The sequence below is a fragment of the Cervus canadensis genome, chromosome 27 (genome assembly GCF_019320065.1).
Source record: "Cervus canadensis isolate Bull #8, Minnesota chromosome 27, ASM1932006v1, whole genome shotgun sequence".
Classification (NCBI taxonomy): domain Eukaryota; kingdom Metazoa; phylum Chordata; class Mammalia; order Artiodactyla; family Cervidae; genus Cervus; species Cervus canadensis.
The window spans coordinates 24,677,352-24,821,530 of record NC_057412.1 but is presented as its reverse complement, the minus strand read 5'-3'; positions in this window follow the sequence as shown (position 1 = coordinate 24,821,530).

The window sequence follows — 144,179 nt, the reverse complement described above, 5'->3', positions numbered from 1 at the left end:
TCTGAGCGTGCAGGCCTGGGAAGGGTACAAAACGCAGGCCCAACCACGTCTGTGCCCTTGCTGAGTATGGGAGAACTGAGCGGCTTAGAGCTGGGAAGTGCACGAAATGCAAGGCCCTGCAGAGCACCCTGGAGCCTGAGCAGTGTAGACCTGGGAAGCACAGGCCACCTTGAGCTGGGGCAAACCCAGTGTGGTCCATATACTGCGAGTGCTCCCCACACACGCCAGCGATGTTTGCAGTGTCCCTGCCTCCCCACAACACAACTGAACAAGTGAGCCTGAATAAGTGACCACCTTCACCCCCTTGTGTCAGGGCAGAAATTAGACACTGAATAGACTTGCAAAAAGAGCAAGCCAAAATAAGCAAAGAAGAGGGAAGCACCAATCTGGAAATGACAGGTGCAACAGATCAAAACCCTGTAGTTAACATTGACTAAGCATTCGAGGGGGCCTGTAGACCTTGAGAACAAATGCAAGCTGGAACAAGGAACTATCTGAAACTGAACTAACTGCACACTGCCCATAACAGCTCCAGAGAAATTCCTAGATACATTTTCACTATTATCACTTTTTAATTTTGTTTAAATTTAAACAAAATTTAATTAGAGCTGGGAAGTGCACGAAATGCAAGGCCCTGCAGAGCACCCTGGAGCCTGAGCAGTGTAGACCTGGGAAGCACAGGCCGCCTTAAGCTGGGGCAAACCCAGTGTGGTCCATATACTATGAGTGCTCCCCACACACGCCAGCGATCTTTGCAGTGTCCCTGCCTCCCCACAACACAACTGAACAAGTGAGCCTGAATGAGTGACCAATTATTTTCACAATTATTTTCAAACAATTTATTTTTCATTTTTATAATCTACTATTACCTCCAAAAAAGACCCTATTTTTAAAGCAAATTTCATATATATATTTTTTATAATTTTTGTGATTGATTTGTTTTGCCTGGTTAATATTTCTTTTTTGAGAATCTCACCTCTACTCTAGATTTTTAATCTTTGCTTTTTGGTATTTGTTATCAATTTTGTACCTTTAAGAATCTAATCTTCAGTATCCATTTTCACCTAGGGGTGTGATTACTGGCTTGATTGTTCTCTCCCCTTTTGACTCTCCCTCTTCTCCCCCAGGTTACCACTATCTCCTCCCTACCCCTTCTCTTCTCTAGTTAACTTGTGAATCTCTCAAAATGTTCCGGGCTGTGGAGAACACTTAGGGAACTGATCACTGGTTAGATTGGTCTCTCCCCTTTTGATTCCCCATCTTCTCCTCCTGGTCACCTCTATCTCCCTTCACCCTCTTCTCTTCTCTTTGTAACTCTGTAAATCTCTCTGGGTGTTCCTGACTCTTGAGAGAGCACTTAGGGAATTGATTACTGGCTAGATTGCTCTCTCCCCTTTTGATTCCCCCTCTTCTCCTCCTGGTCACCTCTACCTCCCTTCACCCTCTTCTCTTCTCTTTGTAACTCTGTGAATCTCTCTGGGTGTTCCAGACTCTTGAGAGAGCACTTAGGGAGTTGATTACTGGCTAGATTGCTCTCTCCCCTTTTGACTCCCCTCTTCTCCACAAGAGACTGACCCAGGCTTGCCCATGAGTGTCCAAGAGTCTCCAGAGGAGGCATGGGTCAGCGGTGGTCTGGCGCAGGTTTGGGGGCACTGAATGCCTGGAAGGGACCTTTTGAATGGAGTTACCGTTATCTCCATTGCGTCCACCATAGTTTGGCCTCAGGTCAAACAATAGGGAGGGAATACAGCCCGCCCATCAACAGAAAATTGGATTGAGGATTTACTAACCATGGCCTCCTCACATCAGAACAAGACCCAGTTTCCCCCTCAGTCAGTCTCTCCCATCAGGAAGCTTCCATAAGCATCTTATCCTTCTCCATCAGAGGGTCAGTCAGTCAGTCAGTTCAGTCACTCACTTGTGTCCAACTCTTTGTGACCCCATGGACTGCAGCACACCAGGCCTCCCTGTCCATCACCAACTCCCGGAGTCCACCCAAACTCATGTCCATTGAGTCGGTGATGCCATCCAACCATCTCATCCTCCGTCGTCCCCTTCTCCTTCCATCTTCAATCTTTCCCAGCATCAGGGTCTTTTCAAATGGGTCAGTTCTTCACTTCAGGTGGCCAAAGAACTGGAGTTTCAGCTTCAGCATCAGTCCTTCCAATGAGTAATCAGGACTGATTTCCTTTAGGATGGACTGGTTGGATCTCCTTGCAGTCCAGGGGACTCTCAAGAGTCTTCTCAACACCACAGTTCAAAAGCATCAACTCTTCAGCTCTCAGCAGTTTTTATGGTCCAACTCTCACATCCACACATGATTGCTAGAAAAACCATAGCTTTGACTAGATGGACATTTGTTCGCAAAGTAGTGTCTCTGCTTTTTAAGTGTGCTGTCTAGGTTGGTCACAGCTTTTCTTCCAAGGACCAAGCAGGTAAAGAGAATGTAGAGGGCAGACAGAATGAAAATGAATGAATGAAAGCCACAATCACAGAAAACGAATCAAACTGATCATATGGACCACAGTCTTGTCTAAAAAGTGGTACATTAGGGAACACATAAAATGCTTTAAATATGTAGATGTTTGGAATTAGAAAGAAAATTACTCCTTCATTCAATTTAGTCATTTATTTGACTGTGACTCTGTATGTGATGTTAAAAATAGCAGGTGAATTTGCTTTATTTAGTAAAAAGTCTGGTTAATTTAATGGATAAAAAAATCCAATTATCTATTTAGGTAAATATCTTAAGAATTTCTTGTTCAAATAACCTGTATAACTAAACAACCTGTGTGATACATTCTGACTCAACTCAACTCTTTCTTTCCTATGTCACTAACTTTAAAAATATGAACGTTTTCTCATACCTATGGTGACATTTCCACAATTCACTTAAGGTTCATTTTTACTATATCATTGAGATAGTGCAGAATTCAAAATGACCACATCTTGAAAAAGGTAAGGCTCAAAATTAAAGTGGTTCTGGATCAGAAACTGTCTTATTCCTTAAACAGTGTAGAAATCTGAACCAACATAAAAACCAAAGAAAGGCTAAAGGGCTTATAATTATTACAGACTATAAAGCTATTTGTGGACCACACAGTCAACCAAATTATAATTTCTACAAGAAAATATAACCCAGTTCCAAATGACCAATTTGCAAGCATGTTCATGTAACATAGTTTAATTGTGTATTGAGGACTACGCTTAAATGAAAACATGAATATTTATTTTCAAATTTTGTGAAGAATACAATTCACATAGTTATTTGATGAAATTAGACCTAATAGAGTAATATACTACAACATGCATACAGTGTAAATGTGATTTAGCATCAAGATTTTGTTTAGTTTTAAATCCTCTGAGACGTCTATTACTCAGCCACTTCTATAATGACTGTAAATATTCAACATCCTGGGTATGACAAACATGTCTTAGGGCTGTAAAATATCATGTTCAATTAGATGGCTCCTCTCCTGGGAGTATAGAGAGTGTGAGTATGCATTTAAACAGACAGCCTCAGTGAAGAAGAATTTATTTCAAAAATTAAAAGCTATTTAAACTAGTTTCCAGTTTTACAGCCTCTTAAATTGCCGTGTTTATCTACATTCAGTTTCATCAATAAACAATTAATTCAAGAAGCATTAGGGGAGAATAAGAAATGGATGCACCCGAACACATTGAAGAGCAAGAAAAAGAAAATACCTTGTAAAACATAAATACCAACTTTTTAATTGAATATGATTCTATAATACAATGAGTAAAAATATAAGTATCTTGGGAATTTTGTTACTGAGCAGGCAATATTTTAATGTCAATATATTTTCATATGTGCTAACTATAGCCTTAAATTTATATTCTTCTTCTTTTTTTTTTTAACAAATTTAGTAGCCTATCAAATAAAAAAAACTGATTTTCATCAGTGAGAGCAATAGATTTATCAAATATAGATTTTCAGGTCGCTGCAATAATAAATAATATTAGTAATATGAATACACATTTTCTATAATTTATTCATAAGGATAAACATTTGTATTATATTAAGAAATTAAACATACTAACATTAACAATATAAAAAATGGAAGTCTTTGTCCCATATAAAACTATTGTAATTTTCAATGTTCTTAACTGTGTGGTTTTTTTTTTTTAATGACATATAAAAAATAAAAAAGAAATTAAGTATGCAATACTTTGACTTCTACATTAAGGAGATTTCTATCTGGAATCACAGTTAGGATAATCATGGGTATTTGAGTACTAACAGAGATAACTTTTTGTATAAACTTTATTGATATATTTTCAGTGATGTTGCTCTAGTAAATAAAGTGCAGTTAGTAAAACACTATTTTATTTCAGGAATTCAATATATTTTAAGAACACATTTTTATTCTCTTTATCCTTCATTAAGAATATGTTTTCCTTAAAATATTTGAGTTGTAAATGCTTTAAAACTTGAAACTTGTAATAATACTGATATAAATCATGGCAGTATTCCTTAGTGATCTAAAAAATAGTAATCTGATGGGCATGAGATCCCAGATGATATTTGTTGTTGTTGTTCAGTCGCTAAGTCATATCTGACTCTTCATGACCCCGTGGATTGCAGCATGCTTGGCTACCCGGCCTTCACTATCTCCAGATCCATGTCCATTGACTCAGTGATTCCATTTATCCATCTAATCCTCCATCACCTCCTTCTTCTTTTGCCTTCAGTCTTTCCCAGCATCAGGGTGTTTTCCAGTGAATCGACACTTCGCATTAGAGGGTCAGAATATTGGAGCTTCAGCAAAAGCATCAGTCCTTCTGGTGAATATTCAGGGTTGATTTCCTTTGGGATTGACTGGTTTGATCTCCTTGCAGTCAAAGAGACTCTCAAGAGTTTTCTCCAGCACTATAATTCGAAAACAACAACTCTTTGATGCTCAGCCTTATTTATGGTCAAAATCTCATATCCATACATGACTACTGGCAAAACCATGTGGCTCAGCTGGTAGAATCCTCCTGCAAGGCAGGAGACCTGGATTCGATCCCTGGGTCAGGAAGATCCCCTGGAGAAGGGAAAGGCTACCCACTCCAGTATTCTGGTCTGGAGGATTCCATGGGCTCTATAGCCCATGGGTTTGGAAAGAGTCGGACACAGCAGAGTGACTGTCAGTTTCACTGGAAAAACCATCGTTTTGACTACAGGTACTTTGTTGGCAAAGTGATGTCTCTGTTTTTAATACACTGTCAGGGTTGGTCATAGCATTCCTTCCAAGGAGCAAGCGTCGTTTAATTTCCTGGCTGCATTACCATCCGCAGTGATTTTGGAGCCCAGGAAAATAAAGTCTGTCACTGCTTCCACTTTCCCCCTTCTATTTGCCATGCAGTAATGGAACTGGATGGCATGATCTTATTTTTTTTAAATGTTGAGTTTCAAGCCAGCATTTTCATTCTCTTCTTTCACCCTCATCCAGAGGCTGTTTATTTCCTCTTCACTTTCTGCCATAAGGGTGGTGTCACCTGCATATCTGAGGTTACTGATGTTTCTCCTGGCAATCTTGATTCCAGCTTGTGATCCATCCAGCCTGACATTTCACATGATGTACTCTCACAGAAGTTAAATAAGCAGGGTGCCAACGTACAGCCTTGACGTACTCCTTTCCCAATTTGGAACCAGTCTGTTGTTCCATGTCTGTTTCTAACTGTTGCTTCCAGACATGCATACAAGTTTCTCAGGAGACAGGTAAGGTGGTTTGATATTCCCATAACTTTAATAATTTTCCACAGTTTGCTGTGATCCACACAGTCAAAGACTTCAGCATAGTTAATAAAGAAGAAGTAGATGTTTTTCTGGAATTCCCTTGCTTTCTCCATGATCCAATGAATGTTGGCAGTTTGATCTCTGAATCCACTTCCTCTCTGAAACCCAGCTTGTACATCTGGAAGTTCTCAATCCACATACTACTGAAGCCTAGCTTGAAGAATTTTGAGCATAACCTTAATGGCATGTGAAATGAGCACAATTGTGTGGTAGCTTGAACCTTCTTTGCCATTTCCATTCTTTGAGACTGGAAGGAAAACTGACTTTTTCCAATCCTATTGACATTGCTGAGCTTTCCACATTTGCTGAGATATTGAGTGCAACACTTTAACATCATCATCTTTTAGGATTCTATACAGCTTAGCTGGAATTCCATTCCCTCCACTAGCTTTGTTCATACTAATGCTTCTTAAGCCCCACTTGACTTCACATTACAGAATATCTGGCTCTGGGTGAGTGACCACACCATCATGAATATCCCAGTCATTAAGACCTTTCTTGTATAGTTTTTCTGTGTATTCTTGCCATTCTTAGTCTCTTCTGCTCTTGTTAGATCCTTTACTGTTTCTGCCCTTTATCATGCCCATCCTTGCATGATATCTTGATATCTCTATTGATATCTTCCCTTGATATCTCCTGTTTCTTGAAGAGCTCTCTAGTCTTTCCCATTATATTGTTTTCCTCTGTTGTTTTGTACTGTTCATTTAAGAAGGCCTTCTTATCTCTCCTTGCTATTCTCATGTATCTGCTTTCAGGTGGGTATATCTTTCCCTTTCTCCCTTGCCTTTTGTTTCTCTTCTTTCCTCAGCTATTTGTAAAGCACTACACAGCATGGCTCACTGACTTTCATAAGCCCCTTCACCATGACAAGACTGTGATCCATGAAGGGACTTCAGATAATTATCATATCCCAATTTCAACAAGAAAACATACATACTTTCCTTCTATTTCCTGTAGCTATTTTTGTGTTGATTTTTTTCCTATGTTTACCCCAATCAGGCTTTACCCTCTGATCTCAAACTGGCCCATAATAGGGGTGACTTGAGAACTAAATTTTGAAATAATGGCAGATAGATACTGTGCATGGCAGAATGTAAAAGCAATGAAAAAAAAAAAAACAAAATTGACACTGCTAAACAGTCATTTTCTTATCTGTAAGATGGTGGCTCAGATGGAAAAGAATCTGCCTGCAATATAGGAGTTCAGTTCAGTTCAGTTCAGTTCAGTCCCTCAGTGGTGTCTGACTCTTTGAAACCTCATGGTCTGCAGCATGCCAAGCCTCCCAGTCCATCACCAACTCCCAGAGTTTACTCAAACTCATGTCCATTGAGTCGGTGATGCCATCAACCATCTCATCCTCTGTCGTCCCCTTCTCCTCCCTCCTTCAATCTTTCCCAGCATCAGGGTCTTTTCCAATGAGTCAGTTCTTCGCATGAGGTGGCCAAAATATTGGAATTTCAGGTTCAGCATCAGTCCTTCCAGTGAACACCCAGGACTGATCTCCTTTAGGATGGACTGGTTGGATCTCCTTGCTGTCCAAGGGACTCTCAAGAGTCTTCTCCAACACCACAGTTCAAAAGCATCAATTCTTCAGTGCTCAGCTTTCTTTATAGTCCAACTCTCACATCCATACATGACGACTGGAAAAACCATAGCTTTGACTAGACGGACCTTTGTTGGCAAAGTAATGTCTCTGCTTTTTACTATGCTGTCTAGGTTAGTCATAGCTTTTCTTCCAAGGAGCAAGTATGTTTTAATTTCATGGCTGCAATCACCATCTGCAGTGATTTTGGAGCCCAAAAAAATAAAGTCAGCCACTGTTTCCATTGTTTCTCCATCTATTTCCCATGAAGTGATGGGACCAGATGCCATGATCTTAGTTTCCTGAATGTTGAGCTTTCAACTCAAAAAGCCAACTTTTTGACTCTCCTCTTTCACTTTCATCAAGAGGCTTTTTAGGTCTCCTTTGCTTTCTGCCATAAGGGTAAGTGTCATCTGCATATCTGAGGTTATTGATATTTCTCCCAGCAATTTTGATTCCAGCTTGTGCTTCTTCCAGCCCAGCGTTTCTCATGATGTACTCTGCATATACTTTAAATAAGCAGGGTGACAGCATACAGCCTTGATGTACTCCTTTTCCTATTTGGAACCAGTCTGTTGTTCCATGCCCAGTTCTAACTGTTGCTTCTTGACCTGCATACAGATTTCTCAAGAGACAGGTGAGGTGGTCTGGTATTCCCATCTCTTGGAGAATTTTCCAGTTTGTTGTCATCCATATGGTTAAAGGCTTTGGCATAGTCAATAAATATAGGAGACCCAGATTCAGTTTCTGTGTGAGGAAGATCCCCTGGAGAAGGGAATGGCAACACACTCTAGTATTCTTGCCTGGGAAATCCCCGAGGCGGAGGCGCCTGGAGTGGTCTGCTGTGGAGAGCCTGGACGAGCCTGCTGTGGTCCGTGGAGTCAACAGAGTCGGACAGGACTGAGTGACTAACGCTTCACGCATTAAGATGTAAACGTTTAAAGAATGAAACCTGTTCTTTAATCTATTATGTATAGCTTGTTGAGGTGCAGTGAGCTTCAACTGTTCAGTGGATGAATCCTTTTTCTGGTTATCCTTTGGTAATGGAGTGTCTTGTTTTTCTTTTCTGTTAATATATTCCTCTTTTGACTTGATCCTTTATGGTTTTACATAAGTAGCTACTAACCCAATAGGAAATATCTGAGAGAAGCAGAGAAAATATTCAATATAGTTTATATTATTCATTAACATAAGAAAGAATTTTATTCAAAGCCTCCAATCATTTTATTTGTCTCTCCAGATCTCCACAATTTGGCAGTTACCCTGGAAATATAGAAATCAAATGACATATATTAAAGAAAGGGAAAGTCTATGCTTTAGACCAATCTGGGTGGCCCTTTGATGTTTTAATCATTTTGTATTCTCCCCTTTGTTGAGCAAGAGATTCTCAGCAAAGAATCTTAGGGATGGTTGATCACATCACACCCAACACTGAACAGATGAGACCAACAGCAATTTATCACTCATACTCCCAGCTGAGGGGATGAGGACATCACATGCCCCATGGGGCCACATGGCGGTTGAACTCTGAAGCAGAGGGAAAGACCAGATTGTAGTTTCAAGAGAGTGAGGCGCACTAGTTCTCTTAGGAGGGTGTGACTGTCTGAATAATTCCAGAGGCTGGCTGGGTGATGAAACCTCAGTGATAAGCAGGAACTGTGGCTGATAAGGTAGGGGTTTGTATACAGGACCTTATTCACAGGAGTGGAAAGGGAAGCTTATGATAGCTTGCAGTGAATGATGTCAGATTCCTGATTTCTGAAGAAGATTTAGCTTCCCAGGACCAGGGACCAGGCTTGACCACTCGGGACTCTTGTGTGGCAGAAGTTTTATTACAGTGAAAAGAGACAGAGAAAGCTTCTGACATAGACATCAGGTGGAGAGTGCCCTCTCACTAGTCTTAGCAAGGGAGCTATATACTTTTTCAGTTGGTTATTACAGTAAATCCAAAGAATGTCTCAAGGTTGTAATGGTCTTACCAGACCCACCCCCACAATTTACACTTAAAGATAACAGGATTAGTCAGAAGTTTCTCAAGAACCTGTCCTCAAGCAGGATACATTGTTGTTATATAATCCTTAGTACAGAGTTTAAACTGAGTTGTTTTGTTGTGTAATCATCAGTTCTGGGATCAAAGGGAAAAAAAAATGCTTTATGTGACTAAGACTAAGGAAGGTAGAGAGAAAAATGGTTTGTCCTTTTCTCCTCCTTCGGAACCCCAGACCCTTATCTCCTGGAGAGTCCCAGACCCCTTTCTTCTCCTCGGGGACCCCAGCTTCTTATCAACCTACCTGCAAATTAACTCTCTTACTTATAGTTAGGCCATCTGAGGCCACCCTGATTTCACCAGATGTCAAGGAAACATGTATACTTAGGCCTTAATTTTAGGCCTTACATGGTATATAACAACATGAAACAGCACGTAAAGGCCAGGGGTGTAACAGGGAATCATATGAAGAAATAGTCAAAAGTCCAGCTGAGTGTGCATGCATATAGATTTGAAGATGAATAGTCTTGCATTTATGGCTAATATATTTTATTGTGTTGTACAAAATTCCAGTATCCAAAATTGTTAAAATTGTGCTTTTCTCAGCATAATAGATAGCATCCACAAGTTACACAAAGCTTGCCAAAGAAGATAAACTGTGAGAAACTCCAAATGAACCTATTTTTATTTTCAGTTGGCTGTTTTAGATGTGATATGGTGAGAATTTATGTGGGGGGTTATAATTGATTTTATGATGAAATTTTTGCCCTTCTGTTACAATAATAAATTGCTTCTTTAGGATAGTTGATAAGATTTCATTAGCCAAATAAATGAAATTAATTTACAATCCAACTGCATTTCCCTCCTGATACATTGAATGACCAGGTCTTTCTAGGTAGCCTCCCCATCAGCCCAGCAATATAGCTCTAAAATCACTTGGTTAGTAATTAGGTGTTTATCAGATTCTTGCTGAAAAGACATGAGGCAGTTATCTGACACAATTATCTTTGAAAATTGAATCCTCCATTTCTGGTCCTGCTGAGGACATTCAAAGGAACACTGCGTAGTTTAAAGCTAAATGCCTTTCAAAAACCCTTACCTCCTAGAATGCATGCAACACAATTGCCGGCCACAGACCTTTGCCTCTGACTTGTATACAAAGACTTTTGTGTGTCAATCTTTTCTGTTGCACCTTTGTGCATGTTGACAGATTAAAATTGCCTTTGGCCCGCTTTTCTGTTACTTCATTAGTGTCTTTCTTATTGTAGCATTGCTTATATTCTCTCTAAACTTTGATTGCTCCTTCTGTCCCCTCTCTGCTACTATATCTTCATAGACTAACCCAACATACATGAAGGCAATTGCTAAGATTGACTAGGTTCTATGTGCATTTTGGATAATGATATTTCTAAAGTGACTTGCTGTTAAGCGGTCCAAAAATTTGCAGCTCATTTAAGTATTAATGTGCAATGTATTCACAGCTTAGATATTAATATTGAGTTTTAATATGAATAGCTGTAAAAAAGATTATTATTTAAGCACTAAAAAATTCAAACTCAAAGTAGTAGATTTTAATTTAAATGTCACATACATTTAAAAATAATGCTGTGACTCATCTCCCAATAGAATTGAACCAATTTTAGGCTTCCTTTCACACTCAAGGCAGTGTGTTTAAAATCAATTTGATTATAAAATAAAGGCAAATAACAATGAAAACTGAAGGCATTCTGATATGTTTAATATTCATAAGTAGTGATGACTTCTGTAAGCATTCTCTGTCTTAATCATCACAATTTCTTGCCTAACATAATGGCCATTTTCATAGACATGGACTTTGTGAATATTATGGCTTTTGTGTTTCTGCATTCTCTATAAGTACATTAGTTCAGATGCATTTCACTGTGTTCATATCATTGTGTTCATTCACCCATCATTAATTCAGCAAATATTTAGTATTTGCTACATAGCAGGTGTGGTGCTGGATGGCAAAATATTGCATTAGTGACCCACGCAGCCTCATGGTCAGTCTCCAGAATTTCCCATTTCATGATTCAGAGTTTTTGCTCTAGGAACCACATTTGTTCATTTCATTCTTCTTATTAAATATATGTATATTTTTGCATACAATACCCTTTACATTTTGACCTAATTCTACTTTTTCAACATCCTGTCCAATCACAGCATCACACATGTATATCATCTGGAATCCCAGCCAGATAAGATTATTTATTGTTCTCTAAACAGACAGACTGGAGAAGGAAATGGCAACCCACTCCAGTATTCTTGCCTGGAGAATCCCAGGGACAGAGGAGCCTGGTGGGCTGCCATCTATGGAGTCACACAGAGTCGGACACGACTGAAGCGACTTAGCAGCAGCAGCAGCAAACAGACAGCCAGACATGCTGTACTTAGTTTACCTGGGTCTTCTTCCTGCTGGCATATTCTAAGCTCTTCCTGGGCAAGGACTATGTCCTATTAATATTTTGATCTTTAAGATGGCACATAAGATGTTCTTGGAGAATCTATTAAAAGAATCAACTCTAGGGCAATGAATATGGTCATCTTTTGGGGGGTAGATTTTTGTTTTGCATTGGTTTTAGATAAAGTAATCTGATCATGACATTCAATTCAGTTCAGTTGCTCAGTCGTGTCTGACTCTGCAACCCCATAGACTGCAGCACACCAGACTTCCTTGTCCATCACCAACTCCCAGAGCTTGCTCAAACTCATGTCCATCCAGTCAGTGATGCCATCCAAGCATCTCATCCTCTGTCATCCCCTTCTGCTTCTGCCTTCAATCCCAGCATCAGGGTCTTTTCCAATGAGTCAGTTCTTTGCATCAGGTGGCCAAAGTATTGGAGTTTCAGCTTCAGTATCAGTCCTTCCAATGAATATTCAGGACTGATTTCCTTTAGGATGGACTGGTTTGATCTCCCTGCATTCCAAGGGACTCTCAAGAGTCTTCTCCAACACCACCGTTCAAAAGCATCAATTCTTCAGCGTGACATTTTATTTCATTAACTATACTTTTTTTTTTTTTTTAACCTCATAAGATATTTTAACTTGGAAGTTTAGCTAGCTTTAAGTCTTGGTGTCTAAAGTGAAAAATCAGTCACCAGACATTGTTTTTCAATTAGGTTAAACAGAGAAGAGAATTATCAGCACTGCACTTTCTAAAAGCTGAAGATGTTCAGAAAATGACTAGCTCACTTGCTATACAATAGATTTGTTGTTCACTCCAGAAAATGTCAGCAGAACATGCTTTCTAAATCAACTGTTCATTTCTCTCATTTTCTCTCATTCTTGGGCTCTCTCATTCCCTGCCCTCTCTATCATTCTACATTTCTCCCTCTCAATCTAGGTGTTGAGCCAGACCAGTGTCCTCTGTAACTTTCCTTTGACCAAACCAATGCCCAGACAATTTCCTCTATTTCTGTTATCAGTGCTGAGATAAATCTGACTTATCAAAGGTGATACTTATTTTAGGATAATGAAGCTATTGATGTTTATGTCCATGTTACATTACTTGAAAGATGATATTTTCCAGAAAAATATGTCTGCAACCGGATTCACTTTCAAGGAGGATGACCAAATATCATCTGCCCCACTAATTTTCATCAGAATGATGAAATGAAAAATATGATTGAAGGTCAAGTGGGCATAGAACTCATCTGACTGAAGCAGTGTGGAGCACAGCATTTTGAAAATTGCTTTTGTTTGAAAATTGCTTTCTTTTTGTCTTTGTGTACATGAGTATACTTTTAAGGAACCAGCTTTGTGAATTTGAACATTCATTTTGAAAAGATTGCCTGACTTACACAGCTTTCATGTTAGCTGAAAAATAAGAAAAAAGAAAGAAAGAAAGAAAAACCTGGTAGAATCCCTTTTTATTCTATAGCTTCACGTGCTGAATTTCTTTACATAAAATCATCTTTTTGATTTTTTTAATTCATAATTCAGTTCTACTACTATATGAATACACTCTTTTGTGAAAGTTAAAAAAGTAGGTTGACTTAGGCAACCTTGTAATTAAAGTGAAAAGAAGATAAAAATCTCCATTTTACTGTATTTACCTTTGCCTTTATGTTAGCAATACTAATGAACTCACTACATTTAGGGTGAAAAATTGATTTGAACCTTTCTGCATTTAGTGCTTTGCTTTTTTCCCCCGTCTCCTCTTAAGGATTTGTGCAGTTTAATTTGCCATCGATTCTTTAATGATTATGGTAGCTATAGTAGAGAAACTGGTGTTTATCTCATCATGCCCTGTGGATAGCACATTATGTTTATTTTTGTATATAACTACATTTCCATCATTTTGATAACATAGTGTAGTCAGTGGTTGACAACCATTTTACTGTTATTGTTGATTTCATATTTTAATCTTGAAACACGTATATGAATTCTTGGAATGAACTATATTAAAATATCTAATGCAAAAGTCATGCTAGCATGGCTTTAAACCACTGATGAAGTGTCAGCTTCAACATGCAGAAAGAAGAGCAAGCAATAAGTAGAACTTTTAATGACTGTTAATTAGACTGTCTTTGGACTGCTCACAGTGCTTTGTTTGAAAATGTCAGCCAGTATTTTGAATGTTCCAAGCACAGTGTTTTAAGAGCCATATAATGCTCCCAATTCTCATTTTGTAGCAATAAAATAATTATTTGTCTGTGCTTTGTGATGATTCTCCTAAAATTAGTAACATCTTTAGTACACAAAATGGGTTGGTGAAATGATTATGTTAATTTTAACTGCTAGTTATTATTATTTACTTTAATGTTTTCTTTTCAAGAAATAATAGCAATACATTCCATTGCTATGTTTTTAAACATTCTAATCAGTGAAATGCACAAACCGGAAGTTCAAAATTTTGGAAAGCTTTAAAAATATAGCAGACTCAATTTACATAGTTCTATATGGCAAAATATAGAACTGTGACTGCGGCCATGAAATTAAGATTTCCTTACTCCTTGAAAGGAAAGCACTGACAAACCTAGACAACATATTAAAAAGCAGAGACATCACTTTGCTGGCAAAGATCCGTATAGTCAAATCTCTGGTTTTTCCAGTAGTCATGTATGGATGTGAGAGTGGGCCATAAAGGCTGGGTGCAGAAGAATTAATGCTTTTGAATTGTGGCGTTAGGGAAATGTAGGCCCTTGGAATGTAAGGAGGTCAAACCAATCAAATCTAAAGGAAATCCACCCTGAATATTCATTGGAAGGACTGATGCTAAAGGCGAAGCTCCAGTACTTTGGCCACCTGATGTGAAGAGTCGACTCATTTGAAAAGACCCTGATGCTGGGAAAGATTGAAGGCAAAAGGAGAAGCAGTTGGCAGAGGATGAGATGGTTAGAGAGCATCATTGACTCAGTGGACATGAATTTGAGCAAACTCTGAGAGATAGTGAAGGACAGGGGAACCTGGAATTCTGTATTCCACAGGGTCACAAAGAAGGGGACACAACTTAGCGACTGAACAGCAACAATATGGGAAAATGCTTATTGTATTAGTCTGTTCAGGGTGCTGTAACAAAATGTCTTAGGCTAGACGGCTTTTAAAGAATAAAAAATAAAATAAAATAATTTGTTTCTTACAGACCTCAAGGCTAGGAAGTTCAAGGCAGATTTGGTGTATGATGAGGTCCCACTTCCTAGTTCTTAAAGTGCTATTTTCTCTTCTCACTTATATTCTGGTATCTCTCTTATAAGGATGCTAGTCTTGTGGATGAGGACTTCACCCTCATGACCTAATCACCTCCCAAAGGCCCCACATCCTAATGGAGGTTAGATTTCAATATAAGAATTTTGAGCAGATACAAGCAGTCTATGGAAGTTTCTCTGAATTTGATATAGGTTGCAGAATAAGATTTCTAAAAGGATGTGTGTCTCAGATAACTTTCTTTATTTTCTATTAATTTATGGTAACATATCTGTCTACCTGGGCTTCCCTGTTGGCTCAGATGGTAAAAATCCACCTGCAATGCGGGAGACTTGAATTTGATCCCTGGGTTGGGAAGATTCCCCTGAAGGATGGCATGGCAACCCATTCCAGTGTTCTTGCCTGGAGAATCCCCATGAACAGAGGAGCCCAGTGAGCTACAGTCCATGGGGTCACAAAGAGTCAGACATGACTGAGCAACTTGGCACACATCTGTCCACCTGGGGCTAATAGAAGGACTATGTTAAGTGAACTAAGTAAATTAAAATAAAAAAAGTTTCTTTGAATCTTTATCTGGACTTGATAAGCTATTTAAGTACATTTTGGTCATAGAATAAACCTAATCCTTTATATGCAACCTGAGGTTTATCACCATGCCCCGAGTTTCCTCACAGTATGTTTAAAATGTTTTGTTTCCTGGAAATCTGATGAGAATTAATTAATCTCTCGTGAAATGAATAAAGTCATAAGTGGATATGGGGTCCATGACCCATTCACATAAAACTGATGTGTGAATAGTAATGAAGCTGTGCATACATATCCAGGTTCTTCAAGAAATTAGGTGACAGCCTACTGAGAACCTTGCGTTTTCTTATTTCTGCTACTCCTGATTAACTCTCTAGTCAATTTTCCAGGTTTGTCTTAATCTTGTCTTCACTACTGTTATATTTTTCATGTACTTTATTCTCATATTGATTTCATCATTACTTTCTAGAGTCTTTGGTTTTTAGTTTCTTTTCTTTGCTTTTTGTTCCCTCTACAAATTTATATGTATATAAAGTCAGAAAATTAATAGAGATTAAGTTAATAATCCTAGAATTAATATTTGGGGTTTGGGATAATTTAAACATTCCTTCTGTGATGGAAGTGTTCCCTAAGTATATGAGAAGTCAAAAGTGTTGTAAATTAACTATAATATATATATATACACCCTAAATCTGTGCTTTAAGTGGTCAATTTTTGTATGTACTATGCAATTTTCAAGTAATACAGTCTTTATAGGAGATGTGAAAACTTAATGGTTATAATAAATTATAATTTTCCAATTTCCTTGTCTATTTGAAAATATTAAACCTATATTATTCTAACTTCTTATTATTTTATATTAAATGCATCCCAACTAATCAGAAGCAATAATAATTTATTAGTAGGATAAACTATAGAGTTATATATATATGTACACATATCATTCTAGAGAACTCTGGAGTAAAAGTAGATTATCCTGTCACTTACAAAGATAACACACGCATACACATCTTATTAAACTTTTCTTTGTTGAAATTTTAGGAATAGCACTATACATTTATCATTTTTTCTTTTTTCACTTCCAGTGTTGTGTGCAGTATCAAATTCCATTGCCTTTTCTTTGCAATGTCTTAATATGTATTCCATCTTTTCATCTACTCAGTAGACTTATGTAAAATCCTATTCACCATACTTACTAGAGCATACTAATAATTTTCTACAAGGTTTCTTTTGTCTTAATTCATTTTCATTTCCAAGTTATTTAATTGTAACCAAGCTTTATCTCCCTTTATGTCATCACACTGTGGATAAGAAAAAGCCTTGTATTAGTCTTGCATTCAAGACTGCAATTCCTTGACATTTTGATTTTGTAATAAGAAAAATAATGGATTTGATACCAGTTCACTTCTAACTACATGCATTTATGTAGATAAGTCTCATAAAGATCTGATTTATATTCTCATGTGAAGGTAGAATTTATGACTTACTTTCCTAATATTAAATCTAATGAGCTAATAAAAAAGTAAAGTAAATCTTGAAGTACTACATATATATTATGTACTATTTATTTTTACCTTTTTACACAAACCTTTCACCTTAGCTGCACTAATCTACACACTGAGAGTGTCCTCTCACAGAATATGTTTAACTAGGTTGGCAGTTGTGTAACAAATTCATAAACCAAGCTTTCATCTCTTCTATTTGTAAACATGGAGAATATCTCTTTATTCCACATGTGGGTTTCTGACTGATCATTAATCTCACAAAGACAAACCGTTTTGAGAAACAGCTGTTCCTTCACTTGCCATCATTATTTCTTTTATCTAAGAGTAGGAGAGAAATAATCAGCAATTATTGATTTTACTGTATGGTTGAAAATTTCTAACTTTTCCCTAACTTTTGACTTATTAGATGATAATCAGTTAAAAGTTAAGCTGAATAAAATGAAAAGACTGAGAAGACAAGACTCCAAAAATATTTTGGTTCTTTGGAGCAAATGTAGTATAGCTTAGAGAATAAATTTGGTTTATAGCAAAGAAAACCTCAGTAAATACAGTTTCTGTCTCTTTAAAAATGAAAAAAGAAGAAAGAGAAGGAAGTTGGGGAGGAGGAGCAAGTTACCTATGATGAAGTCTAGAAGAAGCTGAAAAATAATCATCATTAGGCACTGATAAGCTTAGGATATGTTCATGTTCTCTTAAGTAATTCAAAATGTGTGCATAAAGAAATGATTTTATATTGTTGAGCCATGCATCTTCCAAAATTAATTTTTATGAAACATTTTTACTTTCCAAGAAATGTCATTAGTAATCAGTGGAACATGATTATCTCAAAATATATTTTTGAAAACTCTCTTTGAGGTAATCATCCTCCTAAAATTAGGGGATAGACCAGCCTACTACCTTTATTCTTATTTGAAAATCTGCACTAGCAACATGTACATATATACAGCATATGTATATAACACATTAACATTCAATATCAATGCCCCTGTGAAATCATTTGCATCTTGGTCGGAGTGGAAGTCATTTGCATCTCTATGGTTGTCAAATTTGAACCTTACACTTTAAGTCGGCTTATTTTTTTTTTTTTCCCTGTGGATTTAATTCTTTTTTTTTTTTTTTTCAGTGGGTTTTGTCATACATTGACATGAATCAGCAATAGAGTTACACGTATTCCCCATCCTGATCCCCCCTCCCACCTCCCTCTCCACCCGATTCCTCTGGGTCTTCCCAGTGCACCAGGCCCGAGCACTTGTCTCATGCATCCCACCTGGGCTGGTGACCTGTTTCACCATAGATAGCATACATGCTGTTCTTTCGCAACATCCCACCCTCACCTTCTCCCACAGAGTTCAAAAGTCTGTTCTGTACTTCTGTGTCTCTTTTTCTATTTTGCATAAAGGGTTGTCGTTACCATCTTTCTAAATTCCATATATATGTGTTAGTATGCTGTAATGTTCTTTATCTTTCTGGCTTACTTCACTCTGTATAATGGGCTCCAGTTTCATCCATCTCATTAGAACTGGTTCAAATGAATTCTTTTTAACGGCTGAGTAATATTCCATGGTGTATATGTACCACAGCTTCCTTATCCATTCATCTGCTGATGGGCATCTAGGTTGCTTCCATGTCCTGGCTATTATAAACAGTGCTGCGATGAACATTGGGGTGCATGTGTCTCTTTCAGATCTGGTTTCCTCAGTGTGTATGCCCAGAAGTGGGATTGCTGGGTCATATGGCAGTTCTATTTCCAGTTTTTTAAGAAATCTCCACACTGTTCTCCATAGCGGCTGTACTAGTCTGCATTCCCACCAACAGTGTAAGAGGGTTCCCTTTTCTCCACACCCTCTCCAGCATTTATTGCTTGTAGTAAGTCGGCTTATTTTATCATATATAGATATCATCTTCCCCATTATGGCTCACAATCTTGTCCATGGCGAAGGGGCTTGAGTAACTCAGTGAAGCTATGAACCATGCCATGCATGGTCACCCAAGAGTTCATTACAATAAATCAAAACCACTGATGTTTGCTAATTAAATCTAAAACATGCACTATTCAAATGTAAGTGAAAATATTGATCACTCAGCCATGTCCAACTCTTTGCAACCCCCTGGGCTGTACCACACTAGGCTCTTCTGTCCATGGAATTCTCCAGGCAAGAATACTTGAGTGGGTGGCCATTCCCTTCTCCAGAGGATCTTTCCCACCCTGGAATTGAATCGGGCTCTCTTGCATTGCAAGCAAATTCTTTACTATCTGAGCCATCTGGAAAGCCTATTCAAATGTAAAGCAACCTGTAAATACAAATCCAAGATTGGGTTCATCATCACTGGGAACTTCTTGGATGCAATTTCAAGTTAGTATTTATAGATATCAATTGATGAAGCAGAGTTTTATACCACTATGCATATTAGCTCATCCAATATTGTGACTATTACAACTACTTCATATTTTATTTATATTTGAGAAAGGTGAAACTAAGAGAACTTAAGTTGTTTGTTCAGAATCAAATAACATCTGAGTTGTGAAGCTGAGAAGGAAATGTCAACCCACTCCAGTTTTCTTTCCTGGAAAACCCCATGGACGGAGAAGCCTGGTAGGCTACAGTCCATGGGGTCTCAGAGTCGGACACGACTGAGCAAATTCACTTTTCACTTTTGTAGAGCTGGGAATCACACTTGAATAGCTTGATTCTATGATCTGAGCTTACAAAACACTGCACTATATTACTTCTATACACTTATCATTCACAAGTAAATTATGTTTCAAAGCATATATATTACTAAATAATTCTGTAATCTCACATATAGTGTAATATTTCACAATAAAAAGGGATAGATAGCTTCTTCCTTTTTTATCATATTGTGATAGTTTTATTTTCATTCTTAATCCCTTGACAATGGGCAGTGTGTATATGAATGTGAATGAATGTGAAGTTGCACAGTCATGTCTGACTCTTTGTGACCCCATGAACTATAGCCTACCACGCTTCTCTGTCCATGGGATTCTCCAGGCAAGAGTACTGGAGTGGGTGTAATTTCCTTCTCATATATATAAAAATATATATATCATATTAATAATGTATTGATTATATAATAAATATTATATTGATTAATTAATATATTTATATAAAACATTATATAAATATAATTAATTATATCCATTATTAATATATTGATTAATGATTATATTAATTAATATATTAATATAAATAATATATAAATTATATGTATATACAGACACACACACACATGAAAGGGTAGAAGTGCTCTTATAAGGGGTTGTGGTTGTTCACTATATTTTAATGCTCAGAATCTATGCACAATTACATCACATTCTTCACTAGCATCGATTTTAATAATTACCCCTTTTAAATAAGGGGTAATTGTATTCGTTATTAAGCTTATATCTTACCTCAGGGTACTTTCCTTTTCCCAAAGAAAGACAATGCCAAAGAATGCTCAAATTACTGCACAATTGCACTCATCTCACACACTAGTAAAGTAATGCTCAAAATTCTCCAAGCCAGGCTTCAACAGTGCATGAACCGTGAACTTCCAGATGTTCAAGCTGGATTTAGAAAAGGCAGAGGAACCAGAGACCAAATTGCCAACATCCACTGGATCATTGAAAACCCAAAATAGTTCCAGAAAAACATCTACTTTGGCTTTATTGACTATGCCAAAGCCTTTGACCACAATAAACTCTGGGAAATTCTTTTTTTTTTTTTTCCTGTTTTTTTTTTTTTTTTTTTATTAGTTGGAGGCTAATTACTTCACAACATTTCAGTGGGTTTAACCAGACCACCTGACCTGCCTCTTGAGAAATCTGTATGCAGGTCAGGAAGCAACAGTTAAAACTGGACGTGGAACAACAGACTGGTTCCAAATAGGGAAAGGAGTACATCAGGCTGTATAGTTGTCACCCTGCTTATTTAACTTACATGCAGAGTACATCATGAGAAATGCTGGCCTGGATGAAGCACAAGCTGGAATCAAGATCGCCGGGAGAAATATCAATAACCTCAGATATGCACATGACACCACCCCTAATGGCAGAAAGCAAAGATGAACTAAAGAGCCACTTGATGAAAGTGAAAGAGGAGAGTGAAAAAGTTGGCTTAAAGCTCAACATTCAGAAAACCAAGATCATGTCATCTGGTCCCATCACTTCATGGGAAATAGATGGGGAAACAGTGGAAACAGTGGCTGACTTTATTTTGGGGGGGGCTCCAAAATCACTGCAGATGGTGACTGCAGCCATGAAATTAAAAGACGCTTACTCCTTGGAAGGAAAGTTAGGACCAACCTAGACAGCATATTAAAAAGCAGAGACATTACTTTGCTAACAAAGGTCTGTCTAGTCAAAGCTATGGTTTTTCCACTGGTCATGTATGGATATGAGAGTTGGACTGTGAAGAAAACTGAGCACTGAAAAATTGATGCTTTTGAACTGTGGTGTTGGAGAAGACTCTTGAGAGTCCCTTGCACTGCAAGGAGATCCAACCAGTCCCTCCTAAAGGAGATCAGTCCTGGGTCTTCACTGGAAGGACTGATGCTGAAGCTGAAACTCCAATACTTTGGCCGCCTCATGCGAAGAGTTGACCCCTTGGAAAAGACCCAGAGGGATTGGGGGCAGGAGGAGAAGGGGATGACAGAGGATGAGATGGCTGGATGGCATCACCGACTCAATGGACATGAGTTTGAGTAAACTCCGGCAGTTTGTGATGGGCAGGGAGGACTGGCGTGCTGCGGTTCATGGGGTCACAAAGAGTCGGACACGACTGAGCTACTGAACTGAACTGAACTCAAAATCATATTATAGTACTAGCCACTCACTATGTAAATTCACGAAATTGTCCTTAGATAACAAAAATTTGTTTTTGAGTTGAGCAACCTCGGGAGATGGTGAAAGAAAAGGAAGTCTTGCATGCTGCAGTCCATAGGGTTGCAAAGAGTCAGACACATCTGAAAAACTGAACAACAACATCCCAAAACATTTTAGAAATTTGAAACAAATATCTGCCTCTTAGTGTACCTTATAGGAGTTCAACCGAGTCATGTCCGACTCTTTATGACCCCATTGACTGTAGCCTGCCAGGCTTTTCTGTCCATGGAATTCTCTAGGCCAGGATACTGGAGTAGGTAACCATTCTCTTCTCCAGGGATCTTTCCAACCCAGGGATCAAAACCAGGTCTCCTGCATTGCAGGTGGATTCTTTACCTTCTGAGTCACCAGGGAACCCCCTAGAAGAATGCTTTATGTTTACACATTATCTCTGGAAGAACTAATCATGGCCACATTGTGACCAAGTGACCATTGTGAAAAATGTGACTATAAGCCAAAACAGTCAATGAAAAAGAGCCTGTAGACAAACTAACAACTGCATAATATGAATTGAAGAGTAGAAGTGTACATTTAGGCTTGTGCTTATCTGTAGAAATCTAATCTTCTTTCTGGCCTCATTTGACACTTAAGAAAGATAATGTGTGAAAGATAAAGTGGGTATATAATTTCATTTATGAATGATATACCAGGATAAAAATAGTTTCAAAATAAATCAATTATACTCCAATAACAATTAACTAGAAAAAAGAAGTTACAAGGACATTAACCCCAAACAAGGACGTTAAGACAACAAATATGAACCTATAGTAATCAAGAATATTTCTCTGGAGGCAGAGTTCTAGCTTAGACAGTAGTTGCTTGCAGAATTTTTAAGAGAAAAGAAATAATCCTCAGATATCTTCAGTACAGTTAGATAATTGCAGCTGTCTGGCAGGAGGAGTAGGCAGCTTGGCTCAAGGAAAACTTGGCAGTTAACTCTGCATTGGTAAGTAATAAAGTAAGGGCAGCTCAGCTCAAATAGGCAGATTGACGATAGCTTTGTGCAGATAAACTGACAGAATGAAGTTTGTCATCCTTTTTTCAAGTTGGAACTCCGAGTGTCACAGAAATGAGTGACAGAATTTTATTTTTCTTTGGGAATAAATTACATTTTATATTGCAATAGATTTATAGATATATTTTTGAATAAATGAATAAATGTCCTTCCACTTCCTAGCTCCCAAATCTAATCAATTGCCAAGTTCCACAAAGTGTATTTGCATAATGTCACCTACCTGCCTCCCACCCCAACACCAGAATATATTCCGTTTTGTCTGCCATTGTCCTTTGTAAGCATCCATTATACATTTCTGCATGGCCTCTGTGCTAATTTTCCTCATAAATTCTTTATCCTTCACATTCCTCTCAGAGTTATCTTCTAAATACAGTCGATCTTCCATATCCGTGGACTCCATAACTGTGGATTAAACTGAAGATCAAAAATATTAAAGAATACATTTAGAAAGTTCCAAAAAAACAAAACTTGATTTTGTTGTGTACTGGTAGTGATTTACATAGCATTTACACTATTTACAACTATTTACATAGCATTTATATTGTATTAGATATTATAAGTAATCTGGAGATGATTTAAAATACAGGAGATGTTATGCCATTTTTTTATAAAGTACTTGAGCATTTGCAGATTTTTGGTATCCATGGGGGTTCCTAGAACAAATCCCCTGTGGATACCTAGGGACAGGTGTGATTTAGATCATATTATCATTATCATTAAACTCTATACTGGCTCCTCGTTACCTTTCTTTATCTTTTCAGTTTGCTATCATATTATACCCTGGTTAATATCACAGGCTAAACAGCCCCTCTTAAAGTTCCCTGAATGTACCAATACACTATTAGGGAAAAACATACACACACATATTGTTATTGTGGTTGTTGTTGTTCAGTCACTGTTGTGGCCGACTTTTTGTGACCTCATGAGTGCACCATGCCAGGCTCTCCTATTCTCTACTATCTCCTGGAGTTTACTCAAATTCACGTCTACTGAGTTGGTGATGCCATCCAACTATCTCATCCTCTGCCTCCCCCTTCTCCTTTTGCCATCAATCTTTCCCAGCATCAGGATCCTTTTCAATGAGTCAGCTCTTCACATCAGGTGGCCAAAGTATTGGGGTTTCAGCTTCAGCACCAGTCCTACCAATGAATCTTCGAAGTTGATTTCCTTTAGGTTTGACAGGCTTGATCTCCCTTCAGTCCAACGAACTTTCAAGAGTCTTTTCCAACACCATAGTTAGAAAGCATCAATTCTTCAGTGCTGAGTCTTCTTTATGGTCCAAATCTCACATCCATACACGACTACTGGAAAAATCATAGCTTTGACTTTAAGGACATTTGGTGGCAAATGATGTCTCTACTTTTTAATATGCTATTTAGGTTTATCTTAGCTTTCCTTCCAAGAGGCAAGCATCTTTTAATTTCATGGCTACAGTCACCATCTGCAGTGATTTGGGAGCTCAAGAAATAAAAAAATCTGTCACTGCTTCCATGTTTTCCCCTTCTAGTTGACATGAATTGATGGAGCTAGATACCATGATCTTGGTGTTTTGAATGTTGATATTTAAGCCAGTTTTTTTCAGTCTCCTCTTTCACCTTCATCAAGAGGCTCTTTAGTTCCTCTTTACTTTCTGCCATTAGAGTTGGTATCATCTGTATATCTGAGGTTGTTGATATTTCTCCCAACAATCTTGATTCCAGCTTGTGCTTCATCCAGTCCAGCATTTTGCATGGGGTATTCTGCATATAAGTTAGATAAGCAGGGTGACAATATACAGCCTTGACATACTCCTTTCCCAACATGGAACCAGTCTGTTGTTCCATGTCCAGTTCTAACTGTTGCTTCTTGACCTGAATACAGGTTTCTCAGGAGACAGGAAAGTTGTTCTAGTATTCCCATCTCTTTGAGAATGTTCCACAGTATTTTTTGTGATCCACACAGTCAAGGCTTTAGTGTAGTCAATGAGGCAGATGTTCTGAATGACCCTTGCTTTTTCTACCATCCAGCCAGTGTTGGCAATTTGATCACTGGTTCCTTGGCCTTTTCTAAACCCAGTTTGTACATCTAGAATTTCTTGGTTCACAAACTTCTGGAGTCTAGATGGAAGAATTTTGAGCATTACCTTGCTGGAATGTGAAATGAGTGCAATTGTGTGGTAGTTTGAACATTCTTTGGCATTGCCCTTCTGTGGGATTGGAATGAAAACTGACCTTTTCCAGTCCTGAGGCCACTGTTGCATTTTTCAAATTTGTTGATATATTGAGTGAAGAACAGCATCATCTTTTAGGATTTGAAATAACTCAGCTGGAATTCCATCACCTCGTTATCTCATATCTCAAATGCCATTTCTTCAATGTCGGTTTGGTCAGTTCTCCCAGGCAAAACAGATCAGGCTTACCTTTGAATATCTGTAGTTTTACTCTGCCATTTGTTAGCATCAGCATCTTGTCAAAATCCCTATTGACTAAATAAACTGTTTTCTGCTGTTGCTGCTGCTGCTAAGTCGCTTCAGTCATGCCTGACTCTGTGCGACCCCATAGACACAGCCCACCAGGCTTCCCCGTCCCTGGGATTCTCCAGGCAAGAACATTGGAGTGGGTTCCATTTCCTTCTCCAATGCCTGAAAGTGAAAAGTGAAAGTGAAGTCACTTAGTCATGTCCGACTCTTTGCGACCCCACGGACTGCAGCCCACCAGGCTCGTCTGTCCATGGGATTTTCCAGGCAAGAGTACTGGAGTGGGGTGCCATTGCCTTCTCCATACTGTTTTCTATCAAGCACTATCTGGTGTTTCTTGGGCCCTTCACAATTGATATACAGCGCCTTGTTTAGAATAGAACAGCTATAAAAGTTCTTCTTCTTTTTTTTTTATTTGTTTATAAACTGATGTAACTAAAATGGCCTCACATTACTTACGTACCTGAATGAAGACAGAATTTAGTTTCTTTCTTTCTTTTTTTTTCTTTTGCTGTGTCCTCTAAGAAACATAGTGACTGGCTTATTATGAACAGTATGTAACTATTTATTTAGTGAATGAATAACAATAGAGGTTTCTAGGCTTGATGAGACCATTCTGACTCAAGTGATAGGAAATCAGAAACACTGATCTGTCATCTCCTATAGGATAGAGAAAACCAAAGAATCATTTGTTATTGATATATGATAAAAATGAATTTTCAGAATTAATAATTACTATATTTGTTCAAAAGGTATATCCCAAAATACATTTTGTATACATTGTATTCATTTTAACTATTTATGTTTTATAATTTTGATAAATGACATTTTAAAGGCATTTGCACTATGATTTTTCACAAAATATTTTTAATACTGTCTCTATCTCAACATATCTAACAATGAAAATAATTCTTTTTTATTTTTATTTTAATTTCCTAGATAAAACATACCTGTATAACTGGCTGGGTGTAATGCAAGGAAGGGACAAAGATGAAATGGACACATGCTCCTTTTTTGGCCATAATATCACTCCTCAGCTTGTCAAAAAGTCACTTGTTCCTGGCGCAGCTTATTCCAGGTAAGTGCCATGCATTTGTCTCGTCAAACCTTGATCAGCATTTCTTCTTTGCTTTAAATTCATTTTTATTTTGTGTGTTGTAAGTTGAATTTGTTTGTTTTCTTTGGAACTTGTAAGTCTGTGTGAATGGTTTCTTAAGTATGTGTGCTGAGAAATATCAGAGATCAAGTATTATTCTTGAGTATAGAGCACTTTGTTAATTCCCTAGAGAAACTGAGAAGATTCACAAAAATCCACTGTTACTGAAATGTGTTAAAAATTATTAGGTGAGTTAGAGCAGTGGAAGAACAATTATAGCTGGGAACAAAGTACTTGTGTGGGTGACACAGAAAGAACAACAAAGTCACTATGCATGTTAGTACCATAGGAAAGAAATATCAGAAAAAGGAAAACATACCTGAAATTCCTTTGGAGTAGTGATATGCTGATTCACAGGCTGAACAATGGCAGAATAAAAATGCAGCTTGCTGTGTGTTGCTGCTGTGGTTACTGCTGCTTTTCACAATGTTAGAAATCTTGTTCCTTGATATCATAATTTCATTAATGGTTCTGTATAAAACTTTCCTTACGCTCTTTTATAGGAACTTGATTAAATTCCATGTTAAGGTAGAGGAAAATAGAAAAATGTATTGACACACTAATCAGAATGTAATTTCAATGTTCAAAAAATATGGGAAAATGATAGTTAACTTGGATATATTTTAAGACATCATCATAATTTAGCCAAGTTATCTATAAAATAATGACATTAGGTATTTTATTAAAACCAAAATGTGAAGCCTGAGTTTTATTTTTTCTATTTGTTTTAATATTCATAACTATATGTAACTTATCATGCATATCCACATAGAAATCAGAATTTTAAAATATTTATAATCTTGGAATTTGAATTTTCCCCCTGGTGGGTTAAAATTGACATTTTTATTTAGAAGATAAGGAGTTACAAACAAAAAGTGTATTTAGATCTGTTAAAAGTATTTCCAGAGGGTGGAAGTATATAGCAAATTTAAAGTCTGTTGTAGCATAGTCCATTTAGCTGCTTTGTGCTCCATTAGGTTGACACTCTGAAATTACTACTAAACCACTAAAGTTTTTAATTTTAACCTGTCCATTCTATTCTCTTGCCACTATTTTGTTGAGTACTGACTAAAATTAATGAATGAATCCAATATCAAAAAATGACAATATGAAAAAATATTAAACATTTTTAACTGTATGAAAAATGCAAATATAAATACAAGATAGTTTGTTGTATTTCAAAGTATCAGGATTAAAAAGATTATATGAAAGTGTTTTTTAAGCTGTGACTATAGTTTTGGGTATAGTTTTGATGCAATTGTCATCAGCTAATGACTGCTCCAGGTCAACAAATTAAACCCATAATATAGATTTTGACGAGGTAATCAAATCTCAAAATGGTCTAGTGTGGTGTTAGTCATCTTTATTAATCTAGATATGTAGATTATTTCTACATATCTAGATTGTGTGCACAAAGTATATGGTAATTAAAGGGTGTAAGACTTATCTGTGGAACATAAAGTTACCTTTTCAGTCAAGAAAATATGTAAATTCAGAGAAGACATATCAACTTGAACATTTAATTCCAAAATTTATCAAAACTTACTATCTTATATGAAAGCATTTAAGACTAAAGAGAGCTTAAAATGCATGAGTTTATTTAATACAGTCTATAGATCAGGTACATAGATGATCAACTGGCTAGCAGTTAGCAAAAATATGTTATACAGATTAGAAACTCAGGGCCTATTTTGAGACAATGCCTTGAAAAGAAGCAAGGATACCCCCCCAAATTGGGATTTATAAACCTAAATGTCTTTCCTGTTCAGGACCAGAGAGTTCAATAATTATTTCAAAGCGATTTACCTGTCAAAAGAAATATGCTGTTAGCTTTGCAAAAGGAACACCTGCAGACTGGATTTTCTTAACTGCCTCCATCCAGGAGCATTGGTTTCAGGCTAAGGAGATTAGAAAACCTACTGAAAGCAGTCATCAGTCTCAGAACCTCGCCTCCTTTACATTAAAGTGAAGTGAGATCTCACATGAAGTGAGATCCTGATTCTTCCTGTTGCTGTCCCAGCTTTATTAGGTTCAGTAGAGGCCCTTGACCGGAACTGAGTTTAACATAGCTCAGAAGATCAAAGACAGAAGATTGAATACTAGTGACTTTTTCAAAACAGAGTTTCTCATTCAGCCGATTTGCTTCCAATCTTTCCCTTAAGGAAGAATATCCTCCTTCTTAAGAAATTAATTTCAAAGTCACATAAGTAAAATAAAACAAACAAAAAAAAGTACCATGTTTCTAAAAAACTAAGGAGGAGTATATGGTCTTTAGAACATAACTTGGTGAGTTGTGAGTATAGCATCTACCAAAACAAGATCCCTCAGGGTACAAAAATGCCTTAATTAAAAAGCAATGAATACAGCTATCATAATGAAGATTATTTCATTATCACATTAATAAAGAGGTTTTCAGTCACACTGTAATGAGGTTTTGTTGTTGTTTAGTTGATAAGTTGCATTCAACTCCTTGTGACTCCATGCACTGTAGTCTACCAGGCTCTGCTGTCCATGGGATTTCCAAAGCAAGAATACAGCAGTGGGTTACCATTTCCTTCTCCAGAGAATCTTCCTGGCCCAGGGATCAAACCTGCACCTCTTGCATTGGCAGGCAGATTCTTTACTGCTGAGCCACCAGGGAAGTCCTATGATGTGGTTACTAGGTGTGATTCAGTATTAAAATAATGCTTTAATTGATGGATTACCCAACTCAGGTTTGTTTTTTTTTTTTTTCCTATTTTTTCCCCTATATATTTTTAAAACCACTGTTATGTTTTAAAATATTGTCTGTGATGTGGTTGGTAGATCAGAAATGACTGGAAATTACATGTCCATTTGAAATGAAAAAAAAAATACTCTTGTTGGTGAAAATTTAACCCATTTTAAAAGAAAAGGAATAATTAAGAGATGGATCCTAGGAATGATTGACCCTCTCCCATTTGAGTTGTTGCCTTTGGTGCATACAGAGCCCATTAAAGGCTCTGTAATAAAACCAGTTAGATGTTCATCTTGTCAATTTTCCTCATCTCTTATTCACATATAAAAAACTCTTAAACCAACTGTGATTATCTCTTGAGGCATGCTTACCTGGGCTAGGCCAGATGTTTATTTAATCTCTGCTACAAAGAACCCTGACAGTTACCCATCTTCCATCTTAAATGTCTACCTCTGATTGCAACGGATGTCGGAAAGACAATAAAAGATAAATGTTAAATGATATGTTTTAAAAGTATACATTTCATATATAGGGGCTGAATTGAAAATCAGAAGGACATCAATGATGAAAATGGTGAATTCTAAGTATATATTGTAAGAATTTAAATGGAGATATGTGAGGATGGGGACGCACACAGGGTTGCATTTCTCTTTGAATAAATCTGATAGCCCACTTTAGAGTTAAATGTGATTTATTTTTCCCTCTCTCTCCTCTAAATGTGCAGCAGTGCTGTCCTTCATTAAAGATGCAGGTGCTGACAGGGTTATTTCCTTTGACCGGCCTCATGTCAACAAGCCTTGAGTGTGAAATTGTCTGAAATGATTTACTGCTTACCCTCCCCACCCATCCACCCATCCCCAGCCACCACCACTTCAGTTCCTTGACGCTTTAGTCAAAGGATGGTAATTTCAAGGAGCTAAGTGTTATCTGGGCTTGAATCATCCATGGATAAATTGTAAATGTTAATGAAATAATTCTTTACACAAATTCTAGAAATAATAGAAGTATGTACATACAACTCCAGAACATCCCTAAGCTTTATGATTAGTTTTAATTGTTAAATGTCCAGTAGATTTTGAATAGATTTGAGGAATTATTTCATATTTTTAAAATCTTCTGTATAATGCAAAAAAAAAGGAAAGTTTTTAAGTTTCTGAAATTAAAATATGATAGAATCTTTAAACATTTTTTATTTGACTAATTTATTTAGCTAAGAATGTTTCATCTATGCATTCCACAAAGGGTTTTATCCAAAAAAAATTTTTTTCAAAAGTTGTTATTAGTTCCTATAGCACAGTAGCCATGGGAAATTGATAAGAAATGTGCATCTTATTTGGAGACTATAGCATTGCTTGTTCTTAGGCAGTTTTTTTTTTTTTTTTTTAAGTTGCACTGACTATTCAGAAATGTATCAATTAATTTTAAAAATTTACAAAGGTGCTTGTCTCTTCTATTACAATAAAATATTTAGACTTAAAATTACTTTAAAATGTTATTTAACTCTTCCAATTATGCATTGATAGAATCTTTACTATTAAAAACATGGTTTGATTATAAATGCTACTCAATAAATCTGTATGACCAGAGAAGTGTTTCTCAATATGTTTTCCATATAATTTTTTTCAGAAACACTTTGAATGTTTATTAAAACTAAAGTTGCCAATGGCCCATGATAGAATCACTGAAGCAGAGAGCCTGGTTTTGACCCAAGGAGCTAGAAGTTTTACAAATACCCTTTTTTAATGTAGTACACAGAACATTTAAGAACTATAGCTTATGACAAAGTTTAGGTTGACATAACAGTTAAACAGGTTCAAAACTACTTATTGTCTGAGGAAAGATTGCCTGTATAAAGAGATGAAAATATTTGAAGATATTTATTTTATATATATTGCAAGGAATTGAGGGAACAGATTTAAGGCTAATGCTGTTTATTTTGCATTGTTTTTACTTATGTTTCTTGCTATTTTGTCTTATAGTATTATTTATAGTTTGAGAAATATAATTTTGAGGCAATAGCTCAAGAAAATAGCCACTGAGGAACTCAATTGTGAAAATTAACCTGTATAATTAAAAATGTCTTTACAGGATTCTAACTTGGTTTTGCCTAATAGGTAAAAGGTTTCCTAAACTTTGTCCCAGTCTTAATAAAGCATTGTCTCAGACATTTAGTGGCTGGGAATTTATATCCAAATTAGAATAATGCAAACTTTCTGAAAAAAAAAAGGGGCTAAGAATCAGAGTTGCATTATGACTAATGAGAGCCATAGGTACTTCTGCCTTTGTGAAGTTTTTGCATGAAAGAATATAAAACATTGTTTATTAAAATTGTGTTGGCATCAACATGAATATAATCTTTGACTGTAAATGTTTAATTTCTTCTTTTGATTTTCAAATGAATGAAATATTTTCATGAGCCCCAGCTGAATTGTTAGCTGACACTATGTCACTGTGTTTAGTGGGTAAGTCAGTTCTGTGAAGGACTGTGAAAAGACAAAGTATGAATTTATGACTTATGCATGAATATGATATCTAAAACCAATAGTAACTACAAATTAAATAGAATAAAAACTTAATTTTACACATTTCTATAAGCGTTATAGAAAACTGGAAGAAAATCATTGAATAAAAGAAACCAGATACTTTTTGTATACTGCTTTTCGAATTTTGTTTAAAAATAATAAAAGAACCCACCCATAAAGAGAAAGGGTGGATGGAAAGAAGAAAAGGAAAGGAGGAAAGATGGGGAAAGAAAGAAGAGAAGAAAGATGACTTAGGAAACATCAAGAGTATCCAAAGTTCACAGCAGAGAAAAGGTGACTTTTGGCTCAGAAGGGCTGTATTTGAGCCATGTCTTTGCTATGTACTAGTTATGTTGCTTTGTCCAATTACTTCATCTCTCCTTATGTCAGTTTACCCCTCAGAAAGAATGTCAGAATTATCCCATGTCATTTTTATTCTGAATTATAGATAAAATGATCAAATAATTTGGATGTTATTATAAGGGGTTGCTCTTACTAATATTGATGATAATCTCATTATTATCAAAAATCAAATGTCATTGGCCTAATCTGAACTGTATGGTTATAGTAGGACAGTAGATAATTACAAGTGCCACTGAGGTGAAACAAGACATGTCCAATAAGTAAGGAGGAGGTTATCTGTAGAACAATTTGAGGAGCTCATGGAAGACCTCAGGGAGCAGGTGAACAAAACGAGTCCATTAATTAAGTTCCTACTATGGGGTAGATACCTGAGTTTTAGGAGTTCTTTCTGAGTGGGGAAAGAAAATCTGGGGCTCATGCCAGGAGACAGAGTCACTACAATGACTGTGAGAACTCTTATTTGGCTGGTAGAAAGAAAAAGTGTATATTAAGGGATGTTTGCAGATAGTCCAGAGAGTAATTTGAAATTCAAACCTTGAGGAACCTTTTATACTGAGCTAAGCAGTTTTAAATATAAACTCTGGTCAAAAGGGAGCTGATGGGAGAGTTTAAGGGGGGAAGTAGCCAAATAAGAATTTTTTTGTTTTTTTTTTAAACTGTAATTCAATGGAAATGTGGCCTATCTAATTGTTTCATTTATTTATCATCAAATTATTTCTTTTGTTTTTATTTATTAATTCAAGACCGATTTGACTTCTAACACTGCACAGTACTTTTTAAGGTTGGAGGAGGCAATGTAAATGTAAATGGGCGTGGTATCTTCTTTCTTTTTCTTTCTCTGTAAGGAAAAAAAGTAAAAAAAAATTGTACATCTAATTTTTTAATTATAAATTATCATTATGATAGAAGAGAGGAAAGCACTGTTGGGGGTTTTTAGAATTATTATCATAACCAAAAAATATGTAAGCAGTGCATAGAAATTATTCATGGAATGTTTATTTATAGATGAATAAATTAACAAGAGGAAGAGTTTGCTAAAACTATGGTAGATGCCTCACTATACAGACAACAAAGACAGAAAAGGGACAGGTTTGAAAATAAAATGTGTAAGGTGTAGAGTCAGAAAAACTGGGTGATGATAGAAAGTGAGGAGAAAAAGGAGAGAGAGGCATCATGAATGACTCCAAGACTCATTGTTGGAAGATAGGCCAATGGTGACATCATTAATGAAATTAGGCAGACAGGAGCATGCTACAAGCTGACTTTATTTTTGTGTATTTATTGATTGATGACTTACAATATACAGTTGTTTTACAAGATCAAATAGAAAACGTATTCAGATATACTTCCATTTGCTTTTTAGAACCAATACTTGCTTTATGTTTTTTGCTGAACTTCAATTGAATGACTTTATAATGCTATTTAAAGTCACTATTCATAAATACACTCATGTATATATGCATATATGTACATTATTTACCACTATCTTTTGTATGGATATTAACGCCATTCAAACTTTTTTGGACAATTAAACATTAGTGTTCATAAGATCCGTAATACAATCAAACTATGGAATAAATCATTGTTAAGATGTCTAGTATATATGATTTAGTCTCTTAGTGTAATTTTGTTTCTCAGGTTTTTTCCTCACTTCCCTGACACAAGCACATTTAAAATATTCCCTGATTCCATGTCATTTGGCTTCATGATGTGACCTTTGTTTACTGTTTATATATGTGTGTTTGTGGGTGCTAAATAGGATTGGAAATCTTATTTCTATGGGAAGTAGCAGTGTCAAGTCTAAAGAGAAGAAATACTTAAAAAAGTAAAATGCGTTCCTTATTTTCAAGAGAATGTCACTCAACTAAGGATGAGATCTTGAGAGAATTTGCCAGCTGTACCCCGTCCCATGCTCTTCATTAGCCTTGGTCTACTAGTGTAAGGCTTCCCCTAATTGTTTAAGTAGATGGAAGCAAACTAACAGACCTCATTAGCTGTGGGTCACTCAGTGAAGAAGCTCATCTTTGTAATCTAGCTGTAGAGCCCAGGACCATTCTGCTTGCTGATGTGGCCTTTGTGATGAACCTGGCTTGAAAAACCCCATGTGTCACACGCTTCACCTAATTAAGCCATCAGAATGCATTGCAGCAGAGTGTCTCATATGGACTGGCCTAAGTAATTTTGCTCCTCCATTGCTTGGTTAATAGAAAGAGGCGCTGTTCTAGATTATGACTGATAGAGGCTATATCGTACAGCTGTTGTGATTGTGCCTGAGGGTAGAAAAAGCCTGTCGTAAAAAATTCTCTCTTTTTCAGAGACACTCTCTTTACTTCATTCAGCTGTTTTCCCCAGATTGCCTAGTAAGCATTCATGTATTCTTTATTGCAGCTTTTCTCTGTTCACACACCTGTTTCCTTTGTTGTAGAAACAGACTCAGCTTCTGCTATATTTTTACATGGGGCTATTGCTTGGAAAATGATTTTTTTTATTGATTCAATAATTAGTAAATAAAATGGGTATCCCAGACTATTAAAAAGAACATATAGAGAAATCAACATAAAAAGTAGCATGTGGGCCTTGAAAGTATAAAAACTGACATTCTTCCTAAAAAATAATCCACAGGGCAAATTTTGAGAAGACATGACATTTAATGATATGACACAGCTATATATGTGTATATATATATATACATATATACATACCTATGAAATAATTGTCATAACACATATATGTATGAATGAGTGTATATATATAAAATACTTATATTGAAGTACAAATGCACATATAAAATAGTATTTGTGTTTATTCTAAATTATTCATATAGACTTTATATACATGAAGGCTGCTATAGAAGTTAAAAAATTATTTATCCTCTTAGAAGTAAGATAAAATTTATCATGACATGACATTTTTTCCATCTATGTTAATAGTCATTCTGTAAATTAATGTTTACTCTTATAGATTCACAGCTTGACATGCAATTCAATCAAAAGCATAAGCATGGTATAACTACTACCATAAGCATGGTGTAAGTAGTAAGCTGTGGGTAGTGGTCCCACGTCCTATGTTGTTGTTCTTCTTCATGATGTCATTATTCACTTTGTCCCTGGGCCAGAGATTTTTCTTATAACTTTGTGACACTAATCCCTTCTTGTCTCTTCTGTTGGACCTACTTTTTCTTTTCCTGGATTTTTGTTTTCTAATATGAGAAAACTGTGGTTTTTAGGTAGTTTCAGAAGAGGAAGTGTTATTTATCTTTAACAGTTTATAGCTTATTTCATGTTCTTTAAATAATCTGAACTTTTCCAAATGTAACTTGACAGTAGTATCTCTGTTATATCTTTAAGGAAAAAAATGTACCACCAATTAAGCCATGACACAATGTTTTAAGGATATTTCTGTGTGATGCATTATTCAGACCAACCTCTTAATACTTTCAAGTTTCATTCATCCTTTCTGAAGGAATAGGGAGTTTCTCATGCATTTAGTTAGGTGGTGACAAACCATGCTTTCTAAGTATCTCAAGAAGCAGACACTTTTTGCTAAGTGTTTCTTCCTTCTTTTATTAAGTAGCTTAATTTTTGTTTCACAAAAAATATAGTTATTTGGCCATTTCTCTAACAATAAATACTTTCTCAGCACTGTTAAATCTATGCCCAAATTTTTGTTTGTAAGCTTCAAATGACAATTGCATTGACTGACAATGTTCAATTATAGAGGAACTGGGGAAGGCATTTTAAATTATTATTAAACTCAACGTGTACATCTCCATAATGGATGTAGCTTAACTGAAATGACTGATTGAAATACAGTGTGAACAGTTCTGAGCAAAGAATAGCATGACAGTCAATGTCAATCATATCAAAATCACTGTCTGGCTCATAGCTACTCTAAAATGCCATCAACTGTAAAAATTTAGAATCAAAATATAAAAAAATGACTTCATATTGATGAAATATGATATATGAAGGGAAATTGAGCCTGATGTAGCCCACATGTTCCTCTAAGCTATTTTATGTAAAGGTACAAATACTCACTGGCAACCAGGTATGTAATAGAGCCTTATTTTAAAGCCACAAGCTTGGCAAAAATAAAGGAAAAAAATAGTATAATAAGAATACAAATATGATTAAAATTTATCCATTCAGAGCCTCATGGTTTTTTTTTCTTCCAGAAGTAGTGTCTTTCTCAGGTTTAGAAATCTATTAATCAGAAAACTAAGCCTATTCACTTGCAGTCCTACTACCATAATGAGAGTTGACATTTCTAAGCACTCTGCACGGTGTTGAAATTAATGTTATATGTCTTTATTAGCATAACTGTATTTTTTTCACTGAAGTTGTTAGGTAGAAAAAAATAGTAGATACTGTGCTGTTTATCCACAAGTTGGTGAGATAATATCAATTCAATGATATCTATTCTAAATCTGAATCTTTTAATAATAATTCTATATAATAATAATTATTATGAATAATTATATCAATTCAATATAAGAATGGCCTTATAATGCTTTGCTTTCAAAAGTATACTAAAAATACGTACAGAGGAGTAGTTGCTAAGTGTTAAATAGTGGATATATAATCAACGATCAACTAATACTGATAAGAAGTTAGTGTTACTCCTTAGTCAACGTTCTAGTCAATCAATTACTCACACATTTCACTTGCAAATGGTGTAAAGCTTGTTTCATTGAATCCTATTTTTAGCATCACCACCAAATAATTTTTTTGTTAAAACTAAGGTTCAGTTCAGTTCAGTCGTTCAGTCGTGTCCGACTCCTTGCGACCCCATGAATCGCAGCACGCCCGGCCTCCCTGTCCATCACCAACTCCCGGCTTTGTAGAAAAATGCCAAACTGTCCATGTACCATTTTGCCTTCCTTCTAGCAGTGAATGAGAGTTCAGTGTTGCTCCATTTCCTTCTCAGCATTTGTGTCATCTGTGTTCTGGATTTTAGCCATTCTAATAGACGTGTAATGCTATCTGATTTTTGCCTTAATTTGCTGTTCTCTAATAATATCTGATGTCATGTCTGATGTCTGATGTCTAATAATATCTGATGTCATGTTTTCATATGTCTATTTACCATATGTATTTCTTTTTCAGTGCGGTGTCTGTTTAGAACTTTTGTCCATTTTTTAATCAGGTTGTTTGTTTTCTTATTATTGACTTTTAAGAGTGCTTTGTGTATTTTGGATAAGTCTTTTATCAGTTCTGTCTTTTACAAATATTTTCTCTCAGTATGTGACTTATCTATTTATTCTCCTAGCACTGTCCTTTGCAGAGCCAAAGTTTTTAATTTTAATGAAGTCCAGCGTATAATTTTTTTTTCCTTCATGGATCATGCTTTTCACGTTGTTTCTAAAAATGCTTTGTCAAATCCAAAATCACATAGGATTTCCCATAAGAACTTTTTAATTTGTGACATTACCCCACATTACAAAGAGTTTATCTTAACTATATAGAATAGTAGTTTCCTTGTAATGTTTTCACTGTAAAGAAACAATGTTGGAGAGAATATCATCTGTAGCACTGACAGATGAAATCAGAATTGTGTGTGAAAATGGTAATATTAATGTTATTTTTGTCAAGATATAATTTATACATTAATTGGAAATAATAGTCCTAGTAATCACTAAATAATTTTATAGCATTGTAAAATATTAAATGAGGCTGAAAAAAGGAGAAACAAAATTAAATTTGAAAAGAAAGACCAGAGAAAATTTATGTGAAAAGGAAAGACTTGTTTAGGAAACCAGTAGTTTCATGGAGACAGGAGAGAAAATTCAGAAGTGTTACTTGGGTAGAACAAGTTCATGTGGGTCAAATTGGTTAACGTATTCTGGGTGCACAACGAAGCAGTTCCGCACCTTCTGGGAATGTCTGGAAGTTGATTTTTAAGGGCTTCCCTGGTAGGTCAGATGGTAATGAATCTGCCTGCAATGCAGGAGACCTGTGTTCAACCCCTGGCTTGGGAAGATCCCCTGGAGAAGGAATTGGCAACCCATTCCAGTATCCTTGCCTAGAGAATCCTATGGACAGAGCCTGGTGGGCTACAGTCCATGACATTGCAAAGGGTTGGACATGAGTGAGTGACTAACCCAGGAAATCATTACAAGGTAGATGGTTTATTCAAGTTTCAACCACAGGTTTAAACTTAATCTTTCTCTCCATTCATTTTCTATCTGTGTCATGGTGCCTCTTTCAAGATAAGCTGCCTTTTTTCCTATTTCATTTTTGTAAGATTTATCAAGTATATGTAGGAATCAGTCATCTTAACAGATTGCTCTATTGTAGTAAGTAAACTAGATGATATTAAACAAAGAATTGGATTTAGTGTCAAGCTTATTTTGGATTCTGTATGAAATGTGTGAACTTGGTGAACATGCAGAGTGGTTTTTTGGTTCGTTTTGTTATTTAAAGGAAGTAATATTTGCCTTGTTGCAATTGTAAAGGTTACATAAAGACTGTGAAGTATCTAATGCAATATCTCATTTATAAAGGGCGCCCAGTGAACAGTAACTACTGTCATGTGAAAACATGTGTTGCTAGTGAGTTTTTGGAATACGAAGGGTTGCTGTTGTTGCTTCATCATTAAGTTGTGTCCATCTCTTTGCCACCCCATGGACTGTAGTCTGCCAGGCTCCTCTGTCCATGGGATTTCCCAGGCAAGAATACTGGAATGGGTTGCCATTTTCTTCTCCAGAGGATCTTCCTGACCCAGGGGTCAAACCTGAGTCTCCTGCCTTGGCAGATGAATTCTTTACCACTGAGCCACAAGGGAAGCCCTATATGAAGGGTCCAGGTGATAAAGATGAATGAAAGATTATCAGGTAATTTTGAGCCCAGATGATGATGTCAATGATTGAAACCAACAGTACTTGGTGAGTTGCTCCAGATGCATGCAAGAGTTAAAAGAGAAAACAGTGTGACCTAAAAGAGATGGCTTTTAATGTGGATAATGGATATGAGAATAGTTAATTACTTTTCCAGAATAGTGGATCTTACACAGTGCCTTGAGCCCCTCTCCGAGATCCCATTAGTTTATAATGTCAGATGCAGTATTTAGTGAGCAGAAAATATTAAGCAGTATAGGGAAGTTATAACTTGCTGTGATAAACAGATGTGACACAACTTCATTACAAGAAAGGAAAGGAATGCAAATTGAACAGACTGTGTACAAGTAAGCCTTATAAATATAAAAGAATAAGTCATAAATATTAGACAGTCCTACTCAAACAGTAATGCTTTAGGGCAAACAAGGGGAAAGTGACAATTGTGAATGCTGTGTTGTGTACTGTGACATATTTTCAGACTAGAGTGGTGATTTTGTTATAATTATTAGTGGATTGTTTAATACAATGGGTATTTTAAAGTTATAAATATGTCACCTAGATTTCTAGTTTTTGAAAGTATGCCATGAAACAACCAGAAGGGAACTCAGAAGTTAGTGTTTATTTTATCAGGTATCTTGGTGATAGGAGTTTCATAATCTTGTACTGCTTTTTAGTGAAGTATTTTACAAGAAAACTATACACATCTACCATTTGTATAATTTTGCATTTCCTCATTAAGAAACACAAAAAGACATAAAATATATACTAGTTGCAAAAAGTATTTGAAAATTACTAGTCTAAAAAAGCTAGAGAAGCATACAATGCAACTTTGAAATATTGACTAGAATTGGACAAGGAAAAATTTAGTCAAATACTGTCTGGTAGGAGGTAAGTTTTTAGTTTTATTATGTCTGTTTATTAATGTGTAGCTATTTGTGAATGTGAATTCTGGAGAAGTTTAATTATTGAAACAAAATTTGATTCACTTTTGTGGTATATCATAATATACTTTGATTTTAATGAATGGAAAGAAACTATAATTTATCAAGAATGGCATTTTTTAGCTAGATTTATTATGTGGTTAACCTGAATGGTCTAACTGATGTAAAAGTCACAGATCCACAAAACTTAAATATTATTAATAGAAAGGAAGAAAACACAGGAAAGGAGAATCTTTGATTTATAAATACAGTCTGATTGATTAAAGTAGATAATAAAAAATAAAAGTAAAGATGACTACAATAATTATTTGCTTGATAGAATTTCAATTGACTTAATTAAATTTTTATGACCCTATTAGTTATAAAAATTAGAAAATAATACCATTTTTAATTGAATGATCACTAAAAGAGGAAGAAAAGTATAATTTAATATGAAAGTATTAATTAATACAGCTAGTTGAAATAACTAGAGTTGTCAGATTTCAATAAATGCTGAAAAAAGTGTTTAGTGCACAATACACAAAAACAGATAGTAACGTGGATGAATAGAGTGTATCAAAATGCACAAGTCGTTTGGAAAGTTAGAATCACAGTAGCCAGTTTGACTCATTCAGTTAAAATATAGAAAATGCTGTATTAAAATCATGAAACACTGACTTTAAAATGTTATTATTTTATATATTATAAATGTATCATATTACATGAAAAGCCAAGTCATGTGACAACAAAGCTTATGAGGAAGGATTCAACGTAACTACTTGAACAAAAAAAAAAAAAAAAAAGAAAGGAAAAGGCTTATCTATTATACAATTCTTTTTTTTTTTTTTTAATACAACTCTTTTAGTACCAAAAAAAAAAAAAAATTCCTGTGGACTCAGTGGAAACAAATGAACATATGTCTCAGGTTTCTCTAGATAGTCCTCATTTTTTGCTCAGTGTTCCTGCATAATATAATATATATGTTATATAATATATATTCTATTACATTTATAACATTATGTGTAATATATATATATGTGTGTATATATACATACATATATAAATGTAATGGGGCTTCCATATTATATTTATATTTCCAGTGTAAGTTAAGTTAACCCAACAAAGCCAAATCCCATAACATATTTGGACAGTGTGTTGCTCTTTATCTGGTCTTTATATAGTAGAATTTGCTATGTGATAGGTGTTTATTCTATATTGGATTTTTGATTGATAAAATATACTTTGGAAATTATTTAGTGAGGATTTCATGTAATTTTAATGAGGTGACTAAGATTATTTGGGTGGTTTGCAGAAATAAATATTTGAAATGAAAACTAAAAGCTGATTTTGATTGAATGTGTTGGTAATTTGTCATTTTTCTTTAAATTTTCAATAATTTCATATTAATAATTAAATGACAAGTTTGTGACATTTTTCCAAAAGAACATTTCCATGAATAACCTCTCTTCATTGTTACACTGCTTAGACATTGGCAATTGATAATCTTGTAAACAAACTTTACTAATTAATAATAAATGTAAGACTGTAATTTATCTAGTTTACTGTGTCCTTAATTCATGAGTAACAAATAATATTTATCATCAATGGATATCACTGCTTGAGCACTCACTTTGTGCTCTCTCTGCACTGATTTCATTCAATTTTTGAAGACTCTTTATGAAAGAGAATTAATTTCTTTGTAACAACTAGCAGAACCAGTATTTGAACTGCCTTGGTTTGTCTGACTCCAAAATCCATGATAATATTGTCCATCCCATGCCAGTCCATTCTGTAGCTCTCAGTATGTCCCGAAGGAGTTTCCAATCTTGTTTGATACATCTAACTGAGGGTAGGCTAGGACATGATCTACACAGTATATTAGAAAGGTAAAAGATTCCTTCTTGGGGTAAATCTGTCTCTTTTCTGCTAGGGAAAGAAAAAAAACAAGATCATGTTTCATATTTTAACTGGATTTCCTTGATTTCTGTGTTTCTTGTCTAGAAACCTACTTTTGCATTTCTAACTTTGACTGTTTTGTTTCACTACTTCTTTGTTTTACTACCTCTTCTTTAGCTGGACAATGGGTATTTTAATTGAGAGTATAATATACACATGCCTTAAAATACTTTATGTTTAATTTAGGATAGCATTTTATCATTTCAGAATGCTATGTGTTTTCTCTTAGATAACATTTCCTAACAACTTTAGAAAAAACTATCAGCATAGCTTTAGCTAAAATTTTATAATCATAATAAACTTTCATTGCATAGAATTTTCCTTACCTAATCATATATTTTCTAAGTCATTTAAAAAATTCAGCCATAGCAATGTTAGTATATTTATCAAACAGCTGTGACTTAACATTTCTAGAATTATGTCACAAATATTTAGTTCAAGATTTATGATTATATGGATCAAATTAACATGTTTCATCCAATTAAACAAGGGTTGTGTTGTGAGTGCATTATAAATACACATATTGATACACAGTAAGATTTTTCATTGACTATTGCATGTTTAGTTTTTTTGAAGAATCACATTATTTTAATATAACTTTTTAATGTTCAACATATGCTATTTGACATATATTTGTATATCATTTGCTTTTTCTATCAAAAATCACTTTAAAATGAGAGTGGCACACTTTATTTCACAATTTTATTTTCATGTGAAAATGTATTTCTTTGATTCCCCCCCCCCCCGTTTTTTTTTAATCTGCTAGCTTGTATTAAGCCATTAAATCTCTGGTATCAATACAAAAGGCTCAAAAATCATGTTAAACTTGGAAAGCCTACAAAAATACTTTCTATGATTTTTCAGAATATACAATTAATTTTGTCAGCAGGTATCATAGTGTTGTTACTAGAAGTAAGTTGGCTGTTCTTCCAATGACGCTTAATAATTGAGCATGCATCAAATGGACATGTGAATTAATTTTAATTTAAAATAGTCTACTGTGTAATGAACCAATTTAAACTGAAATTTTTGCTAAACCAAAACATGTTTGGGAGCATTTGTATCACTTTATTTTCTGGAACTAACTGTCACCTTTTTCCATTTTTGTAAATGAAGTAATAGTATATTTTCTAAATCAACTTTTCCATTTATTTTCATAATTTTAGAAAACTGCTTCTTTTTATGAATTTAATATTTGAATCTGAATTGCACTAAATGATATAGCTTATTAGCTTTATTTTCCCCTTTGAGTTTTAAAAGGTATTTATCTTAAAAAATAGTCTATAATGTTTAACTTTCTACACATGCTATCAAAGATTGGCAACATATTTGATGCTATATTTATAGAGTAATGGTTCCCAAATAACTTATTACATGATTTGAGCTCAAAACTATATTTTATTCTAATATCTGACTTTTAGTAACTTAGGTTTCATCTGGAGCCCTAGATAGACGGTAGTTTTACCTTGGAATTACTTTTGGCCGTTGGAAGGTCACTCGTTTACACATTATTGCCTCTCATAAATTGATCTAATCTTCTGAATAATGGCTGGACATGCTTATGATCAATATTTTATTGCTTCTACAACCTAAAACACACCATGAATTACAGTCAAAATCGTTATCATCCAACACTGCAGACATAACAATAATATACATGTGATATTAGCCCTCAGCTTGTGGTACTGTTTATGAAACAAGATTCTGCTTGACTGATTTTATTTCAGCACCATTATAATATTATTTAATTTATAGCTAGGAATTCTACTGACAGTTATCACTCAGTTCTATTCAAGGCCAGAGAAGTAACTCATCATGGGTTTTCACTATAATAATCAAGTCTAAATTTTCCTTTGATTCAAATTATTCTAAGATGAATCACTTTATTTTCAAAGGGTAGTATGAATTAAAGATAATCAGCAGTGTAATTTTAAATGTAAGGCACAGACTAGTACTAATAATTTATAATAAAGAACATTATAAACTAATGCAAAACACAGTGTTGATTCTGACTAAAATTATTTTATTATCATATAGTTATATTTTCTTAATCAAAAGCAATGTGTGATGCTTATTATATACATTTTGTCTTTTTACTGTTGTGTTTTTGTAATTATTTACTTTCACTCTTTTCATAATATTTTCATTTACTTTTGTGAGATTTTTGTCCTTATTTTTCTTTAATTTTACACACAAATGCTCTGATCTCTCTTAGTCATATTCTGTTGTCCATGCTTCACTTATTAGTCAGTTTCAACACTTGCCTTTTGGATGTGTTATGGCAATCAATATTTAATGATGTGAGTGCTTCTAGTAATCCACAGTTTGTTAGCTTCATGACTCTGATCGGGAAATGAAAACTTTCTCTCTCAGAGACTACACGTGGATGTAAAAATAGCTGCAATCAGAGAATAGATTTTGCATAGTATAATCCTATTAACTGTAATTTTCCATCAGGTTTGCTCCCACAGGCACACAAGACACACACACACACACACGTTTCAGTAGTTCAGTTCTCTAGAGGTAATAGAAAATAGCTCATCTGTTTAAACAGTGAATCTAGTTATGCAGTCATGAGGTGGATGCTTGCCATCATTTTTGGCTGCTTCCTCAGCTTTCAACTTACCTCCCAGAAGTCTGGTACAGCAGACCTTTGGGAAGTATCTATGTACATGCGATGATTCAGGTGAGTTGGTTTGATCTTATTAGTATTTTCTAGTTCTTTGGTTGCATTGATCTATTTTACTTTAAACTGTAGCACCTTAAAAAAGTGGTTCATGTCAATGTATGGCAAAAACCACTACAATATTGTAAAGTAATTAGCCTCCAACTAATAAAAATAAATGGAAAAAAATAAGTGGTTTGTGTTGGGCAAAATATTGTACATGTAAACATTGAAACATGGGCATTTAAATGACTTGAGTTTGTACAGAAACACTGAATATACTCTGGATATGGGAATATAATAATTTTTAAATATAAAAATAAGGCTGAAGACTCTACTATAAATTGAATTATTATCCTATGAGAATTTTAATGGTTTAATCCCTTGTCAGCATAGATAAAAAAGGCTATTAGTAGTGCTTTTATATTTGCTGGCTTAAGCTCCCACAACCTTTTTCAATTTATGTTAGTCCCTAGTTTTAATAAAAATGCTTTGACTCAGAATTAGTTTTATTAGTTTGAAAGACTATATATTTAATAAATTGTCAGCAAAAGAAATCAACCTTTTCAAAATTTTGGACTTTGCTGAATAAATAGTGCAAATAAACTAAAATATTTGATTAATACTACAATCAAAATGGTGCGCAACTGTCCCAACACGCATTATTTTCTTTCAAAAGGTGTGTGTGTGTGTGTGTGTGTGTGTGTGTGTGTGTGTGAGAGAGAGAGAGAGAGAGAGTGAGAGTGTGTGTGTTGGGGGTTTAGCCTGATTAATAATGAAGAAAAGAATTAGAAAAGAATTTCTAGATCTCTAAACACAAGGCTATTGAGAGCAAATTTAAAATGTGATACTACTGGGAGATTGGGATTGACATGAACACACTCCTTTATATAAAATAGATTACTAATAAGGACCTACTGTATAGTACAGGGAACTCTACTTAATATTCTATAATGACTTATATGGGAACAGAATCTTAAAAAGTGTGAATATGTGTATATGTATAATATACATATAATTTCACTGTACAGCAGAAATTAACACAATATTGTAAATCAACCATATTCCAATAAAGATTTAAAATAAAATAAAATATGATACCACATTCTTCTGAAAGATGTAATGGCTAGGTATGTGGCCTCCCTAACTTCTTTTAATGTGTCATATTGTTCAAAAAGTTGAGTTAAAACATAAAATAAAAGTATTTTAAGTATTGCAAACACCTTTTCTAAATTTGTAGCTAGACTTTCTGTTTGCAAAACTCAGAATATAAAACAATAGTAATTAAATATACTGTATCCATAACCATTTTCATTTAAAAAGCAAATCCCTGTTTGGGATAACTTAAAGTTTACTTTTGCAGTGACATGGCAAGTCATTTCAACTTCTTGCCTTTGGGGGGCAGGGATTGATGCTAATTAAATTCTAGAAACTGTGTTTTTTTTTTAAATTCCAGAACAAACGATGTTCACCATGAGTTTTTACAATTTTACATACAATTTCAAGATGATGAGAGATTGTCCCAAAGTTGATTCATGGACCCCTATTTATTCAATGATGAGTCAGAGAGAAAGCAAGAGTTAAGATTAGAAAAAAGTTATGCAATTGGTCTGATTTTTTCATGTAGAAAATAGAGGAGAAAAAACTTTATGGGCTAGTCAACACTGAAATTGAAGTTCAGGCATCAACAATCACCAAATCCAACTTTTTCACTTTCTAATTGTCTGAAAGCTTGAAAATAGAATAATTTGCTTATGGTTCATTAAGACATTCAAATCAATTTTCCTTTTATCCTTCTGTAAGTGTACGGTCCATCTTCTTGTCTTCTACTTTGCTGACTGACAAGAAATGATTTATCTTTCTGTTAATTTTTAGTGCATGACTGACTTACAGATTTTATTTCTGTTTAACTGTAGGTTGACTGTGTTACTTTTTAAAACAGTAATAACATCTGAGTTGGTCTACTTTCTTTTTTTTTTTTTTTCTTTTTGTTATGGAGCCACTGCAGGACTTTAAGCAGTTAATCACTCTTCACAGTGTTATGGAGGATGGGAATGGGGCAGGAGTAGGAGATCAGCTCTCTGATTCATCCTGGCTGGGATATAGTATTTTGGAAGCCTGGGTTGGACAAAGGTTGTTTCCCCCCACCCCACCCTTAAAAAAAAAAAAAAAAAAAACTCTTTAAAAAATTAATTTTGGTAAAATGCACATACAATAAAATTTACTACCTTAATGATTTTTACATGTTATAATTCCGTAGTCTTAAATATGTTCACACTATTGGGCAAAGTTGAAACTCAGTCTGCTCAGGCAGCATAATACATTATACTGAGTGACTTAAGCAACCACGAACATATATTTTTCACAGTTCTGGAGGCCTGAAAGTCCAGGATCATGGTGCCAGAACATTCGGTTCCTGGTGACGGCCCCCTTCCTGGAGTTAGATTGCTGTCTCCTTATAGGGCAGAGAGAGACAGAGAACACAATAGAGTTAGCTCAGATCCCTCTTCCTCTTCTTATAAAGACACTAATCCCATTATGGGGGCCTTACCTTCATGACCTCATCTAAGCTTGGTTATCTTCAAAAGGCCCCACCTTCAAATACCATCACATTGAAAGGTTATGGCTTCATCATATGAATTTTATAACGGCATTTATATTTTTGTGACTGGTTTATTTCACTCAGTATAATGTCTTTAAGGTTCATCCATTCTGTAGCATATGTCAGAATTTCCTTCCCTTAAAAGACTGAATAATATTTCATCATGTGAACATTCCATATTTTGTCCATCCATTCATCTATTGTAGAACTCTTGAGTTGCTATTACCTTTGGTCTACTTTCTAAAGCATATTTATATAGAGAAATGAGATTGTTGATCATTCACAATATAATGAATCAGATTTATGTTCACTGCATCAAACATTACACTTACCAAAAGCATTTTCATTACCTATGAAAGAAGTCCGGGGCCACTTAGTCTAAAATATACTTATGTAGACTTATATGAATAAAAGTCATACTTTTACAGGAAGAAATATTTGATCAATCTCTTAATTTAAAAATTCTGAATGAAACACGTTAGAAGGAAGGGCATCAAAACCTTTGTCCTAGCTTCTTAAGAAGTTATAATAATTCATGGCCTTAATGAAAAGACTTTAAGTATGACCAAAATAATCAGTTTAGTTTGTCAATACATTTTAAAGTGGTAAGAATACCAGGTACATATCATTTGATGATACTTATACTTGTAGAAAATATCACATGAACACAGTTATTTTTTTCAATATTCAGAACTTCCAAGTTGGTGATGAGAAAAGAGAGTAAATAGTTCCCCTTTTCATTATGGTTTGTTTTAGAGGGCTTAAAGATTATTGTCAGTCGGTTTAAACCAAATAGCTCTGATCTTTTATATTCCATTAAATCCAGATCTGGCAAATATATTTACTAGGTTAGTTTCATTAGTGAAATAGATGAGCTTAAAAATGAATGCATATTATAATTTATTTTTCTTTTCTATTTGTCTACTTACATATTTTTTCCAAATATGTAGTTGTTAAGATTTGCTGTGAAATACTTGATGCTACATGATTAGACTTAAATTAGAGTGGATAACATTATGATCTAAGTTGAATCAACTAACATGGTTAAGTTGTTCCTGACCATTCCACACAAGAGAAAATAATTTCTTTTGTTATTCATTTTTTTCAATTTGTTTTGTTGTCCAAGAGGAGTTTCAAGAGGGAGAGGATATATGTATACCTATGGCTGATTCATGTTGGTGTATAGCAGAAACCGGCATAATATTGTAAAGCAATTATCTTTCAATTAAAGATAAATATTTTTAAAAATGTTTTTAAAAAGAATAAACTGAGAGCTGAAGAGTGCTCTCTTGACTTCAAACACTTTTTTTTTTTAGTTAATTTATTTATTTTATTTGGAGGCTAATTACTTTACAATATTGTAGTGGTTTTTGCCATACATTGACATGAATCAGCCATAGGTATACATGTGTCCCCCATCCTGAACCTCCCTCCCAATTCCCTCCCTATCCCATCCCTCAGGGTCATCCCAGTGCACTGGCCCTGAGTGCCCTGTCTCATGCATCGAAGCTGGACTGACGATCTATTTCACATATTGTAATATACATGTTTCAATGCTATTCTCTCAAATCATCCCACCCTCGCCTTCCACAGAGTCCAAAAGTCTGTTCTTTACATCTGTGTTGCTTTTGCTGTCTTGCATATAGGGTCATTGTTACCATCTTTCTAAATTCCATATATATGCATTAATATACTGTACTGGTGTTTTTCTGGCTTACTTCACTCTGTATAACAGGCTCCAGTTTCATCTACCTCATTAGAACTATTCAAATGCATTCTTTTTAATAGCTGAGTAATATTCCATTGGGTATATGTACCATAGCTTTCTTATCAATTTGTCTGCCAGTGGACATCTAGGTTGCTTCCATATCTATTGTAGACAGTGCTGAGATGAACATTGGGGTACATGTTTCTTTCAGTTTAGGTTTCCTTGGTGTGTATGCCCAGAAGTGGGATTGCTGGGTCATATGGCAGTTCTATTTCCAGTTTTTTAAGAAATCTCCACACTGTTCTCCATAGCAGCTGTACTAGTTTGCATTCCCACCAACAGTGTAAGAGGGTTCTCTTTTCTCTCTCCAGCGTTTTTGTTTGTAGACTTTTGGATAGCAGCCATAATGACTGCCGTGAGATGGTACCTCATTGTGGTTTTGATTTGCATTTCTCTGATAATGAGTGATGTTGAGCATCTTTTCATGTGTTTGTTAGCCATCTGTATGTCTTCCTTGGAGAAATGTCTGTTTAGTTCTTTGGCCCATTTTTTGTTTGGGTCTTATTTTTCTGGAATTGAGCTGCATGAGCTACTTATATACTTTTGAGATTAATCCTTTGTCTGTTGCTTCGTTTGCTATTATTTTCTCCCATTGTGAGAGCTGTCTTTTCATCTTGCTTATAGTTTCCTTCGTTGTGCAAAAGCTTTTAAGTTTAATTAGGTCCCATTTGTTTATTTTTGCTTTTATTTCCATTACTCTGGGAGATGGGACATAGAGGATCCTGCTGTGATTTATGTCAGAGAGTGTTTTGCTATGTTTTCCTCTAGGAGTTTTATAGTTTTAGGTCTTACATTTAGACCTTTAATCCATTTGGGGTTTATTTTTGTGTATGGCGTTAGAAAGTGTTCTAGTTTCATTCTTTTACAGGTGGTTGACCAGTTTTCCCAGCACCACTTGTTAGAGAGATTGTCTTTTCTCCATTCTATAATCTTGCCTACTTTGTCAAATGTAAGGTGTCCATAGGTGCATGGATTTATCTCTGGGCTTTCTATTTTGTTTTCTATTGATCTATATGTCTGTCTTTGTGCCAGTACCATACTGCCTTGATGATGACTTCAAATACTTTTAATACTCAAAAGGAAAACCCAAGGGTTCATGTTTGTTTAAATGGAACAAGAGACAAGGGCTCCAGTCAAATAGTTCTATAAGAGTTCTTTGTTATAGCACTTTTTTCAGTTTTTTCTTATGTCTTCTGACTTTAATCAGACTTTAAGCAGAATTTGGAGGAAATTTTGTCACTTCAGCAAAAGTTCCAAGATAGCTCCATATCAAAGTGGTCCCATGATGTTTTCTACTGGCAATGGGAAAGTTGTTGTAACAGATGTGTTTTGATTATGAGTGTAGCCTAACTGCAATGCTTTATGATGGCTGGTGTGCATGTGAATGTGTTCATGCAACCCCATGGACTGTAACCTACCAGGTTCCTCTGTCCATGAGCATTCACCAGGAAAGAATCCTGGAGTGGGTTGCCATTTCCTCTTCCAGGGGGTCTTTCTGGCCCAAGGATTGAACCTGCGTCTTCTGCATCACCTGCATTGGCAGGCAGATTCTCTATCACTGAGCTATCTGGGAAGCCTGTATGGTGGCTGGTAGGAGAATATAAAGTTTTCAGGAGCCTGTCCAGCCTTTCAGGACTTCTCAACAGATGTGACATTTTCTGAGCAGAGCACAGAATGAATTTTCAGTCTCCTGAGTCCCATTTGGTCTTAGAAGTGTCTTTCCTTTTTTGCTGTTTTCATTGTATGATACAGTCTTTGATATAAAGTAATTTCCAGATTTATTCTCTAAGACCTATCTCTAAAGACATAAAGTAGATTTGAACAGATGTGGGTTTGTGACCCTATATTTCATCTACCTCAAATTTTTCACTTTAGGGTCATCATATTAAGAACTATTATCAGCATTTTTTTTTCAATCACTTGCCATGTGTTCCAATAGGCATTTTATATATAGCTTCAAATTTAAATTTCCAAATTCTTCTATGTACTAAGTATTAGTCTCTCAATTTTGCATTTCAGTAAACTGAAGTTAAACAATACGTACTTTCCAAGACACTTGGAGAAGAGGTGGAGTAGTGAAATGTAATGAGTCTTTCTGATATTAATAGCTGAGACTGTGCTCATCCCACCATTCTCTGTGCCTCTCGTGTTTCTCGTTCTTGGTGGTGGAGAGCAAGATGACTATGCAATGCTGTTCTCTACCATTAATGGGGATTCTAATCCAATATCTTGATAGGCTGGACTCTAGGAGTTGAAAATAGAATTTCTCAATCTCTTCTAGCAGTTAAATTTTGTAGTTGATGCCAACTCAGTGCCTCAAGTTCTGCAATTTTCTATTGGAATTAATTTTGATTGGGTTAATTTAAAAATATTATGGAGCATAAATAAGTTAACATAAACCTAATCATTCTTTTTAGAAACTTGAAGTTCATGAGCTAGCATTTTACATGACAACTCCTTTTTCATCTTTAATGATGGAAACTTAGCAAATGATATGAATTCTCTCCCATTGGCTATGTTTGCCATCAGATACATTACCAGGGCATTATTTTTTTCTATATACAAACTAATATCACTCAACAAATAGTTAAATTTAATAAATGATTGTTAAATAATAGTTGTTAAATAATAATTGTTAAATAAATAGTTGTTAAATTTAAGAGCATGAAATATGCAGTTAATTTACTAGTATGTCAGTGTTCTCAAATCTCTGGCATTCTATTTTAGGTGAATTTGTACTCTTATACAAGCAGCATGTTTTTATCCAAAAAAAGATTTTGTAAAAACTCGCACAAAGGTATCTGAGTACACGCTTTCTGAAAACACATAAGTTTGCAAAATTATAACAGAGATAATTTGATACAGTCTCTAATTTCAGTTACTTTGGCCAGCATTATGAAAGATCACCTTGGTGGAAATTTTGTGTTTAACTTTGGCATTCCATCTTGCAATACATATTTTCTTTTGACTGAAGATATCTGACAAACAGAAAGTTATGGTGGAAATGACCTCTCAACTTTATTTATGAAACCAGTAGCAGAACACAGCAGTAGATCACAGAATGACATATGATTACTGTTTCTTATAAGAGGTACAGTAGCATGCATTGCAGTGAACCATGCTCCATACTAAAAACCCACATCTATGCTCCCCCAGGGATAGATACCTGGTGTAAAGGGAAATTTGGCAGAATCAGTTCACCACAGAAACCTCGGAGTTCTGCTAGCAATGTGCCATGTCACATGAAAAACTGCAGAAAAAAGTGTGTTTTTCAGTTCTGCCTTATCCACTGGGGTTGTAAAGCCTGAATTTTATAATTATATATAGGGACAGTTTTCCACTTAAGTGTGTTTACTGTGGAATTGGAGTCCTTGCCAATTCTTACCACTTTTCATTATTTTTTCTATGTCACATGTATCTTTTGAATGACATTCCACTGTATAATTTTTATTTCAAAGTTCATTATTAATTTTCTATGATCTATATTATGAAATAATTATTGATAAATTAAATCTTAATTTTTAAAATGTCATCAAATCAAGTCAAACCTGGTTTTTTGCCAAAAATTAAATGTAAGCTTAATTCATTTTTTTTTACTTTGACATGAGGTGTTTTTTTAATAAAATTGTCCAAATTTGCTCCCTGTATATTGGGCAATGTATGAAAACTAAGAAATTTTGTAATATGAACAAAAATGATTTCATTTTCTACAATGATTTTTTTTGTTTTATGATTAAGCTCTAAATTGCAAATAATAATTTTTTTATTGGCTATTTTTTACAGATTTTACTGATTTTTACTATTTTTCTACTCTATTCATTAATTTGCATTATATTTACAGAAAGTCTATGACAAGCCTAGTTATTTTTTGAATAAAGGTAGTAAAAAACCATGTGGTATAAACACAGTTATCACCAAAATGACTTTTGGTGCAAACGAAATAAATTGTTATCACCAAAAGTATAAGCAGTAAACACTGAAGCATAAGCAAGACAGTAGGCATAAATGGATGGACTTGCTTTTTGAGGTATTTCTGATTACATTCCATCATTTATAGTTGACATTCATCTCTTCTGTTTAGAAACCATGAACTAATTTATCTGCATCATTTTTATGAAACTTCCTGCTGTCAATTTTATTTAATTTATTTTGTACTTTTCAAGACCAGGTTTGTGTGCTACAAGTGGGAGGGAGTTACAATAGAACAGAATAAGCAATACCAAAAAGGATGTGAAATGTCCAGGGACAATCTCTGGCTCATAGATGATCATGCCCTCGTAGATGATGAAGTATAGTAATTCACTGTAGCCACATTTCTATTCCCGGGTGAAAATGTCTGAACCATGAGATACCACATGCTGATGAAATAAATTGGATACTGGGAATACAATCTCAAACACTTTTATAACTCTTATTTTTATAATGAATTTCTTCAAATATATCAAAGTTTCTGTATTTCACTTTTCACCAATCTTCTACAGATATTTATATAGAAATAAACTATTTGAGGTACATGGGAAGGGCAAAACCCACTGGAGGTTTGTTTTTCATTTGGTTTGCTTTTTGAAATTAATATTACCTTATGTTACTATGAAAAATTCAGTGTAAATGTGGAGGTGTTTACTTACCACATTACACTGAGAAAACCAACGAGAAATAAATTTGGCACGTTAAAAATAACCAGTTCAGTAATATGTTGGAACAGTGTTTGTTGTTTTGATTGCATGACTGTTTTGGTTGTATCCCATTACTATCTAATTAAACTGAATATTCATTGACTATATTCATCCGTCAACTCAGAAGAGCTTTCAACTAGTCTTAAATTTGTTTGTCTTGGACATATTTCAACCTAGCACCCTTTGTCAGATGATCTTTAGATGTTATATGCTAAAAAATAGTAATTGATATTCAAAACTTTATGTCTTCTCCTGTGCTATTTTTTTCTGGTTTTCTTTTTAATTCCTTGTGTGTGTGTGCATGTGAGTGTATACACATATATACATACATATGTGAAATGTTTGTCACTTCACAGATGAGGATAATTTTAGGAAAAATAAAGTGGCAAAATAAGTTTCACTTATGGCTAAGTGACATCTTATGATAATAGCACATGACATAGTTCAGAGACTATACTCAGATAGAACATTTTGGCCTCTGACCTTTGTCACTGAACCTCCTGACAAGAAGTAGCTATCTATTGAAGTATAAAGATTAATGGCTGAGTTTATCTATGGAGGCCACATGTATAAAGCTTCAGATTGGGAAGTTAAGAAGTAAAGCCAGTTGTCACCTAAGGGTTATTAATTCTAATCATATAGAAATGACATTGGTCCTCAGGAGATCAACAAATAACCCTGAGATGATAGGAATCATCTTAGTGCTCTCTCCTCTCTACCCCTTTGTTCTCACCTCAGGCATTTTATGTCTAATAGACAAGTGGGATTCTTCTAAACCCCAGTGATTTGTATCACTGCAGTCTTCATTTAGCTGTTGTTGAACATAATGGCCCAAACCTCTTTTCTCTTCATCCACACTGTTGTTTGTTTTTCTTTTATCATTTTTTACTTGGATTTACTGCAACCTGCCATCTGTCTTGTTTAACTTCAACTCATTCTCCAAATAATGTCACAGGCAGTCTTCCAAAACTATAAATCCAAACAAGGTACTTCCCTGTTCAAAATCACTTACTGGCCTCTTGGAACTTCAGGGATAAAATTTACCAGCCATAGCACGACTTACAACGTCCTGATTTCATCTATGTTTAAATCTACATTCTCACATTTCACTCTTGCCTTCAATCCAAACTCCAATGGCAGTACACTAATAAAAGCTCTCAATCCCAACTTTGTGTTCCTTACTTCTAGGGCTTCACATAACCTGATACTCTGCCTTGAATATCTTATCATGCCCCCATCGTCACAAGACTCAGCTTAGATGTCTCTTATTGTAAGAGATATCTTACAATCTTACTGTAAGCCTTATCTATCTTTCAGGAGGTCCATTATCATTAAGTATTAAACTTTAGCACTTTGAAATCTCTGTATCTGCTCAAAATCTCTTTTCATTTGGTAATATAACATTATGTAATTTAAAGGTCTATTTGTAACATAGTATGACCAATAGGTGTATTAATGGCCTGTGATTAGATATCAATTTCCTGTGTTGTGTGCCAAACAAATGTTTCACTCAAAGGGGGGGACAATGGTATTTTGAAAGATGTATAACCTAGGTGTTCTGTACATTTTCTTCAGCATATGTTATGCTAATGTGATAACACAGTGATATGTTTTTATTTAAAATTATATTTGATTGTATTATAGAGTTTTAATTTAACTTAAGACCATATTTTAGCAGAAAAGTATGATTATATAATTTGAAGCAATATTATTTTAACATACCTAATGTAGTTTAAATATTAAAATACAGCAATATTTCTCCCTAAGCACCAATTTACTTAGAGCTAATACTAGGCTACCTTAGCTGGAAATTCACACAAACAATTCACAGATTCGACAGGCTCTTCTAATCAGGCTCATTATTACACAATAACTAAGTAACAATGAATCAAACATTAAATGCTTGAATGAAGAATTTGAAGTCTGTTAAAGCTTATGGATTGACACCATGAGTCCCATGGACTGCTTATCAAAGATGAGATTTAATAGAGCTGTGTATCTTGCCCTCATTTGTCATGCTGTCACTGGCTTGAGGGCTCTGAAAAACATTTCATAGAAAAAAAATATGGTCTTTTCAAGTCTAATAGGAAATATAGACAAAGTTGCAGCAAAGTGAGTCTTTTCAATTTTGTATCTGAAGATTTTACAGCCACTAAGTCATATGTGAATAATAAATTTAAAGTCAAAGTGAATGAAGATGACAGAGGATATGCCTTTTTAAATCCACATGATTTTCTCTCTATATATACAGATAATTGAGTTAGACACTAGCCTAAACATTAGTCAGAAAGATCCTCTAATAGTACGATTAAGGTATGTACGAAGATACTTCTTGAAAATTGAGTTGCTTTATTTACTGAAACATCTTCTGACATTGTGGACTATTCTTTTCTGTTTCAAGATTTCAAATTTTTTAGAATAAAAAAATGTTTTCCCTTTTGAAAATAAGAAAACTCCTATTGAAGTTAGTGTTTCTTGTGTCAATTGTTGAAATATTGAAATTTCTTGACCAAAGAATTTGATATCACACAGATATAGTACCAGGTGTCAAGAGAGGCAAAAACTCTATAGTTTTATTTCATTTTTTATAGAATAACACAGCTTAAATTCAACTATAGGAACTTTATTGTTTCTCTAACAATAAAAGGGAAATGAATCATTGAAACTCTTTGACTTAAAAGTCATGGACAGTGGTTAAAGAGTTATGGGAATGCTTAAGTGACAAAATCTTTGTGCACAATGATTAATTTTCTATACAACATAAGAGATAACTAAGAGTCCATAGTAACACATAAGTGAGATAAACAATAGTTGTAAAAGAGACTGTCTAAATTTTATGTATGGAGCAGAGTGAGGGGTTGATTATAATTTAGTGGAAATTAAAGTATATGTTCTACATTTTATTAAAATATGAATAATCTGACAAAAACTATCAGTGGAAGTGGGAGTAACATTCATCTAAAAATAGAAATGATACTGTTTTACTAATTTTATATTAGTATGTATAGTCTATGTGGGCATATATGATATAAAATATTTTGTAAAAGTTTATTGAATAAATACATTAATACAACTTGCATTGTTGGAGTAAGTAATAATTGTCTTCTCTTGTGATTGTAGATTATATACAATTTCATGCAATATGGTGGGTAGAAATTGCACTTAACTATGTTTGAGGAGGCTCAAGTTTGAGTCTTAATTGCAAGGAATCAGAAAACTTGTCCATTCTTTGTGATGAGTATTTTTTAATAATCATCAGAATGAACATGTTGAGTAACTAGATGTTTTATTTACATACTTTTCCAACAGTTCTAAGGTATACAGTTTTTCACATGGTAACATTTCTGAAATAAGATGGCTTTCACAACCATATTTGGCTCTGGTGACTTTGAGAAGGACATACATACATACTGTATCTTGTAAATGATGGCAACATTCGATTTGATCAAATATGGTATTTAAGAACTGAAGCTATCTGATTCTGTGCACTCAAAAGATTGAAGGTTTATAGTTATGCATTACAATACTGAAAGACCCTGATATGTAAATTTCTGAAAGCAAATGCAGAGCACATGCTCTTACATGAATCCACTGAACAACCATATTCATTCTTAGAGAATTATATACCACAGAAGCTACATATTTTGATCTACTTCAACACACATGACAAATCATATTAGCATGCATCATGTACTTCAATGGATCTACCCATTGATTAGATAAATTACAGGTTATATGCAAATTCTGGTAACATCACAATTCTGTCACTCACAATACGTAATAGAATAGATTTTGTTGAAAGAGTTGTAATTTTGCTGTTGGTTGCATTGTTTTGCTAAGGAGATTTAAGGTTATATGAAATCTTTAAAGTTTTATTGGAAAAAAAAAAAACACAATGGCCATAAAGAAGACTAGAATTGAATCCATGAAACCAATCCTGACAAAAGCAGAAGAAGCGTATCTCTGTAACAAGACTGAAATGTCAATTCTTATTGGTCACAAGGCCTGCCGAAAATGCAGCCCAGAAAGTTGGAGATGTGTCTAGGTCCAACACAACTTTGGGACTTCACTTCCAGAATTTCATTCATCTTTATTCTGTGCTGTGCTTAGTCACCTAGTTGTGTCCAACTCTTTGCAAACCCATGGACAGCAGCCTGCCAGACTCCTCTCTTCACAGGGATTGTCCAGGCAAGAATACTGGAGTGGACTGCCACGCCCTCCTCCAGGGGATTTTCCCAGTCCTGGGATCAAACCCAGGTCTCCCGCATTGCAGGTGGATCAATTGGATTCTTTACCAACTGAGCCACCAGGGAAACCCCATCCTTATTCTACTGAATCATTAATGTAAATGAGCAAAACTAGTTCTCTTTCTGCTTCTTCTCCCTGTATGGATGTGTGTGCTCAGTAGCTCAGTCATATCAGACTCTTTGCTAATCCATGGACTGTAGCTCCTCCACACATGGGATTTCCCAGGCAAGGATACTGGAGTGGGTTGCCATTTCCTTCTTCCCATCCCAGGGATCGAACCCACGTCTCCTGTGGCTCCTGCATTGGCAGGCATTCTTTACCACTGAACAACCTGGGAAGCCCCTCTTCTCCCCCTACCAGCTCTATATTTCACATTTGACATTAATACAAATAGCCTTACTAGCTTGATTAATTATTATTCATGCTATAATTTGACCGCCCAGGAATCAGTTTTCTTCCTGCTTCGTATAGCTTTGGCCAGGGTCATCAAGAATGTGGTCAATCTTGGCATTTCTCCCAACCACGGTTCTGAGCTCAGTATGCATTCTGAAGCTGGATCAAATAACATGAGGCAGTAGGAGGGGTAATCTCAAATACAGTCTAATTTATATTTTTAAAATATGTAAAACATTGTTGGGAAGCCCTGGTGGCTAAGCGGTAAAACTATGTAAAACATTGCAAATGGCAATATATGAAATATAATTAATAACAAATTACCTCTCTTGAAACAACATGAAACTGTAGTGACTAAAAGCTTTGTAGACACGCAATAGTAGTATTTTTATTTTCTTTTCTCATTGTAACACCAAGACTTAGGACCAATTACCCCAGCATCTTTCTGAACCCAAATTCAGTCATTCCATACCCTACAGGCCAGTTTAGGTGTTTTAAGGCTAAGCTCTAATACATTTTGAGATATATCTTCTTTATGCCGTGTTCAGAGAACTTTAAACCTTTATTCTTTCAGTTACCTCTCACAGTAAGTCCTGAGTTGCTCTATTTTGCAGATCAGAACTGAGGCATTTAAAAGGTTAAGGGCCCTGTCCACATCTCTGAGATGATTGCAGGGCACATCTTCTGGCTCCAAGTACAGTGCTCTTTCCACTGTATCAAGTAGCCTACCCAGATTCCTTCTTCAGCAATCTGGCCTGGTAAATAAGTTAATTCTTCCTACAGTGTTGTTCTGCTTTTCTAGAGCTTGACATATTTTTTCAAATCTATCTTTAACTGTGCATCTTAAGTTTGAACACACATGATTATCCATGTATGTGCCATGTATTTCTTTTTCCATGTCTTCACCAATGCCACTTCCTCTGCCTGGGATAAATTTCTGTACATTTCTCTTAAATATAGATTTAAACCATCCTTTAATACACTGCTTAAATGTTCACTTTCTCCATAATTCCTCTTGCTTTATTGTAATCGATTAGGAATAATTCTTTCTGTGCAGTTCCAAAGCATTTTGTATGTGCAGTGCTTCTGAGACTTAATACTGTATTATTCTGAAAGAATTATTGTTTTTATAGTTTTAAGTTATCACTCAGTAAACTGTAAGCTATTTAAGTCCCAGTATCATTCCCCTTTTCTAGGTCCTATGATATCTAGCTCAAAATCACAAAATTGCACAGAATAAGTGCATATGGGATAGAAAATGTGTTATGTGAAATTAAATGTACATATTGAGACATTTTGAGCTAACAATATCTTATTTAATTACTAAAAGTAGAGATTAGGGTGAAGCTACTCTTAAAATGTATTAATAGAAAATTACTTATGGCTTCTATTATTATTTATCTATGCAACCAAAAATGCTTGAAATCACTGAGTTTATTGATTTCTCACTCATCAGTTCACTGTTTACTTATTAGTTCAATATAAAACTATATAATGAATAATAGGAAATGAATATTTTTTTGTAATTGCAGTGCAATAAGAACTAGTTTACATTAAATAGTCAAAAAGCAACAATCTAGGCCCTTCTTAACACATAAAGAGGAATAATAATCAGTGTGAATTGACATCTTCATTGGACTCAACATTATAATATGTAAAATTATGTTGGCCATAATATTATTAAGAAGTTGTAATTCTTTAATGTTTGACACTGAAAAGGAAATTGTCCTTTTAAGGTTTATTGTATTTAGTAGTAATGTAGGGCTTAATAAATGTTCCAATACTAGTTATTCTATTTTTTTTTTTTTAATACTAGTTATTCTTAATGACAGCCCTGTTTACATCATCAATTGTACTGTTCAAGAAATGACTTCTGGTACATATCTGACATAAAGCATTTTCTGACCACAGAGTGAGAAATTTTTCTTTATATGCCATTTTAAATTCCTGGAAACTGATATTAAGATTCATTTTTGAATGAGCATTTTACATATACTATAATAGAATAAATGTTCATATTCTTATCTTCTCAGAAAGAAATCACAGGAAATGAGAAATCCATATTCTATATATTTATGTGGCATGATATAAATTCAATGTCTGTTGGAATGCCACATTGGAAATCTGATTAAAGAGTAGAATTACTAAAAGACTGTGTTTCAGAAGTGGAAATTTTGTTATGACAAGTTGTCAGGACAGAAGTCACCCCAGCTTGCTATGGAATAAGCACAATTAAAGTCTGTTCAAATTTAAAACCCACTCCCTGACAAATAAATGGAGATGTCGAATCTCATTGCAGTCACATTCAATAGTGACCTTAAATGCATGCAAATATGAGATTTATTCAATGGGGCTCCGTGACAATTCTTAAGATTCAACTGTGAAATTGTAGTAGCTTGAACCTAAAGTGGAATTTCACACATACTGAAGAGCAGTCTGTTTCTTTAGTTATGGTGGTTAGAAAAATAATGCAGAGGTTTGTATTTCCATTTGTTTCTGTGAGCCATAATAGCTTTAATAATAGTGAATGTTCAACATATATTTGTTATTATATTTATCTGTTATTATATCCTTGTAACTAAGTACTGACTGTAGCAGTAACAAATACCTGAGGCCCTAGGAAATTGCAATGTGAAAGTTTGCAAAATGCATGTACTGAGCACTGCTGCCTTTTCTTAGGGTTTAACTTACACAGGCAGGCATCGAAGCCTAACAAACAGAAATGATCTGCTTCTTATTTTCTACATAAACTGCCAACTATCTGCCAATGCCAAGCTAACGTCTGGGTAACATGAACTATTAAATTGGAAAATATTTCTTTTTGGTTCAGAGAATTCAGTTGGGAATGAACATTAGAATGTTTCACATGGTTATACTGTGCATGTTTAAAATGCCTGCTTCTTTATCTGTCCATTAAATTTGTGAATTTATCATTCTGTAAGAGAATAGAGGCTGCTTTTATAAAACTCTATATCAAGGCAGCATCCTCTTTATGCCCACATTCAATTTAAAAAGATAAAATGCATAAGAATTGATCTGAGAGTGAGGGGGTGAATACTCTTATTGCACAAGTCATAGAAGGGAACAATCACTAGTTTGTGTGAATGCTGCCTTGAATCTCACAGGTGAAACCAAAAATACCTTGAACCACAGAAGAAAATATATGCATACTTTTGTATCACAAATATGCTAATATTTACAGTGAACATTCATGAAAGTGTGCATTCTTGTTGAAACACATTTGACCAGAAGTCTAGTGTGGGGGTGGGAGGGGGCTGGGGGCACAATTATTGTGCTGCAGAACAAATTTTGAGTAACAGTGTTTAGTGACTTTTCCATTGGCAATAGGTAGCCTCTTAAGTCAGAGTACAGTTGTAAGATGAAAGAAGGCCCTTTTTGTCACTTTAGTTGTACTCTATGGGTAAATAGTCTCAGATCCTTTTCCTCTTAGTCCAGAGATGGATCACAGGATGTGAGATGAACATCCACCATCCATATATTGTTAGTTTATAGGAATACATGAGTGCAAAAGGGGCTTCCTAGGTGGCACTTAGTGGTAAAGAACCCACCTGCCATTGCAGAAGACATAACAGACGCAGGTTCAAACCCTGGGTCAGGAAGATCCCCTGGAGGAGGGCATGGCAACCCACTCCAGTATTCTTGCTTGGAGAATCCCATGGACAGGGGAGCCTGGTGGGCTACAGTCCATAGGGTCACAAAAAATCGGACATAACTGATGTGACTTAGCACACCCACATGAGTGCAAAAAGAGGGAAAAAATATTTTAATTTCTATGTGCCCTAAGTTTACTCATCTATAAAATAAGGTGATTCTTCCACCTTATATGCTTGAAAGGAGAGGGTTCATAAAATCTTCCTGTCAAAGATCTTTTAACTCCTGGTTCACATAACATTTATTTTGCCACATAAATGACAAGGTGTTTTACTATTACTGTCACTTCAGGGATATCATAGTCACCACGAACTTGCTCTTCTGCCAATAGCTGGATACCACAAATGGGGGCATACATCTTGAATAGTTAAGAATTTTTCTTTGTCTTGATTAGTACTGTCTTTCTCTCCCCCTGCCCAGACTTTGCTTGTTTTGCTATCTAAAAGGATCTGCTTAGTTTCCATCCTTGACTGCAGGTAAAGAGTAAAGAAAACTCAGCAACACATTTTTACTTTACAAAACTTGGATAGTATAAATTTAGAATAGCTTTCGCTCTTTAACTGCAAAGTGAATGTATTTCTTACTAAGTGAATCTACTTTTTGCCACCCCATCTCCAAATTCCAGTTCTTGATTAGGAAATATTTATATATTATCAACCCTTTAGGAGGAGGATTTTCTTATGTGTTCTACTAATTCTTATTCCAAGAGTCATGTTTTAAAGTGACTGAACTATTCATTCCAGTCTTCACCTGTAGTAGGAATGAGTTTTCCCCAATATTTCACCATTATGCAATAAATTATTCAAATTTTCTAAGCATGTATTGAAACATAAACCATAACTTTAGGAAGAAGGTCATTTTTGTTTACTAAAACAATTAAATATGTTCACCTTACAAAGACTGCAGACCTGACTGTTGAATAAGTTATCTCACGTTCCAAATAACATCAATGACTTCTAAAGAGATGTTTTCTAAAGTGCTTCCCATTCTCTTCGTACTGTGAGAGAACTCTATAAAAGCTGTGCTTGTTATGTACTTTGGCTTACCCAACCCTGCTGATTGAGAGCAATAGTTTTTCAGTGAAATTGGGTTGTGCCTAGGAATGTTTTAGTTTTAACCAAGGAGTAGTGTTTCTTATATACAAGATGAGGAGGAAAACAGATCCCTAATTTTGAGACCCTATTTTTATTGAATTATAATTAACATATAATGCTATATTACTTTCAGGTATACAATATATTACAAGGTATATCAATAGTGATTTGATATTTTCTCAAATATGAAATGGATCAGTTACCATCTGTCACTGTATAGAGCTGGCACATAATATTGTTGGCTATATTCACTATGTGTACATTACATTCATGTAACATTTGTTTATCTGGAGGAAATGAAAATAATTACTGGAAAGACATATATACCACTGTGTTCATTATAGTGCTATGTACAATAGTCACAATATGGTAAATAGCTAAGTTAGGTACTATATCTGTGTTAGTGTATATATATATATATATATATATATATATACATGAATTTGAGTAAACTCCGGGAGTTGGTGATGAACAGGGAGGGCTGGCATGTTGAGATTCATGAGGTCACAAAGAGTCGGACATGACTGAGTAACTGAACTGAACTGATATATATACTCAAATATAATAAAATATTATTTATATATTTTATTGTGTGTGTGTCCTATATCAAAAATTGTATAGATTTCTTGAAGACAGTGTGTTTTTTCTCTTCTCATTCCCATTATTTTCATATCTGAGTATAACTGCGTGTGTGCTAAGTCACTTGGGTCATGTCCGACCCTTTGTGATCCTATGGACTGTAGCCCACCAAGCTCCACTGTCCATGGAATTCTCCAGGCAAGAATACTGGAATCAGTTGCCATTTCCTTTTCCAGGAGATCTTTCTGACCCAGGGATTGAACCCGCATCTCTTATGTTTCCTGTATTGGCAGATGGGTTCTTTACCACTAGAGCCAACTGGGAAACCCCTAAATATAACTGATGCTTCATAAAAATACAATGAATCAATGGATTTAATACAAGTAAAATCAATGTACTCAAAATTGCTCTGCCTGAAATCTTGATTTTCCCCCTCATATGTTTATTTTGGTACAGCTGGATTGTTTTTACAGTATTTCTTAGTCGATGAGAGACCAGAATGCTTTCTAAAGCAAACCTTCCCTTCAAAGAGCAATTCAATTAATAACAATGAGTACAGAAACCCTGTCTCAATATCCACTGGCAATGACTCCAGATTCTCCACCAAACTGAGAAGAAGAGCATCACAAGAATCTCTTCACAGCACTTTCTTCTACTTGTGCACTGGCCAGCACCCCCAACTTACTGAGTGCTTGCCCCTCCGTGGTGGAGGCAGGCAATGATTCAAAATCCTGCTGTTGCCAAGCGTGAGTACTGACACCCAAGTCTGGTCACCACTCTCAGAGAGTAGCAGAAAATCATTCTTATGAATGGCCACATTGGAATTAGAGAATGAGCCTCTTATTTTCACAGACTCTAGTGCTTATAGGTAAATCTATACACAACCCAGGTGGCACTAGTGGTTAAAAAAAAAAAAAAATGACTGCCAATGCAGGAGTCATAGGGATGTGGGTTAGGTCCCCGGGTTGGCAAAATCCCCTGAGGGAGGGAATGGCAAGTCACTCCAGTATTCTTGCCTGGAGAATCCACATGGACAGAGGAGCCTGGCAGGCCACAATCCATAGGGTTGCCAAGAGCTGGACATGACTGAAGAGAGCACAACACAGCACACGTATACAGCCCAGTCCTGTTCACATCAAATGAGTCTTCAGCCTTCCCACCGTAAAAGTTGTCTTAACATCATTGCTGTTTAATTTTTTATACTGAAAATTATCACTGAGAAAGAGGTACCAATTTTGATGTGCTATTCATTACTACAGGCTTCCCTGGTGGGTCAGACAATAAAGAATGTGCCTGCAGTGTGGGAGATCTGAGTTTGATCCCTGGATTGGGAAGATTCCCTGGAGAAGGAAATGGCAACCCACTCTAGTATTCTTGCCTGGGAAATCCCATGGGACAGAGGAGTCTGGCGGGCTACAGTCCATGGGGTTACAAAGAGTCAGACTTAATGGAGGAACTAACTCTTTCACTTTCACTTCCATTTATTACTGCATGAATGCACCCATTAGCCTATAATAAGCAAGAGTTTGCTATTCTCAGGTCATTGCTATGCTCCTCATCTTTACGAAGCACTTAACAGTGTGGTTCCCCTTTAGTTGTCTAATTTTATCTGAACCATGTTGGTAGATTTCTCATCCCAGAGAAACTCTATAGGTCATGCTCTAGGCTGAGTATTCACACTACATGGGGACATGGGAAACCCACTGCACAGGGTCTTGCTTCTGTTTTACGACTACTCAAGTGAGTATTTAAGAGATTTAATGAAAAAGGAACAGATCAATGAACATACCCATCAGTGGTGAACCTGGTGATGGATTCTCATTCCCAACACCACAGGCTCATGGACGTGTGCAGTGAGGATCAATAGAGGGGAGGAAGGGAATCTTAACCTTGAGTGAGAAAGTTGCCTGCTGCTATCACATAATGAGTGCTTTCCACTCAGATATTTTAATGCCCACCCACTGGGCATTTCACTAGTGATTCAATGACGAGTGACCATGAGTATGTGAAACTGTTTCTATACTGATATGAGGAAGCTGCACTCACATGTTTTCATCGTCAATGAAATCACCATAAGTCTTCCCCTGAAAGTCTTTATCACCCTGGGAAAGCAGATGGGCAAAAAATGTCATGCCATGAGATGTTGATTATCTTGAGATTTAGATATTAATCCTTGTTGAACTTCAGCTCTGCTAAAACCACTGTACAGACACCTGGGAAGACACTATGGCACATGCTATTTTCATTATAAAGCATTAATTCAAGAATGAGAGTAAAAAGACAAATTCTCATTTCCTTGGTCCCTACCATCAAGAATATATATATATATATATACATATATATATATATATATATATAAATATTTATACACACACACACACACACACTTGGAAATTTTCTAAAATTTTGTATTCTCACTTTCTTCCTTTGCAAGGTAGAATTAAAAATAACTACATCAGAATTAGAAGAAATGAAATGTGAGAACATATGGAAGCACCTTGATCAATGCTCGATAAACTTACTTCTCATTTTCCTCCATTTTATATAAAAAAATACTCTGCAAAGTGCTCCAAATCTAGGTCAAAACCCATCATCACTGATCATTCACTACCTTTTAAACCTTCGCTAGCAATTGCCATAATGAACTGCTTGCATTTCTTACCTTAAATTCTAAACTAAACAGCTTTGGTTTAATCCCAATCAAGTATATTCTGCACTGCATAATAAAATTTTAGTATATTAAAATAATCTTAGTATATTAAAGTAAAATCTTAGCATATTCTATTTGGCTTCCCTGGTTACACAGGTGGTAAAATAAAGAATCCACCTGCAACGCAGGAGACCTGGGTTCGATCCCTGGCTTGGGAAGATCCCCTGGAGGAGGGCATGGAACCCACTCCATTATATATTGCATAATAAAATCTTACCAAGATTGCAGTTAGTTCAGAATTCAGTTATTTCACTTCAAGAATAAGCACTTTTCTATTTTAATTACTCTCGATAAGTATTTCTAAGCATAATTGTTATAAAGGGAGCATTCTGGTCATAACCTGTTCACTGCCTTGAGGCCATCATTAAATAACCTGTTACAGTGATCTTCTGTCGACAGCCTGAACATAATGCTGAGTGGACACGTCCAGTAATGATTGCCCTAGAACTTGCTTTCAAAGACAAATTTCCCATTATCAGTAAGAATTTCAGTCATCTTTCTCTTCCTGAGAAAAGTAGAGTGTGCCCTTTTGCAGCAGGAGGATGCTTAGTCATGAAATAATGCAAACTACTTAAATACTTACCCAATTTGGACGCTTACAAATTCTGTTCTAATATTCACTTGATCAGAAATGAAAATTTTCTTTTTTACTTTCCAGATCTTATTTTCTTCCTATTGGAAGACCAGTTCTTTCACTGTATATAATCCTAGTAATGGTTCTATCATATGCTTAATTCTTAACTTGGCCAAGCCATCTATGAAAACCCCTGTGTCCTCAATTGCTGTCATGTCTGATTCTTTGTTACCCAATGAACTTTGTTACACAATGAACCAAGCTCCTCTGTCCATGGGATTTTCCAGGCAAGAATACTGGAGTGCGTTGCCATTTCCTTCTCCAGGTGATCTTCCCAACCGAGGGATCAAACCCATGTCTCTTTTGTCTCCTGCATTGGCGGTAGATTCTTTACCATTGTGCCACATGGGAAGGCCATGCAAACCCCTATGCAGGCCTTATGACAGACTCTGCTTGGGTTTAGTGAATTCAGATTGCTTCTGAAAATAAAGAAATAAAATCATAAACAACCTCATTCTCACATCTGTGGCAGCTACAAAAACCCTACCATCCCAACAATCCCAAGTTTTGTAATCATATGGAACATGCCTATCCCCCTGCTCTTTATTCATCATTGACTAAATATTGTTAGAAAATCATAATCACTTATTTAATGCTATAAAGTGTTGAGATTAAAATTCATGAAGATAGCCTCCCAAGATATAATCTCTACTTCACAGATGGAAGATGTTTGTTCAGGAAGATTAAGTGATACAGTAAGTGGCTGAGCTAAGACTGAAATCAGTCCTGTTTGAGAGGAGATCATAATCTCTCCTTGGTGTCATGTGACGTCTTCTGCCAAGGGCAGCAAGATGACCATGTGGAGGTACAGGGACCCTATCTCCTCTCGCCCAAACTAAAGGTTTAAATCTCTCTTTATTGTTAAGTCTTTTATTCTCAGGGATAGGAATCTGCATGCCCACCAATCTCTTCTAATCACCCTCAGTGCAATGAGAGGTCTTTCTCTCCACATTCTGCTTTTTTTTTTCTTTACATTTTGTGGTGTCAATTTTCTCATTCTTCTCCACTTTCACAAGAAAATGCTTAGTTTATCTGCTACACATCTGTGCACAATGTCTGTGTTTCCATTGCTGCTCTGAATATAGGTTCATCAGTACCATCTTTTGAGATTCCATATGTATGTATTAATATACAATGGTGGATCTGGGGAAGGAAACGGCGGCCCACTCCAGTAGTCTTGCCTGGGAAATCCCATGGACAGAGGAACCTGGCAGGCTACAGTCCATGGGGTTCCAGAGAGTCAGACATGACTGAGTAACTCAGCATACAATAGTGTCAGAAAGAGAGGGTGGGACAAATTGAGATAGTAGCATGGAAACATACACATTACCATATTGAAAACACATAGCAAGTGGGAATTTGCTGTGTGATGCAGGGAGCTCAAACTTGGTGTTCTGTGACAACCTGGGGTAGGGGGAATGGGATAGGAGGTGGGAGGGAGGGAGAGGACATATGGACACCTATGGCTGATTCATGTTGATGTACGGCAAAAACTAACATAATATTGTAAAGCAACTATCCTCCAATTAAAATAAACTAAATTGATTAAAAAAAAGTGTCTACCAATAAGAGAATTCATTCCCTTTTGCACAGTAAATAAACTGTCACATGATACTGGATGTAAGTTTGTTGTTTTTTATACTTTGTAAATGCCAAGCTTGCTGTGGCTGAGAGTATAGAAGTGTTGCTTCATGACTTAATTTTTTGAGAGGCTGTGGAAGGGAAATCACTTTTATGTCTGGCCAATTTCAAATACTAAGGTCCAGTGTTCTGTTGTTGTCATTGTTTATAATTCATAAGGACATCATTTATTAACTAGTTCAGTAAACATTTATGGAGTGATTACTATATGCCAAGCACTGGAAGAAAGAACAAAGGACAAGGCAATAAAGTAGATTGCTGTCATGAAATTCACATCTATGAGAAAGTGAAAGTCGCTCAGTCGTGTCCGACTCTTTGCGACCCCGTGGACTGTAGAGTCCAAGGAATTCTCCAGGCCAGAATACTGGAGTGGGTAGCCTTTCCCTTCTCCAGGGGATCTTCCCAACCCAAGGATCAAACCCAGGTCTTCCGCATTGAAGGCAGATTATTTACCGGCTGAGCCACAAGGGAAACCCACATCTGTGAGAGAAAGAGACAAAATCTGAAAGGCAGAATGCAAGGTAGTCAGTTCTAGGTATTCATAAGTGCTGTAAAGAAACCAAAGCAGGACAATGTGATATGAGAGGGGCTGGAGGAGGTTGGGGGTCAGCAAGTCTGGCAGAGAAGGCGGTCTTAGTAGAGAACCAAGTGAAGAAAGACCAAGCAAAGACAGACCTGGAGGAAGTGTTCTAGGCAAAGAAGTACACATAGAAAGGTACCAAGACAGGAAACAGCAACTTGTGATCCTGGAACCAAAACAAGCCAAAGAGGCTGGACTCTACTAAGCACAATTGACAGTAAGGCATCATGATGTTTTTGGGACCTGAATCCTATATGTCTGCTATAGACAGAATTATGTCCATGAAAATTCATATTTGAAGCCCTAACTGCCAATCAGGTGGTATTTAAAGATTATGTCCTTGGAACATAATTCAATTTAGACGGAATCAAGAAGGTGGGGCCCTCATCATGGGATTAATGGCCCTATAGGAAGAGAAATACACAGAAGAGGACACTATGTGAGGACATAGAGAGAAAGCTGACATCCACAAGTCAGGATGAGTGTTCTCACCAGAATTCAGCTATGCCGGCACCCTGATTTCAGATTTCCTCCCTCCAGAACTGTGAGAAACACCTTTCTGTTGTTTAAGCCCCCAGTCTATGGTATTTTGTTAGAACAGCCCAAGCAACTAAGACAAGGGCCTTCGAAGCCATATTAAAGCCACTGGTATTTTCTTATAAGTAGTGAAGAAGGCAATGAGTACATTCTCCATGATAAGTTTCTGGCTTAATGACTTCCATGAAATCTAATGATTCTCAGCAAATGGAGAGTGTAGACTGAGACACAAGACAATCTATGATTGATTCTCTGCTACTGCTAAGTCACTTCAGTCGTGTCCGACTCTGTGTGACCCCATCCCTGGGATTCTCCAGGCAAGAACACTGGAGTGGGTTGCCATTTCCTTCTCCAATGCGTAAAAGTGAAAAGTGAAAGTGAAGTCACTCAGTCATGTCTGACTCTTCGCGACCCCGTGGACTGCAGCCTACCAGGCTTCTCTGTCCATGGGATTTTCCAGGCAAGAGTACTGGAGTGGGGTGCCGATTCTCTAGATTTTCATTAAAAGTTCAATAGCACTTATTATTTTTGTTATTATTATTACTCTGATTAGTGCTCAAATGCTTGCTGGAAAAGTGTTTCAGGCTTTTTCATTAAAAATTGTCATCCCATGCTTGTTAAATGATCTCAATCATTGCTTAGTTCTTCATTTATATTGAAAATGAATGAAAAAGTTATAAAAATTGCAAGAATAAAAAAATGAACACTTTTATAAATGTAGCATTATTCCATAAGTCTTCTTAAATCAAACATGTCATTCACAAAGTAGATTGTTCTGTTCCTTAGTAATCAATCCCAGGGAACTATGAGAAAGTAGAACTATTGCTCTATTAAGAAAATAAAAACAATATACACTAGTTGATACCTCCGTGTTGTTTTGATTGATAATAAGAAAATGTAGGTATTTTAAAATCCAGGTGTACTGTGAAAAAAATGATCATTGAATGTGATTCCCATAGTTAGGTAGAATTATTTGTTAAATGGATTAAGACTGGTTAGTTTTCTTATATCAAGTCCAAAATCTTCTCTCTAACTACCACCTGGACTTGTTCAGATGATTTTCCCATCATTACCTCATTCTCGTAATCTGTAATTCAGAATCTTCCTCCACTTCTTTTTCTCCTTTCTTGATCCCCTCAAAACTAGGGCATCACTGGTATATTCAAGAACCAGACAAAATACACACATTTCGTGTAGCACAAATACTATATATTCATGAAAATGGGTTAAATTTACATAATATAAAGACTTGGAAGAAAAATTCTAACAAGGGAAGGGGTAGATGACATCTTCTTACTGTCTAATCTGTGCATCCCATCTGTTTGTGAGAAAATAGAAAATAGCATTCCCTTGCAGACTGCTTTAGTGATTGAGACGACTACAGATTGGAAGAATACATGTATATGATCTTCAGGACTTTCTTTGATGCATACTTCTCCTTATCCATCACTGTTTTCCAGTTGTCATTCCATTCTCTGAGGTGGTTCATTCAGTGTCCACTAGCAGTTTTCTTGGATCTCTGCAGTTTGTTTCGTTTCTGCTCACATGCTGCTCATTGAGTAACATTTGCTTTGTGTATCAATTTCTCGAAAGATGCTAATATTTAGATATCTATGTAAGTGAGGAAAATATTATATTAAATATCAGTTTCTAAGACACCATCACCAAATAGCTTTTTAGAGATAAGAAAACAGTATAACGTGTATTTTACCATTTCCTTTGAGTTTCCTTTGTGTTTCAGAAAAAGCCTATTATTAGGCAAATTGGACAGATATCATGTCATTTTAGGGATAGAAATTTGCGGTTCATCCTAATTAACAATACAAAGTCCAAGGCTAAGCAATTAGCTCATAGCTCCTACCTTACTCTTTATTCTGTACCCTGACAAGAAGGAATATTTAGATTCAATTTTTTTGGCCAAGAAAATACAATTTGCAATATTCAATATATGTATTTTTTTAGATTAATATTTCTGCACCTTGAAAATATGTTGTCTACTTATTGGGGAAAATATATTGAAAATTTAGGAAACATATAAGGTATAATTTCTACCCAACATAAGTAATGTATAGCATTTCAAAAGTTTCCCACAGTAGGTATTAAGATTTGTGAACATACCCATTTCTGCACTTGAATTAATATTTGCAATGCTGTTTACAAGTGAAATACTTTCTATTAAACATTTTACCTAATTTATTATTAATTTCAAGTCAACTTTGAAAACAAAGTAGTCTACATAGGTAGGTTAAAATTGGCTTAAATTTTATTAAGTATAAACTGTGGATTGAGTATTCAAATTATTAATATAAATACTGAAATGTCATGAATATTGAAATAATCTAGTTGACTAAAACCATTAAAAGGAAAAATAAGTCATAGATTAAAACCTTAAAATGAGACATAAAATATTCTTCTCACAAAGAAAGCATTATTTATTATACTCTCTGAGAGAATATGATAAAATTTTTCTTTATACTTCTCCAAAGTAGCCTTTATGCTATGGTGTGCTAAGTCACTTCGGCCGTGTCTGAGTCTTTGTGACACCCCACTCTTGGCCGCCAGGCTCCTTGTCCATGGGATTCTCCAGGCAAGAATACTGGAGTGGGTTGCCATGTGCTTCTCCAGCACCTCTAAGTAGGTAAAGGGGGGAAAAGAAACTTTTATACATTATAAATGTGAATTTTTTATTTATTTGAATTACTAATACTACTTATATTCTTCAGTCTTCAGTTGGGTAAGCCTAATGAAAACCCACCTGAATACTACACTGTACTATATTAAATATTCTTCAAAGCAGTGGGCACCACAGGGTCTCACCTTATACTGTGTAATTTCTATGCATTCTGGAATCTTTTTTTTTTAATTCTAGACATTTTTGCTTATTTCTGCTTCCATCAAGCTTAAAAGGAAAGACAATAATTATATGAAAGAAATCTGGAATGAAACTGTAAAATCCACCACCACATTTACATACACATGATTATGCTGAATCCTACAGTCTATTTCCACAAATGGATTTAGAAAACCTCATGGGGACTCCAAAGCAATAGAATGAGAACTAGATGAGTTCCCTCTTTGAATCATGAGTTGCTTAGAGTGAAGGATTTCAGAAGTCAGAGTTGAACACAGCTAATAAAAAGGGCTTGCTTCTGTTGAGGGACAAAATATATATGTATGCTTTTGTATGGATTAAGTCCAGATTTATTATTCTGAACTATTCACCCAGCATTAATCATAAATCAATTTAGTGACAACTTTAAAATATGAAAAAATTTTATATGCAGCTTGAATAATCCATTTAACAGGTCAAATCAATGATTTTGCTTCACGCTTTCTTTCAATTGGGTTTTCCAGTTATGCGCTATCTCTTTGCCAATTTTATTCTCCCAGGCAATCAAGGGCAGGGGGTGCTTCACAGTAATTTGATGCCCCTGTGTCAGGGAACACAAATCAACTTGAAAGGAACAGTATGCCTGGTTTAATACCATATTTTATGCAGAACAAGAGAAATGACAGTTTCTAAGGCTAAACTTAAAGCCTTCAAAAAAGTAAATCTGGAGAATCTCACGCTTTAGGATTGCTAAAGCCATTATGTAAGCATATATTTTCCCCTAGAAAAATATTCCCCAAAGTGACTCCAAGCATGTTCTCCAGTTTATAATTACTTGAGGAAAATGATAGATAATGAATAGCTTCTCTCCCTCTTGCCTGTGTAATGAACAAATGTTTTCTAAGCTAAATCTGAAATATTTGATTCATTGTATGGAATAAATACACACAGAGGTTGGTATTTTAATCAAATAAATATCAAAAAATTTTAATTTCATTTTTACATCTTTCTCATGTATAGTTATGAATTATCATACTCTATTATGTGATATATCCCTGTGAAAGGCCATTATGTTTAAATGTATCTTATTTAGCTGATACTTTTTAATATATTTTTAAAGTTATAGGCTGATCATTTGGCACATAGAACTATCTAAAATGCCACTTCTGTACCTTCCTGGCTACTGAAAAATAAAGCAATGGGGAAGAAATAAACTATGAAATTAGACCAATGTCTGAGTCTTGGCTCATCAGTTTACTAGCTGAGTGATAAGAACTCAGAAGCTTTAAATCTCAGTTACCTCATCCATTAAATGCAAATAATAAAGTTTTCATGAGGATTAAATGAGACATGCTGCTTAATTGAGTAGCAGATATTTTAATTATATAAGCAAAATCATGCATTATTAGTAGTAATTTTATTTATTTTAAAATGTGGATCCACTGCAAACCTCTGAATATATATTATGTATTGATGTGGATGACCCTTGAAAGAATTTCTTTTAATTCTAATTAGCTAAATTTAGCTTGAAAAAAAGTCAAGTTTTTTTTTAATGCATTTCTGGTAAATAGCTTTATTCAGAAAGTTACAGTGAGAATTTTTCTTGGCACAATTTTGTAACCTGGAGAAGCAAATGAGAAATATGTGACAGTACACTTGCGATGACAGACGATAAATACTTTAAGTTTGGGGATATCTTAAATTTCTAAATTATTATGTAAATTTGTGGGCAAATATAATAGTACAGACTCATACAGTGAAGCAGAAAATTAGAATCTGTGATTTTAGACACTTTAATAATAAATCTCATTAATTGCTACTGACAATCGTTTAGAGATGAAAGATCATTATATTTTCAGGTTTAGCCCAATGGCTGTGAAAAAATATTATTCTTCACCAGTGGATGATCTAATTTAACTGAAGAGCAAACCCTATAAAATCAGAGTTGATGACCTCGTTGATTAATGTGCTTAGTAATTCTATTAGAGTAAAATGCAATTTAGGAAACCAACCACTAAAAATCATCATCCTTAATTATTTTTTAATTAGAAAATCATATATATTTTGAGATAATATGTAAATTAATATGTACATATATTATAGATAGTTATAGAAGTTACATATAGAGATACATTTCCTCTAGACAATGCACAGCTAAATTTGGAGGAGGCAAAAGAAAGTGGATAAAAGATTTTTAGCAAAATCTTTTGCAGTTTTTTAATCTCAACTTTTAAAATTTGATAAGATACATTATGAAGGAAAACATTATATTTTCATTGTATATGACTGCAGCCATTTCAGTTTCTTAAAATGAATACTATATCTCTCTTGAAGCCGCGAAATCACATTACCCCTATTCTTAAGCACAAATTCCCCCCAAACCCTCTAAATGTCCACCCAGCTCTGTGTCAGAGACATCACCGGGGTAAGGGGAGGAAGCATGTTTGAAACATTGTTGTGGGTAATTTCAGTCAAATCAAGTAGCAGAAACAAGGTCAATTCAAGCAACTGAATTGACCTGTCACTTCACTTAAATTACAAGGAGTGGTTCAATAACCCTATGAACCAGGTAGTGAAATGTGGGTGAATGTATGTGGAGTTAGATCATTGGAATTTGTAACTGGATTTGCTGATGCCATTTTTAGACTTAGTACAGTTTCAAACATAAACTTTGATTAAAGTGAAGCCAGTGTGCATATGATTACCTATGTGTTTTTATAAGCAATAAGAAGTTGATACTGCTTTATAATTTTATTTTATCCAAGATATTAAGATGAAGAATATTCACAAGAAATTTATTCAAATACAAGTATATTTCATTCATTACATCTAAAAGAGAAATGTGAAAAATAAAGAGAAATGTAGTAGAGTTTCATGTACATTGTTACACAAACTTTAATAAAACCTATATTATTAAAGATTTGTGATAATATTAAATATTTGTGATAATAATTCATTCAAACACTTTTGAACACTGAGAGTTATACACTGAGAGTTAAATCATTGACAGGATAATCCCCATGGCCTTAAATAAGCACTACCTAATAAAAGCATAGTATGTGTGTTAGTAGCTCAGTCGTGTCCAACTCTTTGCAACCCCATGACTGGAACCCTCCAGGCTCCTCTGTTCATAGAATTCTCCAGGCAAGAATACTGGAATGGGTGTCCCTTCTCCAGGGAATCTTTCCTATCCAGGGAATACGGGAGACTATCCCTTCTCCAGGGGAATCTTCCAAACCCAAGGATCAAGTCCAGCTCTCCTGTATTGCAGGGAAGTTCTTTACCATCTGAGCCACCAGGCACTTGAAAACTGTAACTTAAAACTTAGTGAATAACTTCAAAATGCTGAGGGAGCATATTAAAGAAAATATTTGGTTTTCAGTTCATACTTCTCAAAGAAGATAAAAATGAAACCAGACAATAAAGACATCTCCTGAGCTGGAAATAAAGACCTGAAATAGTAAAAGTACTTCAGACAGAAATTAGTTTAAGAAATGTCTGAAATGTATGTGTTTATCAGAAAGTGGATTATTATGACTTGAGCATGAGTATTTCTTAGTGGGGGATGGGGTGGAGTGGTATGTGGGATTTGAGTTGATAATTGTTGATATTGAGGAATGGATCCATGAGGGCTTATTACACAGTCCTTTAAACTTTTTGAAATTTTAATATTAAGTACAGACACAGACACACACACTCACACACACACACACACTCAGGGGCAACAGGAAACTGGATTTAGCTATTGTCCATATTAGTCTTGTGTTAGTCGCTCAGTCATTTCTGACTGTTTGTAATCCATGGACTGTAGCCTGCCAGTCTCCTCTGTCCATGGGAATTCTCCAGGCAAGAATACTGGAGTGGGTTGCCATTCCACTCTCCATGGGATCTACCTGGTCCAGAGAATCAAACCCAGGTCTCCCGCATTAGAGGCAGATTCTTTATAGTCTGAGTCACAAGCTTTAGCCCTGTCCGTGTTTAGCTGATTCTCGATTACCACAGTGACACATGTCAGGTAGCAGGCTCAGGCTGAGAGACAAAGCAGATAAGAATATCTCATTTGACATTTACAGATAAAAAGGGTACAGAAGTGCATTCATGGAATAGTCACATCAACACATTTTTGCTAATGATATTCCTGAATGAGCAGGCTCATACCAGAACCCCTGAGAGCTCATCTATCCCCCACTCCCAAGCCCAGATTTACGTAGGCAGGACGTGTGCTGGAGCCCACATAATCTATATCAGGTGCAGCTCATCAGTATTGGCAGAATTTAAAATGCAACATGACTAGAATATAACCAATCAGGAGTGAATTTCTCATTGTTGAACCTCTTCCTCCCCTGGTCAACCTGGTTAAGATCAAGACGGTCTAGCTGGATACAGAAACTCACTCGGTCTTATTGTTGAAGAACTAGAAGTAGGCATTCTAAAAAGTCATGCTAGCGTGTATTTATACTATATATTGGGCCTAGAGCTGATAAGTAAAAACTTGGATACATTTACACAATTAAAGAGGTTTGAGGATACCAAAAATCCTGGAAAACCTTCACCTTTAGGATGCTTTAAGTGTAACATGTAAAAATAAAATAATTTAACCAATGTCTATTTTATCAGCTCAACCTGCATTGCATTATTATTTAGACACATTTTTAAATTTATAGTCAATGGACAATTTATGGTCAATATGTAGCTCTCTAGTTCTGAGCTTATAAGCTAAATCATAAATTATGAAAATATTGCTGAGTACTGTTAAACTCTCCTTTCCATTATATTTTATAATATGAATACAAGATAACAACTTTTTGAAGTGCTGTGTTATTTTAGTTTTATCGACTGTAAGAGTAGACTCTGAAAATCTTTGGTAACATGTGCCAAATTTCAATTCTCTGAAATAAGTCATCACTGCAATTTATCAAACAGTGTTGGCTCATGCAACTAGAATTATAGTAACCTCTAAGGAATTATGAAAAGTAATCATATTAGGGAAAGAATTATAAGTTCAAAGCCCAGATTTAAATCCAAGTTGATGCCACATGTAAAATTAGCCTTCAGATTTTTGTAGAATTCCTCTGGGCAATAGCCTATGTCATAAAATCAAACATAATGATGAGTAGATACTTTTTACTCTGAAGAAGTCCAGGAAACAAAATTTCACTGCACAATTAGGTATATATGTTTTGTAGAATTTATCTTCTTCTTAAGCATGAAAAATTGTCCCATATGTGATATTAAACTAAAAAGATTAACAGTCTGATGTACTATACAAATCTTAATATAAAGCTCAAAGAAATAATATTTTTATTTTTTTCCAAACTTTAAATGATTTAAGTAAACAGCCTTTACTTGTCCAAGCATGATATAAATTAAGCAAAGTCTTAGTATTATTGCCATAAAGAATTAAAATGCATACTTTATTTTCATTTTTTTTTGTATTTATCTGTTAAAACATATACTTTAAAATCCAGGTAATATTACAGCATGGTTCTTTAGAAAAAGACCTAAAATTATATTATTCCTTAATTACTCTGGTCACAGCGTATTCAACATGTCTAAAATGATAACACACCATATATCTTCCCTAAAACAACTAATACAAATGTTAATTTAGTATTTTTTTCAAAATTTTCCATTTTTCTATTTATTCTAAAATGAAAGAGATGTTGAAGAATGTCTCCATAATATCTGATAATTCAATATTTTAAAACTTGCAAAACATGTAATATTTCTTTGAAAAGATTTCATAATAGAAAATACATTGGGAGTCAGCTGTTAAGATGTTTTGATTAAAAAAAAATGGTTAGTGTGTTTACATAGTATGTTAAACTCTGCCAAATTATAGGATTTTTTTTTTTTTTTTTTGAGGAAAATTATCACAGACAAAATATTGGATGAAAACCCTCACCAACATTCCACCATTGTCATCTGGTAGGTAGGGCCTTCTTTTTTTTTTTTTTTAATTCTAATGAGCATGGTATGTCTTATGTATAAACACTAGCCTCTGCTATTTGATATGCACAGAAATTCAATCAGATGTTTAATTACATCTTAACATGAGTTCCAAACAGCTGGCTAATTCCCTTGTTTCTGATTAAAGAGATTACAAAAAATAAAACCTTACATGGCATTTACATACAACTCTAAAATTAAACTTTATTATAAGTTTTAAGCATTCAAGAAATAAAAAGGCATTATTTTTAAGCACTGGGACAATGGTTTCTAAAAAAAATGATAACCTTTCACCAAGTGGCAATGAAAGGGGACAAAATCGTTTGGGAGGTTAGCAGTTTGAAAGGAGAGATCCTATAAAGCCGTCAGATAGTATTTGTTAATGCAGTGTATGGTCTTACTATCGCTGATGTGCCAGGGTCAGTAACGTACATTTTGGGTTGCAGTTGCCCCACAGTGAATGGATTAGAAGCATGAAGGTAACTGCCTAAGTCAAGCACAGATAACACAACTTGACTTGGGTCATGCCTTTTTGCAGTGTCAGTCAGCATATGGGGCTTCCCAGGTGGCACAGTGGTAAATAATCCATTTGCCAATGCAGGAGACACAAGGGACAAACGCAGATCTGATCCCTGTATCGGGAAGATCCCCTGGAGGAGGAAGAGGCAACCCACTCCAGAATTCTTGCCTGGAAAATTCCATGCCCAAAGGAGCCTGGCAGGCTGCATTCCATGGAGTCACAAAGAGTTGGACCTGACTGAGGGACTGAGCACATAGCAATTATAATATACCCTGCTTCTTTTCATATAGACAAATTGTGAGGTATTTTTAGCATTATCAAATGATATACTGTTCTTTTAAAATATCCTTGTGATGCATTATTGAAGTATATCTTCATTGCCTTTAACATCTTCAAATTAAGGGAAAGTGAACCAGGCACTCTTGGTTATTGTGCTACTTCTACTTTATGAATTGGATAAATCTGTATTAACTCTTCCAGACACGAAACTGTTAAGTATCCAAAGTCCTGAAGGCTATCAAACACAGATGTAAGAATGTTACATTATGTAGCGTGTTTATTCTCTTTTTTTCATGTTTTTGATGGTATTATTTATGGAACTTACTCCCGCAGAAACATTTCATAAAGCCACAGTTCATGGTACTGACACCGGACTAAATACAGACAAATAGGACTTGGGACAAACTAGTTTATGATATTCATGTATATCTGGATGCATTTGTGTATACATGTGTGTGGATGCATGCATGGGTGTGTATCTGTATCAGTATATACAGATCATATCAATTTGGAACGCTCTCTGGGATATATATCTGAAATGTGAAAATGTGAAGAGCCTTTAAGAACTATCCTGATTGAAAAATTACTCTCACATATACCAATAAGATACTTTGTTGCATATATATATATTTATACAAAGCTATTTTGAAATATTATGTAGCAGTTTAAAAAGTATACGTGTGTGTACATATTGATGGACAAATCTCCAGGATATATTATTAACAGAAAAATCAAGTCATAGACCAAGGACTGACAGGTAGTATTTAATCTTACCACATTATAAAAAATGTATACATATATAATAAATATATACATTTGTAGACAAAATTTTTAAAAAATCAATCACCCTCTGTTTTAGACTACTTAAGATGCTATAACAGAATACCATAGATTGGGTGGCTTATAAACAATGGAAATTTATTTCTCACAATTCTGGAAATTGGATAGCACAAGATCAAGATTCTAGCTGATTTGGTGGCTGCTGAGAGCCCACTTCCTGATTTGTAGACTGTCATCTTCTCTGTCTGATATTCTGGAGTCTCATTTATAAGGGCTTTAATCCCATTCATGGGAGTTCTACCTCATCATCTCCTAAAGGTCTCGTATCCTAGTACCATCACTTTAGGGGATGAGGATTTCAACATATGAACTTTGTGGTTGGGGAGAGGACACAAAAACTCAGTGCATAGCACCACAAAGTAGTGAAAGGGGTGGTATTGAGGGAGAGGAAATCAAGAGCCAAGAATTTGCTTATCTAGTCTGCTGACTTTCCCTCATAGACACAAATGACTACAGCAGCTCTGGTAATCATGTCCTTATCTGTCAACATACTTGTGAAGAATGAGAGGGAATAGATCTCCTAAATCTTTTTTTATTACAGAAACATATATTCAATATGAGTGTGTATATATATATATATACATTTCTGAGATACCATCATCACAGTTTTCCTAAAATCCCATTGATTATACCCAATCCTATGACTTTGTTGCAAAAAGAGAGGAGGAAGGCAAGTAACTGGGAAATTCAATCTCCATCATCATGGAGAAGCTCTGGCAATAAGAAAGCAGTGAAGAACAGTTATCAAATTGGCCACCAGCAATGTTGCCATATTTCATTACTATTTCATACACATTAAGAGGAAGAATACCAGTTTCCTCTCTCTTCTGTGGGACCTCAGTAGCTCACACTGAATTTTGGTGTCTTAAATAAAATGTGTAAATGCACTTTCAGAGAAGGGATATCTGCAATTTATTGTAAGAAATCCAACACCAAACTCTACAATAGAATTTTAAATTTTTTTAGTGAATTTTTAATTTCACTTTATAAAAACGTGCCTAAATTTTTTACTGGATCCCTAAAATGGATAGCAATTGGATTCCCACTGTATCCCTTAGAGTTTGGTTATTGAAAGTGGGTACTTCTCTAAATATTCTGAATGGTAATTTAAGACTTCTGGTTAAATCTTCACTAAAATCTTTTTTTTTTTTTTCTGGAACCTAGTGATGAACCTCATGAAGTAGGAGATTTGAGAGTCCTACAAAGTGTCTTCTAGGAGAGACTGTTTAAAAGATGATTTATTTTATCATTTAACTAAGAAAAGCATAAACAAGCAATACAATAGATCTTAAGAATCAAAAGACAAATGAAGCAGAGAACAGACTAAGCCTTGTCAGAGGTAAAGCTATAGTTATTAGTATGCATACTCAAGGAGTCAAATGCAAAGTTAGAAAGAAGCCCCTGATCACGGTTCAAGGGGAGGTCAGGTGAGTGCCTGCAGGATCTGATTCAAATTCTATTTGGAGACAGGAAATCTAGGAGGCTTAAATTTTAGAATAGTCCTAATAAATCTGTCAATAGACAGATGAGCTGTTTGATGAGGGAACAGCAGCCCCCAAGGCTGAGGACTGAATCTTGAGTGTGTTGTGCATTTAATTATTTGAAAACCATCCAAAAGAAAACACTGATATGAAAGGAAAGATTAAGATTTCCTACTTCAGAGAAAGCACCAGTAACATACATTCTTCCTTTTTTTTTTTTTTTTCTCATTCTTTCTTTAAAACAGAGTTACAATATTTTTCAGGCTCTATCTAAGGACAGATGGAACAATATACTCATTAAGACTTAGCTTAGCTGATATTAGGAGAAGAATTGAGCAATTTCTACTAGACTTATGAAAATAATTATCCAGGGAAAAACTAGGAAGGACATTCAGGAACTTACTGAGATGAGCAGACTGCAGAGTGCCAGCTGTGGAAGGTACTAGAAATCCTTTATGCTCCACATGAAATGATGATGTGTTAGTTTTCTCTTCTTGCTGTGAAAAATTACCAATCACTTAGGGGCCGTAAAACAAAAGTTTACTGACTTATACTTCTTTAAACTGAAATGCACTGTGGCTCTTCTTGGGCTGAAATCAGCTTTATCAGTAGGATTGTATTCCTTTTTGAAGGATCAGCTGTCATGCCTTTTCCATTTTTAGAGTCTGCCCACAAACCCATATTTCATCTTCAAATTCAACAATAGCTTTTGAGTTTTTGTCTCATCACTGTGACATTTACCTTCTGCTTTGCTCCACATTTAGGGATCCTTGTGAGTATACTGGATTTACCAGATAACCAGATCACCAGGTAACCTAGGATGGTCTCCTTGTTTTAAGATCAACTGAATATCAACCTTAATTCATTATGCTACTACCTTAATTCCCATTTTCCATGTAATATAGCATAGTTAAAGGTTTTAGGAATTAGAGGGTAGATGTCTTAAGGCCTCTCACAGTGGAAAAACTGCAAAAATGTAAACCTCTATTACTCATTGTTTTGAAACTTGAAGAGAAGACTGTGCATATAATAAAGTCCTATACTTAAAACATATTTCTGTATTTTAAAAGAGCCTACAAATTGATTAAAATATATTATGAGGGCCAGAAATAAAGTACATTGTTATTATATACTGAGGGGCTATCGTAGCATCAGAATCATGTTAAACACTTAAGGGAATGAAAGGAAGTTCAGAATTGACCCAATATTTATCCTTACTTCGTAACAGACACAAAAGTGTGTTTCTAGTTTTCTCCAGACATCTAATACAATAGATGAATTATCACTCCCATAAGTAAATATAATGTTTACCAGTAATATGATATCATTTCAACCATTGATTTACTATAAGAAAAAAAAATGTTTAAAGTAAGAAAATTTATATAACCTTATCCTATCACATCATCATTTTGAATTAGAAATTATTGGAAAAATGAAATAATAATAGGATAAATGTTTTAAAGCAACTGGGGAAAAAAACTAGGTATAACGTAATTAATGATCAAATGGGTGGCATAGAAAATGTTTCAAATATTCACAAAGATTAATAATCATGGTTCAGTTCAGTTCAGTCACTCAATCGTAACTGACTCTTTGCGACCCCATGGACTACAGCACACCAGGCTTCCCTGTCCATCACCAGAGCTTCCTCAGACTCATGTCCATAGAGTCAGTGATGCCATCCATCTATCTCATCCTCTGTTGTCCCCTTCTCCTCCTGCCTTCAGTCTTCCCCAGTATCAGGGTCTTTTCCAATGAGTCATTTCTTCACATCTGGTGGCCGAAGTATTGGAGTTTCAGCTTTGCATCAGTCCTTCCAGTGAATATTCAGGACCGACTGCCTATAGAATTGACTGGTTTGATCTCCTTACAGTTCAAGGGACTCTCAAGAGTCTTCTCCAACACCAGAGTTCAAAAGCATCAATTCTTTGGCTCTCAGCTTTCTTTATAGTCCAACTCCCATATCCATATATGACTAGTGGAAAAATCATAGATTTGACTAGATGGACCTTTGTTGGCAAAGTAATGTCTCTGCTTTTTAATATGCTGTCTAGGTTAGTCATAGCTTTTATTCCAAGGAGCAAGCATCTTTTAATTTCATGGCTGCAGTCACTATCCGCAGAGATTTTGGAGCCCCCCAAAATGAAGTCTGTCACTCTTTCCATTGTTTCTCCATCTATTTTCCTTGAAATGATGGAACTGGATGCCATGTTCTTTGTTCTTTGAATGTTGAGTTTTAAGCCAACATTTGCACTCTCCTCTTTTACTTTCATCAGGAGGCTCTTTAGTTCTTCGCTTTCTGACGTAAGGGTTATGTCATCTGTATATCTGAGATTAATGATATTTTTCCCAGAAATCTTGATGCCAGCTTGTGCTTCATACAGCCCAACATCTCACATGAGGTACTCTCCATATAAGTTAAATAACCTGGTTAACAATATAAAACCTTGAAGTATCCTTTTCCAAATTTGGAACCAGTCTGTTGTTCCATGTCCAGTTGTAACTGTTGCTTCTTGACCTGCAGACAGATTTCTCAGGAGGCAGATAAGGTGGTCTGGTATTCCCATCTCTTGAAGAATTTTCCACAGTTTGTTGTGATCCACACAAAGACTTTGGCATAGTCAATAAACCAGATGTAGATGTCTTTCTGGATCTCTCTTGCTTTTTCAATGATCCAACGGATGTTGACAATTTGATTTGTGGTTCCTATGCCTTTTCTAAATCCAGCTTGAACATCTGGAAGTTCACAGTTCAGATACTGTTGAAGCCTGGCTTGGATAATTTTGAGCACTACTTTGCTAGTGTGTGAGATGAGTGCAACTATGCAGCAGTTTGAGCATTCTTTGGCATTGCCTTTCATTGGGATTGGAATGGAAACTGACTTTCCAATCCTGTGGCCACCACTGAATTTTCCAAATTTGCTAGCATGTTGAGTGCAGCACCTTCACAGCATCATTTTTTAGGATTTGAAATAGCTCAACTGGAATTCCATCACTTCCACTAGCTTTGTTAGTAGTGGTGCTTCCTAAGGCCCTCTTGACTTCACATTCCAGGATGTCTGGCTCTAGGTAAGTGATCACACCATCGTGGTTATCTGGGTCATGAAGAATCTCTTTTGTATAGTTCTTCTGTGTTTTCTTGCCACCTCTTCTTAATATCTTCTGCTTCTATTAGGTCCATTCCATTTCTGTCATTTATTGCTGCCTATCTTTGCATGAAAACTTCCCTTGGTATCTCTAATTTTCTTGAAGAGATCTCTAGTCTTTGATATTCTATTGTTTACCTTTATTGCTTTGCATTGGTCACCAAGGAAGGCTTTCTTATCTCTCCTTGCTATTCTTTGGAACTCTGCATTCAAATGAGTACATCTTTCCTTTTCTCCTTTGCCTTTAACCTCTCTTCTTTTCTCAGCTATTTGTAAGGCCTCCTGAAACAACCATTTTTCATTTTTGCATTTCTTTATCTTGGGCATCCCCAAGAAAAGGGTCACTGTCTCCTGTACAATGTCACAAACCTCCATCCACAGTTCTCCAGGCACTCTATCAGATATAATCCCTTGAATCTATTTGTTTCTTCCACTGTATAATCATGAGGGATTAGATTAGGTCATACCTGCGTGGTCTAGTGGTTTTCCCTACTTTCTTCAATTTAAGCCTGAATTTTGCAATAGGAGTTCATGATCTGAGTCATAGTCAGCTCCCGGTTTTTTGGTTTTTTTGTTTTTTGTTTTTTTTGCTGCATCTATAGAGCTTCTCCATCTTTGGCTGCAAACAATATAATCAGTCTGATATTGGTATTGACCATCTGGTGATATCCATGTGTAGAGTCTTCTCTTGTGTTGTTGGAAGAGGGTCTTTGCTATGACCAGTGTGTTCTCTTGGCAAAATTCTATTAGCCTTTGCACTGCTTCATTCTGTACTCCAAGGCAAAATTTCCCCATTACTCCAGGTGTCTCTTGACTTCCTACTTTTGCATTGCAGTCCCCTATGATGAAAAGGACATCTTTTGGTTGTTAGTTCTTTAAGGTCTTGTAGATATTAGTTTTAGAAGGTCTTATAAATATAGAATAAGGTCTTCTTCATCACCTGATGCAAAGAACTGACTCATTAGAAAATATCCTAATGCTGGGAATGATTGAGGGCAGGAGGAGAAGTGGATGACAGAGGAGGAGACGGTTGGATGGCATCACCAACTCGATGGACATGAGTTTGAGCAAGCTCCGGGGGTTGGTGATGGACAGGGATGCCTGATGTGCTCAGTCCATGGGGTCGCAGAGTCAGACATGATTGAGTGACTTAACTGAACTGACTGAAACATAATTCACTGTAAATTATGTAAATTATTTACATAATTCAATGTAAATTTGTTAGTTCTGGAAGGTCTTAAAATATTCATAAAGATAAATAATCATGAAGTGAAGTTGCTCAGTCGTGTCCGACTCTTTGCGACCCCATGGACTGTAGCCTACCAGGCTCCTCCATCCGTGGGATTCTCCAGGCAAGAATACTGGAATGGGTTGCCATTTCCTTCTCCAGGAGATCATCCCAACCCAGGGATTGAACCCATGTCTCCTGTGTTGCAGGCAGATTCTTTACCACCAGAGCCACCAGGGAAGCTCAGAAATAATCATGGTGATCCCCAATAGTGAAATTTAGAGTCAAAGAATTGTACTTTATTCCTTTTCCTTTCCTTTGTGCGCCATCCCTCCCTCAAAGGCACAGTTCCCACTGCCTATGCCTTTTCTATGACCCAGACCTACCCAGGCACCTGGAAATGTTCTGTACAAAAGGAAAATCTTCCCCCTTATATTTAAAGGAATCTAATCATTCTTCAAAACACTTAAAGCATGTTTTTAAAAACCCAATCCAATTAATTTAACTATTTCAGAATAATGATCACTGAGTGATAATCAGTGTTAAAAGAAGACTCTTGAGAGTCCCTTGGACTGCAAGGAGATCAAACCAGTCAATCTTAAAGGAAATCAGTCCTAAGTATTCATTGGAAGGACTGATGCTGAAGCTGAAACTTCAATACTTTGGCCACCTGATGCAAAGAACTGACTCATTAGAAAAGACCCTGATTCTGGGAAAGATTGAAAGCAGGAAGTTAAGGGGATGACAGATGATGAGATGGTTGGATGGCATCTTCGACTCAATGGACATTAGTTTGAGCAAGCTCCAGATGTGTTGAGGACAGAGAGGCCTGGTGTGCTGTAGTCCATGGGGTCGCAAAGAGTCGGTCACAACTAAGCGACTTAATTGACTGAAACATAATTTGATGTAAAATGATTAAATAAAGCCACAAATCATAGAATTTATGACAGTGTAGGATATTGGTGTGAAATGGCTTCTGAAGTGAAAGAAAGCATTTTGAGTCTGCCATGTTTGAGGACAAGTCCTTTCCTGAACTGTTCCTGAGTTTTGCTTCCTTGTTTCTTTTTTCTCTGAGCATGTAGACTCTTTTAAAGCTCCAAGTTTATTTGGCAGTGTGTGTATACGTGCTTAGTCTCTGTCATGTCCAACTCTTTGTGACCACAGGGACTGTAACCCACCAGGCTCCTCTGTCCAGGGGGATTCTCCAGGCAAGTATGCTGGAGTGGGCTGCCATTTCCTCCTACAGATCTTCCCTACTCAGGGACTGAACCTAAGTCTTTTGCATCTCCTTGCATTGGCAGGCTGATTCTTTACCACCTGTGAAGCCAGTCGAAGATAAAGAGAAGAAAAGAGATGTGCATTTGTATTTGAATATGCTTGTGCAATATATGAGAAAATATCAGTGGTTTAAATAAAGTAAGTCCCCTACATATGAACTCTCGTGAGTTTGTGTGTCCAATCACTTAACTTAGCTCACATGTCTGGTGTACTGGAGGACTGCAAGCGTTTATGCCTTTGTGTACTTTATTGTTCAGTACTGTGTAGAATACAGTAGTACAGAATCTTTTGTTTAAGCCCAGGATGTCTGGAAGCAAGTATAAAAGAAGCAGTGATGTAGCTGATCTGGCTGAAGAACTGAAGAGATTCATAACAGAGGAAACAGCAAGGGGATTTTCTTTATTTGAGGAGGCTCTGTTAGATTTGAGACACAGGATCTGAGCGTAGAATGGTACATGAAGTTTGCTGCAGCCACTCAGAATACAATTCTGTGCTACCGTGTCTTCTATGACAAGAAAAAAAAGAGCTATTACCCAGACATTACGGGATCATTTTGTCAAGAGAGTAGATAGAATTGAATCCAGCAAGGGTTCAGAACCTGTGCCATCTACATCAGGTGGGAGTGAAATTGCAACGTGCCCTCTGACTCCTCTTACTGGTGATCCTTCAGCTCTACCATCTCCCACCTCCTGCAGTCAGTAACTCTTCTTGCCTCTTCACTTGATGCTAGCCCTATGTGCCAGCTATTGTACTGTACTACTGTACTTTCCAAGGTGCTGGACTGTAAGATTAAATATGTTTTCCTCATTCTTGTGTTTGTTTTTCATGTATTGTTTGTGTGAACAGTACTATAAACCTATTACAGTACAGTACTATATAGCTGATTGTGTTATTTGGGTACCTAACCTAATTTTGTAGAAGGCAATGGCACCCCACTCCAGTACTCTTGCCTGGAAAATCCCATGGACGGAGGAGCCTGGTGGGCTGTAGTCCATGGGGTCACTAAGAGTCGGACACGACTGAGCGACTTCACTTTCACTTTCCACTTTCATGCATTGGAGAAGGAAATGGCAACCCACTCCAGTGTTCTTGCCTGGAGAATCCCAGGGATGGGGAAGCCTGGTGGGCTGCCGTCTATGGGGTCGCACAGAGTCGGACACGACTGAAGCGACTTAGCAGCAGCAGCAGCAGCTACCTAACTTTGTTGGACGTATGAGCAAATGGGACTTACGAATGTGCTCTCAGAATGGAACTCATTCATACGAAAGGGACTCACCCTATATACTGCCTGATGGATGGTCTTCTCTCTTTAGCAATTCTAAAGTTTGAGGAATTCTGCATCCAAATTGAATTTAATAATATTCACTCCTGGCCTAATTACCAAATTTTGGATTCATTTTTTCTCTTGTTAAATAGTTCTACTTATATGCCTTATCATTTTATAAGAAGTTCAAATTATATCATTCAAACTCGCTTCCAGAGTCAACCAACTACCTTAGCTCTGGTCTGACCCTCTATTTGCATACCATCCACCTTGACTAAAAGTTCAGTGCCAATGAAACATCTCAGTGTTTCAGGACATATTTCAGATCCTCTCTCCAGCATACCACCTTCTCAAGTTCTATCAGTTTTTATTCCCTCTCATTCTCCTGTGTCAATTTGTCTATACTTTTCTGATGATAATTCAGGTCTTTCCCTAGTGATAGCTTTTAATTTATACTTTCAGACTCATCGTATGGTTAATGTTCCTTGCTTGAAGTTTGACTTTCCTAGATCAATATGACATTTTATTTTGTTTGTTTGTTTGTTTTAATTTTTTAATTGAAGGATAATTGCTTTACAAAATGTTGTGGTTTTCTGTCATACAGCAACGAGAAGCAGCCATAGGGAATACCCATGTTCCCTCCTTCCCGCACCTCCCTCCCATCTCCCTGCCCATCCCAGCCTTCAGCCTGTCGCAGAGCCCCTGTTGGAGTGCCCTGAGTCACATAGCAAATTACCATGGGCTAGCTGCTTTACATGTGGTATTGTCAATTTCCGTTTTAGTCTCTCCATACATCTCCCCTTCTCCCTCCTCTCCTCCCCCCATGTCCATAGGTGTGTTCTCTATGTCTGTAAAAATGGCATATATATCAATATGCCATTTTTAAGGCATATACCATGTTTAATATAAAGAGTTTACATATTGAATAAAGGAGTGTCAAATTCTGCCTGTATACTGAGACAGGCACTGGGATTATAACTTCCTGTAGAAAACACAAAATTGAGGTCAAAAATCAATTTGTATATTTCTCAGAGTTTCCAATATTGTCAATATTGTACCATAATGTTCACATTGTGTGTATATGTAAAAATATTAAGACACAGATAAAAGTTCACATTATTTCAATTTGAATGTTACAATTTTATGTTAAGTATTACACAGATAATATTTCGTTGTTAGATAATATTTCATTAATTTCTTTCAGTATATTTATTGAGCATCTACCAGAACTTCTAATGGGTCCTATTCATGAGAAGTTTAGGACTTATGGGAAAATTAATCAGTGAAAAGTGTCAGTTGCTCAGTTGTGTCCAACTCTTTACGACCCCATCAACTGTAGCCCACCAGGCTCCTCTGTCCATGGAATTCTCCAGGCAAGAATACTGGAGTGGGTTGCCAGTTCCTTCTCCAGGTGATCTTCCCAACCCAAGGATCAAACCTGGGTCTCCTGCATTGCAGATGGATTCTTTTACCGTCTGAGCCACCAGGGAAGCCACAAATTAATCAGTAGATCATACAAATTGGTATCATCTGGAGGTATGATAAATATGAAGACTAGCTTAGTCAATTCGGCCTGTTTTGAAACAAAATTTCAGAGTCTAAGTGGTTTGAACATCAGACAAATCTTTCTCACAGTTCTAAAGGCTAAGAAGTCCAAGATAAGCTGCCAGCAGATTTGGTTTCTGATGAGAGCCCATTTCCTTGTTCATAGAAGGAAATGTTAGGATGACTTGAAATATTCTACCTGTGTTATGGATAGATGGTGATGCCATTCTTTCAATGTATGTTTTGATCTTAAGTTTGGTTTTGGGTATTATTGAGTCTAGAGTGTCAAATGCCATTAGCAATGCCAAACAGACACATGGGAAATATAACTCTTTTGGATTCAGAGGAGAGCTATTTGGTGATGATATTTACTTGAGGGATGTTGTTTGTAGGTACAAACTCATGGCAAACCTATTGTTGCATCAGGACCTGGGAGAGAGTATAAAATAAGGACAAAAATACAGTGCTGAGTGCTTTGGCAGTAGTAAAATGCAATATTACAAAAAGTGTGAAATTCTGAGTCAAAAGTATCATTATTTTTATAGCAATTTTATCTTGTGTTATTTTGTACTATTAAACTAAGGCAAAGTATAATGTGAATATTTTACACTTATATGAACAAAAGTCTCTCTGGTTACATTGGTAAGGAAGGGTGAATTCTCCAAGTATCCACCCCATGTTCTTAAATATTTATCTTAAAATGACAAATAGTTGCATTTTCTCTATAAATGTAAATAAACAGGTATATCACAAATCTATTTATTAAAAGTTATTATTGGAAGATCTTAATAATAACTTATTATATTGCAATCAATAATACATATTTCTTACTCTGATTTGATTTTATGGAAATTTTGGTCATTGTTTATTAGCTCATTTTGAATTAATGCCCGGTTTCCCTTAAATCCTACCCAAACTTTGAATTCTTTCTTTTTAATAATATCCCTAATTAGAAGAGAACTTTCTCAAAATATTTTTAGGTAAGACATTATTAAAACCAAAAAAGCTGTTGTTGTATATGACATAAATAGAGACCACAGAATTTTTAACAGTAGATTAAATTCTATAAGGCGCTGTCTGAAAACCAACAAAAGGTATTGTGAAGTGATATTGCTGTTATTGAGTTAGAATATGTGTTGCAGAAATAATTTTATGCATTTAATTATGCATAATGGAGGTATTGTGTGTCTGAGATATATAATGTATAAAGAAGGATTAACATAAATTGTTTTTTTTAAATAGGATATACTAGAAAGATAGCTGTTTCTTCTTTATGATATCAAGATATTTCTCCCCATTTCTGTGGTTGGGACATTCAACTGTATCACTGACAATATTCCAAAAGACATTGAATTCTATCAGGAAAATTGTGAGGCTTTTTTCTTTTAACTAATTTTTAAATTACATGGTTAGAAATGAGCATCATTTTAAACCTTGTCGTTTGGTTTAGGAAGCTATCTAGGAGCAGGAACCTTGTTTATTTCAACAGACAATAACTGTTTCAATGATTCAAATACTATATGGAGATAGTAAATACTAATCTTTGGGCCTCAAATTTCCATTAAAAACATGAAAGATTCTTAGTGCTGAGACTGAAGGATTTAGCTGCTTTGTTGTAATAACCAAACGGTTTCAATAGTTGAATGTGCAGTATTTTGATAAAATCACACCTATTTGTATTTGCATATTTATTTTGCTGTCAATCTGAGGTATTCCAAACAGTAAAAAATGTAGATGAAGCAAATGCCATGGTGTTTTATATTGCCAGGAACATGGATTAATACCTTTTCATCTGAATTTATTTAATCCAAAACTCAGGGCAATGTTAGGAAAACTAAAGTCTATATGCTGCTGCTAATGCTGCTAAGTCGCTTCAGTTGTGTCTGACTCTGTGCAACCCCATAGACGGCAGCCCACCAGGCTCCTCTGTCCACAGGATTCTCTAGGCAAGAATACTGGAGTGGGTTGCCATTTCCTTTTCCAAAGTCTGTATAAGAACTGGAAAAACATTTTTCATAAAGTGAATCAGTGAAAGCAAGCAAAGCAAAAAGTAAGGGAAAACAGATATAAGGTCAATAAGATCTCTAAATGTGATCCAAAAGGACTGTGATTTTGCATAATTAATTGGTTGTGATTCATTTGCTTTACTACAAATTATAAGAAGGTTTTCATGTGTGTTTTATGAACTTACTATAAGATATAAATAATTGGACATATATTTATATATTGTGATCAAAATATTCTTGTAATCTAGTCTTCCACAATCATCAACCAAAACCCTGAGAAATGAAATCTGAACCTTTGTGCTCAGAAAATTATTCTTATATTTTGGACAGTACAGTATCTTTTTAGTTTGGTTATTGAGAGTCAGTTCTCACACATACTTTATTTTCTCACCATGTGTAGCAGAGACCTGTTATTTAACTCACACATGAGTGTGAATATCGGCTCTACCTTCTAGTCAATCACTGTCCTTCATCTGAATGGAAAGCCAAACCATAAGTGCTCAGCTCAGTGTTTAAGTCATGAGAGATGGAGGATAAACTTGGGAAGTTAAACTTAAGGTGCTCTCCTTTGCACAAAAATGTCTTTCTTCAAAGTACCATGATGCTGTAACATATAACCATAATTTCTTAATTATTTTACAAGCCTGTGTCATCTCTGAATCAGAAAACCTTTGATGTTTGTGGGGGACTTCACTTCACTCCTCTTTCTCCCTTTCATTAAAAAAAAAAAAGAAAAAGAAGAAATTCTAGGGACAGAAAAGAAGTTGGATTTTAATTTCCATTCCTTATATGATACTTTTCTTTCTTCTTGACTCCAGTTAAGAGTGGATAAGTATACTCTTTTTTGTCTACTCAAAAAAAAGTTGCAGAAAAAGAGAGTTGTGAATCAAGTTTTATTTGGGGCAAAATAAAGACTATAGCCTGAGAGACACCATCTCAGATAGTTCTGAGAAACTACTCCAAAGAGTCAGGGGGAATGGTCATTATATATATAATTTTGTTGAAGGGGGAGTGCATACAATCAAGTACATATTTTTATCAGAAGGTTTCTCCTAGTCTCTTGAAAAGCACCACTAATTATGAGGAATAATCATCACCATGAAGTATTTTAGTGCTTTTCTAGATATGAAGAAGTATAAGAATTGGGCTCCTAAAATCAGCTTCTGACATCTAATTCTCTGAAGACCCGTCCTGCCAGTTGTAATAATCTCCTCCTCCCCCAGCATAGAACGCCTCATTTCTGCTCTCTGCCTTGAAATCCTTTCAGGAGGTGTTGAAAATCAGCAGCTGCAGCAGTACATGATTTATTCTTTGTAGAGGTAGATAGCAAGTGCCAATTTGTAGTTGACATTTTTAAATTAGGTAGATTATTCCGGAGTATGTTTTCCAAGCTTATTTCCTGATCAGCTAAGGGAGATGATAAATAAATGTAACCAATTCTCTCAGCAAAAATCAAAGATAATTGTCAAGATTATCTTTTATTGAGAGTTTAAGAAGCCACCCTCTCCTCGTCTAGGATGATAAGTTTCATAGGTTGATTTTGGTCACAGGAATTTACAGCAAACACAATTGAATGGGAGAAATCAAATAGCATAAACCTACTTATACATGACTTGAGTTCCCTGTTTTATTCCTTTGTTTGTTTTGCTTTGTTTTCTTTTGGCATGGGACAGGATATTTGGGTAGAAATGACAATCCATCTATAACAGAGTTATATTAAATACATTAATAGTAAACCTGGGCTTGCTTCCTGGCTCAGCTGGTAAAGAAGCTGCCTATAATGTGGGAGAAGTGGGTTCAATCCCTGCCTCAGGAAGATCCCCTGGATAATGGAATGGCTACCCACTGCAGTATTCTTGCCTAGAGAATCCCAAGGACAGAGGCGCCTGGCAGGCTACAGTCCATGGGGTCAAAAAAAGCTGGGCACGAAGTACAGACTAACACTTTCACTTTGGGCTTCCCTCATAGCTCAGTTGGTAAAGAATCCGCCTGCAATGCCAGAGACCTCAGTTCAATTCCTGGGTCAGGAAGATTCCCTGGAGAAGGGATAGGCTACCCTCTCCAGTATTCCGGGATTTCCCTTGTGTCTCAGGTAGTAAAGAATCTGCCTGCAATGCGGGATACCTGGGTTCGATCCCTGGGTTGGAAAGATCCCCTGGAGAAGGGAAAGGCTACCCACTCCAGTATTCTGGCCTGGAGAATTCAACAGACTGTATAGTCCATGGGGTCACAAAGAATTGGACACGACTGTCACTCTCTCTGGCCTAATTTTGAGGATCAGGGGATAGATATTTCCAGGATACAGCAAAGTCAAGACTCCTTTCTCCTGTAACTACTGCATCTTGTGATAGTGTCTCTGAACTAGAACATACCACAGCCTTATATTCAAGCAATTCCATGAAAAGTGATATTATCATTAAATTGGCAAAATATCATTCCAGAGGCTCTATCAGCCATTTATGGAAAGGCTAGATTTAAAACAGAAGAAATGACTTAATCTTGCATGTAAGCATATTAGTCATCTCTGAATATAAAGGGACATTTAGCTGTTTCATACAACTTGTAAGTGCTTTACTAAAATGTGTAAATCCAATTATTTTTCTTTTTGAAGCCTTTAGTTTGAGGGTTGATAATATTTCTATAAATGTTACTGTTCCTTTTGCTGAGATTAGCTGTCCAAAAGGACCTTGATAATCTCAAAGAAACTGTAATTCTCTCTTTTTGTCATTGAAATAATTGCTGTCTCCTTGAAATGTAGATGAATTTAATGCATAAGAATGGGAGAATTTTCTGTGTAGAGACATGTTAAAGTTGTGTTTTAGATCTTATTGTTTTACAAATAGTGTTAATCATAAGATATTTGGAGGAATTTGATTTGTAAGAAAAGTTACCAAACCAGCCACTCAATTATTTTGTGTCATTGTAGTAGCAAATCTGAATCAAATTATAATAGACATGATTTACAGTACTTTAAACAAAATGTCACTTAAAAAACATTCACAACTTAGAAGTTGACAATGATGTTTTAATGGGTGGGAATTTGGAGAATTTCAAGCCTGAGAGGCAGCCGCATCTCAAGTAACCCTGAGAAAACTGCTTCAAGGAGGCAGGAGATGGGTAGGAGCCAGGGTACATAGAAGTTTTGCAACACAGGGCAGGTAGCATGAGCTTCAGAAGATGATTATCAATTAAGAAAACCAGATAACCTAAGTTAGGGGATTTAGCACTTTTCATGCAGGGAAGATTCAAGTCTGTGGTTCACTGAAATCATCCCTTTGGTATGTACCTCAGCTCTCTGGGACCTGTATCCTGTGTTTTCATATCCTGAGCTCCTAGGGACTCACTGAAAGGAGTGGCTGTGGTCTAATGGTTGCTAGATGGCAGATATTCTTCTCTTTCCTGAGTTCCTTCAGGGCTCACCAGCTCACAAGGGTGGTGGGGGGAGGAAATCTCTGATGACTATGACATTCTTGTTTACTGATATGGCAAATTCTTTACCAACTGAGCTATGAGGGAAGCTGCCACATATAAAATTATTCTTTTAATTATTGGTAAAGATTTCTAAAATTCTTTGAAAGTTTAAAAAAAAAATCAAGTGTTGACATGAACAGAGACCTCAGTTTATCTCTGTGGGGAAAAATGTGCTTCTTGTTGAATGGATTTATTTGAGTAAAATTAAATAAATCAATAATCTATTCAATTTGGCTTAGGAATATGTTCCAAGGAAGCTATAAAACTGATTCCTTCAAATAATTAACCTTAGGTTTAATGTAAGTCATGCATGGAAACCTCCATGGATTCAGAAGGGAATTGATTCCAATACATAGAAAGAATGAAAGTGAAAATGAAGTCGCTCAGTCGTGTCTGACTCTTTGCCACCCCATGGGCTGTAGCCTACTAGGCTCCTCCATCCAGGGGATTTTCCAGGCAAGAATATTAGAGTGGATTGCCATTTCCTTCTCCAGGGCATCTTCCCGACCCAGGGATGGAACCTGGGTCTCTGGATGCTTTTACTGTCTGAGCCGCCAGGGAAGCCCATAGAAAGAATGATAAAGCCCAATTCATATTTATGCTAGGTAAACTTTTTATCAGATTTAGGCAACACGTTGTTAGACTGCAACAGGGGGAGAAAATCTGTAATGATGGATCACACATTTTTAACAACTGGATTTATTTTTACCTTCTTAAAGTTTTATCTTAATGCTTTAGAATCATAATTGCAAGAGGTTACTGAATTGAATCTATTTTATAAATGAAAGCCCTTAAAAGTAGAAAATCTACCTAGTCTACTAGAGCAGTGGATAGTTATAAATAGTTTATAATTCATCTAATTCTTATGAATTATAAAAGATTTTGCAGTATTGGCTTTAAAACACAAACTCCTGGATACACAATGTGTGTTCACTTGTTAAATGCAAGTAAACCATAATCTCTGAACTTTTGTTTCTGAATAGAACTGCTGAAATCAAATAACGTATATTCTAGTAACAGAGAGCTTGTGATATTTGTTATCACATTTAAAAATACCTGCTACCTGGTAAGCACTGTGCTATTAATTTTATTTACTTTTTCTTGCATTTAACAATCCTCTATACAAGGCAAATGTCACTGTACCCAATTCATGACATTCATGTATGTGTGCATGCTAAGTCTCAGTTACCACATATAAAGTGAAAGGGAAGGTCGCTCAGTCGTGTCCGACTCTTTGCGACCCCACGGACTATACAGTCCTTGGAATTCTCCAGGCCAGAATACTGGAGTGGGTAGCCTTTTCCTTTCTCCAGGGGATCTTCCTGACCCAGGAATCAAACCAGGGTCTCCTACACTGCAGGCAAATTCTTTACCAACTGAGCTATGAGGGAAGCTGCCACATATAAGCACTTGCCAAATGGTCACAAAACTAGTGCAGAGCCAGCTTTTTAACCCATGTTAAACCCTTTTCCCTGTTTCTTATTGTCCAAGAGCATAGAAACTCGTAAAAGATATTCCCTTTTTTTCAGTTCTTTCTGCAATATATGTATGTTCATTTTAAGCATTTCTTGAATTTTGAAATTTAAATAAACAATACAATTTAGCTTCTAGTGGTGGCTTCTTTTGTTGCAGGGCACAGGATCTAGTCACATGAGCTTCAGTAGTGGCGGCAGGCAGGTTCAGTAATTTCTACTTGTGGGCAGGCCCTAGAGCGTGCAGGCTTCAGGAGTTGTCATGTGCCAACTCACTAATTATGGTGTACAGAGTCACTAGTTGTCTGCACGGACTCACTAATTATGATGTGTAGCTCACTAGCTGTGGTTCGCCGGCTTTAGAGGAACACAGGAGGAGTAGACATTCCAAGAAGTATGAGTCTTGCCCAAGACAGTGGTGTGAAAGATCACAGTCTAGTTAGTTAAATATAGAGACCTATTGCCTAAGAACAACAGATAACAGGGGTCTTGGATGCCATTCGAAATTTGGATTTTCTTCTGGCAATACAATTACCAGTAAATCATTAAAATACAGAAATCAGAAATTTATTATACCAAAACAATTATTCAATTATGATTTCTACAGAATAACAGTGTCTCAGATGAACTGAAATGCTAGCTGATGACATCTTGTTTGTTAGCTTCATACATTTGGCTATATTGGAGGTTATCATAACTTATAGTATCTTTTATTGTTTTAGCATGACTGTGTTGTTGCCTTTGGATGAGTTTCCAAAGATAAACGTGTGTTCTGTGTTTTCACAAGAGAGGTAACCTCCTTGCTTTACTGGCACAGATGTCCGAGACATCTTTCAGTGGCCCCTCCCCAGGGGCAGACTGTGGAGAGAACAAATCCCTGGGTTCACAGTGCAGGAGGCCAAACACAGTCATGGTGTTTAAAAAAAAAAAAAGGTCTGCTAAGGGGAAGTGTTTAGGTGAAACCAACTCAGATGTTTACTGGAAACCAACTTTCAAATACCTTTTGAATGAGGTTTGCCTTGAGGACATGAAAGAGTATTCAGTTGTTTTAAATTGTTTCAGAAACTGTTACTTACATAGTTACTTGCCTTACACATGTGTCCAGGTCAAAGAAGGCATGTCCTACATTTATTTCAGCATTTTTCATCTGAATTTGATAAAACTAGGCGTCTGAAGTCACTTTCAGAAATTTGAAAAAGGCACATGAAGCGCCTAGCTTATTCTGCCACCTTGTGGATAACATAGTAAACTCTACACCAACAATTTCCAAATAAGTATTTTTTTACCTTAGGAAATTTCCAGTATTTCATAAATAGGAATCACTAAGAACACTGTTTTTAAATATATGTTTTTTGATAAATATCTAGATATTTAAGGCAATATAGTGCTTTCTTTGGGGCTTCCTTGGTGGCTCAGATGGTGAGAAATCTGCCTGCATTGTGGGAGACTCAGGTTCGATCCCTGGGTCAGGAAGGTCCCCTGGAGAAGAAAACGGCTACCCACTTCAGTATTCTCACCTGGAGAATCCCATGGACAGAGAGCTTGGCGGCTACAGTCAGTGAGGTCGCAGAGTCCTACACGACTGAGCGATTGACACATACACAGTGATTTCTTTGACATGTAAAGAAAGGACAGCACATTTAAATTGTATGTTCCTGGGACACATTTAAGGATAGAAAGCTAACGTAATTAAATGCTGCAATTAATAAATGAGCAATTGAAGGGAGGTGATGCTTTCCCAAGACCACCATCTGTTTAGGTTTGCTATTTGAATGCAGTCAAAAAAATGGCATCAAGATCAAAGCTTAGTTCATTCGGAGACAACAGCTAATGTCTAGAGAATATCTGAAATACACATTCTCTCTTTAACACCATGAATTGTAGCCTAGAGAATTTCATTCATTTAACTATGTCTTGTCTTTTACCCACATATTTTTGCCCTACACCACACAAGAACAAAAGATGTAGTTTTAACCTTCTCACTCATAAGTATTTTTTGCCACAAAAAGGTACTTGTTTTTAAGTGGCTCTGGATTGCTTTAGAGTTCATGCTTTGAAACTATTTCCGAGCTAGGAAACATTAATTTCATTAGAATAAAATTTTAACAATAGAAATATATTAACTTCTAATTCATTGGCTGGCTAATTGATTTCCCCTCACATGCTTCTATGACTATTCCACTCAATATCCACCTGTATACTCTCCAGGTAATTAATCTCTTCTATTTTGAATTTCTGATTGTTTAAAAAAATAGCCTAGACCCAGAAGATTTGTGGGGTTTTTAATCTTAATTCCTCAGTCTCTCCTAGTGTAAATGATTCACTTCCCTCATTTGGGAATATACTTGAATAAATATTTTTGTTTCACATATTTAACACTTGCAATCGCTGAACCAACAAACCTGGATACTTGATAGCCTCCTGTCCTCTCTACTTCCATGAAGACCTTGAGCCCCAGGGCATGTGACTCAACCACTGCGGCCAGAGAAACTCGGTCTTTTGTTTGTTCACTTGTTTGTTTTAACCATTGTTGATCTTTTGAGAAGTAGGGCATTTAAATTGAACTACTCTGGTTTCCTGGTGGCTCAGACAGTAAAGAATCTGCTTGCAATACTGGAGACCTAGGTTCAATCCCTGGGTTGGGAAGATCCTCTGGAGGAGGACATGGCAGCCCACTCCAGTATTCTTGCCTGGAGAATCCCCACGGACAGAGGAGCCTGGAGGGCTGCAGACCACGGGGTTCAGAATGTTGGACTCGACTGAGTGCTTAGTAGCACCGCTCAGGGCAGCACTCTGGTTCATCATCCTTTGTCTTCACTTCTGTCTCAGGAATGATCTCATAGCCCAGGGATAATATCCGACTTCTCGATGTGCCTGTCTAGTCTTTCTTCCTGTCTGATTTCCCTTGTGTTCCTTAGCATAAGTCTATGTATCCAGGTGTATCTACGATATCTTTTAATCAAAGCTTCTGACCAACTTAATTATCTCAATTGCCTGTTCATTTTTCCCTTCTAAGAGGATTATAAGAAGGTAACAATATATCCAAGTTTGTCAGGACAATCCCAAATTACACCTATTATCCTGACTTAACTATTGAAATACATGTTCATTCCCAACATTGTCCTGGTTTGGACAATAAATTATATTACACTTAGTATAACATATGCTTCCTTTTTAAGTGAAAGTATATTTACATCTCCATCAATATCAGGCTTGACTATGTGATGCGTTTTATCCAATGAGATATGAGTTAAAGAGACCAATCCTGGCTCTGAGAAGAAGCTTTAAGAGTCAGTGCAAGTTTCTTGGAGATCTTTTGATCTTTCTCTGTGCCACAGGAATAGCCTATGTCATATTAGAGCTGTCCCTTCAGCCTGAGTTCTGGATTGAGAAGCACTTCATTCTGGACCGGAGTAAAGCTACAGCTACCAGCTGCCATCCGCATGTTACGTGAATGACAAATGTGTATTATTGAGAACTACTAAGATTTGGGGATTTTTTTATTACCTTAGCATCATGTAGCAAAAGCTTCTTTATTTGTTTATTATCCCTTCATTCTTAAATCTTAAAAGCAATCCTCATGGGTCTCCTGACTCACTTTTTTATGGACAATTCTGTACCTATTTCTGGCATGCACCAAGAAGAAGCATGTTATTAGGCGATAGTTAACTCTGAAACCACATCAGACAGTAGAAAGATGGGAAACAAGGAAGAGAAGGAGGTTTTTAGCAGCAACTTGTGCCCTTCCTGCCCCCATCTCTAACCCTCTGATGGGATAACCTCACCATCATTTTTTTTGTTCGCTTGTTTTTACATACCTCACGGTCATGCATCTCCTCCCAATTCTGAGTCTCTACTGCCAGATTGATAAATTAAACCCATAAAAAAAGAAATACGTTTCTGAAAATGTGTAAAGAAAATAAAATATGCTGGTACAGCAAAACTGGAAGAGTAGAATCTTGAATGAAATCTAGGCAGCACCTAACAGCTCTTGCCCTACTCATTCTTAGTAAAACAGTACATCACTCATGGGATGTGTTTTTAGGTTCAGTGCAAGCCCCGCCTTTCCTCATATATTCTCTTACCACCAGATGGCTCTCCAAGCCTACCAGTTCAATAAACACAAGAGATCTTCATGGACTTTCTTTTGGTAAAATTCTATATTTATTTATAATTAACTCTTATTGGAGTACAATCCATTTACAAATGTTGTGTTAGTTTCTGCTGTACTATACAGCAAAGTGAATCAGTTAAACATATACATATACCCATTCTTTTTTAAGATTCTTTTCCTAATAATATAGGTCATCACAGAGTATTGAGTTACCTGTGCTCTATAGTAGGTTGTGATTAGGTATCTGCTTTATTATTATCATTTTTTTTTAGGTATCTGCTTTATACATGCAGTATATATTCTCAGTATTTCCAGAAGATCACATTTTTACTTTTCTGGAAGAGACTTAAATGATCACTTTCTAGAATACTGAATGTTCATTCAGTCATTTATTTCTCAATAACTAAAGGTTTACATGAGGCTCTGCTGTGTAACTTGTTTCATAGTATAATAACAGAATGTCTCCAACTCATACTTTCGTTCTTGCCAGCCACGTCCCAAGTACTCCATAAGTGTTGCTTATTATTCATAATTTATACAACTCGTGTTTGTAACAAGTCCATAATTGAGTAATATTTTGTACTTTGTGCACTTCTGTATTATACAATCACCCAGAGCAGGGTGTAAGCAGATGCTCTTTACCTCCATCAGTAAAGATTTGGGGCCACTGATGCTATCATACTCATGTATTGGAAGCAGTGAATGTAAAAGAGGTGGACCAGGAGGACTTCTAAATTAAAAAGAGAAAGAAGAAGAAATTATATTGCTATCAGAAGGTTAAAGGGATTTAAATACAAGCCTATCAAAGAGATTGACGCAGAACAACTAAAGAATTGACCAAAGAGATTATAGAACAATCAGAAGAGTCTTTCCCCAAAAGTCAGTGGTAAGAAATTCTTGAAGGGAGAGCATGATTAGTTTCAAATATTAAAAAAAAAAAAAATCAAATGAGATAAGGATAGAAAAATCCTCCATACCCTTGAAAATTGGGATGTTATTGGTAACACTAACAGCGGGGTGATAAGAATACTAGCCAGATTAAAATGGGTTCCAGAGTCACTGGTTGTAAAGAAGTGAAGGAAAATGAGAAAGAGAGTGATAGCTAGACAGAGAAATAATCAAGTTACAGATAGTTTCCTTTGTTTAATGTAAGGAAACACTGAGCATGTTTTTAGACTAGGAGAAAGAATTCAAGAGAGTCAGATAATCTTATGATATGTTGGAGAGAGTGGATAATACACTGCAATGCAGCTTTTCACTCATTAAGCTGACAAAATGTTTAAGTTTGCTTTCTCGACAAAAATTTGGGGAAAGAGCTACTCTCATATATTGTCCATGAGAGTGTAAATTTCTCATAGCCTCCATTTAGGGCAACAGCAGGACATTTTTCTTATTAAAAATGCACATCATCTTTTATCAAGCATATTCACTTTTAGAAATGTATCCCAAATTCACACATATGTGAAACAATGCATACTCAAGATTATTCAATTTGTTCATATTGGGTAAAACTGGCATACCCATCAATAGTCAGTGATTTAATCAATTCATGATACATACAAACAATAAAGTAGAATGCAGTTTTAGGAAACAAATGACTAAGCTGTGCATTTACTAGTATAGAGAGATTTCCAGGACACATTATGATAAAAATATAGTGAGTGATGGTATGTATAAACTGACTATACATCCTGTATAATGAAAATGGAATCAGAATAGATATTCAGTTTTGTTTGTATATAGACAGAGGGGCTATGCAAAGACTCAGAAGTAACTAAAACTGATGGTCACCTTGTATGGTGCATGGATGGTGGTATGAATTGTGTGGAAATTTGGCTGGAGGAGAACAGGGGTACATGGGTTCTTTCCCCTTCATTCCTTTATATTCTCTTTTAAAATTGTCTTTTTTCAAAACTTTTAAAAAATACATTAAAAATAATTGTAAATGAGTTGAAACCTTGAAGAGAAAATGAAAGAGTATGGGATTATAGGTTTAAAAAGTATTTAACCTGGGTGAGAGAGATAGGTGGCTTTTTTTCTTTTTTCTAAAAAATATTTAATCTGGGTGAGAGAGATAGCTTTATGCTAAGACTTGATATGCAAGTAGCAGTGGACCAGGCGAGGTGGGGGTGTGGGGCATGAGTGTGGTGGTGATTTCCTTACAAAGAAAGGAGGGAGGCAGGCAGGCAGAGGAAGGGGAAACTCGACAGACAGTGGGAACAGTGAGAAGAGGATGGACAGAGCGACGCTGTGCTTCTGAAGATGGAGCGTGAGGAAGGGGTAAGAAGAGGGCAGAAGGAGAAGAGGGGAGTCAGAGAGCTGAGGGAGGGAGAGAAAGGAAGCTGGCAGGAGGTCAAGGGAGATGGAGAGACAGAGAGCCAAGGGAGAAGGAAGCTCTGCTGTGGACACAGAGCCACACCGGGGATGAGAAAGGAGTGTGCTCTGGGAGAGAGAATGACGGAATGAAGGCTTCTGGGGGCAGGTGGAAGGGGAGGGACAGGAGACCAGATGACCTAAAAAGACACTTGACGTGCTAGATAGTCAGTGAGAGGTGTCCGTCTTCTGGCTGTGAGATCCTGGATGGCAGAAGGTGACCTGTAGAATCGGTCATGCTTAGTCAAAGGCTTTGCAACAGTTGGCATACAACACACCAGGTCTTGAATGAGCAGTGAGTTCAAGAATGAGTGAATAGCATTTCTATGTCTACTGGATTCGTATTTATATGTCTGCTTTCAATCTAAGAACAAACTTTAGCAACTACGCTAACAGTAAATCTCATTGTCAACTTGATATGAAGTCAGGTTTCAAAAGTGGTTACAGTGAAAAAATGAAGAAGTGGAAATCAAGTATAAAATCCTAGAATTATGACCTTTTCTTTATATGCCTTGACCATTTCTAGATGGAAAACCAAGTATTTGAAAATACCAAGGGAAGAAATTTGGAGAGTGAGAGTCAAATATGGGGCCAAGGATATTTTCTTGGCCTTGTAAAAGCTTAATGATTATTTTTAGAGTGTATATGCACAGATTATACAATATAATGAATGAAATATACTGATGGAAATGAAATTACCAAATCACTTATGTGAACATATATCAACACATCAGCCAGATACTTTTAAAAAATGCCTACATACCAATTGGCCAGAATGATGCACAGATATTTAGTAACTCTTTTATGAAATATTACATAATGAAAATGTGCATCTGAACCAATGATTTTATTCAGTTTTACTAACTTAAGTTTCAGTGAAGTGAACATGGAGTAGGACAAATCCTTGGTTATGGCATTTTGAATAGACAAATAACACAATACGGAGGATATGATTAGATATGATTTACAAATGTTTGTCAACCTATGTCTATAGAGAATTTTGAGATGATGTTATTATATCATCTCAAAACGGAGTTGGAAAATACTGAAAAATAAGACACTGGGGACGCAAATTGCTACCAGTTAAAGGAATGTCTTCTGAGCAGCCACAAATACCACTTCTGGTTGAGAGGAAATTTGCATCTTCATAATAAGTGTTTGTGAAAAGCAGAGCTGCTTTCACATGCCAGCTTAGCTATTCAAGCTATTCTTATCTTCTATCTGGAATACCGCCTGGTAAGAATAGGAAATTTTTCATTCGGTTTGCCAATTATATCTGCCATGTGCAGGCACCACAGAGCTTGGGCAAACATTCAGAAGCCTATGGACGGAATTTGTTGGTGGAGGATGGTGAGCTTTGTTCAGCGATCCAGGAAGCTCTGCTGGCTTTAATAATACATGAGGAGGCTAGGGTAGTGGGGGAGAGGAGGGGAAAGACGGGCCTGGGCTATTTTTTCAGGTTCTTGTGCTCACTGCCTGCATGCTGTCGTGAGCCACCAAGCATCCTATCTCTAGGCTCTATTTGGAATGAGAAGTGAGAAAACAAGGCTTGGAAAAGCTTACACATAGTAGCAGGGAATCTGTTTTGCAATCAAAAGCACTCAGGAAGGAACAGTAAGACTGTGGCTGAGCATTTATATGAATTATAACAGAAAGCTTTCTCTTACAGAGTAAAACGAGAAATGCAGTTGAAAATGTGACAGCTTAACCTTAAAAATTAGCTAAATAATGAAACTTCTGTGATACAGAGAGAAGGAACCCTAAGAACAAAAGTGTGATTCTTCACATTCTATAAAAGTTCAATGAGTAGCTCAAAATATTATGTGTATGTTTTAAATCTATACATTTTACTCTCTCTGTCTGAATTTTCTAAATATACAGATTAAGTAAAAACTGTCATTTGTCCTTCTCTATTGCTTGGTATTATATATCTCTAGGGATAAAGCATTCAACATTACACGGAAATCACTACAGGTTCATAAATACGCATACCCACGCACCACACCCCCCCACACACAACCCAACAGATTAAAGGTTTTCCAGTGACAATAGTGTTTCTACCATTAGTACCCTCTGACACTAGACTCCTTGTCAGGTGCTCTGGAAAAGGGATTGCAAACTCACATGCCTTCATGCCCTTTTGAAGATGACTAAGTATAAGACAGCCAAGGGTGTGTGGACCCCAGCAAACCAAAGACTATGTCCAGGCCCAAAATATTAAAATAAAAAGGTAAAACTTGAAATTGGCCAAACTGAACTTTTAACAGGTCAATCATGTTTGCTATTACAGCTTGAACATACTTCTGCTTTATCTGAATTCTTCAAGACACACCTTGAAAGGGACAGACTATAAACCATGCTGTAAAAATTTCAGAGGAACTCATCTAACTTCTCCATCCACACACTCTTGTGGGTTTCAGGTTAAATGTTCCTTTTGGGATTGAAGCCACAAATATGTATGAGGCTCTGTTCCTTTCCTCCCCTTTCCAAAGGAGCAGGCAGGCCTTCTCTATGAATTCTGTCTTAGTCCTTGACCTACCTCCTTCCATCTCCCAGACTCCCCCTGCTCACATCCTAGAAAGCCCACCTTTCTTTGCATCTGCCCCCCTCCAGACCCACTTTCCTGTGGATCCTTCTGTCCCAAAGAATAAGGGGCAAGTGCATAGAATTCTGATGAGAGCTGGTGGATAAAGGTTTTATTTAAGTTGTGTTTACTAGGGAAAAAAGTAAGAAGAAGCTCTCAGGAAGCTATGTATCTACTATTGTGCTATACTAGATTGTGTGTGTGTGTGTGTGTGTGTGTGTGTGTGTGTGTGTGTGCGTGCGCGTGCATGCACGCGCACTCAGTCATGTCTGACTCATGACCCCATGAATTATAGCCTGCCAGGCTGCTATGTCCATGGAATTTTCCAGGCAATAATACTGGAGTGGGTTGTCATTTACTTCTCCAGGGAATCTTCCCAACCCTGGAATGAATCTAGAGTCCCTCATGTCTCCTGCATTGGCAGGCAGATTCTTTACCATTGTGCCTCCTGGGAAGCCCACTGGACAGGATTATTTAAAGTGAAGAGAAACTCAAGAGCCTCTTGATGAATGTGAAAGAGGAGAGTGAAAAAGCTGGCTTGAAACACAGCATTCAAAAAATGAAGATCATGGCATCCGGTCCCATCACTTCATGGCGAATAGATGGGGAAACAATGGAAACAGTGACAGATTTTATTTTCTTGGGCTCCAAAATCACTGCAGATGTTGACTACAGCCATGAAATTAAAAGATGCTTGTTCCTTGGAAGAAAAGCTATGACAAATATAGACAGCATATTAAAAAGCAGAGACATTACTTTATTGACAAAGTCTGTAGTCAAAGCTATGGTTTTTCCAGCAGTCATTATGGAATTGAGAGTTGGAACATAAAGAAGGCTGAGTGCCAAAGAATTGACGCTTTTGAACTTTGGTGGTGGATGAGGCTCTTGAGAGTCCCTTGGACTATAAAGAGATCCAACCAGTCAATCTTAAGGAAACCAGTCCTGAATATCACTGGAAGGACTGATGTTGAAGCGGAAGTTCCAATCATTTGGCTACCAGATGCAAAGAACTGACTCATTGAAAAAGACCCTGATGCAGAGAAAGATTTAAGGCAGGAGGAGAAGGGGATGACAGAGACTGAGATGGTTGGATGGCGTCACCAACTCGATGAACATGAGTTTGAGCAAGCTCCGGGAGTTGGTAATGGACAGGGAAGCCTGGCATGCTGCAGTCCATGGGATCACAAAGAGTCGGACATGACTGAGTGACTGAACTGAACTGATTTTTCCCTAAAGTTTCTGAAATACCATCATTTAAAAGACTCATCTCTCAAGGAGGAAATGTGGGGGATAGGGATAAACCAGGAATTTGGAATTAATATACATATACTACTGTTTATAAAATAGAGAACCAACAAGGACCTACTGTATAGCAGTGTAAACTGCACTCAATATTCTGTAATAATCTATGTGAGAAAAAATCTGAAAAAGAAGGAATAATCTGTATACACATAACTGAATCACTTTAGTGTGTATCTTAAACCTGCACAATATTGTAGAGCAACTATTGTTGTTCAGTCACTAAGTTGTATCTGACTCTTTGTGACCCCATGGACTGCAGCACGCTGTGCTTCCCTGCCCTTCACTATCTCCTGGAGTTTGCTCAAATTCATGTCCATTGAGTTGGTGATGCTATCTAACCATCTCATCCTCTGCTGCCCTCTTCTCCTTTTGCCTTCCATCTTTCCCATCATCAGGGCCTTTTCCAGTGAGTCAGTTGATTGCATCAGATGACCAAAGTATTGAAGCTTCAGCATCAATCCTTCCAATGAATACTCAGGGTTGATTTCCTTTAGGATTGACTGGTTTGATCTCTTTATAGTCCAAGGGACTCTCAAGAGTCTTCTCCAGCACCACAATTCAAAAGTAACAATTCTTTGGTGCTCAGCTTTATTGATGGTCCAACTCTTATATCCATACATGCCTACTGGAAAAATCATAGCTTTGACTATCAACCATACTCCGGTAAAATCAGAAAAACTACTGATCTCTTTGGGCTCTTTTAGTAATATAATTTTGCCAGAGAGGTATTCAAACTTGTTATTAAATTTCACATCAATTAAATAGTAACACTATCTTTAAAAATCTCTACTAACATAAGTTGACAGACCAATAACTCCATTAGCTCTCTCAGGCCCAAAGAGTGGGATTTCTCTTCCTTACAATGGTTAATTCAGATTATTCTTATTAAGTTTTCTTCATTGTAAATGCTGACTCTGATAAGGCAACATTCTCCTTGGTTATGTAGGTCAAAAAGTGATTTAATTATTCTATAAAGATGTCATTATGAATTGAATTGCTTCTCAGTTATATAGTGAATCTTGTGATTTTGCTAGAAGGTGGAAGCAGGGTTACTTGCAGGAGACCAGTAATTTAACTACTTTTCCTATAACCGACAGTATGGTTTGAGTTCGTGATAATCATTTTACGGCAATGTTCTTTTCTTTATTGATGTTCCTTGAAACTTAAAAATTATGTTATTTAAAAGTGGTTGAGCATTATATCTCTGGAAGAAATGCCTTAAATATTTATATTTTTGTAGATATATAGATGTATTTTTACATATTCTGGTTACTTTAGGTCATCTCCTAGTTTTCAGTGGTAGAATATATAACATTTTATTATATTTTGATATATTTTCTCATAAAATATGAGACTTAAATTTCCACAGATCAGTCAGAACCCTTCAGAACAGTTTCTTATGCTCCATTAAATACACTGTTGGTTTGTTTGCTGATATTTCCTTTTGGTTATTTGTTATCTTCCATGGGATTTTCTAATGTCTGCTAGAATTTCACAGATCAGTAATCTGAAATGAGATTTTGATGTTCAAAGCCTAAGTCCTCTGCTAGATATTAAATATTCCATGTGAAGGTCAGGTTAGGGTTGATTCATAGTACTTGATACAAGCAGCAGCTTTCAGTGCCTTTAAATCATGATTTCTTTATTTTTTTTCTTTCTTTTCATACATAACAGGCATTTTTAACTTCTGTTTTTTGCATTATTGAAGAAAGGCATATCATATTTTCTAAGGAAATCTTTGAAAGGCTTAGATTAAGATCCAGCACTGTATATTTTGTTTTTATGGTACTGTTTATAGCTTAGGACTGTTTATTTCTGAATGTCTAACACCAGGTTTTCCCTGTAAGTTCTCAGTCTTTTGTTTGTTTCTCTTCCTTCAGTGTGATGCCAATTTATTTTTTGTTTTGGAATATATTATCCTATTGTGATGATAGTAATTAAAGTCTGTGTGATAAAATGCTTCCTGTTTAGGAAAAGGATATTATCATTAGCATTTGTTTCATTTATTCCCTTTTGTAAGGTTGGTTAGCAATAACACTCAAATTTTAGAAAAGGAGTGAGATATAGCATACAGAATTCTAGCAGCAGAAGCCTTAATTGCCCCTTATTATGAATGATCTTGATGGTAACCCATTCCAATACTCTTGCTTAGAGAATTCCATGGACAGAGGAGCCTGGTGGGCTGCTGTCCATGGGGTCACACAGAGTTGGGCATGACTGAAGCGACTTAGCATGCATGCATGCATTGGAGAAGGAAATAGCAACCCAGTCCAGTATTCTTGCCTGGAGAATCCCGGAGACAGAGGAGCCTGGTGGGGCTCCGTCTATGGGGTTGCACAGAGTCGGACACGACTGAAGCGACTTAGCAGCAGCAGCAGCATGACTGATTTTTGGCAAATCACCAAGATTCTCAGAATTTCTTTTCCTCCTCTTTGAGAACAGAACCAGAGCAACAAGCTACATCAAGGGTTTGGGAGAACCAAGTTAATTAGCATAGGTAAACCCCCTGGAGGGGGCATCCTGGTGGCTCAGATGGTAAAGAATCTGCCTGCAATGCAGATCTGGAAGACCCCCTGGAGGAGGGTACGGCAACCCACTCCAGTATTCTGTCCTGGAGAATCCCCTGGGCAGAGGACTCTGATGGGCTACCGTCCATGGGGTCACAAAGAGTCAACCACAACCGATCAGCTAAGCACACATGCAAATCCCCCCTGAAAAAGGCAAGCTAAAATACATATGTCAGGTATTCTGCTTTCACAATTTAAGGCATAATCACAAAACACCAAAAATTTTAGTTATCAAAAAAATCAAAATTTTAAATAAGCTTAATCTCTTCTTCACAGTTTATAAAATCTTGGTGGGACTTTTCAGTTCATGTTAGCCATGTTCACAAAAAATGGAGTATCAACTGGAGTCATTTCTTTTTCATAAGTTAAATTCTACCCACATATTCATGTGATGTAAACAGATTCATTCCTCATGTTGCATAGACATTTTAGATCTTGCACAAATTTCATTTTCTCCCAGCTCGTTTGATTCTGTTGGGGCATTTAGAAATCAATGGCAATATTTTTTCCCAGAATGGAATGACCGAGTTACTGCAAATGGCTATGGATGGCTGGAACCATAAAAGAATTTAAGATGCTCTCCAACCCTCCTCATCCAAAAGATAAAAGGAATAATAAAGGGTGCTTAAAATAACCACGTACTCAGACATGGCTATTTGGTTGTTGATCCTGTCTTCCCATCTTGTACTTATTTCCTACATGTATGGTCTTAAAGATTACCTGTTCCTTCTAAACATGAATATGCTTTTTAATTTGCTGGCTTTTATTAGGGATTGTACTATTTCACACCTCAGATGCTTTGTGTCATAATACATGCTTTGCACAATGCCTGATATTTAGTAAATATTCAATCAGTGGGAAGAATATTATGGCCCTGAAGTGAATATCCTTCAATGAACTCAGATAGCTTATGATTAACAAAAAGAAATATTGCCAAAATATCCGCAATTCAAGTCTGTTTTTCAAAGAAATACATTAGTATGGTTTATGGAGGGAAGTTAAGACTAAGGAAGCGTTTCTTCAACATTATTTATTAAACTGTACAAGCTAGTTTAGAAACCAGGATGTATTGAGGGCTTGTTATGTATCCAGTTTGAGCTAAGTACTGAGCAAGATTAAGCAAAAATATGTATGCTCTAGAATATAAGCAAGACAAGTGATAATCAAATAATCTCATAAGTGAAAATGGAATTAAAACCTGCATATGCAATAAAAGGGAAATGATGAGAAATAGTGGAAAATTCAACAATATTCCTAAACGTTTACTGTACATGACCATGTGGAGAGTGAACTTTCTGAATGTCAAAAGTCTGAGTTTCCTCAGACTTTCCCAGAAGTTTCTTCAGGCAGGACACAGCCTTTATGCTGGCTTTGACGTAAACAAGAGACCATATTTAAAATGAGCCTAAATAAGGACTTTAAAGAAAAGGTGTTTAAACTTCAGCAAGTGAGATTGAATCCAGCCATAAATATTGTTAATTACTGAAATTTGGCTGCCTTCCTGGAAAAAAGTAAAAGAGAGCCAGCCATAATCACAGGATATGTTAGACTAGTTCTTTCAGAAGACAAAGACAAGTCTAGGTGATTGCTCCAGGTTTGAGATAAATCTCATTCCATGATAAAAATAGTCCCCCCAAAATAGCATTTTACCTTTTTGTAATAAATTAGTGATGTGCCCCCTACATGTAGAAGTTACATTTGCTAAGGAGTTATGAATATATTTTTTAAAATACTAAAAGATATTTGAAGTACCATGAAAAAAATAACTACTCTTTTTTCAAACATGTGTTCATTTCAGTTGTGCTGTAGTACATTTACACTTTGCTTTATCAACTTCTTCCTTAAATGAAATAGCTGAATTCTAATAAAAGCAAACCAATTATGCCAATAAAGAACATTTATTATGAATTGCTGGCTGTTTACTGAATAAGAGGATGCTATGTAATTCTTGACCAGCTTCCAACAAAAACTATGCTAAATGCAAGCTCACTCATTTTGTTGAGCTAAATCCAATTGCTTCATTTATAATTTTGATTTCTTTTTTAGAGATAGATAGAAATAGTGCTTGATACTGCATTTTGTTTTGTTATACTAACACACGTTTTAATTGAACATATTTTCCAAGAATTCTCATTTAGGGTAATGAAAATCTATATTTTCGTGGAAATTGCTTTTATTTAAGCAATATAATAACATTGATTATATTGCTTGCATTCTATTGGGGAATGGTAGTTTAAAGACTACATCTTTGTTGTCATGTATATTACTTTGCTAGGATTTGTATAGTATATTTGCTGGGTACTTTGCCATACAAAGTACCACATGTTGGGTGGCTTCAACATGGAAATTCATTTTCTGCAGTTCTGGGGGCTAGAAGTCTAAGATCAAGGTGGTAGCAGAATTGGTTTCCTCTATTTCTCCTTCCTTGGTTTGTACACATTTGTCTCTTCTGCTTGTATCTACGTCCTCATTTCTTCTTATGAGGACACCCAGCATATGGATTAGAGCCCTTCCTCTATTACCTCGTCTTAACACAATCACCTTTAAAGACTTTATCTCCAAGTTTTAATGTAATCACCTTTAAAGACATTCATTAATCACATTCTGAGGTAATGGCAGTTAGGGCTTTAACACAGGAATTTGCAGGGGACACAGTTCAGCCCATAACACCATGGATTTTGGTAAAGTACCTTCATAAACATTATTAAACAATATTAATTAAAGAAAAATTATAGGTTGGCAAATCCATGGCACTACCTACTTACCTCATAGAATCATACCCATGTTGTTTCAGAGAAACCAAGGTTTGGCAGTACATGGATATGCAAAGTTAAACATGTTAAGAAACCAATTTTTCTCTCTGACAAACAACATGACAAATTGATCAAGTGTTTAAAAGGACTAGTAAAATTGTTCTGCACTTCTAATTTTCACAGTATAAGGGATGAACATTTGGGGAGATTACTGAAAGGCTACAAAGACCTTCCCTGCAAATTTATATCCTTTTGCTCTGTCCTATCCTTGGAGCATTGCTATGCAGTGATTTGAACAGAGAGATAAGCGAGTAAACCCCTCCCCTTCTTTATTTCTAGCAGTCCAGATAGAGACCAAATACATCTAGAATACCCTAAATTATAACTTAAATATAGCTATACAATGGCTAACTCAGAATCCACGGGTAGATTTAAGATGATGTGCTGACAATGTAGAGTCCTCTCCCCTGCCCACTACCTCTGGGAAAACCTGCTTTGAATATACTTGGGGCTCTCACACAGTTGTGCTTGAGGCCTGTAGGGACCTTGGTAGGTGGCTGCTTCTGAGCTACATATTTTAACATTAAACTTGTTATTTTCATTGGGGTATAGCTGATAATGAGCTGCATCTTTATCAAAAGGCCCACTTTCAAGTTGTCATATTAGATTTCAAGTAACACAGTCCTAATTTTGTACACCATCACATCCCTCACTCTCTTATTTTTAACAAGCTGGTTCATGGACTCTCAACATGTACCAGGGTCTTGATCTAACACAAGCTTTTGTCTCATGATGTTAAACAGTGCTGGGTCTCAAGAGGGAGCTCTAGAAAGTTTGAGTGAAAGGATAGGATGACTGACACTCACAGAATGTGGGTGGAAATGCTACATAAAGTACTGGACCTGGGTACTGTCCTGACACATAAATGCCTGTGGCCTTTGTAACTTCTCAGGTGTGAGGCTTAGATGTTTGGTTAATGCATAACAAATTCAAATTCCTCTTAACTCACGAGTTTCATGTTTTTACTTACCTAAAGTTCAAATGGTGCATGTATATCTCCATGACACTTGAAACTCGACATATTCAAAATCAAACTCACCAGTTCTTCCTTAAAATTGCTTCATCTCATTATTTTCCTATCTCTTTTGTCTGAAACTTAGTGTTGGCATCGTGTGGGTTTACATTTGACCCATTTTCCTTGTTCCTACTTTCAGTCTAATGATAAATTCTAATTATTCTTTCTTTAGCATCACTTCTGTTCCGTCTTCTTTTCTCTTACTACATGCTGATTAGTTGTGGTAACTGATTGGCATCCATATATTTAATCTTCTAATTTCTATTACTGCCTCCAGTCATTTTCTGTTTCAAATCTTCCTCACTGCCATGAGGAAGAACTTTTTTTGGAAAAACAGATACCTGATCATGAAATCTCAACACACTTGTCATATTAAGAGCAAATCATATAATAAATTAATAAAAGCAAAGTCTTCTGAAACCCCTGTTTTTGTCTTAATAAAATGCAGATTCTTTATTTGCTCAACAAGACAGTCTTCAAGCTCTTTAAATATATTGCCTGTCGCTCACCCTCTTACTCTAGTTTATATTTTGTCCTACTTGAGTCAAGTTCCCCAAGTGCCAATGGTCACCCCTTTGTGCACTTATGCCCGTTGTTCCTGCGTCCTGGATTCCCCTCTGTTATCCATGCCTAGTGCCATATCCAGCCTTCAGGACATACCTCAAATGCTCTCTTCCCTGAAACTGTATCTTAAAATTACAGCAATAAATAACCTTATGATTCTCTAAACCCATCACTGTGTGTGTTACTGAAAGAAATCTTTCTTCTGTTATCATTCTTTGTCTACCCATCTGATCTAGTTTGTTGTTGTTGTTTAATTGCTAAGTCGTGTCTGACTCTTTGTCACCCCATGGACTGTAGCCTGCCAGGCTCCTCCATCCATGGAATTTCCCAGGCAAGAATATTGGAGTGGGTTGCCATTTCTTTCTCCAGGGGATCTTTCCAATTTAGGAATCAAACCCACATCTCCTGCACTGGCGGGTGAATTCTTTACCACTGAACTACCAGGCAAGTCCTTGATCTACTTTACTAGAGAGTAAACCTATGGAAGGCATAATCTGTATCTCTCCTTCAACTTTATTGCTCCTCTTACATCTTTTCTCTAATAGATGGACTGTTAAGCTAATGCACAAGAGAGATTTGCCTCGTGGTCCAGTGTTTGAGACTCAGAGCTCCTAATGCAGGGGTCCCAGGTTTGATCAGTCAGGTAGCTGGCTCCCACATGTCATAACTAAGAGTTTGCATGCTGCGACTAAAGATCCCACATACCCCAATCTAAAGATTCCTCTTGCCATAAGGAAGACTGAGGATCCCACAGACCAAAATGAAGGCCCATACAAATAAATAAATAGATACATTTTTTTAAAAAAGAAAAAGATAATACAAACTACTCGGAGCTAGAGTAGCTTTCCCTGTTATTAGTCAACAATTCTTTTTTCTCTCCAAACCACCAAATTTTGCATGCTAGGTAAAGCCCCCATGCCCTAGCTTTTTCCCTCTGTTTCCTTTTCCTTCACTTAACGCCTCCTCCAATTTTCTCTTTTTCCTCCTCTTCCTCCCCTTCACCTCCCTCTCCTTTTTCATATTTCTTCTTTATTAGAAGACTGAAGAGAATCTGAACAAAACAAGAAAGTCAATTAAAAGAAAGGAAACATATATTGAAATAATTTAATAAATTAAAATGTCTTTATCTGGAGATGAATTTTTCAATTAATGATGACACTTTATGCAGCAAATTCACACTAATTCCACCTCAACAATGGATTATACAGGAATTCACTTCAATATAGGAACATAATTTTCATGGAATTGAATATTTAAAAGGTTCTTAGGGAGGCACTCTTAGCACCTATGAAGTGTTTGAAGACCTATAAAATGGAATATACCTCTCATTACAATCACATGACAATTTACCTTACTGGAAAGAGAAGATATTCAGAACTTTCAGATGCTTTACTAAGCATCTCTTGCATACATACACACACATGCAAACACAGAAAAAAAAAGACAGAGGTGAACACACATACACACAGCTACTGCTATTTTTTCTTATTAAAGATTTTGTTATTAGTAGAATTTTTGCAGTTGTAAATGTCTATCTTTGCTGTTGTCCAGTCCCTAAGTCATGTCCAGCTCATTGCAACCCCATGGACATCAGCATTCCCCACTATCTCCCGGAGTTTGCTCAGATTCATGTCCTTGTATTGATGATGCTGTCTAACTATCTCATCCTCTGCTGCCCTCTTCTCCTTTTGTCTTCAATGTTTCTCAGAATCAAGGTCCTTTCCAATGAGTTGGTTCTTTGCATCAGGTGGCCAAAGTATTCAGCTTCACCATCAGTCCTTCCAATGAATAGTCAGGATTGATTTCCTTTAGGATTGACTGGTTTGAATTCTCAGCAGCCCAAGGGACTCTCAAGAGTCTTCTCCAGCATCACAGTTTGAAAGCATCAGTCCTTCAGCACTCAACCTTCTTTATAGTCCAACATTCATATCTGTGCATGACTATTGGAAATCCACGGCTTTGACCATACAGACTTATGTCAGCAAAGTGATGTCTCTGGTTTTAAATGCACTGTCTAGGTTTGTCATAGCATTCCTTTCAAAGAGCAAGCAGCTTTTGATTTCATGGCTGAAATCACTGTCCACACTGATTGTGGAGACAAAGAAAATAAAACCTATCACTACTTTCACTTTTTCCCTATTTGCCATGTGGTGATGGGACCAAATGATATGATCTTCATTTTTTTTTAATGTTGAGTTTCAAGCCAGCTTTCTTACTCTCTTCTTTCACCTTCATCAAGAAATTCTTTAATTCCTCTTCACTTTTTGCCATAAGGGTGGTTCATCTGCATATCTGAGGTTGTTGATATTTCTCCTTGCAATCTTGATTCCAGTTTGTGTCTCATCCACTCTGGTATTTCCCATGATATACTCTGCATATATGTTAAATAAGTAGGGTGACAATATTCAGCCTTGTCCTACTCTTTTCCCAATTTTGAATCAGTCTGTTGTTGTATGTCTGGTTCTAACTGTTACTTCTTGACCTGTATACAGGTTTCTCAGGAGGCAGGTAAGTCTGGTATTCCCATCTCTGAGAGTTTTCCACAGTTTGTGGTGATCCACACAGTCAAAGGCTTTAGTGTAGTCAATGAAGCAGAAGTAAATGTTTTTCTGGAATTCCTTTGCTTTCCCTATGATGCAACCCGTGTTGGCAATTTGATCTCTGATTCCACTGCCTTTTCTAAGTCCAGCTTGTACATTTGGAAGTTCTCAGTTCACATACTTTTGAAGCTTTGTTTGGAGAATTTTGAGCATTACTTTGCTAGCATCTGAAATGAGCACAATTGTGCAGTAGTTTGTACATTCCCTGGCATTGCCTTTCTTTGAGATTGGGATGAAAACGGACCTTTTCCAATCCTGAGGCCACTGCTGAGTTTCCAAATTTGCTGATATTTTGAGTGCAGCATTTTGATAGCATCGTCTTTTAGGATTTGAAATAGCTCAGCTAGAATTCTGTCACTTCCACTAGCTTTGTTCATGGTTATGCTTCCTAAGGCCCTCTTGATTTCATACTCCAGGATGTCTGATTCTAGACTGACCACACCATCCTGATTATTCCAGTCATTAAGACCTTTTTTGTATAGTTCTTTTGTGTGTTCCTGGTACATTTTCTTAATCCCTTCTGCTTCTGATAGGTCATTACTGTTTCTGTCCTTTCTCGTGCCCAAAGTGAAAATGAAAATGAAAGTCGTTCAGTCATGTCTGACTCTTTAAGACCCAATGGACTATACAGTCCATGAAGTTCTCTAGCCCAGAATACTGGAGTGGACAGCCTTTCTCTTCTCCAGGGGATCTTCCCAACCCAGGGGACGAACCCAGGTCTCCCCCATTGCAAGTGGATTCTTTACAAGCTGAGCCACCAGGAAAGCCCTATCATGCCTATCCTAGCATGAAATGTTCCCTTGATATCTCCAGTTTTCTTGAAGAAGTTTTCCCATCCTACTGCTTTCCTCTATTTCTTTGCATTGTTCATTTATGAAGGCCTTCTTATCACTCCTTGCTATTCTCTGAAACTCTGCATTCAGTTGGGTTTATCTTTCCCTTTCTCCTTTGCCTTTAGCTTCTCTTCTTTCCTCAGTTATTTGTAAAGCCTCCTTGGGCTTCCATGATAGCTCAACTGGTAAAGAATCTGCCTGCAATGCCAGAGACCTCGGTTTGATTCCTGCATCAGGAAGATCCCCTGGAGAAGGGATAGGCTACCCACTCCAGTATTCTTGGGCTTCCCTGATGGCTCAGCTGGTTAAGAACCTGCCTGCAATGCAGGAAACCTGGATTCAATCCCTGGGTTGGGAAGATCCACTGAAGAAAGGAACTGGCTACCAGCTCCAGTATTCTGGCCTGGAGAATTCCATGGACTCTATAGTCCATGGGGTCACAGAGAGTTGGACGCAACTGAGCAAATTTCACCTCAGACAACCACCTTGCCTTCTTTCATTTCTTCTGCTTTGGAATGGTTTTGATCTCCACCTCCTGTACAATGTCATGAACCTCTGTCCATAGTTCTTCAGGCGCTCTGTCTACAGATCTAATCCCTTGAATCTATTTGTCACTTCCACTGTATAAATCATAAGGAATTTGGTTTATGTCATACCTGAATGGCCTATACATATAGATATGTATATATAAAGTTATTTTTATATAAATGTTCATTAGAAGTATTACAATCAGTTCATAACTTTATAATGTTACATATAAATTCAACTTACAGCTTTTCAAATTTGATTTTTATCATTTTTGTTCATTCCTTGATATTAGGAATATGACCTGAGCTTAGAACTTTTAGTACACCATCACATGTTGGCTTATGTGAAGACACAGTTTTACAGAACCTCAAAGTGAGCCCAGACCTTGGGAATTCTATTAATTATGATCATATTCCTTCTGTGTCTTGAGAAAGTAAAGCTCATAAATTTAAATAATAAGAACATAAAGCCTCCTTCACAAACCATAAGATGGCCATTCTGTCAGTGTTTCTCCCAAATGACAGAAGTCTTTGTTGAGTAAATCACATCAGTTTCTGACTTTTTAGACAAATCCAGACAATGACCATTGTTTTAAAATACAATGGGAAAAACATGCTTCCATTTATCATGATTTTATACAGTAAGACTGAAAACAGCTTTCCAGAGAAAATTATGAAGTTATAAACATGACTTGGTAGTTGCTGCTTTTTCACTTATTTCTTTCTCTGAGTATATCAAATCACTCCATCTACATGCATAGCCTCCACTGTAGGGGGCTTAGGATTTTGTTATTTATAGAAAGGGGATAATTGAAGACACATTGAGGTACCTTACCTGAGGGTACCCAGCCTCAATTGACCTGAGTTCTCTGAGAGACACGCTATCACTGGACAACATCTTGCTTTATTCCCTCAAGTCTTACTAATAGGGTCATCCCATATAAGGTAAGCAAAAGACTATACTTTCTCTAAGCTGATATGTGTTATAGTTAGAGCTCTCTGACTCAAATTGCTAAGCCCAACCTTACCTTTTTAAGTCAACATAGTGCCATAGTTACCAAAAACAACTTTGCATATTACATATTTCTTAAACTCAACTACAGAGAAACCATTGTTGAATATACTCAAACCTGATAATGACCATTATTAGTATTTGTGAAAGTCTTATGGCCTTGGAAACATATACCAAGAAACTTAAGAAATATAGGGATTGGGTTTGAAAAAAAAAATGTTTTACAGCTTCAAAGAAAAGATGAAGAATACTACCTGCCTCCTTGTTGTTGTTCAGACTCTCAGATGTGTCCGGCTCTTTGTGACCCCATGGATTGCAGCATGCCAGGCTTTTCTGTCCTTCACCATCTCCTGGAGCTTGCTCAAACTCATGTCCACTGAGTCAGTGATGCCATCCAACTATCTCATCCTCTTTGGTCCCCTTCTCCTCCTGCCTTCAATCTGTCCCAGCATCAGTTTCTTTTCTGATGAGTCGGCTGAAACTAATATGAAAAAGAATGCAAATGTGTTTAGGTTAACAAACTAACCCTTTAACTGAGTTCAGTGCATGAAAATTTTTTCTAAAAGTTCTGATGGCAAGGGAAGGAACACAGATGACTGCTTTTCTTTCATTTCATTTGATCTACAGGGCTATCTGTCAGAGTTACAAAGAGATATGACTGAGCACGCACACACACACACACACACACACACACACACACTCTGTCCACTGACAGAGTAGATGAATTGGTGTAGAGACTCCATTCTAAGGGTCAATAGCATTATCAGCTTTAGTAGTCCTGGTATCAGATGTACCCTTCACTCCAGAGACTCTCAGATGACATCAAGGCCCTGAATTAACACCGGCCCTGTTCTGTTCGGAGAGATGAGAGGATCTCTAGAGCTGTGCCAGGTCAGTGACAGAGTCATCCACGAAGAGGCTTATGGGTTGGTTGAGATAACAAAACCATTTTAGAACAGAGTGGGGTAAATGTTATCTATAAATCTTTTAGAATTTGTGAGCCATAGTTGCTGTCACCACCTCTCAAATCTGCCACTGTAACAAGAACGCAGCCTGGGCAATACATAAACAAAAGAGCCTCGCAGTGTTCCAATAGGTATGTGTTCACCAAAAGGGATGAAGAACTGTGCATCTATGTTTTGCCAAACCTTGCCAGAAGGCATCGTCCTGCATGCTCCATTGTGCTCAGTCCTTTGAGACCCCATGGACTGTAGCCTGCCAGGCTCCTCTGTCCGTGGGATATCCCAGGCAAGAAAACTGGATATGGGCTGCCATTTCCTTCTCCAGGGGATCTTCCTGATCCAGGGATCAAACCCCACATCTCCTGCTTTGGCTGATAGATTCTTTACCACTGAGCCACCAGGGAAGCCCTATGCTTTGATGTCTTCCAAAATTAGTCAGAAAAATGTATAATGCGTGTCATGATTTAGGGGGTCTACCTGGGTAGTGAGAGGTGAGGAAGGTGAGGAAAGAGGGAAGGGGGAAGAGAAGAGCAGAAGAGATGAGATGCACATATTATATTCTAAATATATCAGTATTACACAGCTCGTTTGACCTGATCTCTTGAAATTTCACATTAGAGCCCTACTCATTTGCTAAGGCCCCCTAGTATAAAATGCATAACCTTGACATTGAGGCTATATTAGCCCATTTAATATTTAACCTTTCTGAAAGTGTGATAAGTGTTAATAGAAAGCTATGGTTAAGCACTTAGAGTTTCTCAATCTTATTTGAATGTGCTGCTGCTGCTAAGTCGCTTTAGTCGTGTCTGACTCTGTGCGACCCCATAGACGGCAGCCCATCAGGCTCCTCTGTCCCTGTAGACCTCACTAATACCATCCCTTCCTGCCCTTCTCAGTTTAAAAATCAAAATGAAATGTATTCCAAAATATGCTTTGAATAATAGAACTCTAATTCATATTAGCAAAAAGGACTCATGTCAGATTTCAGTAGAGATGACACAGAATCAGGGCATCCACAGAAGGGGGACCAGCAGGATGAGAGTCTTGCAAAAGCAGGTCTTTCATAGGAGCAGTTTAAGTGGAAAATGATCAAGGTACTGACAAAATGGAGTTCAACTACTCACTGAGGACAAATTAAGACTTTCCAGTTCCATCAAAAGCTACCTTTGGTACCTAGTGAAAATATTCAACATGTCCCATGACAAAACTCATAATAAAACTACTCATTTCTATGCTTTATTTTTTTAAATTCTAATCATACCTATCTTTATTTATTCCTTGTAGTCACTGTTTCAAACATAAATTGAACAAAGAAAGATTGTGGAAATTTAATCCATAATAAGCATATCATAATGTAAAATATAAACTGAAAATGACATTTATTATTTAAAAGAGAAAAAAATGACCTACAGATTGTGACCTGCAGATTGAACAAATTTTCTTACACATTATTATAAGTTAAATTATGAGTTAAAAATGAGTTTTTAACTTTATTTGAGCTATAGATATATTTCAGTTCAGTTCAATTCATTCACTCAGTCATGTTCGACTCTGCAACCCCATGGACTGCAGTATGCCAGGCTTCCCTGTCCTTCAAAAATCCCAGAGCTTGCTCAAACTCAAGTCCATCGAGTCAGTGGTGCCAGCCAACCATCTCATCCTCTGTCGTCCCCTTCTCCTCCTGCTTTCAATCTTTTCCAGCATCAGGGTCTTTTCCAATGAGTCGGTTCTTCACATCAGGTGGCCAAAGTATTGTAGTTTCAGATTCAGTACTTCCAATGAATATTCAGGACTGATTTCCTTTAGGATTGACTGGTTGGATCTCCTTTCAGTCCAAGGGACTCTCAAGAGTCTTCTCCAACACCACAGTTCAAAAGCATCAGTTCTTTGGCTCTCAGCTTATTTTATGGTCCAACTCCCACATCTATACCTGACTACTGGAAAAACGATAGCTTTGACTATACGGACCTTTGTCAACAAAGTAATGTCTCTGCTTTTTAATATTCTGTCTTACTTTGTTATAGCTTTTCTTCCAAGGAGCAAGCATCTTAATTTCATGGCTGCAGTCACCACCTGCAGTGATTTTGGAGACCAAGAAAATAAAGTCTGTCCCTTTTTCCATTGTTTTCCCGTATATTTGCCATGAAGTGATGGGACCAGATGCCATGATCTTGTTTTTTCGAAAGTTGAGTTTTAAGCCAGCTTTTTCACTCTCCTCTTTCACTTTCATCAAGAGGCTCTTTAGTTCTTCTTCGATTTCTGCCATAAGTGAGGTGTCATCTGCATAGCTAAGGTTATTGATATTTCTCCCAGAAATCTTGATTCCAGCTTGTGTTTCATCCAGGCTGGCATTTCACATGGTGTATTTTGCATATAAGTTAAATAAGCATGACAACAGTATACAGCCTTGACATACTACTTCCCAATTTGGAACCAGTCTGTTGTTCCATGTCTAGTTCTAACTGTTGCTTCTTGACCTACATACAGATTTCTTAGGATATATTTATCATTCTTCCAATAATCCTGGGCTATTTTTAATGACTTTATAATTTCTTGATATAACTGTGTTCACTAACTTAAATTGCTTTTAAATTTTATATTTGAATGGGAGTATGTTAATGAGTAAATAAGAAATATAATTGATCAAATACTCATCACATAATTTTTCATAGGGTATGTTGAATCACAGTACTTGGCATCTCTACAATTATTTGGGGTACCATATTTTAAAATTAATTTTTAGTGAATGGAAATTGACACAAGTACATAAGTACAATTCTTAGTCTAAGCACATTTAAATTTTTATGTATTGTAAAAGATGTTGTTGTTTATTTGCTTAGTCATGTCTGACTCTTTGTGACCCCACGGGCAATAGCCCGCCAAATGCCTGTCCATGGGATTTCCCAGGCAATATGGAGTGGGTGGCCATTTCCTTCTCCAGGGGATCTTCCTGACCCAGGAATTGGACTCGAGTCTCCTCTTTGGTAGGCAGATTCTTTACTGCTGAGCCAGCTGGGAAGCTTCACTGTAAAAGACAAGCAGTAATAAAATAGGAATCAAGCAGTGGTGTAAAATGGTGGATTAATGATGCATAATTCTAAATGCTTATTGTAAATAGAATATGTTTTGTATACATGATACATTTACCTCCTTTGTACTAGAATATAAATAAGAAAAATATATCTAGCAATATATATTGAAGTGATAAACAAAAGAAAAATTAATTTGCAGAAATGGAGCACAGTGAAATATTTTTGCAAGAAATCAAAATGTAACACAAATGCTTCTGAAAATTGTTGTGTTTTTTTTTAATATTTCAGTGAACAGTATTTCTTATCTGTTCATATTATGAGCTTTTCAAATTATTACTTTCCATCAAGAAAGTAAAATACAGTTTTAGTCATCCTAGTTGTAGATGTAAATTTTTGATGATAGCTTTATAGTCAGCTTTGATAACATTTATTTCCAAAGATCCTAAGAAAATAAAATTATATACCTAGTTCTCTACTTCTACTTTCCATTTTTTTTCATTTATTTTTATTAGTTGGAGGCTAATTACTTTACAATATTTTTTTTCATTTATATTTATTAGTTGGAGGCTAATTACTTTACAATATTGTAGTGGTTTTTGTCATACATTGACATGAATCAGCCATGGATTTATATGTATTCCCCATCTACTTTCCATTTTACATGAATCATAACTTCTTGGTCTTTACTGGCTAGAAGAGACTTTTTTCCTTTTCCAATTCTTAAATTTTAAAAGTAAAACTATCAACTGCAAACAACTAATGGAAAATCATTTTTTAATGTTAACCATTTTAAAGGGTTTCCCTGGTGGCTCAGTCGGTAAAGAATCTGCCCGAAATGCGGGAGACCAGGGTTCGATATCTAGCTCTGGAAGATCCTCTGGTGCGGGGAATGGCAACCCGCTCCAGTATTCTTGCCTGGAGAATTCCATGGACAGAGGAGCCTGGCCGGCTACAGTTTAAAAGAAATTTTAAAAGAAATAAGTTAATTTGTCTTTAAAATCATTCTTGTTAGTGAACTTTCTACTGCAGATAACTGAAACCGCACCAAAATATAATTCGACTGTGGATTTTAAAAATTCCACTAGAGGGCAACATGTACCAAGGTTTTTGTCACTTGTTTCAAAGGAGGGAAAATATCCAGTTTTATTCTTTGTCGTGAATAAATGTCATTGATTTAATATTTAGCACATTCAGTATTAATTGTTATCTTTATGAGGCACATGTGGTGTGAGTGAATACTGTCTCATTTCTGAAACATAGTAGTATGTGTGTTCCTCTATCTGATTTTAATTAGTTATAATCAACACTTTTCAGTTACCGTAATTACTAGAATAAATACCAAATAAAAAAGGCATTATTTTATATGTAATGAGTTCACGGGGTGAGTTATTTAAGGTATATGTGTTTTAAGTTGTAAATATATATAAACAATTCTAGATTAAAGAAAAATAAAGTAAAACCCATATGAGATACTGGTCGTAAATTTGAAATTCAATTTTGAAGAAATAAAAGCATTTGCTCATTATACATCCTCAGGGATTATTTTAACCATGAGTAGGAAGATCGGTTCAATGGTGTGTGTTAGCTTTCTTAATCCTTGCTGAGAAGGGGCATCTGCTTACAGCTGGCAGCATCTCCACGTTTTAGAAGCCTGCCCAAACCCACTGTTTATAGCCTGTCCTCTTCAATTTCCTACTTCTCGAATTCTTATTAAAATCACTAAAGAAACATTCTGTATATAGGTGATGGTCACTAGGACGCTGATAATAACAACAGCATAATGCTTTATTTCCAAATACATTTTCTGTTGTTTTCAGTCACTGTGATGTCCGATTCTTTGGCACATGAACTGCAGCACACCAGACTTCCCTGTCCTTCACTATATCCCGGAGTTAGCTCAAAAACTCATGTCCATTAAGTCAGTGATGCCATATTTTCTGTAGAAGAGAGCAAAGCAACATTGAAAGGCCGGGGCGAGGCGGGGGCGGGTACAGAGCCAGATTTGGAAAATGATTTTGTGGATATTGATAGATTCATGTTTAGAAATAATTATTTGAAAAATATACAGAATACTGTATTTTAAAACTATGACAGATATTATATGGGAATAGACGTAATTGTCATCTATTGCAATACAATAGTGATTTATCCCCCGAGTAGTTCTTGCTTAGTTAATTTGTTCATTCACCCAGTCCTGTCAGACACTTTGTGACCACATGGACTGCACACAGCAAGCTTCCCTGTCCTTCACCATCTCCAGGGCTTGCTAGAACTCATGTCCATTGAGTTGGTGATACCATCCAACCATCTCATCCAGTGTCATCCCCTTCTCCTCCTGCTTTCAATCTTTCTCAACATCAGGGTCTTTTTCTATGAGTCAGATCTTTGCATCAGGTGGCCAAAGTATTGGAGTTCCAGCTTCAGCATCAGTCCTTCCAATGAATATTCAAGATTGATTTCCTTTAGGATGGACTGCTTTAATCTCATTGCAACCCAAAGGACTCTCAATAGTCTTCTCCACCACCATAGTTCAAAAGCATCAATACCTCGGTGCTCAGTCTTCTCTAGGATCCACCTCTCACATCGATACATGACTACTGGAAAAACCATAGCTTCGACTAGACCAACCCTTGTTGGCAAGGTAATGTCTCTTTTTAATATGCTGTCTAGGTTGGTCATAACTTTTCTTCCAAGGAGCAAGCATCTTTTAATTTCATGGCTGCAGTCACTACATGCAGTGATTTTGGAGACCAAGAAAATAAAGTCTGTCAGTATTTCCATTGTTTTTCCATCTATTTGCCTTGAAGTGATGGGACCAGATGCCATGATCTTTGTTTTTTGAATGTTGAGTTTTAAGCCAGCTTTTTCACTCTCCTCTTTCACTTTCATCAAGAGCCTCTTTAGTTCTTTTTCACTTTCTGCCATAAGTGTGGTGTCATCTACATAGCTGTTTCTCCCGGTAATTGATGTTTCTCCCGGTAATCTTTTTTTTTTTCCATTTATTTTTATTAGTTGGAGGCTAGTTACTTTACAATATTGTAGTGGTTTTTGCCATACATTGACGTGAATCAGCCATGGATTTACATATATTCCCCATCCCGATCCCCTCTCCCTCCTCCCTCCCCATCCCATCCCTCTGGGTCTTCCCAGTGCACCAGCCCTGAGCACTTGTCTCATGCATCCAACCTGGGCTGGTGGTCTGTTTCACCCTTGATAGTATACTTGTTTAAATGCTATTCTCTCAGAACATCCCACCCTCGCCTCCTCCCACAGAGTCCAAAAGTCTGTTCTATACATCTGTGTTTCTTCTTCTGTTTTGCATATAAGGTTATTGTTACCATCCTTTTAAATTCCATATATATGCGTTAGTATACTGTATTGGTCTTTATCTTTCTGGCTTACTTCACTCTGTATAATGGGCTTGTGCTTCTTCCAGCCCGGCATTTGGCATGTTAAATAAGCAGGGTGACAATATACAGACTTGACGTGCTCCTTTCCCAATTTGGAACCACTCTGTTGTTCCATGTCCAGTTCTAAGTGTTGCTACTTGACCTGCATACAGATTTCGCAGGAGGCAGGTAAGGTGGTCTGGTATACCCATCTCTTCAAGAATTTTCCACAGTTTGTTGTGATCCACAAAGTCAAAGGCTTTGGCATAGTCAATAAAGCAGAAGTAGATGTTTTTCTGGAACGCTCTTGCTTTTTCGATGATCCGATGGATGTTGGCAATTTGATCTCTGGTTCCTCTGCCTTTACTAAATCCATCTTGAATATCTAGAAGTTCTCGGTTCACATGCTGTTGAAGCCTAGCTTGGAGAACTTTTAGCATTACTTTGCTAGCATGTGAAATGGGTGCAGTTGTGTGGTAGTTTGAACATTCTTTGGCACTGCCTTTCTTTGAATTGGAATGAAAACTGACCTTTTCCAGAAAGGCTATCTTGTTATCATAGAAATAATAGGTGCTCATTATACTAAAAAAAAATTATTTTCACTATAATCAAAGTATTCCCTGATAAACTATCATCCTTAACATGTTGTAGTTTTTTAGTTGCTCAGTCATGTCCAACTCTTTGTGACCCCGTGGATTATAGCATGCCAGGCTTCCCTGACCGTCACTGTCTCCCAGATATTGCATGAATTTATGTCCATAGAGCCAATGATGCCATCAAACCATCTCTTCCTCTGTTGCCCTCTTCTCATCCTGCCCCAATCTTTCCCTGCATCAGGGTCATTTCCACTGAGTCAGCTCTTCACATCACATGGCCAAAGTATTGGAACTTCAGCTTCCGCATCAGTCCTTCCAATGAATATTCAGGGTTGATTTCCTTTAGGATGGACTGGTTTGATCTCCTTACAACCCAAGAGACTCTTATGAGTCTTCTCCAGCACCACTGTTTGAAAGCGTTAATTCTTCAGTGCTCAGCCTTCTTTATGATCCAACTCTCATATCCATACATGACTATTGGGAAAAACATAGCTTTGACTATGTGGACCTTTGTCAACAAAGTGATGTCTCTGCTTTTTAATGTGCTCTCTAGGTTTGTCATAGCTTTACTTTAAGGAGCAGTGTTAACAGTGTTAGCCGCTCAGTCGTGTCCTACTCATTGTGACCCCTGCGGACTGTAGCCAATCACACTCCTCTCTCTGTGGGATTTTCCAGGCAAGAATACTGGAGTGAGTTGCCATTCCCTTCTCCAGGGGATCTTCCCAACCCAGGGATTGAACCCAGCTCTCCTGCATTGCAGGCAGATTCTTTACTATCTGAGCCATTCGGGGCTTCATTTCAAGGAGCAAGTGTCTTTTAATTCCATGACTGCAGTCACCATCTGCAGTGATTTTGGAGCCCAAGAAAATAGTCTGTCACTCCATTTTTTTCCCCTTCTATTTGCCATGAAGTGATGTGACCAGATGCCATGATCTTTGTTTTTTGAATGTTGATTGTTAAGCCAGGTTTTTTTCTCTCCTCTTTCACCTTCATAAGAGGCTCTTTAGTTCCTTTTTGCTCTCTGCCATTAGGATCTATATACCTGAGGTTATTGATATTTTTTCTGGAAATCTTGATTCCAGCTTGATTCATCCAACCAGGCATTAACATGCATATTATACAAATAGATGTTAGGTAGATCAGGTTTTAAGTTCTTAAATGGTTATCATTTGTTTAATCCTTCTACTTCTCTATGCAATACATACTATTTTTATCTCCATTTCTTAGATGAGGAAATGGAGGCATCTATGTTAATAATACATTTAATTGGTAGAATAAAGATACGTATATATAATGAGATACATAAACATACACAAATAAATAGATAAAATATTATTACAATCCCAATGACACCTCTAAAATTAAGAAAATAAGATTATATGGAACTTTTAAAAAACTGAATTATTTTAACCTCATATTTCAAATTTAAATAGTATCAGTTCCCAGTAATGCATGATAGAAATTAGAACCTTTGCATACAACTGTCCCTCCCCTATATCTTAATTAGCATTAATTTTATTAATTAGTTTTGTGGTTTCAAAGTTCATAACATTCCCATTTCATTCTGTGTTCAGAATCCACAAGGTTGTTTAACGTAATGTTTGAATTTAAATAGATCACTCCTATTCTTTATCATGATTTCACTGAGGGCTTACCAGGTTTCACTAGTGGTAAAGAACTGGCCTGCCAATGCAGGAGACCTAGGAAAGGTGGGTTTGATCCCTGGGTTGGGAAGATCCCCTGGAGGAGGGCGTGGCAACCCACTATTGTGTTACTGCCTAGAGAATTCCAAGAACAGAAGAGCCTGGAGGGCTACAGTCCATGGAGTTGTAAAGACCTGAAACACAGCTCAGGTAACTTAGTACTGTTGAAATGTTTAATCTCGCTTTACTTTCTTGTATCTTCAAAAATATTTTTTCAAAAAGAGATCATGTATATTTCCCAAACATTCTTGTGAATTCTTGTCTATTAAATGTATATTTAGAAGTTAGTTGTCAGGATACACTTTGAATAAGCCTTTCCTTGTTCCTCTGTTCTTAAGCAGGCATGATACTCTGGAGAACTCAGATCAATAATTTTCACTCTTGAACATGATCTGCTCTTTTTTTGGCCATATTAATAAATGACTCTTTATATATTAAAAATATTTAATTATTTGCTCAGTAAATACTCATGAAATACCTTCCATGCATCAGTGTAGTTACTAGAAATTAAATAGTAATTTTAAAAGGTTGCCTTCTTGGAACATGCATTCTAATTGGGGAGACAGGCAATTAACAAATATCTATTTATTTATCTATCTATCCCATCTAATGTCAGACAGTGATCAGTGCTTTAGAAAAAATCAAGGTGTGGAATCATGGACCAGTAGTGATTCTATCTGATGCAGTCATTAGCACAGCCTCCCTGTTAGGTGACATGTGAATGATTTAAATATGAGGGTATTTGTAGGCAAAAATCTGCAAAGTGATGACTTCATAGAAATTTTTCCTAGAATAAATGTTTCCTTTCAATTTGTAGCTTCAAACACTCACTTATTCAAAGTTTATGTATTGCTTGTTATATATTTTGAAATTTTTTCTTTTCCTTTTAATTTCTGTACATTTCTTTTTGAAAACCAATCAATCAAATTTCAAGTGTGTGCATCTTCATCCTTTTTCATCTTGTTTTGTGTGAATTCCTCATGTCTGAGTACCCCAGATCTGCGTTAAGTTGTATTTCTTCTCCTTCTCTCTTCCCATCCTCCCCCTCCTCTTTCCCCTACTTTTCCTCTTCCCCTTGAAATGTGGCGATTTTTCCTTTAGTTTTTCCTCGACACCATGTCAGTTCACTTTTGATCCTCTTATTTTGTCTTGAAATTTGTCCTCACTATCTACCTTCCTCCCTTCGTTCTGTAGTTTCTTCCCCCCCACCCCCCACCTTGATATTTCTTAAAGGCCTTTTGGTTCTTGTTGTGTTTTTGTTTTTAATATCTACAACTTCACTGAGGCTATAGAAAATGAATTTTAACTGATATTTGTTGTTGTTTCATGCTTTTTTTTTCCTGAGTCTTGATGCAAGTCTTCTGCTGATTTTGTTCTCCTTAAAACTCGCTTTTGAAAGTGACTGTCTCTTTGCTGAAAAAAAAGTATAAGGAGGCAAGAAGGAGTGGGAAAGGACATTCTGGGATAGGTCAAAATCTGCTTTTCTTAGTATTTGGCAGATATTCTTCATGACCTTTTTTTAAATCAAAAGTTTAGTTCTTATATGACTTTTAGAGTGATGAATTCAAAAAGTCATGTATGTAAGACAGATTTTTATAATTTCAGCTATGATTATCAAACTTATCTTTGGTATGGAATTTATAAGTAGCTTGATTTTTTAAGCATCTATTAAATTAATGGGAAATGGCAAACTGACTTTTCTAAACATTTTTCTGATATATTTAAAATTAAAAAAAGCACTTTAATCAGAAGGCACCAGTTAATTTTAACTTCAATTTGATCCTTTCAGAAAACAGATTTTTTAAAATATGTGTCATCAGGCCCTAGCATGATGTCTGACATTATAGGTGTTTAAAGAATGTTTGCTAAATGAGTCAATTATTTTAAAATTTTATTTTATTAACCTCTATCCCTTTTTTCCTACATTCAGTACAGAGTTTCATCACATATTATAAATTATAAAATATAACAATAGTTACCTTTTTTTAAATTTTGAGCCTCTAAAATTCTAAATTCAATATAGTGTTTGATATTTTATAGGAAATATATTTTTGAAATTTAGCCAATAACTAAGAGGGAGTATGAATAGACATTAAACCAAGAAGAATGTGTTCTTAAATTTTAAGTAATATCTTACATTTTTATCTACAATAATTCTTTTTCATCTTAGGCATATATTTTGGAGTATTTTACTAAAGATTTGACTTAAATAACCACACCTGACTCATTTCTTACAAACGTTTTCAAGTTTGTCAATTATTAGTATTCTGCCTTCCTTTTATATATTAACATCTAAATTTGTATTTTATTCAGTTCCTCAAAGCAATATTGACTTGTGCTCTCAGTTTTCTGATGTGAAATGACTGTTACGGGTGTGTAACAGGAACCAGTATTTAGGATGTAGTCATGTGACTTTCAGTAAGAAACTATTTTAAAGCTATTAGTTTTACAAACACATACCTTAATTCCAGGTGGAATTCAAGAATTTGTAAACTGTGGGTCTCATGCTAATTCATGCAAGGCTAAGATAAATATCTTTGCTCAGCTTATGGTAAAAAGGACTCATAAATGGTTTACAGAAGTTTAAATATGTAACTTTAGACGCACCCTACTGCCTCTTTTTGTGGCATAAAAACATAGCCCAAATCAACTCCAGGGTTCTCCAATCCCTAGTCCCTTTGATATGTGGAGAATCTAGTATACCCTATATCTTGAATAAACCTCAAATGTGAGTGACCGCCGCAAACTAACAGCTGGCTTAGAGTGCTTAGGTTGGAATTCAGCAGACCTCTATTCTGACTTCTGCAGTAGGTATTGGCAAATGCCTTAGAGCCACAGACCATTCTCCAGCTTATGTGAAACAGCAAATACCAAGTACAGACCATCCTCAAAAGACTGTGACCGTGCATGCTGACTATCCACTCACACCTCAGATCACTAGTTCTCTTCCCCTCTTCTGTCCAAGCATCTATTTACTTCCCTTATTAGACTTTCAAAATAGTGAAATATCAGATTCAATTATTTTCTAAGCAAATGTAACCATTATATTATATATCTCCTATCCCACCACCCTACCTCCCAGGCAGAAGAAAGTTACCATCAGAACTCGAAATAGAGTCACACTTTTAAGGATGATGGCCGTAGTCCATGTGGGGTACCTCTCTTACTGCAGAAGATAAAAGAATGATCAACTCCATCATTTTTTCTTTTCATGCCTCAACTTTAGTTTTTATGTATATGCTGAAGATGCTATGATTTCATGACTCATAAATCTGTTACTGGCAAAGGCGACAAAGCCAGGGTCGTGTTTCATTTTCGGTTGTATTTCTGCACCTCCGTTTACTAGCATCTTTTACTTGCACAGAAGCTCCCTGGAGCTCATTACTGTCTCGGCATCGCACTGTCAGGAGCTCAGCTGAGCTGGAGAGAGCTGAAATGGCAGGTGCTGCAAGGGTCAAGCCAAAGCAATAGTTAGCAGTCCATCATTACACACTCACCACAGTCCTATAGGTAAGAGGCAGAAACCAGAAAAATTACCACTCTCCCCCACCTCACCTTCCATTTTTCCGCATCTAATGACATGGATCAAGGATAAGGTGGATTAGCATGGACTTGGGCTTATCTCAGTGTTGAGGGAGCCCTGAACAAAATCGCTGTTCAATGTACCCAAGATCAAAAAAAAAAAAAAAAAATAGCCAAAGGGGGAGGGAAAGATAGGAGTGGAAAATTTGCGAGCACTAAGTCAGAGTGAAGAAAAGTTGTCTTCAAGGCTTTCCCTTCTTCCCCTAATTCCCCTTATTCCCCAATAAGGAAGGCTCAGCAGAGGCATATATTGTAAACTCCGGCCTAAGACCTCACTTAAAGCGATCTTTGACAGAAGGAACCTGGGCTAGAAATGCAGATAAACTTGTGCAGAGCACAAGCCTGGACAGAGGGAGCCACTTCCTTGACTGCAACTCAGAGACTACAGTCCTGGAATATACAGAGTCTGGTTTGGAGAGGACTTCCAGTAATTGCCTTTGTAACTGTGACTCAGATCAGCCCTCTCCCAACCAGTTCAGGGAGAGGTTCTAAACCAATCACCTTTCCTCCATTTTTGTTGTTGTTTAGTTGCCAAGTCATGTCCGACTCTTTACAATACCATGCATGGACTGTAGCCCACTAGGCTTCTCCGTCCATGGAATTTCCCAGTCAAGAATCATGGAGTGGATTGCCATCTCCTCCTCCAGGGGATCTTCCTGACACAGGGACTGAATGAACATCCCTTGCATTGGCAGCCTTTTTTTGTTTTGTTTTGTTTTTACCGCTGAGCCACCAGGGAAGCCCCTCCTTTCCTCTTGCTCTTTGCATTCATCTCACTTCTCATGCACCTGATTTGGGTTCTTCCTCTTTTAACGTTTGAGAGTGGTCAAAGCAGCTAGAATAGTTCAGAGATTTATGGTCAGAAGTTGAAATTAATTTATTATTATGCACAGTGCATGCATGCTAAGTTACTTCAGTCTTGTCCAGACTCTTTGCAACCCTATGGACTGTAGCCCACATGGCTCCTCTGTCCATGGGATTCTCCAGGCAAGAATACTGGAGAGGGTTTTCATGCCCTCCTCCAGGGGATCTTCCAGACCCAGGGATCAAACCCACATCTCTTATGTCTCCTGCATTGGCAGACAGGTTTTTTACCTCTAGCACTACCTGGGAAACCCTTATTATGCAGAGATGAAGGGGACCTCCACCTCACTGAAGGTGGAGGAAAGGAGTGGAGTCCAGGAATAGCATGTACTGACCCAACGAGAGGAGCTACGGTGACTTGGGTTTGACTGGAGTGAAGAGTATAAGGCAAAGGCAGGCAAGAGGTGTCTCGAAGAGATTGAAATATGAAGTGCCAAAATTTAAAGTTTTTTTTTTTTTTAAGTAAAACTATTGAAAACATTTAATAGTGAATAATATGCCCACATTTATATTTTCAGAAAATATCCAGGCTGAAGGTAATAAATAGAATACTAATTAGTATAAGAGAAATAATTAGTATAAGAGAAATAATGAGGTACTTAAATGTTTACGTAGTATTCACATTTTTTGTACAAGGGCAGACTTGATTTGAATTTGTCCTTTTCAAAAATCAACAAATGAGCGGTTAGAAGAGTTGCTAAATTCTTCATTAGCATGTGAATACTTCTTTGACATACATATTATAGAAAATCCCCATTTGTGGAAATATTCTTGTGAACTGTATATTTCTATGTGTGTATGAATGGTATATGGAACTGTATTGCACCTCTACCCTGGAATGGTGATGTGGAAAAATAGTGAGTGATGAAAACATGCTGCTAACATGAAGGGAAAATGCACAATCCACTTGTAAACCACGTGGTTTTACAAAGTCTCTTTAGTATCAATGTCTTGATAAACTCTAAGCTTCTAAGAGTAAGATTTTTTGTAATTAGAAAACTATTATCTACTTGCATAACATTAAACAACACTATTTCTGATGAACAAATTACAGTACAATTTTAAAATATGTTTAAGCTTCTTATTAAATCTGTTCTATTTTTTAAATCTTTATGTTATATGGCCAAACTCATTTTAAGAAATAACTAAATCCACTTTTTTTAATTTCACAATTGTAATTGCCATATTTTCCTCCTGAACTGAGAGTCTGTAGACCTTTTAAAAAATATCTGGCTATATTCTTACCCATATAAACACATGTTAATACTTATATCTACATTTGTAAGTATTTAATATTTAATTGTTATCCATTATTAATATATGCAAAATTATTTGAAATTTCCTAGCTTTATCAAATATTAAGCCTAAATATCTAGGGCTGTAGTCATTTCTTCTTTATTATTGTTTGTTGTAAAAGCGGGAAGGGAGAGATCTATTTTTTCAATTTGGATCTCGTAGACCAAAGAGTAAATCTTATTGACTTCATGAAAAATTATGCATAAAGCACCTGAAGACAGAAGTTGACCTATAACAAATTAAATCTGATTTCCTCGTCACTTTACATGCACATATAGATCTTGGTCTGTACTAAAAGAAATATATTTTGTCTTAAGTGCACAGCTCTAAGATTTAGTATTTGCTTTATCCTAATTTGCTGTCAATCCATTACATTTATAGAATCGTATTTATTGTCTCTGGTGGTCAATTAGGGATCTGTAAAACAATCCAAGAATATTAATCCAACAGAGAGCTGCCCAGACAAAAGGATTTTTATGTTACCAATAGCAAGTTCGAAATAGGATATGGTGTAATTTTGAGACAGTAGGAATTTTGAGACAGTGGTTCTGATTAAAAGAAAATGAATACCATAGAAAATGTTACTTTTGTTTAGTTGCCATTATTTTTGTTGTTTTTATTTTGGAAGATACGGTTGTTTTAGGAAGGAATGGAAACTATAAAATACAGCATTTAGCAATATTCGCCATAAGGATGTATGAGAAGCTCCAGTGACTCAGTGCTAAAGAAACTGCCTGCAATGTAGGAGGTGCAGGTTCAATCCCTGGGTTGGGATGATCCCCTGGAGGAGGAAATGGAAACCCACTCCAGTATTCTTGACGGGAAAGTTTCATGGACAGAAGAGCCTGGGGGATACAATCCATGGGGTCAAAAGAGTCAGACACAATTGAGCTACTGAGCACACACACATACAAACACACACCATAAAAATGAAGGTTTCATCATGTAATTCGAAATCTCTATCTTCATGTATACACTTTTCTCTTATACAAGTTGTGTCAACGGTAACGTGAACAACATGAATTTGTTTTGACCTGATAAAGTACTCTATCACTATTTGAGAGATATGATGATATCTGAAGAAAAAAAAATTTCCTATTGGTGAGACCATAGCAAACAGAGAACATTGGACATTAATATGTTTCTTATTGCTACTTATGGGCTTTCCTGGTGGCTCAGTGGTAAAGAATCTGCCTGCCAATTCAGGATATGTAGGTTTGATCCCTGGGTTGGGAAGATACCCTGGAGAAGAAAATGGCAACCCACTCTAGTATTCTTGCCTGGGAGATCCTATGGACAGAGGAGCCTGACAGGCTACAGTCCGTGGGGCCTCAAAGAGCCAGACACAACTCAGCAACTAAACAACAACAAAACTAATTATATTAAGATGATTAACAAAACCGAGATTATTGTTTTTTTACCATTCAGATATTCATTTTGGCCTTATATATTAAGAGTTCAATAACTCTCAGGGTTTTTAACTTTATTTTAACAGGATTTGTTTACACTTTTCTTTTTTAGTTCAAAAATAAAGCACAAGTTATTTTTTGTTCAGTAAGAGTTAACTAATTCTAAATACAGATTTTTTTTTTGTTCCCTAGAAACTAACACTGCTTGTTAGATAGCTCATTTTAACACCTCAATTGTTTGTTGTTTTCACTGGCTGACTTTTAAATATTTTCATAATATTTCTGCAATTTTAAATAGAATCCTCTTTACAATAAGAAATAACTTTTGGTAAATTATTATTCTCATTTTCCTTCTTTTTAAATCTAAGGAACATACATATAATGATCATTTGTCATTCATATAATTCCTCAGCTACTAAATCTTGAGAAATGATTTGTGTGTGTTAAAATGTGATGCTCTCTATTTGGCCTAAGAAGTTAATTCAACAGAGTAATGGTAAATTTCTTAAAGTACTTACTTATGGGCTTAGGAAAGCTATTAAACCTGTAGGCCAGGTGACACCAGAAAGCTGAGGTGAAGGCTTAAAATTAAACCTTCCTTAACAGCACAGAGCCCAAACCTAGTATTAGGGGAAAAAAGATTAAGGTGTCAACTCACCCTTAGCTGTGAAGTGAAGTGACGTGAAAGTCGATCAGTCATGTCTGACTCTTTTCGACCCCCATGGACTGTAGCCTGCAAGGCTTCTCTGTCCATGATTCTCCAGGCCAGAATACTGGAGTGAGTAGCTGGCCCCTTCTCCAGGGGATCTTCCCACCCCAGGGATCCAGCCCAGGTCTCCCGCTTGGCAGGCAGATTCTTTACCAGCTAAGCCACCTGGGAAGCCCAACTTTAGCTATATTGTTGGTTTATACCCTTTATAGGTAGGGAAACAAATAGAACATAGAGAACAGAAAATCATACTGTGGTTTCAGTCCTATCATCCATTCAACCCCAAATTTTGTACATACTGCAAAAACATATTTGGAAGGAGTTTTTAATACAAGTGTGTCCTATGTTAAATAAAGCTTTTGCTAGGCAACCAAAAAATTAGCACTTGTTTATGAAAGTACTTTATAAAGAATACATATTCCACTCTTTATGTGCTCATTTAACCCTTTGTCTAGTCAAGCAATATTGAAAAATGAAGCATTTTCCTGAGGATAGAGAGGTGAAATGAGTTCACAGACAGAAAATAATGAAATAATTGCAATAGATTATGATAGATACTGTAATAGAGATATCTATTCTGAAAAACGGAGGACAAATGCCTAACACTCTCTGGGGTGTCCAGGAAAGGTTTTGAAGGAGAGTAGGAGTCTGCCAGGCAAAGAAAGCACTATGTATAAAGCCTTTTGTTTATATTTACTTGTGTACATTAAAGAAAATATACCTTTAATGAACCACAGGGGTTCAGAATTGTTTGCATATGACAGGCTATGCATAAGGAGCTGTAATAATGTAAACAATAAACATAAAAAGAACTAATACTTTCTAAGTTCTTTATTAAATGCTAGTCACTCTACTAATAGCTTTCCCTGAATCAAAATATGTTGGCACTGTTTTGTAGATGTTTTATGGATGAGGAAGGCTGAGGTATTTACAGAGTAACAATTTTTCCACGATTCATGGCTATCAAGCATCAAAACTAAATTCCATCAGTCAAAATTGAATTCCATTAAAGTCAAGCCCAGGCTGAGTTCTTCCAGTGTTTTATGCTCTACATGAGGTTGTAGTGATGGTGAAATCAAGGTGGGAAAGAACTTCACTTAGGAGTTTATTCTGTTGGTAACAGAGACAGACTTACTGAAGTCAGATAACCAAATGGATGTGGGATATGAGAAAGAGGCTTGGCAAGTTATTTCCAAGCTCAAGTCTTGAAAAACTAAGTTGCAAGTGGCACCTATTTAGAGGCAGACTAAAGTGTAGAAGGGTCAGAGGTTAGAGGAAATAAAATGCAGTAAGTTTGGGACATGTTAATTGCAACATATGTCTGCAGTTTGCAGTTGTTGGCAGTTTAACCCTGGGTAAAATACAATCCTTCCCAGTGCCTCAGTTTGTGCATCTATAAAGTGGGCATGAGGTTGTTACAAGGATTAAAAGAGTTAATAATTCTAAAGTGATATAAATACCATCTGCTTCATAGTATGTATTATCTGTGTTGGTTAAAAAATACATTACAGATAAACAGACAAGAAGTGAATACTAATTTGTGCATTTTGTAGGATATTTTGAATTGATAGTACTTTATTTACTTGCTAAGTTATGTCCATCTGTTTTGTGACCCTTTGGACTGTAGCCCACCAGACTCCTCTGTCCACGGGATGCTCTAGGCAAGAATACTGGAGTGAGTTGCCATGTCCTTCTCCAGGGGATTTTCCCAACCCAGGGATCGAACCTGCAACTCTTACATCTCCTACATTGGCAGGCAGATTCTTTACCACTGAACCACCAGAGTTTTATTAGTGTAAGATCTAGTGATGGTTTTCATTCTTAATCTTCTGTTTTGGTGCCATTAACTCTAATGTTTTCCAGTATATGTAATTATGTTTGCCAACTTAAAATTATAAAAAATATGATAACTTAGATGGATCAGAAGGATGGATCAGATTTACATTATTTTAAGTTATTCAGTTCTTTTGAATTAAAGTACTAACAATATTCTCATTTTATCCAAGGCACTCAGTAATTCACACATCCTCTTACTCAACAAAGGACTACTTAGTGTCCACTATATAGCAGTCACCCAGCTCAACACTGTGGTGAGTGAGATGAATGTTTGTCCTCCTAAGAGAGTTCAGAATCTGGTGTAAGAGTAACGGAATTCGGTGCAGTGATAGAGGCTTACAGACTGTGTGGTTTGTCACAGTAAGATTAACTCTCTCCATCAGCTGGTCTGTAGTAGAGCACATGAGCAAAATATTACATGCATATTGAGGCTTTGCAAACTCTCGATAGATAGCACATCAAATTATTAGCTGTAAATTAATATATTCTTTCTAAATCCCAGCCTATTAAAACTATTTTAATTATACTGTATCATCATATATATATATGTGTGTATATATATATATATATATATCCGAAATTCTTATTTGTGCCCTCAATTGAATAAATAGACTTTATTAATACAGTGAGTAGTACCTAACCAGCAGAGTGACTTTAATCCACAAGAATAAATGGCATTTTCTCTCCAAATACATTAGTGCATAATGGTAACAGAATAAAATTTGTGTCTTTTCCTCAGAAAATAGGCTTCACAGAGGTGCTAATGTCTGGAAATTTTCTTGAACAGTGACTAGAAATTTATTAGTCAGGTCAGAGAGAAATGAACAGCTCATCACCATTTTAACCATATATCATGTCACTTTATAAAAGAGGACTTTGAAGGACAGAAAGACCTGTGATTCAATTGATCCCCACACTTCTCTAAAACAAAACAAACATTCAGCCCAAGTCAGATGATCCAGGTCAGAAATCTGCTTACTTTCCTGCAGTGACCTCATGGTCATCTGACTCCTAAATGCCTTGTAGCTTATGGCTCAATCCTCAGCCAGGCCCATGTTTCTCTTTCTGAGTTATCTTTTGGATAGCTGTATGTCTGGGTGAAAAAGCATTTCTTTTCCTATTTATCACTGTTATTTCTTAATGAACAGATCCCATACTTGGAATCCCTATCCGGCCTTTCCCTTTGACATCCAGCCCTAGACCCATGATCGCCCACCATGTATTTTCATTTGAATGTGAAATTATTGCTTCAGAAGCAACATAGCAGAACTAAACTCTTCAGCTTTTTTTTTTTTTTTTCTGAATTTCCATTTTGCGCTCTCTCAATAGAATGGCTGTTATTAATCCCTAGTACTTTTCTTTCACTCCTCCCTTTTCCTTGTTCTTTATCATGGGTGAAAGTTCAGTCCTCCATTGTTCAGTTCATCTCAACCATCTGCCCTTTGTTGCTGCACCTCTGGGTAGGGTTTTCATCTTCTGTGCCAGGAATTATATTGGATAGGGCAAAAACTGAGCTACTGTGATGAAAACACACACGAAAAATGTCACTGGTTCACACAGGGAGAACCCATGTGTTCCACATGAAACAGCCCAAGTTCAGTGGGCGGAGCAGACATGGGAAGCTCTCCAGGAACCCCTTGGTTTCCTTCAGCTGCTCCCTCAGCCCCCAGGGATTGTTATTGACTGAGCGATACTGATAGGCGCTGTCTCAGTCACGTGGCTATCTAGCTGATGGGGAGATGGGGTGGGGGGTATAGAAGATTGAAGCAAGAGCTGTGGAGGTTGCACATGTGACTTTCAGTCACGTCTTTGGCAAGAACAGTCACCTGGCCAACCCTGTTGCAAGGGAGCCTGGGAAATCTCCAGCTGAGCGGCTATTAACAATAGCAGGGCAAAAATAATGATTGTGGAGGAAAGGGAAAATGGATTTGGGGATACAATTAAACATTTGTGCTACTAGTCAAACTATTGCCCAAATAGATCATAAACATGATTTTCCTCATTTTTTTCTGAGGTTTCAAGAACAAACCTGATTCTGTCTCCCTTTCTGGTTATCAGGGGCCTTGGCAGCTCTTTCCTAATATTTACTTGCCCATTCATTTTTCCATTTATCTTATTCTATCTTATTCAGCCTCTGTAAAGCTCTTCTTATTATTTATATGCATTCCTAAACAAATTTTAAGTTTTTGGAACCAGGGAGCACATTTTATATGGTTTGCATAGGCAAGGCCTATGAGTATATTATCCAAAATAAACAACAAAATTATGTACAAGAGCTTAGTTTTACTTATAATATGACAGAGTCAATGCTTTTGGCAGTATTCTCATAATGTACATAAGAAATACATATTTGAATGAAAAAGTATATGAATGATTGGATGAATACCCAAATATTCCTAAATTGATATTTAAATGAAACTAGATACAGATATGATTTTTTAAGGCAGCAATAGAAAGAGCATAGAATATATACTTTCTATGTAATATTTACATGAAGAGCCGTAACTCTCAATTGAGTTTCTATTTCTCTACCATCTGATTGTACACATAATTCTTATCATTCAGCATAAGTAAAAGAAAATGTCTGATTTTTCATAACATTAAGAAAAGAAAAAGCATTATAGCTGTTTTGTTTTGAGTTTAATATAAAAAATATCAAAAGTTCCTCTGAACTATGTGCCACAGTAACTAAGATTTAAAGCAAACAAAAAGTAAGGCAATACCAAGGAAGAGTAACCAGGGGATGAGGTAATAATTAGAGATCAGTAAAGAACAAACTAGGAAATGAAATGGTTTGAAAAGTGTCCTGAAGTTCCAGTAGCAGAGTAGCCAATTCAAAAAAGGCTTGACATTAGACTGGGGAAACATTTATTTATAACATATCTTCCTCCTGTATCAGTGGCTTAAACAACAGACAAAAAGAATGCATTCATCAGCATTTTCTTCCTTTTTGAAATAAGTATGTGTTTCAATAATGTGAATAATGATCAAATAAGTGTACTTAGGCTACTCATAGGATCAGCTCTACAGATAAACCCAGTATAGTAATAAAATGCTCATTTATGCCTAGTTTTCATTTTATTTATTTTTTATTATTCTTTCCTAGGTAACAGGGTGTAAAAAGTGAAAACCCAGTACTACCAATACAGGCCTCATACAGTTTACAGCAAGTAGGTAAAATTGCACTGGACTCAAAATTCAACTGGGTTCTGTTCCCCAACGACTTTTTCTTTTGTGGAACAAAGGAAGTGAGTTCACTTTAAGTATAAATTCCTAAGTCTTTTACAATTTCTTCTCAGACTCTCCTTGGCATTTTTGTTGGGAGGCAGTCGATTTCTTTCTATAGATGGATTTCATTATTCAGACTTCACCATCAGTAGAATACATTATAAATTATGCAGAATGTGATAATTAGTCACAAGCAAGAATATAAATAAAACTGCATAACCAATAAAAGGCCATAAAACCTGGCAAGCAAAATTAGTTACTGTGTGTTAAAATAGGAAATGTATGGAGGAAAAAAATTGATCTCACATGTCCTCTCTGTGCTGGAGAGAAATTGCTATATTACGCATAGCTCTGGAAAGGCATGTGTATAGCCTATTAGAAATAAAATAAAATCATATGTAATGTGGTGATTTAGAATGATCTAAGAACAAAAGAATCATGGTCGCATGAAGGTAAATGGTTCTTTTGTTAGAGTAAAGCTGATAACATCCCTCCCCCTCTACATTAAATCAGACTCCTATTTTTAAAATGCACATCAACTTCCACAGTTAGCTTTTGCAGTTTTAAATTTTGAAAATGACATTGAAAATATTAATACTTTAATTTTCTTAATAAATGTACATGCATACAAAAACTATATTATATATTTCCTGGAAATCTTTAGTCAGTGAAATGTCATATAAGTAATACTGAACAAAAGATAATCACGGTATATACAATAATATGCATCAAGTGAGCTGAAAAATTTACCTAACAACCCAACAGTGCTTGACTATGATCAAGGGAAAAAACCGCACATGAATTGTGCCTGTCTAGACAAGAAAAACTCTTTAGGTCCATATTGATTTCATAGAATCCCCAATAGATACACTTGATAAATTGTACTATAAAGGTTAAAGCAAAGGCTAGAATTCATTTGAATAATATATTCTAACATATTCTATAAGACCCAGTTCACTGCATCAAAGGATCAAAATATATACAGTGTGCCAATTACATCAAAAATGCCAAAGTACTTTGGAAAGGATGACTATCTCTTAAATAATTTTGATTTCTTTTTAATAAAAGAGTATTTGGCAAACCAAAAATAAAATCAAATTAAAATACTTTAAAAAATTGCAGCTAAAACCAAGTTTTACTGCCTATGGAAATAAATTGGAATGTGCACGAAAAACAACCTTTGGGTTCAGTTCAGTTCAGTTCAGTCGCTCAGTCGTGGCCAACTCTTTGCAACCCCATGAACCGCAGTACGCCAGGCCTCCCTGTCCATCACCAACTCCTGGAGTCCACCCAAATGCATATCCATTGAGTCGGTGATGCCATCCAACCATCTCATCCTCTGTCATCCTCTTCTCCTCCTGCGATCTTTCCCAGCATCAGGGTTTTTTTCAAATGAGTCAGCTCTTCGCATCAGGTGGCCAAAGTATTGGAGTTTCAGCTTCAGCATCAGTCCTTCCAACGAACACCCAGGACTGATCTCCTTTAGGATGGACTAGTTGGATCTCCTTGCAGTCCAAGGGACTCTCAAGAGTCTTCTCCAACACCACAGTTCAAAAGCATCAATTCTTTGGTGCTCAGCTTTCTTTATAATCCAACTCTCACATCCATACATGACCACTGGAAAAACCATAGCCTTGACTAGACGGACCTTTGTTGGCAAAGTAATGTCCCTGCTATTTAATATGCTGTCTAGGTTGGTCATAACTTTCCTTCCAAGGAGCAAGCGTCTTTTGGGTTACATTGTACTATATGTTTTTAGATTCATTTTTCCTATATTATTGGAGTTTGCTTAGATTTCAGTGTCAAAGGAATCAAAATGCCTAATACAAATGCTAATTTCCTATTTGTTTTCTAATAGAAAAACCAGGGAATATGAACTTCAGTGTTTCTGTGGTCTGAGTAGGTAAAGGTTATTGTTATTGTTGTAATTTAGTTGGCAAGTCACATCCAACTCTTACGATGCCATGGACTGTAGCCTGCCAGACTCCTCTGTCCATGAAATTTTCCAAGTGGAATATTGGAGTTGGTTGCCATTTCCTTCTCCAGGGGCTCTTCCTAACCTAGAAACTGAACCCACATCTCCTGCACTGGCAGATAGATCTTAACCACTGAGCCACCAAGGAAGCCCATTGAACTAAATACAGCGTAATTTTATAAAATGTCTTAGACTACTTATGCTTAGGGCCTAATATAACACTCAAGTGCTTGATGAATGATAAAATCACAGAAGACTAACCATTCGTTTAATTGACATAATAATATATTTGATTAAT